Source organism: Gouania willdenowi, chromosome 7 (genome assembly GCF_900634775.1).
Source record: "Gouania willdenowi chromosome 7, fGouWil2.1, whole genome shotgun sequence".
NCBI lineage: Eukaryota > Metazoa > Chordata > Actinopteri > Blenniiformes > Gobiesocidae > Gouania > Gouania willdenowi.
The window spans coordinates 17,138,626-17,282,804 of NC_041050.1; the positions used below are offsets into that span (position 1 = coordinate 17,138,626).

Sequence of the window (144,179 nt, forward strand, 5' to 3'; positions counted from 1 at the left end):
AGTTTGGTCCTAGAGTTCATTTGACCCTGCTCTGGGACTTCTGGGGGGATATAGAAATCCCTGGGACTTCTAGTGTTAATATAGTGCAGTTGTCCTATCCTCTTTGCAGAAAAGCACCACCAAAGCATGATGTTTCCACCCCCATGCTTCACATTAGGGATGGTACTCATCCTTCTTTTTCCTCCAAACACAGTGATGGCCGCTTGACGTTGCATCATTTATATTGATTTTTAATGTAATGTCGTCACCAAAATCATCTCGACCTCCAAAAAAGATGTCATAAAAAAGATGACTGTGTTTGGATTCAAACCCCCAACCCAAAGAGCACTTTCTTAACTCGCTGCGCCACCGTAACTTTCAAACTGTCTATACATTCAGCTGTATTACAGTATGAAAGAATGTAAAGTTAATGTTGAATGCCGGTTAAGATCGCATATTATGGTAAAACCGTACTGTACCGTGCTTCAAATTGCACCCAAATATGTACAGTACTGTATATATTTTGTGTGTTTTGTGTAATTATGAGAAAATGCTAGAGTGATTCTAGTTGAAATTTGACACTGATGTACCTGGGAGGCTGTAGAAAAAGAATCTGGTGCAGTGTCCTGAAAAGAATTTGATTTTGGATTAAATTTAGGTACTATACACCTGTACAGTTGGTGTGATTTATGCTTGCAACTGAGGAATACTTGAACGCACCATGAAGCATTTTTGGTACAATACATCTGTAGAGTACTGTTGGTGTGATTTGAGGTGTACATGAACGCACCATTAAGCTCCCATCGGCTTCTGACGGCGTTACCGTCATACGCGATGTAAACGGTTTTAAACCGCTGATAGCGTTACCGCACTCCACTCGGACCCTGAGTAACTATCTCTCCCTGAGTAACTATTGCCCCAAACCTCTGCACAGTCGTGTAAATATGGTGAAATCAGTGAACAGATTTATGGTCCAGAATATGTTTTGCTTTGCTCAGAACTGAAATGCTTTTGGACAGTTTTCTTTTTACATGTTTTACATGAGACTTCCAGTTTATTTTATCATTAATTATTATCCCAAGAAACTTGTTTTCATATACTCTTTCAATACCCACCCCAACTACTTGTATTTGTACTTGTGTATTCTTTTTGCTGTTGCCGAATAACATTAATTCGGTTTTAACTAAGTTTATTGATAATGTGTTTCTGTGAAACCACATTTTCAGTATTCACATTTCAGTAGTTTGTGTAAATCCTTCCCTGAACAAAAAATACTAGTGTCATCAGCAAATAAAACTAATTTGAAAATTTCTGAGACTTTATATAAATGACTATGTTTCGGACCTAATACTGTCCCTTGGGGGACGCCACAAGCAATGTCCAAGCATGACGACGAATATTCCCCCAATTTCGCAAATTGTTTTCTGATACTTAAATAACTTCTCACGAAGTGCAACGCTATCCCCCTTATCCCATACCGTTCAAGTTTATTGATTAATATGTTGTGATTGATTGTCTAATGCTTTTTTAAGGTCTATGAATACTCAAACTGAATGATGACAGTGATCAATAGCGTTTGTGATCTCCTTAGACGATTCTGTTAATGCCAGTGATGTCGAACGGTTTGCTCTGAATTCATGTTGGCTGTCAGAATGTAATTTACGTTTGTCTATGAATTTGTGTAAATTCATAAAGGGGAGGGGAGCAACACAGAAGCATATAGGGAAATGTTTGCAACCGAGATACATAGTCTAGTTAAGGAGCTTACTCGAGAGGTCAAAGGAAAGAAGAAATAAAAAACAATGCACTCCCTTGGCTCAATACTCAAATATTTAATCTGATAAAGGAAAAAGCCTGCATTGAAAAAATAATCGAAGAACAAGTTAAATAGTGATACGTTTAGGTTCACTTCATTATGTAATAAAGTAATTAAAGTGCTCAGAAAGACTAAAGCCAATTTTTTCATAACAGTTATCAATGAGGCAATGCAAGGTAATGGGGATTAGCCACAGACCTAGGAATCAGTTAAAGCTGAACTTGAATGGAAAAATAATGCAAGATCCAGCACAAATAGAGTAGCTGTGGCCTTTAATTAATATTTGCTCAATTATGTGGCTGAAATGGCATAGTATGGTTTTTATTTAGACAGGGACAGTGCACAATTTAACATTGACCAAAAGCAAAGATGCATTGTACCAGGTTATAGCAAAAATGCTCATTTCCACTTGTAGTCCCTGGGCAGGTTGATGTTCCAGCACAAAAACTGATTTTAAATGTAGATGAACATATGACCATGGATTTATACATTTTAACATCATCATTAACATAAAATTAACATTTTCCATTAATCCTTTCTCCAGGTGAACGGCCGCTCCCTCTTGACGTCGTTACTGATCATGAGGGCAAGTTTGATTTTCTAGAAGCCCTTTTTTAGTTGAATGAACAAATGCTTTAAATGTAGTGCATGCAATAATCTCTGTTGGCAGTGTGTTCCACTGACCCATAGCAATTACAGAGAAGGCAGATTTAGCAAAAGCAGTTTTACATTTACTTCCTGGAAGACCGCAATTGTACCTCCCATATTCAAGTCAGATGACCCTCTGAACATATGCAACTACCGACAAACCAGTATTTTACCAGTGATTTCCAAGGTTGCTGAAAAGTGAGTTTTTGAATAATGGACCATTTGCTCTTCACTCCATGCAGTTTGGCTTCAGGACCAATCACACAGAAACAGCTAACTGCCTCTTTTTAGAGACAGTCAGAGCAATGGTTGGCAAGGGAGGTGTTGTTGGTGCTGTGTTTTTAGACCTTTGTGAGGCTTTGGACACATTCAGCCATCAGGTCCTAATTGCCAAACTGTCTGCTTCGAACCTCTCCCCGTTGGAGTCAATATGTTTCTGTAAACAATCAACGTTCATCAGCTCTCCATCTACACACCAGGGTACCACAAAGATCGATACTTGGTCCGCTTTTGTTTAGTTTATATATTAATGATCTGCTGTTGGTTTGCCCTGATATCAGAAGAAGAAGCACATTCGGTCAACTATCATTTTCTGATAGAGAAATACAAAACTGGAATTCACTGCCCACCACTATCAAAGATATACAGAGATACTCCACCTTTACAACACACCTTAAAACATGGTTTTCTGATGACTATAACTGCACACATTCATCTCTGTCAAATGGGATATGTACAGTATGTTCGATGACATGGGTTATTGCTGCTGCCACTCCATCTCTGCTGCCTGCCTCCATGTTATGTCTTGTATGTACTTATGGCCTCTGTGATTGTTCTCATGTCTCCTCTGTGCTGCCTTTGTTGCATGCACTGTTTCGATATCTTTGCTCGAACTGTGCTTGCTCCAAATGTGTGCAACATGTTTTGTTTGTATGCCTCACAAACGTAATGTAATTTTTAGTATTTTAATTTTTTAACAACTGGCCGGGTACTACAGCTGGAAATTAGCCGCAAAGGCTAAAGCTGTTCCTTTTATTGTAAAAGGGGATTGTCCACAAAATAATTGACTAATAAACTAAATTAAACTTCAGTGGAATGCATGATTTTACACCATGACAGCGTAGTGTTCTACCGACGGTAACCTTTGAAACTGTGGTCCCAGCGCTATTCAGGTCATTGACCAACTCCTCTTGTGCAGTTCTGGGCTGATTCCTCACCTTTCTTTTCATCAGTGATACCCAGTGTTGGGAACGTTACTTTAAAAAAGTAATTAGTTATAGTTACTCACTACTTGATCCAAAAAGAAACTGAGTTAGTAATTGAATTACTCTATAATAAAAGTAACTCATTACCAAGGAAAGTAACTATTTCCGTTACTGTTAAAAAAAAAAAAAGTTGCCATATGTCAAAGAATTCACATTTTTTAGATGCGTGTGTTCTGAGGTGCTTCATTAAATTCGAGTTGCTTACAACGGATGTTGACAAAGTCTTCACTCCTGGATATAATGAACACTTCACATACACGTTCTTGCCTTTGACCACAATTAATTTAAAGTAGTGTTTGTATCACCACCTTAAAAATAAAAACTTTTCATCAGACTGCTCCACGCTCACCATCTCTGCTGCGTCATCAAATCTGTAGTGTGTGTTTTTGTGTGTGTGTGTGTGTGTGTGTGTGTGTGTGTGTGTGCTAGCACGTGTGTATAAACACTGGCTTTGATTGGCTATCATGAAACATGACGCCGCCATAGCCAATCATAATCGCTCACCTTGTTTTTAACCCACCTCCTCACTACAGCTGAGTAAGAAGCCAGGGATGCCTTCGGGTCACAGTTTATTCAATCAATGCATGTAACGCACCGCATTTAACGTTCAGTAATGATAACGGCGTTGTAACGGTGTAAAAAGTAATTTGTTTGATTACCCCATTACTGAAAAACAAACGCCGTTATTCCAAACACTGGTGATGCCCCACGAGGTGAGATCTTGCATGGAGCCCCAGTCCGAGGGAGACTGACAGTCATCTTTAGCCACTTCCATTTTCGAACAATTGCTCCACCAGTTGATCTATTTTCACCAAGCTGCTTGGCAATTGCCCCGTAGCCCTTTCCAGCCTTGTGGAGGTCAACAATTTTGTCTCTGGGGTCTTTTGACATCTCTTTGGTCTTGCCCATACAGTTGGACTCTGATTGAGTGTGGGGTGGACAGGTGTCTTTATCGAGCTCAAACTGGTGCTACTAATTTAGATTAATTAGTGGAGTAGAGGTGGACTTTTGAAAGTCAGAGTAACAGGGGTTTGGCTGCGTTCACACTGCAGGCAAATGTGGACCAAATCCAATTTTTTGGGAGTCAACTAGTGACCAGATCTGATTTTTTTAAAGCAGTGTAAACACTCAAATCCGACCCATATCTGATCTTTTCAAATCAGATTTAGGCCACTTCCATATGTGGTCCTGAATCAGATACAGACTGGATCTTTTTCATTGCGACCTCAGTGTGAACGCTCAAGGCAAATCTAATGCGCATTTAATACATTGACATCACTTTATAGCAACAGCTGTGTGAGTGAGTGCTGCGCTTCAGCTGTCCTCTGATCGCAGCAGAGAGAGACAGAATTAAGACAGGTTTGAAGCCGCGCGGCGGCACTGTTTTTGGCTGTGTGCTGTTCTCCCCCTGTACTTAAGTCAGTCGCTGCGCGCCTTCATCCCAATTACTCACTGTGGGTGGAGCAGCCCAGAAATGTGGGTGTTCCCATTCAAATCTGGCTTTTCGCGCATTCTCCGGTGTGCGTAAGTCCTTTTCCTCTTACGCGCTTCTAACCCTGGAATAAGTGCAGCGCCCCGATAAGGTGAAACATTATATGCACTAGAAACATGGACTTAGTTACATTTGAAGCCACACGCGCAGCAGCAGCTGGAATCACTCAGATGCTGCTGCATGATTAATTAAAACTCTGACAGACGCAGACTTCTGTCCACGTTGGTCACAGTGATTCAACTATTTTCATACTATGTCCAATGTAAAGTCACAGTTTGATCCACTACAGAGTGACACAAGCTGTCATATGCAGATGAGGATGGACCACAAACTGTGCAAGTACCCATAAAATCTACTCAATTACAGTAACGTATGTACTTGTAATCCATTACTTTCACCTCTGCCACTAAGGAGTAAAAATTTACAATTTCTTGGTTTACTGAAATCACATAAGAAGAAGGTTGACAAATCCCAGGACAAATTTAAACCGCAGAGCGAGATAACACAGCCCTGCCAGGTCTGAGATAGAAAAAGGCCATCCTCATTTTTTAAACATGTTGATCTTATAGCAGTCGCTCAGCTTCTTCTGGCTGCCGATCGTCGTGAGTAAGTGTGTCGTCTTGAGACGGGGCGCTGCGAGTTAACGCCGCTGACTCTGCCAAGCTGAGATCCATCTTAAGGCACTAATTAAACTGGTATTTTAACTTCCCTTTTAGAAGTTCCATGACTGGTGCGTGTGTTTGTGGGAAATGTGCAGAGGGGCAGGAGTTTGTCACACGCATAGATTTATGACAAAATGCAATTTGGGTTTCTGTCACTTTCCTCGAATGCAAGGGGAGCAGAAATGAGGCATGTGACAGCAGGCTGGAAATGACAGAAAGTTAGATTGTCTTTTTTAGGAGACATATTGTGAGGTCGGGATCACATTTAATCCACTGCAGGAAAAATGGTGAGGGGGAAAACATTCAAATAAAATAAGTGATTATTTGTACAGTAGACACCTTAAGACTACCATAGTATATCTGTCTACATTGGTTGATCAATCCCACCCCATTATGTTTCCGTCTTGACTTTACTTGTTTATTTATTTTAAAAACTTCTCCTCACTGTATGACATTTTTCATTATTCATTATTATTGTCTCTTCTATCACACAGAGCAACGAGGACAGATTTTTGTCCTGGACATAGATACTGTAGCTGTGTCATCTATGTACATCTGAAGACCGACATCATGTTTGATTGTCATGAAACAGGTGATTTACACCCCTGAGATTTAATTCTGAAGAATGTTTATGTCCTTATTGCGATATCGTACTTTCATCTCTCACCAGGGGGTCCAGGCCCACTATTTGTAAATAGAGGGTTTTCACCGACGTCATGTTCTGGGCAGTAACCCGGATGTGTGGTTATGTCGTAGGTAAACACTACATGTTGGAGGCACTCGGAGGTAAACACTGCGATGGATAAACCACAGAAAAGCTCCTCAAAATGCATTATAGATGCAAAGGCATACAGGGAAGGACTCGGTCTGCAGGAAAGGGCGTGATATTTGGAAAAGTTATTATTATTATTATTATTATTATTATTATTATTATTATTATTATTATTAATGCAGACATCCCAAAACATGTTTATTGTTAAGTCCACAAGCTATCGTCATCTCGACAATCCAGACAGTTTTTCTGACTCCTTGGATTTGAGCTCCTCTGCTAATAAACACTCCAATTTTTGTGCCTTCTTTAACCTTTTTTTTTGCCATTTTTTTTTTTTGCCATTTTTTTTTTGCCATTTCCTTCTATTTTTTATTTTTTTTGCATAAATAAGTACCTTTTCTTTCCAATAAATATAATTTGCTTTTTTTCCCTATATTTTGCCTCTTTTTGTTCCACATTTTTTCCCCTCTTCAGAATCAGAATCAGAAGTACTTTATTTATCCCAGGGGGAAATTATTTGTGTTACATCCGCTCAAAAAAACATCACAAATAAAAAGAAAAAACACTAAAGAAAGAGAGAAAGAGAAAGAAAAACATAAATAATTAAGTAAAAGCCCGTTAATTATATAAGGATTAAATGCAAGTGCACACATTCCAATAGTAAAAAAAATTGGGATTTGCTTGTGTGCGTGCTTTTTTTTTTATACCTGCTAAATATTGCCAATATGGCAACTTCCAGGTTGATAACGCGTCGTGAAAACCCCTTTATGTCTACAATAATGGTCTATTTTTACAAAGCAGTCACAGAAAGTAAAACGTTTTTTTTTATTTTTTATTAAGAGATAAAACTAAAAAGGTGTTTCATAGCTGGAGACACAAGTGGCTGCTGACTCTCATTTTTCAATGCAGGCTGCATGTTATAACAGCTGATTTATGAGTGTGTTGGAGTGCTAAGTAGGCTTCATTCATCCTGAGTGGAGTGTCTGCACTGGGTGTGTGTATCCTTCCTCCACTGCAGCCATTTCACATTAAACACTTCCTGGGAAGCTAGAACAAGTGGAAAGAAATCATCAAACATCTTCCTGGTATCGACGCAGTGAGTGCAACACTACATGAGCCTGGTTTTCTTTGTTTGCAAATATAATGTGGGATTAAGGATGTTTAATTGACCTTTTTCTAATCATTAAGGTTTATTTAAGGTGCAGGAGGCCACTACGTGATTAAAGTCGTATTATTTTGAGAATATAGTTGTAATGTTATGAGAATAAAGTTGTATCTTAAGAAAATCATAATTAAAGTTATAATATTTCAAGATTAAAGTTGTCATGTTTTGAGATTAAAGTCATATTTTTATGAGAATAGAAATGAAAAACAAACAGAACGTTGTGTGTGTTGTGGTCACTCGTGCGTTATGGAGAATGTGGAACATTTAGTGAAATAAATACTGAGCCTTTTTGTCCATCATCCCCCCCACTCTTATTAGTTTAAGAACCTTAAAGCCACTTTGCAGGCGTTTGCTTTTGTTCTGACAAAAGAACCAGATTGATTTGGAGCAAATAGCCTTTTTTGTGGAGGAGGAACTGGCTGGAAGTGGTCAATTTATGGGCTGTGGACGGTGTTGTTTGCATTCAATTCAACAGGGAATACTCATCACTATACCATTGCGAGTTTTTTAAAATAAAATTACGAATTTATTCTCAAAACATGACGACTTTAATCTTGTAGTGATCAGATTTATTTTTATTTTCATTTGGCCCTAATACGCTATCGTATTATCAATGTAAAATCCCAAAGGACAAAATTGAAATCCTTTGAAAGAAACGTTATTTTTGGAATTTTGTCCAGTTTTCCAAAAAGTGGTTGGGAATTTGTGTAATGGTATTTTGTCTTGTCACCCTAAAAGTAACATTCTGCTGGAAATCCTTATTATTATTATTATTATTATTATTATTATTATTATTATTATTATTATTATTATTATTAATAATAATAATACATACATACATTTTATATAGCACTTTATCATAGACACCCAAAATCGCTTTATAGGATTAAGGGATTATTCCACTCCACACTTGGTGCTAGTAAGCTACTATTGTAGCCACAGCTGCCTTTGGGCAGACTGACAGAAGCGAGGCTGTCATACTGTCATAGTGTACCATTGCCCCCCCCGACCACCACCAGCACTCACTCACGCACTACATTCAAAGTCCCTTAAGTCCCGCCATTCATGTGGACTCTAATGGGAAATCTTCCACCTACTTTGACATTGTATCTCATTGTTTTCAATAGTCTGCAGCATTGGAAAAACAAGTCTAATCAATTGAGTTTTACCCTGCTGCTAAAGTCTGCACCTAACTAGGAATTAGTTTGAGTTTCATTCTCTTGTCTAAGTCGTAAAGAATCTAGTTCCCGTCAGTTAAATGCCTTGTCCCTGATGACAGCTGGAGATAGGCACCAGCAGACCCCCGTGTTCCTGAAAAGGATCAAGTGAGTTGGAAAATGGACTGATGGATAAATAATATTAAAGCAATAACTACTCCCTCAGAAATCACTTGTGAACGTTTTGCGCATTACATTGTGGGATGTGGAGTCATGTAGACCAGTCTTTCTCAAATGGGGGTACGCGATGACACTACAGGGGATACTAAAGAGTGAGAGAGAAGAAAATGAACAAATAAAAGTGTGAAAAATATCAAGATTTTAAAATGTTTTTTTTTTTTTTTATCCATGAAATTGATCTTGATTAAAACATGAACTAAAAATACAAAGGTCAGTCTTGGTCCCACACCAGGTGGAAGATGACAATAAAAACTATAGAAATAAATCTATTCAGGAGGCATTACTTATTCATCCCATCATTGGCTTGGAATCAGAAATAAGAGAAAGGGGGTACTTGAGCTAAAAACGTTTAAGAACTAATGCTGTAGAATGATGCAAAAGAATGGGGTTTTTTGTTGTTGTTGATTTTTTACTTCATTTTTAGTGTGATTAGTCTGTGAAAACACCAGATTAGGAAGTCACTTTGGCAATAAATGTAGGTTCAAAAATGGGAAATCACAGTAAGAATGAAGAAGGAAGTAAAAGGAATTCACAAGTGTTTTCAGATGAACACAGGAAATGCTCGGCTGGTTAGCTGAGACGCTTCCTCCCCAACAGACCGTGTTATATGCGTATATCACCCTCTGCAGCTGAACACCACCCCTCGTTCTCCCACCACCCCTTCACAGCTCCAGAGAAAGAAAAGAACAGCACATGCTGGTCCCACTGCAAACAATCTTCTGCTAGGAAATGAATCAGAAAATCTTTGCCAAATTCTTGCAATTTACACTCAAGCAATGACACCATTGCTTATATTTTCAACTGCAGCTCAAAAACCATCGTGAGGCTGGTGTTCTTTTAAGCAAAGGTCCAGTTGTGTTGGCGAGCCAGTCGGCCAAGGCTCGGCCTGCCGACAGACCTCTCCTTTTCCAGCTGTTTTCCAGACGTCCTCTGAGACTGGGAGGGAAAAGGCTTCGTTGCATAAGCCTGAGATACAGAAGTCCCAATATGAGAAAAAAAGAACTTACTACAGACACAATGCATTATTATGTGTATGTGTGAGTGTGTGTGTGTGCGTCGTACACTGTTTGTTTGGATAATCCAGACATCACACAGATAATCATCTCCCTTTCTCTGTCTTACACACACACACACACACACACACACACACACACACACACACACCCACACATGGACAAAAGCATACTAGGAGATGAGGTTGGGGTGTGCGCACTACGCATGTCCCAGACTTAACCACGCCCCATATGCCTGGCTGCCCCTCGTATAGACTGATCTGCCTCTCAGACACAAAGCCACAAGGGATGGCCTAGATTCCAGCACATGCACACACAGGCAGACTGCAGAGGGGGAAAAATACACACTGCAAACACGTGTGAGTCCGAAAAGTATGAAGTGTGTACGTGCACAGATAAAAACAGAGCAAGGGTTTACATTATGCAATGAGTCCAAACTGACTCCCACAAGGTAAATCTATATTATGAATTATTAATAGCATAGACCTTCTACCGGCTAAGGAATTACATTTTACAACTTCACGAGACAGCCTAACTCTAAACGCATTTCTGACAGTAACGATTTGACACTCAATAAAAACCGTTAAACATTGTGATGAATGCTGCGATAGGATTAGCCTTGAGAGCGTTAACATTGCAGTGTGAGTTCTGTGACATTACTGCAATGAAAGAAGTGGAAGGAAGAAGAAAAAAAAAGAAAGGTTTATTTCAGCCAAATCACTTTCACACCAACATTTATCTTCCCTGACTGTATCGAGCAGTGCAGGTCACGTCACTGATATTGGTCAGGGTTTACTAGTTCAGAACAACCCAACATTTCTCTACAAGTGAGGAATGCGCTAACCTCTCTATCAAGATCGACAGACAATTCATATTTCACTATTCAAAGAACTGTTTGCATGTCATGTGAGAGCTAAGATTTCCACTGTTCAGCTCCATTGCTATTTATTTTTAAAAGATGTAGCACTGGGCAGTATCACACTGCAGTATAATATCCAGTTTCAAACTGGAGTCCTGGAGAGCTACAGATGTGTTGGAGCAGAGATATCTCAAAGACGTATTTCATTTATTATTATTATTATTATTTATTACTATATCCTTGATTTATCGGGGTAATAGTCACATTAATTAAGATCTTAGACCTAAGCGTGATGTTAGATGTATACCTCAGTACATATACAGTTTTTAATCACAGAACAAATACGAAATAAAAATGAATTTAACACAAATGTGCACAATTCTCCTAATACAGAGTTATTTAGAGTAGTTAGCGACAGTAGACTACAGTACTGCCTTGTATGATATAATGCAGTACTGTACGATAGAGTATAATCCAATTTATTTCAACATTATACTGTATATAGCACCAAATATAGTGAGTGTGGAGAAGAAAAACAGGAATAAAGCTCCAGCAGAACCAGACTCAGACTCAGCATGAAAGTAAAAGAGGGAAGAAAGAGGAGAAAACACAAACTGCTGAGAGAAAATTATGATTTAGCTTCAACATCTGAATGTAATCGCTTTGAAGGCCTTCTTCATTTATTTTTGATTGCCACTGAAAATACTGAAAATTTGGACAGATGAATCTAAAGGTGAGAGTAAGGAGTAGATTATCTAAACAGTAAGAAAGGGTCATAGTGGAGAATCTACTTAATGGTTATGGAGTCAGTGTAGGGATAAACAAGTACGGGTGAACTACGGCCGGGCCCGCAGAGGAACGTCTCCGCGCCAAATAGCGCGTACCATGTTCCCGGAATGAAAATGTGATATAACACACTTTTTTAAGAATCTCATTTTGTAAATACTAGTGCAGTGCCTGTAGGAAGTATGTATTGCTATTTACAGGATTCAATTTAATATTGGCAAATGACAAACACACACACTCACACACACACACCCACACACACACGGACCTTGGTAAACAGAACAGGCTTCACCGGGGCATGAAGCAGCAGAGCTTTACTAATGATGCACGGATTATTAAAAAGTTCATTTTTTCACTCAACGTCCTGAATAGTGGAGATGGCACAGCCGTTGAATGAACCACTGGCTTTCATTGACCAAAGTACAGACATCTAACTCCTTTCTCCGCTGTTCTCTCTTCTGCTCCACGGAGCAAAGCGAAACAGCGTGTTATTGTCGAGCTGCTGCTTCAAAACTACAATCAAAATGAAAGCTTCAAGCACCATTGAACGGGCCCTCGTAACCACACGCAGGTCGGAACGTGGCGCACGTTGAGGTGTGTTGCATGTCGGGGTGTGGCAGCTCTCTAAGCTGCCTTTGGACGTAACCGCGCTATGCTAAATGCTATGCGTAAGTTCATAGTACATTAGTGAATTGATCCCATGTGACCGCTGCTGCTACGTTCTCTCTCGCTCTAGTGAGTGGGCGGGATAAGACGATAGAGAAACTTTTTTTGAGGAAAAACGACAGCTTTTAAAAGATGGGAGACCAACACCTGAGTTACCAGACCTTCAGCAAAGGTAAAGTCAGAAAATGTTTCATACTTTTCACAGTGAATGGTACAAAAGGAAGGATTGGCTTTGTGGATGTTCCTCACTGAGGCTGTTCCGAGTTGTTGTTGTTGTAATTTTCTCCTGTTTCTGTGTTTCCAACACAAACAACAGATGCGCTGCCGCATCATAAGATATATCTTGTTTGGAGAGTATGGAGGCTATAATAAATAATAGTTTATGTTTCTTTATTGGTGTTTATGATGTAGATTTTGTTAGATGGCTAAATGCTTGTTCATGTGGATCTTGTTGGGTTTTTTCTTTCTTATTATGAATTTGATATTTTGATAAGCGCATTGAGATGACTTAAAATTGCTTTATACAAATAAAGTTGATTTGAATTGAATTAACACTTGACAGCAGAAACATACATTGTCATTGGTGGTCTCGATTTGCACCGTGCCTACCCAACCCTAGTGGTCACGGCACGCCACTGGTTGAGACGTAGCTGACCATTTTCAAGGATTATATCACAAACTTTCTTGTAATGTTCTGTGCAAAAATAATTCCTATGATTTCCTTTTACTAATAGGTGGCGCTATGACTATCAATGAAGGTTGGGTTAAACCATATCTAATTTTTTGGCATAGAAATGAAAGCTGCTATAAATAATTAGCATATAAACTGCATATACAGTTTTTTATCATTTCCAGTCATTTCCTGCCCGGTGAGGGACCAAGACTGACCCTTGTACTTTCAGTTCATGCTCTAATCAATATCTTTTCCATCATCATTATTCTGAATATCATTTTAACTAAAAAATAAACATTATAAAACCCCATATTTTTAATGCTTTCATTTGTTAATTTTACTCTCTCTAACTCAACTACCTATGTAGTGCCATCGCGTACCCAAAGGAGTACACATTCTACCATTTGAGAAACACTTATAGTATAGTATAGTATAGTATAGTATAGTATAGTATAGTATAGTATAGTATAGTTTTGTGGAGTATTGTACAGTAAAGTAACTTATTGTACAGTATAGTGCCATATAGCATAGTATAGTATAGTAGTTCCCAAACTGTTCACAGTCCTGTACCCCTTCAAACATTTTACCTGAAGCCATGTACCCTCTACTCCTTTGTCCATCCATCTTCTGCCGCCTATCCGTGGTGGGGTTGCGGGGGCAGCATCCTGAGCAGCAAGGCCCAGACTTTCTTCCCTCCGGCCACTTCGTCCAGGTCTTCTCGCGGTATCCCAAGGAGTACCCAGAAAAGCAGAGAGACAAAATCTCTCCAGCATGTCCTGGGTCTTCCTCAGGGTCTCCTTCCAGAGGGACGTGCTCTGAACACCTCACCAGGGAGGTGTCCGGGGTGCATCCTTATCCGGCGCCCGAGCCAGAGAGTCTGAGTCTTAAATCTTTCTCCACGCAAAGTCTTGTTGTCAATTTTGTTTTCATGTTTGTCAATGCTGAAAATCCACTTTCACACAAGCATGTGGTGGCAAAGGGCATCGAAGCCTTGATAGCACGTTTGGCTAGCGCAAACCAATGTAGCGCTCCTCATGTTTGCACATTTTTTGATGAGATTGTTTATCTGTCACCACTATACCAGTCTTACAGAGACCAATGTGTAATTTGTGGCAATGCATGGAGGCTCCTGACTGCTGGTCTATTTATATTCTAGTTTTAATTTTTTTTTTTCTATTCACGTACCCCACTTTGGGAATCTAGGGTAAAATATAATACAGTATGACACTGTACAGTGTAGTAGAGTGTAAATATTGATAATCAAAGACAAAACCTTTCACTCCATCAATAAGTTTAAAGACTCCAAGTGTTTTTTAATTGTGAGCAGAAAACAGAATCAATAGGAAACCATGATCTGTTTCCATTTAAAAAAAAAACAAACAAAAACACACATTCCCCACCAGGCTTGCGTCATTCACAATCACAGTGTAGATAAAAAAAACTAATCAGAAAAAGACTATATAGAAAAAAAATACTGCACCTTACTGAGTGGGTAGTGTTGTGACAAGAGTGCTTTAATAATACCTCCCTGGGGTGACACAGGAGACCACCACAGAGCCCCATTATTCTCTTCAAATTCTTCCACCAGGTTGACAAATTACATGGGGCGTCATTGCGTATACACTATGGACTCCGGCCAAGAGCTCTGTTGGTTAGTGAAAACTAACGTCTGTTAGTATGTGTTCACTATCAGTTTCCAGCAGCCACTTGGACACACAGAGAACAGAGAGCAAGGAGGATGCTGGAACTTTCATATATTATGTATAGGCACAATCATGAATTTATAATGATGAGAAATGTAGAGCTGCAAGGTACACAATAATGCTAAATGCACCAATCTAAAAAAAATCATACAAAAAAATGCAAATTCCGAAAAAACGATGATGATGAATCAAGGTCTGGAATAGAGGATTTATTAAATTAACATGTCAAATTTAGTTAAAATAAACACACACTCACACACACACACACACACACACACACACACACACACACACACACACACACACACACACACACACACACACACACACACGCGCACACACACACACACACACACACACACACATAAACAAATCAATAAACACAAAGTGTTGGACTACTTTTTTTGGGGGAATTAATATGTAAGAAGGCATCTTTGCATTTCCATTAATATGAACATTTAGAATAAATAAACACAGGTTGTTGCTTGATTTATGTAATAACAGTAAACTTGTTTATAATGATCATTTATTTTGTATTCAATTTTTATTTCGAACATGAATACAACAGCACGGTTTTTACCACAATGAGAAAATAATAATAATAATAATAATAATAATAATAATAATAATAATAATAATAATAATAATAATAATAATAATAAAATCAAATATCAAACAAAGCAAAGAGAAAATAAATGGTTACAAAATCCTGCAAGTGAAGCCTGTACATGCTTGTAGAAGAGTAGGAGGAACTATAAACTTATATGATCCGACCCCTTGTAATATCTAGTATTATTGCTTATTTGTGTACAATATTCTTCTTATAACATACCTATTTACACTATAAAAGGAGACATAATTCATTGATATATATCTACATAATTTTACAATTCATGTAATCCACAATACATGTACATTCATCTGTCCAAACTAACACATACATAAGTATATACATGCCTATTATTTATATATTTTTTTCCCATTAACACTTATGCTTTGAGAAGATGCATTTTATGTTTTTATGTTTAAATTGATTTAACTTCAGACATTTTTCATATATTTTGATTATTTGCTAGATTAATTTATTTTATTACTATTTAATTTTTTCATCAGTCCAACAAATTCCAAGAAAGTACACAATGACCCCAAAAAATATATATATATTATTAATAATAACAACAAGTATACAAATGTATACATAAAAATTCAAAATATGCCAGGGGGTCGATTACAATATACAATCGCATGTTTATACAATTTCAAATATATTGTATTTTGAACAAATATTGACAGTTTTTGAAGCCTTTTTGTTATTAGAGCCTTTCAAAAATCTTTATTATTTGCTATACATGTTTACTATGTCCAAGGGCTGTCTGCAACGTCACGACACACCCCTATATGGTTGAATGACAGCTGGAAAGTCTGAATGAGACTGATAAGTTTCTCGACCAATAGGAAGTGTTACTAGTCCGGAGTGGACGGCTGTGATTGGATAATGAGGGAGGATTATATACGTATAGATATGCCCTACAGGCAAAGCGAGGGGCGGGGCTATGGAAGAGTGCTGTCCATCTATGTTGATAGATTCATACGAGAGAAACTGGACTATCCCCGAGTGTGGACACGTCGCCTTTAGCCTGGACTACCGTAAGTTTATTTAACATTGTTCGACGCCAGTTATGGTGCAACTAAACACCGCTTCGTGTCGTGGAGAAGTGTTTAGCGTGGCCGTGGGTTCGTGCGCCTTTTGAGGGGCTTCAGTACAGTACAGTGCGGTGCCGTGAACGCAGCATAGCTGTTCTGTGTTTTGACAAGCCTCTGTCATAAACAATGAGGCCAGTCAGCCTGGGCGTAATGTCATTGTAGAGAGGCCACAGAAACACGTTGTTACTCACAATAACTAACGTGCTCTGCTCGGTGCGTGGACACCAAACGACGTCCTCGCGCTGTGTTTAGGTGCTGTTCGTGTGTGTTTCCCATTGACAGAGTTGTAATTTAGAATTTATGTGACAAGGTACAAGTAATGTAAGATGATGTTATTTTTTGCATCACTGCCAGTGTCTTCTGTTATTCTGTTAGTTTTTATTTTATTATTTTTAACTAAGCAGACTTTCTGTTTTGGATGTGGTCCAATTTGAAGTGACCGTGGGCTCCGAACGCAGCAGACTGTTGGAAAACTTGAAAGTTTACCCAGAAAAAAAGTAATATGGCATTGTGTAAAACGTGTGCAAAATGAGCCGAACTCGTTGCTGACGTTTAAAGTAAAACACAGTCTGTTCAGATTGATGCTAGAACTGTGTTTCTGAGCTAGAGTGAGAGAAATGCTTAAATTCATAGGTTGCTTGAATGGCTTTTGGTGTGGAAAAATAACGGAGACGTCCCCAAATCCCTCCCTCTCTCCTGGACTGACTGTTACCCTCCTCTATTTTCCTGACAGTTTGTTTCACTAAAGAAGGAAGAGGACATTTTTATGCTTGGAGTAGTTAAAATTGCACATTTATATATATATATAAAAAAAGCCCAAAATAAATAAACTCATCTGGATCGTAAACCTTTGGCGACTCTGGCTCCATCAGCCTTGGCCAGCTTTCTGCAAACAGCACCGAGTCAAGGTTGATATGCGCGATCAGGTAAGGTAGGTGTGTGTGTGTGATGATGGGCGCTAGCCTCTGCCACATGGACTCTAAAAACGTGTTGCTCTTTGTCTTTCTGCTGCTGTTCGTTACAGGACCCCACGCCGCGCACACACGCCTCACATTTGCAGCTCAACTTCTATCGTGTGTTTCTGTGCGAGTCTTTATTGTTACACACGAGTAGTGCGTCTCTCCAACACTGCACACGTGTGCTTGTGTGTGTGTGTGTGTGTGTGTGTGTGTGTGTGTGTGTGTGTGCGCGCGTCCCTCCTGCTGCTGCAGAGCCAGTGCGGATATGATGCAGATCTTCTTCTTTTGTTATTCTTCCAAAATTGATTTAAAGGTCCAAACAAAGACGAGATCATGCTGAAGTGAATTAACATGTTAGTGTGTGTGTGTGAAGTGGTGATCCGGTGGTGCCCCTGTGAAATGAAAGGAAGGGGTGCTGAATGCCTTTTCCCATAGAGCGTGTCAGTGTGATGTGGGGAAAGACTGCAGGGGAGACAAAAGGACAAATTAGCATGGAGACGATAAGATTGGAATGGACACAGTATACTCTGAAAAGTTACTCTCATTTATTCATCCTGGCATGCAGTTCTTTTAAAAGCCTGCAAAGATGTTCCATCAACCTTGCATGTCTATAAATCTCCTTAGACCACCAGTCCTCATGTACAGTTTTCCTGTTCATCAAGTTTAGTCCTGGGTTTTATCTATTTTTAGGCCAGGCTACTGGACTCAAAACACCAGGCACTTTGTTCTTGATGTTGTTGTGTACCTCTGTTATTCGAGAAATGGATCAGGCTGAAATTTGGTAGATATAATCTATGGATGTGTACTCGTGTTTGGGCCCCAAAACAAAAAGAAAAAACCAAAGTCGATTTCTCATTTATTTGCAAGTCAAATATTACGACGGTTGGTGGAACTGAATCATTGGCACATACCAACATAGAAATGCGGCCCATTACCCCATACGTGTTACGGAGGCGCCAGGCCCATTTTTCAAATGACTACTCCTCCATTAATGCTCCTTGATTTCTATGAGCGAATGTCTAGAGCCTCTCGGAGACTTTTTTTTCACCCGGTGGAAACCAAGTCATTTGACTGAATTCTCGGGAACGTGGTAGGTGCTATTGGGCGCGGAGACGTTCCGCGTGCCCGGCCGTAGTTCATCCAAACTTGTTAAAAGAGAAGACACGGGTGATTAACATAACATACAGGGACAACATCAATCACATAGTAGAATTCAGTATTTTCCTGCTCCAAATGCCTGTTGTGCCTGTACTTTAATCTTTACTGTCCATTGTGAAGTACACAATTGTGTAAAAATAAATGTAACAGAGTTGAAATTGCAGTATTCATGACAGTTTTTTTTAGTAGGGCCTCCGATTTTCCATAATCGCTGAAAACGGACTGAAAATACGGAATCCACATACTCAAAGGGAAATGACAAAATTACTATATATATATATTTTCTAAACAAAAATTGCAATACACATGTTTTGGGACAATTGTCACACATTAACACACTTTTTTTTTTTAAGTAAAATGGTGGCCAATTTCATTCACATATATGTGGCACAATTTAAAGAAGTTGGAAGGCCAGTCATGACATCTGATTGGGGAAAGCCAATGAAAAGGAAATTAAATGGATAAAAGGGTAAAACTGATGCGGCAATGGTTACATTTTGAAACAGAAATCGGTTCCTCTATTTTAGGTTGTCTGTTTTGTGAAAGCAGCAACAAATGTGGCCTTTTTCAGGACACAAATTCAAATACTTTCCCCAAAACAACAAACGAATGTGAGGGTGTTATTGTTTACACGTGCTTGAGCTCAAACTTACTCATGGCCTCTGAACTGAACAGTCACTCAGACAAACACATTTAGACATTGCTTAAATTATATACCCTAATACCCAGAAATGAAGAACTAACCCGTTTTGTCTTACTTTGTTTTTGTTATTTACAGTTCATTCCTGTTGGTTAACGAGAACTATTTCTGACAAATGCCAAAAAAGATAAATAAAATCAAAAAATTATTTGAATGCCCTAAAATACAGACAGGTGGGATGTTTTTGCTCTCATCTAAATTAAAATCATTTAGCTCAATATCATAAACGATCCCATAATATTCACTTAAAACAAGTTTTATTTAAAAAGGAAGCATTATTTTACATTTCTGTACATGTATACTACAGGATAAACATGAGTGTTGATATTTGGGAGTACTACAGCAGTTTGCATGTATGGTAATGCAGATATCTCCAAAAGAAAAATAGTAGTGACCCCCCCCCCCCCCCGGAAAAATATGCTATATGGTGGATATATTGGTGCATTATATTAGTGTAATTTTATCTTTTCTTCTGTCTATTTTGTAGCATTTTTCTCAGCATGATGTATTTTCTCACCTAGTTTTTGTTTGCATGATGCATATACAAGTTGAAATTTGGTATGTACGATAATAATGACAAAGAATTGAACTAATAGAAAAACCTGACTCTTACAGATATTCATGTAATATTACAGATGTTCTTTCAGTGCTAAAGGGGTAAGGAATCATTTATGGACAAGCTTTAAATCTTTCAGCATATTGTTATCAAAGTGTTCTGAGTGGACAGTGATGCTATTCTCCTTCTCCTGTCTCTGTAAAATGACATTTATAAATCCAGGAGCATTGGACTTCAGCCAATCAGAGATCTCTCTACAAACATGTGTGCTCCATGAGTTGTTTTTGGCGTTACTATTGGCTGCTTGACTGAAGTACCCATGGTAGTAAAAGTGTAATGACGGACATCCCAGCAAAAGTCTCCATAACAGTGTTAGAAACAACAGTTACACAGCAAATCAAGAGGAAAAAGACAGACTGAGGTGGAGAAGCGACAGTTTGAGGAGGAACGGATCGCTTTGTGTCCTCATAGATCTCCCATGACTGTGCAGGCGAACGCGTGTGAACCAAGATAAACTTTTTCAAGGTGAATTAATTCTATACTCAGCTGGGATCACAACCCTCATCTGGCGTGGATGAGCTGATGGCAACCACTGCGTTGCTCCGGACAGTAACTAGAGTGATTCGTGCGTTCATGTTAGTTTCTAAAACACCATAAAATCTCCAATAACACAAGATAAAGTCCGTACATTTGTCACTAGTCTATATTGAGAAAATATACCGGTAACGGAGTTTCGGTTTCAAAATGGAGCGTAGAGCGGATTCTACAAACTGCAGCTTTAAGTGTAGAAGGCGGCCAGAAAGAGAGTAGATCGCGATTCCGCCCGCAGCCTACGCTTCTGGACATCCCTAGTAATGTTATGATGTTTGCTCATTGTTTTGATTTTGTTCAGGAACCATAAGGGCTCAACAATTACACATTTACATGTTGAGATTTTAAAGATTTGTTCCCCATTGTTCTTTGGAGATCTGTTCTACTTTGTGTTCCTTAATGTTTGTAGAGTAATCAAGTGACGCCATTATATTGATGTTTCTTTGATAAGTTACCACTGATTTACAAGTCTAAATATATTTAGATATTTCTACAGCTGTAAGTGTTGAATAAATTGTTCAACTGCTACACGCAGAAGTTTTGAGAAGCTAGTTGTCGTTTTCCCTCTCATGCTTCTGTGTGTCTTCATTGTTTTCTCTTTTAGTGATCCACGCCGGCAGTTTCTTTCCTATACTGTTAGATCCACCCCTGTTAAAGCTCCACCCCCCCCCCCCCACACACTCCTCCTCCTCCTTAAGATTAGAGTAGTCTTTGATTTTATCATGGCTCTGCCTCTGGAGAAAAGTTTTTGGAAAGAAAAAGGACAATTTTCTCCTGTTTTACTATGTCCGACTCCATTCTATCATGTAAAGGTCCCCCCCTCCACCTCCTCGTTCCCATTACCTCAGTGGGATGTGGTGGGCCGTTTTCTGTAATGAGGTGCTTAGTGAGAGCAGATTGCGTTGCCGTGGTTTGTATTCTGCTGCGTTACAGGCAGGTTGTAAAATGATAACAGATGCAGAGGGTTTTCTAAGATAGATGCACTGCGCCATTTTGGAACGTTGACCGATTGCCGACAGTGTGGAATGCGCGCACACACACACACTCTGAGTTTTTCAGTGACTGAAACATTTCAGTCTAAAGCCAGCTCTGCCTCAAGCATAAGACTATACATAACAAGGAAAACTTGATTGGCTCTTGTGCTGGAGGCAATGCTTTGGGAAAAACATTTTGTCGGCAGTGCTGAGATGAATACGCTGAAATTTGTCACCACAATCATCGGTGAAAAATGTATTTGTGTTGTGTATGATCACATGATATGGATAACTGACACTGTGTAAGATCTGAGCACCAGTTACCATTGCACTACACTGAAAGAACAGCTGTAGCTATACAAATATAACACACTTCATACAGACCCAGCTGGTGAACACATTTAAAATGTTTATTTTTCTCAGATAAGATAGTTCTGTGCTTTGAGAAAAGGATGTCAAATAGCGAAGAGAGCTTACATAGCCTTAGCCATGCATGCTGAGGAATTGTTGACTTAACTCCACTGCAGTTTTGTATGAAGTAAAGCATGACAGTGACTTAAGATATATTTGCAAATTGTTTTAATGTTTCAGTGTCAATATGAAGTTTTTCTGCAACAAGCAGTGGCTGATGCATTTGTTTTATTTTTGTCCACATGAAGCTAAGTTTTGGGTCAGTGTACAGTCATGGTTAAGGTCTATGGATATTGTTTTCCGAATCATACCACAGAATATCTTGTGTTTTTGAAGGTAAATCTACACATTTTTTGAATATGATCATCCTGCTGGGTAAAATGTCTATTTTTTAAAACTAAAACTATATCAAATTTATGTGTAAAACACTTTAAGAATAGAGTTTATCATCAGTATATGCTAGAAACAACAGAATAACTGAGCATGATAAGAAATGGAATGTCTGCTTACTTGAGTTAGAGATATAGTTATTATTTTCTTAAAAGTGTGCAATTTATGTTATCAATGTTTTGGTAATTGTGTTGTATTTTGTTCATTGATTATTGATTAGTGTTATTGATTTAATTTTATTTTTCATTCTGTTATGTTATACATTTTTGTTTGCTTTGTGCTCCTTTTTTATTTTTATTTTTTATTTTAGCATAACCAACTTAGCATCTGCATTGCGTCACCCCAGGGAATTAAATTCAGAGGGGCCAGCTCTTAACTTTCCTTCCCTGAAAGAACCACAGCTGAACATCTTGACTGGCATCAGAGTCCATCAGTTCTGGCCCTGGATGATGATTCTGATGAGGTCCTCATATGTGACTTTATCCAATTTTGTGTTGAGAAGCCCCCCCAGACCTAAAGCGGATTTCAAAAAAACAAAATCAAATAAACCTTTTTTCCATGTAAACCTCAATTCGAAATTAATATTTCCATGTAAACGTGAATCCAAAATCTGTATTTTGGAATAATTTAACTTGGAATAATTAATGACCGATTGGGATGTAACGATTCACTCAACTCCCGATACGATTCACGATACTGGGTTCACGATACGATTCTCTCACGATTTATTTTACAAAATGGGACTGTAGACAAATTTTTTTTTTGGGGAAAATACGGTACTATTTTCCATTTATTTTTCATTGTCAAAAGAATTCCTTGATAAACTATTCAAAACAATGCAACTTAACTAAAAATAAATCTTAAATGAAATAAATAAAGGAATAATACAAATGAAAATGAAGCCTATTAATTTAAATTCTGGTTCTATAATAAACAATGCAAAACTGCATAATAGTTCTTTTTAAAAGTGCAACTGAAAATGTATTTTGTGCCTTAACAATTGGACTTTAAAAAAAAAAAAAACCGTGATTGCGCTGATTTACATCATATTTGAGTGGACCAGCAGAGGGCGCTGGTAACACAGTGGTCGGTTGGCATGCAGATATCTTGCAGTGAAGAAGAGAAGCTATTCTAGCAGACAGAGCTAATAGAAAAACATGACTTTTACAGATATTCAAGTAATATTACAGATATTCTTTCGGTGCTAAAGGGGTAATGAATCATTTATTAACATATTTAAGAGTAGAAGGCGGCCAGAAAGAAAGTATTAGCAGACTCCGCCCGCCGCCTACACTTGTGGAAAGCGCCCTCTGCTGGTTAAAAAAAGTACTGCGATTCAATTTTCAGAAAATCGACCGTGATACCTATGAATCGATTTTTAGCTGCCTTACGATTAATCGTTACATCCCTAATAACCGACTCGAAAAACATTATGTAATAGTGGCCAATGTAGCAACAGATATGCTAATGCTACATGTTAGAACCCAGGAAGTGTGATTTCTTTTTTTTGCTGCTTCACTTTTGTGTAAATCATGCTAATGACATTTATGATTTATATATTTGAAACCTAAAATTTTAAAGGATTTAAAGCTACTTTTCTTAATTTATGATCATTTAACACTTTACACTTTTAGGCTGCAAAGAAACACATTTGATTGTATTTAACTCAAGCCTAAATGCAGTAAATTACATGTCATGAGATTGTGAAATGTGAGGTAACAGTTTACCACATTTATTATGCTGAAATAGTAAATTAAATGGGAGGAAAATGTTATAAATAGACTTGAATGTCAATAAGTAGCTAAATTACCCTATTACATTTCATTGTTCTTACTGGAGTTCAAACAATCCCAGTTTGTGATCTTAAGTTGTTTAATTGGGATTTTGATACTACACAGCACTATTAATCACTTGGTTCGTGATTGAGTTAGGGCAAACTTCTCCCTCCTTTTAGTTTTTTTCTGTCCGTGTTGGGCTGAACGTTGCTTGCTTAAGTGTTTCTCTGCTCTCCACCCTTCTGTGATTCTGCCATTGTCTTTCCTCCTGAATTTTCTATTTGCTTGTTTCCAGCGGTGCTCATAATTGCCAGTCTCTTTTTTTTCCGTATGTTTCAAGCCTGAACGCATCGCGCTCTCTCTGTGTTTGCTTTGTTTTTCTACCCATGGAAATTAGTAGCACATATAAGAAAGACAACAAACTGTTGGAAAGAGGTAAAAAAAAAAACCTTTTTTTAATCTTGTGATTACTTTTAACCTATTGTATAGTTTTATTTTCAATAGAAACATTATTTGCAGCAAGTGCAGTCTCTTACTACCCATCGTCATCCTAAACACAGTAAACATGAGCTAACGGATTCCTCATGGCTAGTAGACAGGCACATTCCCTTTGAGCTTCATTTATAGGGACTCTGATTTTCCGTTTCATAATTTCCTCAGTTCCGTTTTAGGGTTTACCAATATCTGTTTCTATTTCATCATCTTTCGGTTTTGATTAACTTATTGGCTATTAAACTTCCCAAAAATTGTAAATAGGGTTAATAGAGTAAACTGCTAATATTAATTTTACATGCTAAATGCCTTAAAAAATTTACAAAAAAGGAGGGTTATGCTAAAATCACACAAGATTATGTCGCGAGAACCCCTTTAATGGGAAAAATACCACAGAAATGCACGATATGGTTACGAAACATGAATTGTGAAACCTTTTAATTACCGCCACCCTCACGCTTTGCATGAAATCCCGCGCAGCCGTGTAATTCGAGTTGCTTCTCTCGAGACGTGTCACCAGGGAAAATGATCACCAGTTTAACTAGTACGCAAGCAACTAAACCTGTCTTTGTACCAGTGCCTCTTCAGAATAGATTAGTCATAAAATGAACCACCTGTTCATCTCAACACATAAAAAAACACTTCACAAGAAGCTATGGCTTTATTTTCAATCACAGTATAATCACTAGTCCAACCAATCGTATCATGAGCAAGATTTTGAATGGGATTGTGTGGAATTGGAGACATTTGTCCATTCGTTATACTTTATAGACGTTCAGTCACAATTTTTCTGGTTAAAATTGCATGTAAATGTGTGATATTGTCATATTGTCCCAAAATATGCAATTGAAGCATTTATGTGTTATTTTGGGGCTCGATTTTAAGTAAAGAGTAAAACAGGTCAGATTTCTTTTTCCATTTTAGAACATAACATTTCCACAATCACGTAAATGTAAGGCCCTACATGTTGACATTGTACATCTTGCTAAAACTTACTGGGTTTCATTCTTCTTTGATGTTGACCCAGAATGCTTTTTCCCGTAAGACTTTATTGAGACTTTATTGTTGCAATTTTTAGAAAGATTTCCTGGATATGATTATTGGTCCATATCGTCCAGCCCTAGCTACGATATGAAAGAAGTACTGGTGTAACTGTCTTATTTAAAGTGTTTTAGGTCCATCAATTGGCTCTCGCCTCTGAGATTTTCTACAACGTAACATAGTTTTACAGTTCTTTGTTTAGAACTAATGGGCCGATCAGAGTTCCCACTTTTCTGTTTTGTGGTCTGGCATAGATTAGTATAACACAAGCAGTGTTAGAGATGTAATTTCCAAAAGGCAAACATGCATGAAGCATTGAAAATGAGAGGCTGTTTGTGTAATAGAATATAATTGAAGGTCTTCACTAAAGTTCAGGTTGCTGATTACTATCCATGAGTTGGATTATTAATGGCATCTTTGGGATCCTTTTTAACATTCTTTTTAAGATTACAAGTTGAGATGCACCGAAAGACTTCAGCCAACAGTGTGAAAATAATCAAGCGCGTTCAATGGAGAAGAAGGTTTAAACTTGCTGCTTTTAAAGGTCATATATATTTATTACAACATGAGCATTAGAATTTATATTTAGCATTGCTTGGTGCAATTTATTTGTTAGGACATTAAAGGGTTTGGGAAGACAAATCACTTTTCCACTTGGATGTAAAAGCTGTAACAGAACTAGACATTTCGGCTTAGTTAGAAAGTAGGCAAGCCTAATTAGAGGTTTCATATTCTAATATGGCTTTATTTCTATCTTTGGTACATTTTTGTGAACTGGATTTATTCAAATTGCCCCAGTAAACGTACTACTTTGTAGCTACAGTATCTACTTTAGGTGACATTTAAGTGTATCTAAACCATGCGGTTTTGGCTGATGTCTGTCTAGGCTAGAAATTTAAAAAAAAATGCCTTCATAATGGGCGGGGCTCCTTGAGCAGTTAAGGCACGCCCAGTCACCTCACAGCAACAACCCCTGTCAGTCCATTGACAGTTGCTAGTTGTGCGGTGAACTGTGGTGGTTCGTGAATAAAATAGCCTCCACAATGTCATCAGTCTTGATTTCAGCCAATAGTAACATTTGATTGTAATAGCTGGTTTTCAACTCATATAAGGCAGTGGTTTAGGAGTTTAGATACACTTATTTAAGCCTTTTAGAAGTTTATCCTATTAGGAAGCATTTCAGATGTTCTTCCAAGTATGCAGTTGATTTGATATTAGGCTTTACACCGATCTCACCGGCTATATCGGATGGGCCGATATTTAGCATTTTATGCAATTAATGTGATCTACTGTAATGTCTTAATTTGCCGATCTGATCAATGACATCATTGTCGTGATGAAACTTCCTGTAGATGCTCCCCTTGCATTGTTTTATCCATCTCATTTACACAAAAGAGTTGTTTGCTCTACGTGACACGGCTCTATAGTGTTTCACTCACATTTGTGCACAAACCTATGAGTAAACAACAAAAATGTCTCTCGATCTCCGGTTTAATTCAACAGCTGCAATGTTTATTTTGAAAATCACTCAAAGATGGCATACAGCTTATAATCGATCTGCTCCGGTCACAGACGCTCCTCACTCCGCACACTGGCCAAGCGGCAAGCGTGTTCACACACGCACACATTCTGACAGCAAATGTTTTGTTGAGGTCCTGCATGGAAATTCTTCAACTCTTCCACTCCTTCACAGTCACAAGGCTGCGTTTCGGTAAAGAAACATGGCACCGTTTGATTTACCGTGAATCTGTATTAGGTAGTAACAAAGGAATTAGGTCGGTACCTAAAAAAACTCAACCTGAATTAATTTGATCGGATCGGTGATCAGTTTTTTTCAACTTACTGATCGGTGATCGGTTCAAAAATCCTGATTGTGTAAAGCCTATTTGATATAAGTTTAAAACCTACTTTAGAGTGGGTAGCCCGGATGCTAAGTCACGTGACATCAACTTGACAGACACAGTGTTTTTTATTTACGATAATTGTGTATCTTGTACTGTCATGAGCAATGAACTGTCAATGTTCTGGGATGGCACCTTATCATCCATTTACCTGTCAGATGGAGCATGGGCCAACTTTGCTTTTAGTGTCGCCGCAAAGGGGTAAAAATAGTCGGGGAAAAGTTTGAATACTTTACGTTGGAGCCCAATCACCCTCACTCTTTCTTTCTAGAAGTAATTTATATTAATTTACAGTCCATTCACTGCCCATTGGCTTTTTTTGATATTGTGACCTGTAATCAAAAATTTGGCCAGTTGGAAAAAATAAACTCCAATGTTTTCCTACAAAATTAGCTACAGGACAGGCTGTCTCAGTCTGGAATTTTATGTTTTTTTACATCATATGCAGACAGGCAGCCCTAAGAATGAATCAACTTAAGCCGGCACTTCCTGGAAAGAGGTGCTCATTCACTGAAGTTGATTTGGCACAACGAGAATCAGTCCAACAAACTCACGCTGATGGTATTTCCCTCAGCGGCCTGTATCCTCCTGTGTTGATGATTAGACCCTCTTTTCCATTGATTTAAACCTGGGCTTTTTAATTAGACTGATCTGAGAGTCCACTTGGACGTGTTTTATTGCCACACTAAAAGCACGGTTTGCTCATTATCGTAGCCACTTATTAAACCTAAAAGGTACGAGTGTGTGCGTGAGAGGACTTGTGCGACTTCAAGGACCTGTAGAAAAAAAGGCTATTGACACTGCTTTTCATACCAGTTGTTTCTGGTAAAACAACAACAAATTTTGATAAACAAGTGTTATTGAACAATAAACCTCTGAATGCTTCTTTTAAAACCAGGCAATCCAGTGCTGTAAAAGCCTATTTTAATCAATATACACAGAATTTACTTTAGGCACAAACTCACAAAGTCGGTTTAACTGTGGCCGAATAAGGATGGTCTCTTCTGCGTCACATGTGAACACAGAGGATCAATCACAGGCACACATATCTATGCAGAGGGTTGAGAATTCCCAATGCACATGTTTTTAATCTTTCGGAGGTACCTCAAGGAAGAAGGGGATAAGAAAAGCACTTGTGGGGAGAACATGCTAATTCCACTGATGGAGGCCAGGCCAGGCGGTGACCTCCTCGCTGTGAGACATCACCGCTAACCTCATAGTGACCCCAATTAAAACAAGTAAAAAATAATAACGAAAACAGAGCAAAATAACTCAACAATGGTAAAAAAAAAAAGATGAGTGCAAGGGCACAAAACACATACGTGACATGTAGATTCCTAAATGGTTTCAATCATAAAGGAATGCTGGCAGGTAAAATAATAAGTATGTGAGCATTCATTTACTCGAGCTGCCAGTTAAACCACTGAAGCTCTGGATATGCCTTTGCAGCTGTTTGTTAGGAACAACTTTTTGTTTGTGCACCAGTATCTTTTGCAGGGAGTGGTGCAGATTGCATGTCCCACTGAACAAGCTTCTGCTTTATTTGTGAGATGATGTTCTTGTTTTTTTGTATTCATGTGGTCGCTCTTTTTAAAAAAAAAAAAAAAAAGAAAAAAAAAATGTTGACTTTTTGATGGAAAACGATCTACCAGTAATTTCTATGGAGACTGTGGTGTACTTTTGGAAGCATAAAAACAAAAACAAGCATGTTCAGAGTCTTGTAATATTTCCACGTGAGATGTATCTCTCTTTGCATCAGGCTGTTTAGGATTTGAATGGTAGCGTTTCAAGCGGTTGCCAAGATGTCCCGCCGTTTTGAGAAGGTATTTCCAAGCAGACAAATGAGATTGGGCCGCTGTGTTTTGTCTTTCTGTGCCTGTCTTCAGAGGCCCACTGTAAGGGGATTTCACTGAGCTGTTGAAGCCCTCCTCCTCAACCTTTTTTTCCCCTCCCAACCTTTCATTCCTTATTTTCACTTTACTGACAGCACTACAGTATACACACAGAGGCAGACACAAGCCCACTCGAGGGGGATTGGTCGGAACCCAACCGGCCTCCCATAGTAGGCTCCACCCACCTCATCCTGTCTGTAAAACAATTAGTCATCCAAAGTTACACACATACATGCACGCTTAGCTAAATGCTCTTTACAATTATTGATGTAACTATTTAGTGACTTGTGGTCTCTTTTTTTTTTTTTTGACACGTATACACTCACACTGCATATGGTGTGAACACTTCAGAGCATCAGCCAATACCAGAAGTGCAGTAGAAACATGTTTAAACTCGAGGCTGTTGTACATTCCCTCTATTTTTCTACGCACAGATTTTTTTCATCTTATCACAAACCTTTTAGTGCATAAATAATAATAATAATAATAATAATAATAATACGTTTAATTTGTGGAGCACTTTTCTCAAACACAAAGATGGTTTACAGATCGTAAAAGAAAACAGATCATTGAACTATTAACAAATAGATGAGAACATTGAAAGTGACTGCATACTCACAAGCCAGATTAGAGCCACCTGGAACATCTCCAAAACTCCTGCTGTGGTGGTTGTTTTTCTGGCCTGCAGTGGTCAGTACTTTTTATACATCGTCCAAATAAAGTGAAGCAGAGAATAGGAGACACGGTCATTAATAATGTTAAAGACTCGCTGTATAAAGTCCAGGCTGTGTGGTCCTCAATCCAACTGTTGAACTACTGTACATCATTTAAAAAAAGAAAAACGGAAAAGGTTAAATAGTATCTGTACTAGTCCTGTATACAACATAAAATGTGTTTATTGTATTACCAATACAAAAAAAAAAATGTGCAGAATCAGATAAACACATTTGATGTACTTTTTCTCAGAATATTTTTAAACCTTAAGTTACAATATATGGGGATAAAGTTTGATGGTGGTGACATCAAGTCATTGATTCCAAAGAAATTACTTGACTTTACTGAGTTAACCAGATTAAGCGTGCTTGGCATGATTTCAGGATGTTTAAAAGCCAGTAATGACATCAGATTAGGGAAATGAAAACAAAACTGAGAAGTAGGGATGTAACGATTCACTCAACTCCCGATACGATTCAATTCATGATACTGGGTTCACGATACGATTCTCTAACGATTTATTTTACAAAATGGGACTGTAGACAAATGATGACTGAAAAATATTCCTTTATTTTCCTATATATACTGTACTATTTTCCTTTCATATTTCATTGTCAAAAGAATCTCTTGATAAACTATTCAAAACAATGCAATTTAACTAAAAATAAATCTTGAATGCAATAAATAAAGGAATAATACAAATGAAGAAGAAGCATATTAGTTTTAATTCTGGTTCTATAGTAAACAATGCAAAACTACATAATAGTTATTTTTCTTTTTTAAAAGTGCAACTGAAAATATATTTTGTGCCTTAACAATTAGACTTTAAAAAAAAAAAAAAAACAGTCTGCACTGTATTTACGACAGATATTTGTTTGGACCAGCAGAGGGCGCTGGTAACCCAGTGGTCGGCTGGCATGCAGATATTATTGCAGTGAAGAAGAGATGCTACGCGCTAGCAGACAGAGCTAATAGAAAAACGTGACTTTAACAGATATTCAAGTAATATTACAGATTTTCTTTCGGTGCTAAAGGGGTAAGGAATCATTTATGAACGTGTTTAAGAGTAGAAGGTGGCCATAAAGAAAGTAGTTTCAAATTCCGCCCGCCGTCAACACTTCTGGATGAGGATAAATATATAGCGCCCTCTGCTGTTTAAAAAAAGTACTGCGATTCAATTTTCAGAGCATCGATGTGAACCGTGATGCCTATGAATCAATTTTTAACTGCCTTACGATTAATCGTTACATCCCTCCTGAAAAGAGTAAACTGAAATGGAATTTGGGGAAATACTGAAATGGTCAATATGAGCTTCTACAGCTGTGGTTTTCAACCAAGACAGTTCATCAAGTGTGTCATGTAAAACAAACTGGGATTGCAGAACAAAAGTTAGTGAGAGAGGCTATTTTAGCTTCTGTTGCATATGCCTGAAAAACAAGATCAGAACCATAGAGGCCACAACTTAAAAGAACTAGAACTTTAAAAATGTTGCTTTTAGTATCTTAGTGCCAGATACTACGGCCCACTTTTAGAGGTTCAGGGTTGTCCAGCCCTTTGACAGAGCAATTTGATAAATCACTGCAATTATTTTTTATTGTAAAGTAAGTCATTTATTTCAACCTTACTGCAGACATTTTTGTGCGATTTAAAAACTCACTGTATATATTTGGTAATCATTTGACTATACGCCTAAATGTCTAACGAGCAGTGTCTTCTCTTTTTGCTCATTCCTAGGTTTTATGATGCGGTGACGAGCTGAATTTGACATCTTTTATACCTTGTTTTGGATTTATAAAGTTCTTTATGAGAGATGGGTCCCATGAGCACAGTTAAAATCTTGTTAAGTCTTAAAACTGGCTTGCTAAAATCAGCTTTCTTTTCGCTGTAAATTTAGCTTGTAAACCAGTGTAGATAGACCTTCAAAATTATCAGTTGGGTTTAACATGGTACATTCTTGTGTGTTTCTGTCCATCATGAAACTAATGATCCATAAAAATGAGTAATTATTGTAATCATATAAAATCCATTTGGGGATCTTGAGAATTATATTCTATTTGATCCCATGAGAATCATGTTCGATTCCAAACTCTCTATAGTGGTGATGAGTTGTGTGAGAATGTCGGAGCACTGTAACTCAGACGCTACCTCAGAAAAATAAAAGTAGGTTCATGCAGTTAAATCTTGAAGCTGTAGTAGTATGTAATTGAGATGTCACGAACATTTCGCTGGACTTGTTATCTTTTCTGGCATTGTAATGATTAGGAGGTTACATGAGGCGCAATGCGCTTTTAATTCATTACAGCTGTCCTTGTTTTTGTTGGGTTTACGATGTGTAGAATTTTATTCCTTGTTGCTGTAAAAAAAAAAAAAAAAAAATGGCTCCCTCTGATACTTCTTTCAACCCTTATTGCCTCTATTATCTCTCCCTCAATTCCATACCTGTCTTTCAAGTTGGTTTTCTCTGTTCTTATTAGGCCGGGCTACCGGACTCAAAACGCCACTCACTTTGTTGTTGTTATGTACACTATTTAAAATTGCTACTCCTCTGTTATTTGTGAACGGATGTGGATGAAATTTGGAAGGTATAATATATGGATTTGTACACATTGACGCTCAGAGCCTGATTTTTTTATTTGGGGCCCCCAAAAGAAAAAGAAAAAATCAAAGACGATTTCTCATTTATCAGTCAAATATTACGACGGTTGGTGGTACCGAATCGTTAATGTATAAATGGGGCCCATTACCCCGGACGTGTCATGGGGGGCGCCTTTTTCAAATGACTCCTCCTCAGTTAGTTCCTGTTAGATTGGAATGCAGCCCTTTATTGAAATGGGACGCAGTCATGTGATATATCTTTCAAAAGGAATTCAACGTAGATTACGACTATGCCTCGCACAGTTCGATTAGGAGCCCAATTTCTATTGAAGTCGTTTTCTAATTTATTTTGAGTCAAATATTGTGACAGTTGGTGCTATCGAATCATTGACACATACCAATATATGAATGGGGCTCATTACTCTGTATGTGCTACAGGGGCACCAGGGAGCCCCCGGTGGGGCCATTTTTTTAACTGCGTGGAACCGAGTCATTTGACTAAATTCTCGAAAAATGTGGTACATGCTATTCGGCGCGGAGACGTTCCTCGGGCCCGGCCGTAGTTCATGCGAACTTGTTTCTCCAGTATTCTACCTGAAGTTTAATTTATTATTAGGCTTTTAGAAATTGCCTGTTATAAATCAGACTTGATTAAATGTAGCCACAGTTCCAGCACATTCCACCAACAGTAACAGAGCAGCCAATACTCAATTGTGTCCCCCTACTGCCACTCACACTCTGATACACCTATTCATGTCTGTAATGTGTTGTGGGAGAAACACAAAATCAAGATGCAGAAAGAAATGCAAAGCATAGTTTTGAATTACAGTTGACACCACTGTGGATGAAAATCTAAATATTGGCTCGCATCAATAGGCTAAATATCTGAAATGAACAGCTAATAAACAAATTCATTATTAACATATTAATATGATTTTTTTTTTTCCTGAAAATGTAAATTTTTAATATAGTCCCCTATTATTTGAAGGATTACATATTACAACAACTCATGCCTGTCATTAGTATTTATTACCTTTTTAAGAAACACTTTTCTTGTAACCTTTTTTTCAAAAATTACTTAACATATTTTAATTTAAATGTGGGTAAATTTGAAATTTTTTTCAGCACTGTTGCTTTCAAAGTTAAGTCTTTTTTGCATTTCTTCCTTTAAAGTATAGCTGTTATTGTGAGTTTCTTTTCCTTTTGCAGTGCAGTGAGCAGAATTGCAAACCCAGATGAGGCATCCACAGATGTGGATTGCAAAGTTGTTTTTCTTCATAGACCAATTTGGCATTGAATCAGGCCTCTCTCTCACTCACTTGTGTCCCGAAGCGCGTTCTCCGTCGCATGTTTTGTTTAAACAGCACCAGGCTGCTGGCTGGATCTCACAATACGCTCACAGTATTAACTTAAGTCACATTCAGGTACTCCAGCATACTCCCTTGTGTTGTCCGTAGGAATTAATAAAATTACATTAAAGCATCTATCGAGCGATCGATCGATCGATTTATAAAGCAAGCAATATCTGTCTTTCTGTGTGTTTGTGGCTCAAATATCTCTGCGGTTCAGGGACAGACAGAGCTGAGACTTTCAACACGGCTGCTGCTTGGTTCAATGGTGTGCAGCGTCAGATTTGTTTGGACGCCCCACCCCCATGCCCCATGGGAGCAGACAATTTTAAGAACTGACGTTGACAAGTAGTCATGGTAACTCAAGATAGGTTAGAACAGCTCAATGTTGACAGGTAGTCATGGTAAGTCAAGATAGCTTAGAACAGCTCAATGTTGACATGTAGTCATGGTAAGTCAGGATAAGTTAGCACAGCTCAATACTGACTTTCTCTTAAGTGTCTTGCGATAACACGTGTTATGAATCGGTGCTATACAAGTAAAGATTGATTGATAATAAGATAGTGAAGAAAAAAAAATTAAAAACAAGAATTATCAGAAGAAAGTTCATTTGTAGTTCTAACTCTCTCTTTCTCCTTCAGCAGGCTGCATATGTGTGCTAGCCTATATAACGGTGCTAAATATATACATACTTCCTACGGGCACTGCATTAGTACAGCAACACAAACCTCAATGAAGAGTATAAGAGCAAATGTTTTACTGTATTTTAGTAACGCCCATTTAAAAGTCTTACAAAATTATTTTGTAGGATTCTTGTGTGTTTATTTGTTTTGTGCAATAAAATTGTGCTCTATTTGATGTAAATTTGTTGGTTATGGAATAAAATCAAAAATTATGTAATTTCTGTATAATAATTAATTAACTATTTAAAAGAGTTGTTAGCTGCAGCCCTACTGTTCTTTTAAGTGCAACTGATACTAGCTCGTTCCTGTCAATCAACGTGTCACAGAGTTTAGTCCCTCAGTGTAAGGTCATATCTAAGCTCTACAGACCTACGCATGTCTCAGGCTGCTTAGCTTCCTGTGTCAAAACCAGTCGTTTCCACTTTCTCCTTTCCAACCTGACACCTGAGCAGCACAGATGGCGCACTTACCTTCATTCCACCGACTTCCAGCAGTTGTTTATTCAGTTCACTCTAATTGTTTAATCTGCTTTAAAGGAAGCGGGGAAGATACAATCGTCCTGTGGTGTTGTCGTTTGCTTGTGCGTGTAGGACTGACATGTATTTCTACGTATGGTGAAAACAAAGCCCGTCAGATAGAGCTATGGACAACATATGGACAGTGATTCTGGCAAATTTGGTGTCTTACAAGTCCTTGTACATGAACAATAATAATGCCACAAGTTTAGGGTTAGGGTAATAAAAAAAATGCCTATTTTATTGGCATTCATCCTGGAACAGATAAGACACATCCAGTCACAGCAGCCCGGCCTCACAGCACTGCACAGTGCACATCTGAGCTGTGCTCAACTACTACAATCACATGCTCACACAATCCTGACGTGAATCTCACCCATGCACAAACAATCCTACAGTTACTATAGCATGCTTGGTCAAACAGCCCCTGCTCCCCAACCATGAGCCCCGGAAAACCCCCTCACACACATGAACCAGGGAGACGCACACACAGCGACAAGAAGTACACACACGTCCGTGCACACGCAGAGATGGCTTATGCACACTATGTGTCTGTACATACAGACATAACTTGAAGAACCCTCTGATTAGACCAGAATCTGCTCTTTATAGAAGCACAGAGTCACAAACATCACCGCAGTGGAAAGTAGTTCCGCATGGAGCTGTCAATCAATGCTCACTAAGGGCTGAGAGAGCATAAAAACCCTCCTTCCAGCTTTTATTGGAGGGGCGGGGCTAACAGTGACAGTAAGTGACGCACGATGGTCCAATGATGTCACATAATCTGTTCCCAACCTATAGGAAAATTAAATTGCAATGCCAGCGTTCAACCCTTGACGTGCTGTCACTCTTACATTATACAGCAAAATATGCAAATTAAAATACTTTTACTAAAATGTTAAAAGTTGAACTAGAATCAATCAACAGCACTACTTAATATCCATTTACATATGTATTCAGCAGAAAAAAAGTTGGTTTGGGGTTTTGTTACTCTTAAAAAAAAAAAAAAAAAAAAAAAGGTTCAGCAAATGGAGAAGAATTGTTGGTGCTTTGACATTAACACTCTTTAGACCAGGGAACTCAATTCAGTTCCATTCAGGGGACATTTACAACCCAATTTGATCTAAGGCAGGACAAAAAAAAAGAAACAAACAAAAAACTAGAGATTTCCCTAGATCAATATTGTTCCCTCAGTCACTCTTCACTATGTAAACAATGCATGTAATTCACTTAAAACATCTTTAAGCATAAAGAATTTGACTTCAATTAGCATAATTCTTCTTTTAAGTCACTATTTGTGAGAGATGCAGGGTTTGGGGAAAATATTGAGTTACACAAAACATTTTTTTTTTTTAAATCACTGAAATCCTTACAATAATGAGCAGAGAAAGATTCCAAGCTTCCGCATGAGGCATTTTTTTTCTTCTTCATTTAGGGGAACTAAAATACATTGATATTTGATATTCATATTTTCTCTGTAGTTTGGACATTGAAGAAAATCCTCCTGCAGGCCAAATTGAAAAATTTTGCAGGACTATAGTTAAACATGGTAGCTCTATTAATTGAGCCAATGCTGTAGTTGTCACACCAGTGCTACATTGGAGCTAACAAGTGTCTTTAAAGTCTTTGTTTTCTAATCCATACGATGTTTTAGTTTCATACTCATCATTTCTCAAAATGGTTTACAAACTGGGTACATGGGACAGAAAAATACAGAACCACAGAAAACACAATAATTGTGTTGATGTAAAGTATTGCCAAATGTAGTGGCTCTGTTTATTTCATACTTCTTTACAGTGAATCATTTTTGGTTTTGAGAGGGATGAAAAGATCGAAAGAAAAACTTATGCAAGCAGTATCATGGAAGACGTCAACCAGCCAAATCTTCGATGTTTAGCTCCAAGAGGTCTCGATGCCAAATCCTCCGGCTGTTGTGGTCAAAACAAAGCTCTTTGGTCAACAATCCTCCAGATATTAAATGTTCCTTTTAGGTATTTGTAATTGGAAGCAGTGCTGAAACAAAAACAGCAGTGGGCTCCACTGGCAAACCTGACAAAGACTGGAAATTGTGAAGAGCTTGTAGGCGTCAAAGTGAAGGGGAAATTTCTTTTTTTTTTTTCAAAAGGGACAGCTTCACTGCTCATTCTTGGCAGGTGGCCATGTTGGCACCCTGAGATACAACTTAAGTAAAGGTAGTAGACTTATGCCTTCTAAAATGGCACTATACTAATAATATTAACAATACTTGAGACTTTTCAGATTCACATTGGTTGACAAAAACCTGTAATCACGCATGGCTCTGAGTTGTTTCAAAAATGTAGCTGGTACAATGATACCAACTCGCAGCAAATATGTTTGTGGGATTCTCTATTGTGTTGTGGCCAACGGAAAGAATATCTTTCCGGTCATCTTGGGTCGCCTGACCTCAGTCCAGCTGAACATGTTTTTCTCTCGCTGGAAACCAGAACTAACAGTTCTGAAAGCAAACAGGGAGCAGAGGCGCCTGGCAGATCCTCGCTTGGAAGGATTAACACATTTCTGGGAGGGTCTATAAAACAGACCCTTCACAAACAGTTCAGTTCAGTCAAACTCTTTCATTAAGAATAACAGTGTCACAAAGAGTTTTCCTTGCCTGTGTCACTCTTACTAATGCATCAGAATGAACACCAGCAGTGATTTGTCAATGTAGTGAAATCTACTCTAAGTTAGGAAAAGACTTTTAGTCATTTCATCAATCCTGAGAGGCCTCTCGCACTGGCTAAGAGCCAGAGGTATCTGCTTTGGATAGAAAACGACACTGTATGCACCACATGGAACCAACTTAATCTCCCCAAATGAGACACAAGTTAGTTGAAGTTGCTTGAATCATAGAGTTGCAGTCCAACTCCGTCAAGTTGATAAAGATATGAGGGACTTAATGTATTTTGAAAAAAAGCTTTAAATCTTCTGAAATTAGAAGTCAATATCAGAATGTAGATTGATCAGCTATAACTAGGGATGTAACGATTCACTCAACTCCCAATACGATTCGATTCACGATACTAAGTTCACGATACGATTCTCTCACGATTTATTTTACAAAATGGGACTGTATATAAATGACTGAAAAATATTCCTTTATTTTTTTTTTTGGGAAAATACTATACTATTTTTCATTGTCAAAAGAATCCCTTGATAAACTATTCAAAACAATGCAATTTAACTAAAAATAAATCTTGAATGAAATAAATAAAGGAATAATACAAATGAAGAAGAAGCCTCTTAATTTAAATTCTGGTTCTATAGTAAACAATACAAAACCTCATAATAGTTCTTTTTCTTTTTAAAAGTGCTACTGAAAATGTATTTTGTGTTTTAACAATTAAACTTGAAAAAAAAACAAAAAAAAAAACAGTAATTTTACTGTATTTAGGTCAGATATTTGTTTGAACCAGCAGAGGGCGCTGGTAACCCAGTGGTCGGTTGGCATGCAGATATTTTGCAGTGAAGAAGAGATGCTATGCTAGCAGACAGAGCTAATAGAAAAACGTGACTTTTACAGATATTCACGTAATATTACAGATATTCTTTCGGTGCTAAAGGGGTAAGGAATCATTTATGAATATGTTTAAGAGTAGAAGATGGCCAGAAAGAAAGTATGAGCAGATTTTGCTCGCCGCCAACACTTCTGGGTAGCGCCCTCTGCTGGTTAAAGAAAGTACTGCGATTCAATTTTCACAGCATCGATGTGAATCGTTATACCTGTGAATCGATTTTTAACTGCCTTATGATAAATCGTTACATCCCTAGCTATAACGTTATGACTATCGTCTGACAGTATCTAGTGCTACTGCTACAAAGAGTCCTGATGTGTCGAGGCCTGGACTTCACAGGACTGTGTGCTCTGGTATGTGATACCAAGTCAAGGAAACAGATACTTGACTATTAGTAAGCTGTAGGGCTGCACGATTTTCACAAAAAACCTAATTGCGATTTTTCTGACAGATATTGCGATTGCAATTCCTTTAGCGATTTAAAAAAAATTTTTTATACATTTCAATGCATATGCCTTTTATTTTAATGTGAGGAAACAAAATTAGTACTAATAAATAAAAAAAAAAACAACCCATAATTCATCAAAAATGTATTTAAAAAATAAAGTAAGTAGTGACATGGATTGTTCTGACTGATCCTTTTTAATTATTCATGTCATATAAAGATGTATGAGAGCAGCATTGTCACCCAATTCCCCCTCGGGGATCAATGACTTACCGAATCTGAGCAGGTTTATTGATTAAGTTTTGATCAACTCAATTTACATTAATCTAATGTAAATGATCCTGATGACATCATTCCAGACTGTAATGATAAAACAAAAACGGATGTATCAGTTATTTTACCACTAGGGGCCAGAATATTTTACAGTATCAGAAGTTATCATTAACCTGCGATGTTTAAATCCCTGGCATTGATGGCCTCAGCAACAACAGAACAGCTTTATCCATAGATCTTCTGTAGCTTTGATTAGATGTTGTTTAAACACTGAGCAGATGAAGCTGAATAAAGCTGCAGCACTACATGAGAAACGGACGGAGCTTTACAGACACGTTTAAGTTAAGCAGGCACGTTTTTTGGCAGTTTAGACGGTGTATAATGCGGTTTAGAAGTTTGAAGCGGCCAGGACGGGGTGTGGGCCGTTCAACTAATAAGTGGTCCCCGAAACATTTCCCCATTTTAAGAAAAAAATGTCCTTTTCCTCACGGAGAATGCTGGCGGAATGCGCCAAAATCATGGACTGAAAGGACATAGCGCATTAGATTTGACTTGTCGGTCCATTTTTGCTAAACTTGCTCGAGTTTTGGCCACCTGTTTTACAGCAAAAAAGATAATGGACATGTATGATATTGTCCCTAACCATGTAGGTGAGGTTTTAATCCGGACCATATTAAAGCTATTTCCATTTCAGGAGGTAATATTACGAGATTTCAGAGTTTACGGGGAGAAATTGGGTGTAAATGTGACATTGTCCCAAAGCATGCATGTGATGGTATGTTCTTTCATATTATAATTTATCATAATATCATTTCTGTTTCAGAAGGAAATTCTTTTTTCTCGAGGCCCTAAATATGAACACTTTCAAATGATGATGCATTACTGCATTATGGTCACTGTAAGTGACATTATATCAGCTGTTGGGTTGCTGTACTTTTAAGGTTTTCAATAGTCTTAATCGATGCATCGATTAATCTAACAATTATTTTTTTCAGTTCGATTTGATTATCTCCCTATAAATTGACTATCAGCAATTTATACATGTTGATTTACATATCGAATACGAAAAAAAAAAACATGAATTCCTTAACATTGCAGTATGTTTATTGCTCTTAGTCTACAACTCAAAATTCATTCAAGAATAAGTACAAAATAATGCATTCAGAGCATTCAATAAAAAATAAAAAGGCAGTGGGAGCCTGCAGCCTGTCATGTCCTTCTTGAACCAACAGAACTTAAAATTTATATTCACATTAAAAGAAAATGAAAATAACAACTTAGAGTAATACACTCTGCCACTTACCTTTTTCTAAAAATCAAAATTCCAAAAATAAAATAAGTGCAAAATAATACATTATGATGTCTAGCAGTCAATAAACAAATGAAAAGGTCACCAAAGGGGGCTTTAAGCTAATACAGAAAGTGCTTTTCCAACAAAAAATGAAGATAAATAAACATTCAGAATTTAACCTTTATGTTAGGCCGAGCTCAATGAAAAACAACTTCAACTCTGCTACTTTCCTTTCAACTTAAGAATTGTGAGTGTGTGTGTGCCATTCAAGATGAGGTACAGTTATGCATTGGAGTGGAGGAAAGTGAGCATTTCAACTTGCTCAGGAGTCAGGCTTGACCTTTTTTTTTTTTTAGTTAACAGCAGCACAATGTCAATTAGGTGAAATTAAATACTTTCCCACAGCACACCTGACAATCTCAGTGGTGTAGTCACTACACTACTGAGCCTACTCCAACATGCGAGTGCAAAGTTGAAAAAAAGAAAAAAACAAACTTGCGGTGCTGCTCCCGGGTGGCGTCTCTTCAAGTGTTTGTGCATAGCTGTCGTGCTCGAATGAAAGGCCATTTTCATCTTGCAAATTACGGAATCACTTCCTTTTAAACTAAATAATTCCCATATCGTCGAGGAACGAGTGCGTGCCTTCACTGGCACTGCCTTGCACTTTAGAAAGGAGCCACTCACGTTACAACTTTTCTCCATCGCCACCATCTTTGTTTTGGTCTGACGACGCATCGGCACGTATATTTTGCGCCGGCGTATTTTTTGCGTCGACGTCATTGATGACGTCGACATCAATGACGTTGACGCATTGTCCCAGCCTTAATTAAAATGTTTGGTTGTTCTTCCGTCCACTGGTTGTATTTTTGTCTACACTAAATCTGCAACTATATTGCTTGCTGCAACACCCACATCTCTTCTGATGTGATTTGTGTATTCAGAGCACATTGTTGAACCTTCTTCTTGTGTTATTTGGCAAACTGATATTTGGCTGATATTGTATTTTGAGAAAGGGCTTTTTGTTATGTGAGCCCAATGCTTCTTGGGGGATCTAAGGATCTGCTCTGGCTCCAGGACAATTAGCATTAGGTCATTCTGCAGTTGTTCAAACTCTACATCCTTTCTTTTCTTAACAATGTTTCTCACAGTGAAAATGTCATGCATTTATTGTAGACTTTTTTTTTTAAAAGCCAGTTAAAAAAATCAGTTTTGTTTATATTATAATGAAATAATTAAAAAAAGTCGTGAAAAAAAGAGATTTATGGTGCATAATGTATTCATACATTTATTGATTTAAAAATCCAAAAACAATTGGATAAGTATCTAATTATCCTTATGATATATCAATAAGCGATCATTGATAATTATCATTACATATATAAACATTAAAAATCAGATTCACGTTTTGATAATTTCTACTTATAAAAAGTCTTTACCGCTTTAAATCTGAATCCGATCAGTTCTGACAGCTTCCTTCTAATGTATACAGTGCGCTTGTGCAAATATGTACACAGGGGGGTTGAGGGAAAGTGGTTTTATTTTCCTGAGAATGAATGGTTGGTTACCCAGAGAGAAGAAAACCCAGCACAAACAACATCCACAACAAGTCCAAACAGAAGAAATGGTTTTTACTCCTTCACGTATCCTTCCTCTCCTTTCTCTGTTGTACATATGGCATCGGCTGGTTGTGGTTTTCCTCTCCTACGTCTTTGTGCTCAGACCTAGTAATTCAAACACACTTTCAGAAATAAACAAATGGCACTCTCTCAACTCAGCCTCTCTCACTGTTTCCCTTTTCCCACTTGTTTACTGTTCTGCTGGTCACCGCAGATTGGAGCTTTCACTAGGAGTCAGATCGCACTTTCACATGCAGTGGTTTAGCTGGCCTGTTAGAGATAAAGCGACAGCAGAAACCTGATTCCCAAATCATCCATAAACAGCTGCATTTTGTGTTTTAATTAGGGCTTTGAATATCATTGTGTTGGCTGTACACGTTAGCTTTTCTTTTTTAGAACATTTTTGTAAAATGTTGTATGAGAAAAGGAAATTTAAGCAAAAATACTGAGAATTGAATGAGTGTAAGGTCATATAAAAACACACATTCACAAATGTACAAACAGAATGGTAGGGCAGGAACATTGTTAATGATTGTGTTTTAGGTTTTTAATAATTTAAGTGATAAGTGCCTTTTCAGTTCTCTTACATCAACAGTGGTTCACTATGCAGAAGCCTTTGCGCAATACTGGCACAATATTAGTTTATTTGTGCACTTTACTATTATGGGTGTCCCGATTCAATAATCGATATCAGGTATCAGTCTGATATTAGCCTGAAAACGAATATCGGATATTGAATTTTCTAATTTTTTATTTTTTTATTCCTTCAATTCATTTTTTATTTATTTTATTCAATTGTAGAATACTGTAGATATTATGTTGGGTAAAATGTATTTAACCAACTGGTTAATAATGAATGGGTCAGTTTTTCTCATACCTACTGTTGCTGACTATTGTTCTCTGTTTGAGTAACATCACTTGATCGAGCCTTTTCTAACATTCTACACTACAAAATAAGTCATTATAATTTTTTTTATTAAAGAAGAAGGGGGAAAAAAAAGGATGTATGATTCATGCTGATCTTGGATCAATATCGGTATTGGCCGATACACAAGGCTGTAATATTTTTGGTAATAAAGGGCCGACCTTCACCACTGATGTTTCATCCTTGATATAAACTCCTCCCAAGCACACACTGTGCAGCTCAGATATATTTCCAATTGCTTGACTGAGTGACAGGGACCAGGAATGACTCCATTGTGAAGAGTTTCTCCTGGAAAGTATGGTTGTTGAGCACAGTGTGTAGAGACACTGTGTGTGTTCTTAGCACCTCACAATTGGCAACAACATGATGTTTGTCAGTTGGAAATGCATAGGTCCCACAACAGTGAAACCTTATCCTCTGCAGTCTGTTACTCGTAACATTCATGCCACATCGTTGGACTTGAGTGAAAGCATTGCTGTAGTGTGCACACACTCAGTCACCAGCCTGTGCACTGGTGGGTGAATTCAGCATTTAATAGCATCAAATGATGAATTAGATGTGGACGTTGTTTTATAGTTTATTTGCCAGTGGCATTTGTGAGAGTCCCTGAATCGCAGCATGTTCATTAATAATGTGCCCTGTTATAGACAGAGTCCTGTTGTGCATTTACCCTTAACCAGGTTCAAAATGACTCCAGACAGTTCAATAAGTAGAAACTAGTGTTTATGTTGTCCCCTGTATCATTTCTAGTGATTCTGAACCCCTTCCCACCTTTCTCTACCATAAATCAGTAGCAAAGCCAATGACGATGCTGACTCGCACAAAGCTGATTCTCAAACCTGCCGAGGCAGGAGCCATGTTGACGAGCAGCTTTCTCTGCAGGGACCCTCTCACGCATACGGGGCATGTGCTCGTAAACACACTCAGACATACTGATGGAGGAACGTCCCGCTGTTTGCAATCTGGAACTCCTCTAATCTAAGTCATGTACCAGGATAAACATCTCGTAAGTGTCCTTGACATGCACACTTAGAAATGCAGGCACGCATGTCCGCAAACATGTATTGCAGCCAGACACATGCATTTAACAAGCCCTCTGGCTCTCTGCATCCGATTCCTCAGACTGCCGTCTGACAAAGCACGAGTATAAAATGATATTATGAGTCTCCTTCTCGGCACTCAGTTATTGAAGTATTGTATCTTTTTATGGAGGGTTGTTTTTTAGATTCTTATTCAAATTTGTTTTGGCTTGCTTCAGGGTAAGAGATGAATTAGGGATCAGGGGAAACGGATGAAGCCAGTGTTGCATGCTGTAAACCCTGTGTGGGCTTGGTGTGTCACATATCATTTCTGCAGTCAGCTCATGTTGTCACATTGATGATGCTGCTGCTGAGTAAAAAAGAGTGGCTGTATGCCACGCTTCTGCTCTGGTCATTTGATTACGCAGAGTGCACACTATCATGTGTAAATAAGTACCCCTGTATTCTGACAAACCACTTGGGAAACATTCAGAAATTTTTATTACCATCTTACCTCCCCTTTTCAGTCCAGCACTTGTGTATGAAATGGAAAATGAAACGATTGCTTTTATGGTATGAATACGCTCAAGATAAATATAGTTGATATGGATAAGACTCAGAATATTTAAGGCTTTTAATTTTCGTGATTGCGGAAAATGGACGGAAAAAATGGAATTCATGTTCTGAAAAGGGAAAAAAACAACATAAACCATTTCCCCCCCCTCTCTGTATTTAAAATGAGGCCCAAACATGACACGCAAATGCCTCACATGCATATTTTGGAACAAAAGCATACATTTACGTGCTATTTTTAATCTCTAGATAAGTGTGACAAATTGACAAATATGTCCAATTCAGCCATTTCAAATCTTGTGCTACGTGTTAGGGTTAGTGTAGTACTAGTGACCATGTTATCCCGTGACTGAAAATGATTGAAGTGTGTTTTTATTTGTCTTGTTGTGATGAACAAGTGGTTCAGATTATTATGACTGCATTGATTGGCCAATTAGTGATAATTAAAGTTCTTAAAATATTTTTTCCCATAAAGCAGGAGGCTGAGGGTCTGGCACTTGGTCTGAAGCATTTACAATATAAAATTAATCTTAAGAGTTGATTCTTTTAACCCTACAGAGTATGTTCTGTATTATTTTGGGAAGTTTATTAACCAGTCGAGTCATCCACATCGGTGAAGATAATGAAACGGAAACAAAACGGGACAGTGTGAAGTGATGCAGAAAATGGACAAGCTCTGAAACATAACTACGGCTGCTCGATTATAGGAAAAATGATAATCACGATTATTTTAGTCATTAAAATCACGATTATTCAAACGATTATTTGTCAACCAAAAAAATTAGTTTTTTGTACAAAACAATGTAAAATATATTCGTTAAACATGAATAAAATGTACACCACTTAATTAAACAACTAGTATTAATAATCGGTGCGTGCCAAGCTTTATTATTTGTAGATGTCAGTGTATGTAAAATAAAAAATATAGATAATTATTATTTTTAATAATCGTTTTTTTCTTGATTATGTTATTTTTGTAATTGTTGGGTGTAATAATTTAAATTGTAATCAAGTTTCGATGAACTGCACAGCCCTAAACATAACTGGGGAAATTTTGAATAGGAAAATCAGAGCTTCTAAATATTGTATAGGTTTAACGTCTCTTCTTTAGAGGTTTCAATCTGGACAGTGAGTGTCGTGTGTGTGTTTGTGCAGCGTTAAAACTTTTTTGTTGTTTTGGTGCAAAAATCTGCCTTTTCTTCTTTTTCTATATATGTAATGCCAGCCTACAGTGTTGTTTTAGAGACTCTGCTGCTGATAAGGAGGAGGAAAGCATATCTTCTCTTAATCATACTCTCATTTGTTATTGAGGCAACAGTAAATCAGTTAAGGATGTCTATCCTGGATACATGGCAACATAGAAGGCTTTGGCACAGTACATTATGGAACCATTAACACAGGTTTCAACAATTATCTTCTTATTTTAATTTGTCAGTGTGCTGAATATAAGTTTGGACTTGGACATTGTGGTATCTTGGTAACTCCTGTTTATGTCATTTCTGGGAAATGAAGCAGGCGTGCTGTACAGCATATTGTTTTTTTTTTTTTATTTTCCACGTTCAAGTAATGTTTTTATGTGGAAGATGTGTTGGTAAGTAGAAAAGGGGAAAGCAGAGGGTAGGAAATGGATGGACTGAGCGAGGGATGAGTCATTTTCTCTGTCCGACTCTATTGTTTCCAACCAAAGCCTGCTATTTTCATCCATAAATGAATGCCAGGTACTGGGTGGATTATATCTATTTGTTTTTCACATTTGAAGTAATTTTCTAATGTGATCAAAGTTGTATTAACTTTAATTTGTCCTAATATAATCTATAGAGCAGCCTCCGATTTTCCGTTTCAAAAGTTCCCCAATACGTATTCAAAGTTAAGTCATTTCTGTGTCACTTTACATAATTTTATTTTTTTTCCATTTTACCAGCTTTCCACAATTATGTCACCACAGGCTATTTAACTTCCCGAAATGCCGAGACCCTAAACCTGCTGTTTGTTCCTTACAAAGAGAAAACTGTACATTGTGGACATATTCATTCAATGTTTCAAAATGTGTAAAACATTTTTGAAAGATTTTTTTAATAGTTTCTTCTGATGGCTGCATTTGTATCCTCAGTTTGTCTACATATCTACCTTATACCAAGCCTCCATGTTTCTTTGTGTGAGTAGTACAAGATGCACCTTCTGCAGCATTTTGTTGCCATGGTAATCATTTGGTAGTTTTCTTTCACCAAGCAACTTGTGAATGAAATGCAAGGGAACGTCACCATTACATCTCAATTTTACTATTACATAATAAAATATTAGAACTAATACTGATGTTGAAGTATTTTCAAACAAAGAAGGACGTTTCATCAGCAACAGTCACAGTCCGATTGGGTTTAAGCATGTTATATATTTTTTGGAAATTGAAAAACAAACAACATAAAGTATTTAGTAAATTTAAACACAAATTTAAGAAAAAATAAGGTTCCTAAACTATATACTCCAATATAGTAGATGAGTACCGGTAAGTTGTTATTGTCCGAAAGGTTTTAAAAAATAATTTCTCTCTTTATAACAAAAACAAGAAAATAATCTTACTCAAGTCAATCACCTTTAATATGCATACAAAAGGATGCATCTCATATATGTATAGCTTAAAATCTCTCAAATATTAAAACAATATTAGAAATATCACCTCCCAGGTATTTAAACTATAGCAATAAAAACACAAAAAAAAAAAACGGTCAAGGCTTACAATCCTCAAACATAAACATACTGTAAAGGCTATGAGGTAATGCTACATTATTATAAAAAAAGTCATCAAAAACATTTATCTGACATCACACACACACACACACACACACACACACACACACACACACACACACACACACACACACACACACACACACACACACACACACACACACACACACAGTTTAAATTAACTACAGTGTTCTAAACCCTGACCACTAGGGATGTAACTATTAATCGTAAGGCAGTTAAAAATCGATTCATAGGTATCACGGTTCACATCGATTCTCTGAAAATTGAATCAGTACTTTTTTTAAACAGCAGAGGGCGCTATATATTTATCTTTTTCTTGTCCAAATGCTAAGGCGGCGGGCGGAATCTGCTACTACTTTCTTTCTGGCCACCTTCTACTCTTCAACATGTTCATAAATGATTCCTTACCCCTTTAGCACCGAAAGAATATCTGTAATGTTATGTGAATATCTGTAAAAGTCACGTTTTTCTATTAGCTCTGTCTGCTAGCGCATAGCATCTCTTCTTCACTGCAACCGACCACTGGGTTACAGCGCCCTCTGCTGGTCCAAACAAATATTTGACGTAAATACAGTGCAGACTTTTTTTTTTTTTTTTTTTTTAAAGTCCAATTGTTAAGGCACAAAATACATTTTCAGTTGAACTTTTAAAAAGAAAAAAAACTATTATGCAGTTTTACATTGTTTACTATAGAACCAGAATTTAAATTAATATGCTTCTTCTTCATTTGTATTATTCCTTTAAAAATACATCTTAAATGAAATAATAGTTAAATTGCATTGTTTTGAATAGTTTTTGACAATGAAGAATAAAAATAAATACTGTACTATTTATAAAGGAATAAAGGAATATTTTTCAATCATCATTTGTCGACAGTCCCATTTTGTAAAATAAATCGTGAGAGAATCGTATCTTGAATCGTATCGGGAGTTGAGTGAATCGTTACATCCCTACTGACCACACATTACAAGCATCCATTTACATAAACTGATGTACACGAAGCAAAGACTAACTACACAGAAGTAGAACAACATTTATTCATCCAGAATTTGAACTCTTTTTAACTTAGCTTCCTATAAGTTTTTTCTCCCGTGGCTCCTTCGTTTTCTTTTTTTTTTTTTTTTTTTTTTTTTTTTTTTTTTTTTTTTTTTTTTCGTTTTCAAATCCCCGTCTGAACCACCATGGAGATTTTGATATCTGGAAGGGTATTCCTAATGATGCTTTTCAATAAAACCCTCCCGTACTTTGTCTCTTAATCCTTCTTGGACTGTATTACTTCTCTTCTCTCTGGTACATGTTTGATGCTTTCATCAAAACAAAGTTGATCCTATTACGTGTGATTAAAATGACATATTGGCTGCAAAGAGCAACTTCTTAGTTTTCAGAAACTGTAAGAGTTTCTCAGATAGAGCAAATACTGGGTTACAGTAATTTAAAGTAACATGTTATTTGTGACACATTGAGGGTCCATGGGAAACCCTGGGACATTTCAAGGACTTTTTAAAGTCCTCCTGGACCCCAGGACAGGACGTAAGAAGTGGACATGTCCTGGTAAAAAACAGACGTGTGGTCAGAGTACAGTCGGCAGCCCGACAGCCCGCTGTTTGTGCTCGGCTGTAGGAGAAGGCACTGAAGAGCATGTTTTATATCAAAGCTATTTAAGACTCCGGCTTTAGCTTGAAACAACTTCGGTGGTGTTTGAAGGTTTTGTTTTGTGTGGATGATCAATTGGTGAGGTCATAGACTATCGTTATGGATAGGTGTTGTGACTTATTCAATGCCTAATGTTATAATGGCTCGGAGCGCCGCATAAACAAGGAAATTCACAGAAGTCTTCTTCCAATCAATCAATCAATCAATCAATCAGTCAATCAATCTTTATTTGTATAGTGCTTTTCATACAAAATGTAACTCAAAGTGCCTTACAGAGTTAAAACCACACACCATCATCGACACAAACACACACAGACATACAGGTTAAAGTAAAGACAGTGATGTATCGTACAGAGGTTCTTAGTGACTAGTCACCATCAGGAGCCATCTGCACCGGGAGCAGATCACAGACCGAGGACACGTGACACCAACACAGAGCCCCCAGTGCACCAATGACTAAAGCCATTCACCACTACTGGGGGCCCATGAGTCAGCACCACTGCAGCCACGGTCCAGAATCACAGCTCCCAGTGCAGAGGGCTCCCTCTTAGGAAACTCTGGGATAAACAAAATTAAAACAAACCAGGGTTCTCACCAGGAATTCTTTTACAGCATACAGGGGCCACATAGCGTGCAAGCGAGCTCCATAGGTGCAGAACATTTTTTTCATTTAAAACCTCAGTCCAAATTTAGTGAAGTAAAGCTGAAGTCATTTTTGTTGTTGTTTTATTTTTGTTCCAGCCTTACTTTAAAGCTAAAAGTTATTTATTGAATTGGTGAAGTGTCATGATGAATGTAGTTAAAGAGTTAGTTATGCTTGGTATAGGTCATCCACTAATGGAATACTCACAGACACGGTATAGACAAAAAAGCACACTTTATATATTGGATGGTAATTACTATTATCAAGTGGAGGATGCAGACAGGCAGCATTGGGGGCAGCGAAGTGGTGGCAGGGGTCTTCAGGTGAAGACGGAAGAATCCAAGCAGATCGCCTGTAGTAAACAGACTGTGTGGCTGATGTATGTGTTCCTCGGTTATGTAGATTAAAACGAAGTCCCTTTGTTGTCTAAGTGTTCAACAATTATTACGATAATACTGATTAAAGAGGAAAAAAACAACAGAAAGTCACTCATGACTCCGGAGGGGATCAAAATTACTAGGGATGTCCCGATATACCTTTTTTTACTTACGATCCAATACCGATATTGCAGCTTTGAGTATTGGCCGATACTGATATAGATAACAGCACGAATCATGCATAATTATATTACTTATTTTGTAATGTGGAATGTTAGAAAAGGCTTGATCAAGTGATGTTACTCAAACAGAGAACAATAGTCAGCAATAAGGGTGTAACAATACATGCATTTGTATTGAACCGTTTCGGTACAGGACGTTTGGTTCGGGTGCAGGGTTGTGCACGGGTGAGTTCCCGAAACAAAAGTTGCGTGTGCTTACCTGCACCTGCAGCTACATGTGCCAAGTAGTAATGGCTGCAGCTCGTGTACGTCATGGCTAACACTAGCGAGAAATCAGAGCTGGAGGACCCTCCCCTGTCGCTAAAGTCTCCTGCTTGGGAACACTTTGGCTTCCGGATGAAATACTGCAACGGAGAAAGACCAGTGGATAAAACGAGGGCAGTGTGCCGACATTGTTTAGCTGAGATCGGGTATGTTTCCGGGAACACGACGAACATGCTAACTCACGTGAAACGGCACCACCCGAGTGCGAAGATCATTGCGATAAGAAAGAAAACGTCCTTAGTGCAAACAACGTCTGCCACCGGAGTCTTTATAGCAGCGGATAAAAGCTGTTAACAAGCTGTGAGGAGCTTATTTTGATAATATTTTATGTATTTTTTGTTTGAGAATATTATTACCAGGCAGCACTTTACAACAGTATAGTATTTTTTTTTTTTAACTTTTTTTCTCATATTCTGTATAATGTTAAATACATTGTTGGTTTTGAATGAACAAGCACATTTATGTTTTGCATTTGTAACTGCCAGCAGATCTACACTTATTGCAGACAATGTGGCCAAAAATATGATTGTCTAAACCAAGGGCTACATGCTGTACTTTTTGTTTGTTAAAAGCTGTTAACAAGCTGTGAGCTTATTTCTCTATTATTTAATGTATTTTTTGTTTAAGATTATTATTACCAGGCAGCACTTTACAAGTATTGTATCTTTTTTTAACTTTGTTTTCATATTCTGTATAATGTTAAATACATTGTGGGTTTACTAAAGTTTCGAATAAACAACAAACAAATTTATGTTTTGCATTTTCTTTCATACTGTACCTAAAATGAACCGAACCGTGACCTCAAGGTACGTATCAAACCGTGATTTTTGTGTATCGTTACACCCCTAGTCAGCAACAGTACGTATAAAAACTGACCTGAATTGGTTACATACATTTTAACCTTCAACATAATATCTACAGTATTCTACAATTGAATAAAATAAAAAAAAATATTTTGACTTTAGGGATTACTAAAAGGCCAGCGCTGGAGAACCTCAGAGCCCGGGAAGTCTCATATGGTAAAAGCAGTTCTGAAAGATAAGAAGGCCCAAGACACTTAAAAACAAGTAAGAGAACCTTAAAATAATACAATGAGCTGCTACACGATATGGATGGATCTTTGAAAGAACTTTGTTTAATGATGATGAACAAAATTTAAACAAATTTTTAACCACAGGGCCAACAAGTGGAAAAAGGATCTTTTAAAATGAAGTATTTGAGTGAGAACCTGACAATTCTTGTACATACGTTGTTTGGGATTAAAGCCTTTTCTTGTTGAACCCTGCAGAAAAGAACGTGAGTATGAATCAGCAGCTCGATTCATTGAATGTATAAAAAAGCTGAGAATGAACTGATAATGAGCCATTTAAATTGAAGCTTTATGCTCTGCTGGAATCCATAGGAGCTCTTCTATTTTTTAAGAGGCCATTTGCACCCTGTTAAGCTATCAGTGTGTTTATCATAGGACATAATCCTTGGCCAGACTGCCTCACTGTAAGGACTTCTTTCCCTACGTATGTATAGTACTTCTTATAATTGAGGTGAAAATGTCTGGTAAGGCATTATCTTTGAAGCATTGTAAATGGCATAAATGGACATTTATAGATGTATGTAAGATGTCTTTTTAGGATTATTCAAGAGGTACTTAGTGACTTGTTTCCCACCCATTCAATCTTCAAAGAGAGCCGATTTCTCTGTGTGTACTGTAGGCTAGGAAATATTCTCCCAAATTCTAACTGCACCAAAGTGAAATAATACCCTTGAAGTATACACAATGGTTATTGTTGACAAAGCTTTTTTTCAAGTACTTCTGTCTGGTCAGAGGCTGCTTTATTCTCAGTTTCCCACGGTGAATCTTTGAATCAAGCCATTAAATCTGAAACCTCATTATAAAGATTCATAGGTTGCTGTGAACCTGAACAGGAAGTTGCCTTAACATGTTGCTTTTTATCTACAATAAACTTGTCCCGTAAAGGTCTCTAAACAACTCACAGGTATTGTATCTAGAATAAAGCTAAGAGCAGAACCCAAGAATTACAATAATTACTAATTCATTTCACAATTGACTTCATCCATCGAGAATAGCCTAAGATTAAACACTCATGGTGGCAGGCCAGTAGGTGTGAATTGATTTTTGTTTGGGTTCTTGATCTTTTTTAACAACTTAACTCAAATTAAAGCCCCTAAGTGTTTGTTCTTGAGAAATGTACAAATTTGGGAATTATTAATTTGCTCTTTTTGTCTCGACTCTCCACTCGCCCTATCATGTCTACTTTTGGTTGGGTTTTTGTACTGCCAGATGTCTTTTTGGCTTGTGCATATAACTTAGATTCAAAGTTTAAAATTCCACACAAAGCTTTTCTGAAATGATAATAATCAGGCTAATCAGCACGCTCCTCTTATTAGAGAATCCACTTCTCCCATTGTCACCCTTGCCACAGGATCATTTATACATTTTGGTTGACATTTGAGTCAATTGGATTGACAAGGCCACATTGAAAATGGATGAAAAATACAAATGAATAAATGAATTCAACAGTTAGACTAACGTATGGAATATGTTTGGTAATGTTTAACATTAGTAAAGCAAAGAAGTTGAGCTTTGAAGGCTGCGCTGCCGGATTCCCCTCTTTCCGTTAGCCTAAAAAATGTTGTGCCCTTTTACAGAAAGAGGCTCTTTGGCCCAGCTGAGTGCCCGGCACTTCTCATTCACTGATCCTCTTCTTTAACAGCTTGCCAAACCACACCAGCAAACATGAAAAAGTCTGTTTTCAAGCATGTACTTCAGATGCATTACTTGAGTCAATTATATGTTAACCTTAAACCTGCCCCTGAACCCTGCTTGCTCTCGGAATCACCTGGCTTTGATGAAGTCCCACTCTTATGAGTATTGACTCAGTTAGCTACTTGTTGATTGTCTTATTAAGCTTTTTGCTTTCTGCCCATGAAGCAAACAGATTTAAACACTTGTGATTTGACTGGAGTTTATGTCTAAACTTGAAGTGTGTGTAGGGAGTATATACATTTAAGTGTGTGCGTGTAATGTATTGACTTACACCTGCATACTTGGCAGTCTAGACAAGATGGGAGGAGTCACAACATAATACTACTGTTAGATTAACTGATACTGAGCTCAGTGTGGCCATTCTATTATTACCTGGTTGCCCAACAACACTGCTAGCAGCTATATGCACGTTTATCGCTTTTCACAATGTGACGACTGAGATAAAGAATTTTAGGAGGCCTATGTCTTGTATATGAAAGGGTAGATGTGGTGTTAAATTCAGAGTTGTAGTTACATAAATGACGCATGTTCACATTGTAACCGAAATACGCCTCAAATTGGTTTACAAGCCCATCTCCCTTTCAACTTGAAAAAGAGCATTTGAACCCCTAACACGTTCAAAGTTCCGAACTCTATTCCGGGATGAAGCGGGTTTAGAGAAAATGACAATCATTTTGGGTCAGACACAGGCAACTTTGTGCACCCCCTCCCTGAAGTAAATGCAGTACAAAATCACTTAAAAAAAACACACGAAGTTACAGAAAATGCACTGGACAACAAATACACAAAATCACTCCAAAAACAAACAAAATAAAAAACAAAAGGACAACAAAATTACAGAAAACACCCCAGAAACAACAAAAAAATTGAGTGAATTATTCAATATGATGACCACAAAAACTCACAGAAGGATGCCAAAAACACACAGTGACATGAAACATGTATGAAAGAAAAGTATCCAGTGACAACAGAATCACTTAAAATGACTCCAAAAACATTCAAAAGAACATAATTAAAATCTAAAAATGACAACAAAAACACATTAAAGGACTCCAGAAACTTTTCTTCTTCCTTGGTTAACTTTTGATCATTGTTCTAAATGCTGATAAATGTTGATATGTGGCCCTCAGATCAGACAATCCAATTTCTTGGCCCCCAACAGTGGGTCACCTCTGCTTTAGAGAAATGACTGTTAAATCACAAGTTATGCAAGTTAGAAATGTGCCATTCATTCTCAACTGTAAACATTTCCTGAAAACGGAAAATAAATGGGTTTTTAGTATTTTTATTTTCTTTGTTTTTACTTTGACTCAGGGCTTGAATTTCTCACTTTCTATTTCTGTGTTTTAATATTGTACCTATTTTTGCCTCATCACAGTGGCTTTCCCTTTGTTTGCTGGGTTGGTCATGAGCAGCAGTGTTAAGAGTACTGATATAACTTACTCAAGTAGAACGCCAATAACCCTAACCCAATGAAAATTACTGATTTAGAAATATACTCAAAAAAGTACAAGATACCCATTAAGGCAACTCAGTTATAGTAACGTGAGTACTTGTAATCCCTTACTTTGACCGCTGGTCATAAGTGACCTTGCCAGGCCCTATACTACTGAGTTAATTATCAAACCTTCAGGCTTCTCCTTGGTTGCCCTTTACTCATACTACTTGACATTGCTCACGTAGTTCCAGGCTATTTTAGGATTCTCTCCAATGATGATGATTTGGCCAAGAAAAGAAAGATGGAATGTAATGGGGTGTTATTGCCATAAAATATCTTCACTGGTAAAGGTGTCTCTTGTTGTGGTGAAGGTAGAGGAAGAGTGTAAAGTCCAATTGATTTGTTTTGATGGACTCCAGACTGCATGATTTTAGTCATCTAATAAGATTATGATATATTACCCTGTGTGGTGTGAGTTTCCTAAACTTTGGTAAGACTTTTTGTTGACAGGTTCAGACAAGCCAAATCCTATGCAGTAATCAGTTCCCTAAAATTATAAATAGAAGAAAACGGCCAATGTTGGAGCAATCAGCTTCTGATTAACAAAAGCATTATATCCTCCAGTATTGTGGTTAGTTTATTGAAAAAGTGAATGTTCTGTATGTCAAATATAAAAATCATTCTTTTTTTTGAAACAAGAAACTTCCAAAGCCATTTACCAATGACATGACCAGTATGTGATGCCATATTTTTTATAATTTACCAATTGGGAACTTCTTTACCTGCTGTCAAGTTCACATTGTGTAAAGTCCATGACTGATGACAATTTGTCACTTGATATCAATGCTGGAAGCAAAATAATATAAACTCATAATTCCAAATATTAACTCTCACATTTCAAAATGGTCTGTTGGCTCTTGTCTTCACACTGTATCTACTGAGAACCATAACGAGGAACTACAAACTCCAAATAAACTTCATGATATTTTGACTATAACTACTAATCATCTTCTATACTCAGTTAACTTGTAAAACAGGTGTGGCTAACTGTGGTCCTGGAGCATGCTTGTTTATGTTTTGTTTACTTGGTTCAACATACCTGAATCTGAATAAAGATTCCTCATGCGGGAATCCAGATATGGTTAGGGGAAGCCCCCAGGCATTCTTTCTGTACATTTTTTAGGGTCTGAATAAACTCACAAATGTTGCACTTTGATGGAGCAATGCATTCCATAATGACAACATTTAGCCCTGTTTAATGATCTATGACAGAATCAACCACCTACATCAATAAGTCGCATAATACTCACAGAAACCTATTGGCCCTCATTTGTCAACCTTGTGGGAAAACGTGAGCAACGACAGGACGAACAGTATCAGTAATAATGAGTAATGAATGAGGACCAATGTGTGCACAAAAAACCTGCCCTTTTTATGAGTGCACAGAAAGGAAGTTTTTTGTGTCGAAGAATGTCATGATGACATGATTTGGTTTTCCTTTTTAAACTGGCATGAATTGTTGCACTTTTTGAACTTTAAAATAGGAGAAAATATGTCTTGTTCACTGTTATTGTTTACTTATTTTTTATATTCCCATTGAGTTGAAAAGGTCACACCCAGAGTAAGTATATATGCCTAGAGGTAAAGCCGAATAACAGCATGTTTTTTTTTTTCTTTTTTTTTCTTTTGTACCATCCCGAAATATCCATATTGTATTGTGAGCCCATTATAACACCATGTGAGCTGCCCTCAGGCCTGTTCTGGAACTCTCGTCACCAATGAGCTCCATCTGAAATTAAACCCAGACAGATAATACAGATCACAGATGTTTGTGCCTTAGTAGAGTTACATACTGCTGCACTTTATACGTTTTTTTTTTTTTTTTGTTTTAAATTAACCATATTTAAATGTTTATTTTCACTAAAACATTGTGAAAAATATTTTTAGATGTTGTAGATTTGGAATATGGGTTGTGTGAAGATATGTTTTTTTTTTTTTGAAAGCAAAGTGGATCTTTGGAGAAATATGACAATGGTTAACGTTACATATTTTAACGATTGTTTAAAGTTGTTATTGGATAATGAAATTATAGGAACCTGAGGATTTTCTGTGAAACGTAATGAAAATGAAACAATTGCATGAATTAGGAGAAATAAAGTGCTGCATTTTGAACCCTAAAGTGAAAACATGAAACTTTTGTCCTTCAAACTATTCACTAGCTTTGAAGTAGCTCACAGTTTCAGAATGGAATCATCCTGAACTTTCTCGTTCCATCACTACTAATCAATGCAACATTTGGTGCAAACAGTCATGTCTCATGATATGAAAAGTGTAACTCACTGGGTATAGGTTTAATAAAGTCAGTTAGACTGGGATGCAGTTCTTGGTAATCCTTAGGGCAAAGATGGGCAACTTCCATCACAGCGGGGGCCACAAAAATGCGATTGTCTGATCCGACGGGCATATTATCAACATTCATGTCAGAATTTAGAAGAATTACCAATTCTGAGCATTAATACAAGCTTGGAAACACACATTTTGTGTGTTTTTTAAATTCAGTTTGTGAATTTTCTCGTCAATATGGCAAATTTTTTTTGTCTTTTTCAAGTCATTATGTGTGTTTTTGAAAGTGTCTTTGAAGTCCTTTTGTATATGTTATTGTTATTGTAGTCATTTTGTGTGTTTAAGTGGTTGTTTAGTGTCTTGTTGTCTTTTTTTTTTGTGCATTTTTTTTGTTACTTTTTGTACTTTTCTTGACATTTTGTACATTTTGCTGTCGTGTTCTGTGTTTCTGTAATTTTGTGTATTATGTTGTTCTTCATTTAACTTCCAACTTCATGAATTACAATTTCGTTGCATGTGGCCCTCGGGCTGCTAGTTTCCTATGTCTGCCTTAGGGCAACAATATTCTCCACAGCATGTAATTCAGCATCACATTATTCCTATATTTTCATGTTGATGTCCAATCAGTTGTCTGTTCAGGGTATTTTATTTTGAAATATCACCAAAATCTCTGTACTTTTTTGTGCGAACTGTACACCTCCCAAACTCACTCTGGCTGCAGATCAACTTAGTTTCTGTCAAAAATAGATCAGCAACATATTTTTAGCAATGCGTCACACTAGAGTTGCGAACTCCCGAATTGTACTGCAGCACATGTGGTAAAATCCCAAAGCAGCTCTATAATGTAGCTGATCTAGTGTTGACATGATCTTTGCCTACAGTGTGTAGCTCTGCTCCATGGAGGCACCGGGCTAACCCAGCCCACATGAAACCCACAGTGTTGTGCTTGTCAGAAGGACCGTGCTGGTCTTTTTCCAGTCGCTATGGCACTAAAGCCTCTCTGGCTCTGCAGCTCATGTGGATGTCAGACTCCTGAATTATTACCAGCTCTTTGTCACTAAATCACTCTCTCAATAGCTGCTGACATGGACTGCAGAAATGAATGGTTTAACAAAGCAGTGCTTCTTGAGCAATCACCACTCCGTTAGAGCAAACATCTAAACAGTGTAGATGTGTGCAAAGCAAACAGTGACCTTACATGGGCCATTTATGTTGGCTCAGGTAAAATCACAACAACCTCTTCTGACAGTGAAATATTTGCCTCCGTGTTATTTTTAGAGCTTCCCTATGTTTTCTCAGGATTAAACTGAATAACAATTTTTCTAATGGGGTACTTATGAACATATACACGCACGCTCATTAAACATATTCTGACATCATGGCTGGATTAGTGCCAAGACGGACTGTTTTCTAACCTAAGGAAGTTGGGTGGAGTCCATTTAGATTCAGTCAAGATGAGACAAGAAAAGCGCGTCAATTCTCTGTTAAACCTCCTGAGGATTTTTTTTTGTTTGTTTTCCACTCAAATTGTTATATTGTAAGTTTGTGTTTAAACCGTTTTTGTGTTGGTCAGATTTTGTCCCCACCTAACTGTTGGCTGGGTGCTCTTACAGCTTACGTCAGCAGGGATCTGCTCTGCATTAGAGTCAGGATGAAGGCATTGTTTGCTTATTTTCACAGATATTTCAGGGAAAAGCAAAAGTTAATTTAAAACCTCAATGTCACCAAGCCGATGGCAAAGAAAGGCTGTATAAGCAGCTAAGGAGTAATTTGTTAAGCCATCATTAGGTTGTAGTTTTTTTGGCAACTAATGCTCCATTTAAAAAAAAAACAAATAAAATGCAAAAAATGTGCATTGTTTGGCTTGTTGTTGCACATTTGAACAAAGCAACAATGATACTGAGAACAATGATTGACTATTGTAGGTCGTTTTTTTTGTCCGAGGTACAAAGTGACATTGTTAAAAAAAAAAAAAAAAAAAAGGGTCTGCTTAAATAAACACATACGCACACAGAAAACACTGCAAACTGTGTATGTGCACATGTGAGTGTCCTAATGTTTGAAATACTGTCATTCAGAGTAAAAACAATCAGCTATCAGGTGTCCCTGTGCTCATATTTCTCTATATTGCAAGTGTGCACTTGATAGCATGTCTATTAATATGGAGTTATTGGGTTTCTGTTCTGTGCAGGGGGCTTTGTGACTCTTTGGCATATTTCATTAATACTTATTCATAGGGCTACAAGATACTAGGGCTGAAAACGATTCCTTGAGTTATTCGAGTAATTTGAGTACTAAAATGCATCGAGACAAAATTCTTTAATTTGATGCTTCGTTTAAGCCACTCCCGCTTTTCATGACGTCACGTTTGCGCACAGAGCGGAATGCAAAATGTAGACGAGCAGCAGGGACAGGGATAGTGTGGGACAGAACTAGCTTTTCTAGACAGAATTAGCTTTTCCATAACAGCACTTCTTCAGTGCTACCGCACCCGAGCCGAAAGCATCCGCTGTATGCACCGAATCTAACGAGCGGACCCAACTGGTAGGTTCACAGGTCATGTTCACAGAAGTATTTAATTTCGATCAGTGATTGCTAGTGTAGATTACGGCATGTAAGGAACATACAGTACACTTAGCTGAATAATGGCTGATTAACAGGGGAAATAGTTGTTTATTTGTTTAGATATATTATATTAACGACAATATATTGGGTTGGTTCATTTTTATTGTATTGCAGAGACTAGGGTCATCAGTTGTAGATCACACTATATTATGTACATTAGACATTAATTTAGGCCTAGTAATCAAGGAATAAATAAATAATTATACTCCACTACTACTTTTTTCAGTAAATTGAGGAGTGGTATATTTGGACGGCTTAAGGACTCCATCGTGTTGAACTGCGCAAGCTGCTGAGTTCACAGACAGCATTCTGAACATGATTGTCATAGACATGCGCCCACTGTCCATGGTGTAGGAGGAAGGATTCCAGAAGATGATCTCCGCTTTCAATCCAATGCAAATTGACTGTTTTCTCTCTTTAAGGAAGCAGGTACCATCTGCCAATAAAAGTGTTTATCTTAAGAGGAATTGGTTGTTAATTTAGCTGACTTATATTATTTGTAATACTATTAAAATAAGCTAAATTAATTTCATGAAGAAAAAAAAACATACCGATTACTTGATTAATCGCCAGAATAATCGATAAAATTACTTGATTATTAAAATAATTTTTAGCTGTAGCCCTACAAGATATTGTATCCTTTCGAATAGTTTACATTTCATTATATTTCATCCATCTTTTTACTGACCTATCCATGGTCCCTCGATCCTATCTCAGCCTACTCTGAAGAAAAGGCAGGAAACAGAGAGACGGACAGTTAGTTTCATTTAGAACATCAAAAAAAAAGGTAATTTCATATTTATTTATTTTTTGCATTGTTAAATAAAGAGTAAAAATGCTGATCTTAAAGTACATCCCTTTCAGTAATTTAAAGCTGCTTAACCACATTAACGTTTTTAAAACTACCTGTGTGTCAACCTACTGTACGCTACACTGCCCCCCACCCCCTGCTTTTTATTAATAAAAAGCTTCATTATCACTGTCCTGAAATGTGTTTGCAAATGTTATTTTTACGAGACTTTTTCTTTACCCTTTTTATTTTTTTAATTTTGGCGCCTGACAATTTTTCATTCTTCAAAGGGGGGCACAGGAGAAAAAGTTTGGGAATCACTGGGTTAATCAGAATCACTAAAATAATTATATATGGAGAAAGCACGTTTGTCCGACTACGTGTGATGGCCCTATGATGGACTGCCTTGCACCCACTGTAGGCTATAGGCACTTGCAGACCTTATCGACACTATCTACAGCGACAGTGTGTACAGAAGATGAATGATTGAATTAAATATAGGAAACGATAAAGATTGGCAAAAGTTCATGTCTGATCGAAGCAAAAAGTTCTGACCTGGACATCTGTCAGTAAATATGTTGAGTCATCGATAAGAAATGAGAGAAAGGAATTGTTTGTGTGTGTGTGGACAGTATGTGTGTGTGTCCCTGTGGCGATGAGGAATTCCGTTGAACATAAACGAATGTATGGTGTGTAGATTACAGTGTCCGTTTTCAGGAATGGCGTGCCACAAACCATGCGACTCCCTCCTGCCATTAAAGGCTCAGACCATATGTTAGTAGAGAAACAGCTGTATATGATAGAGATCATTTCCTGACCCATACTTTTCAAAATCTATAGGTTATGTGGAAAACATTTACTCAAGTGTAAAGAAGAGTTCCTTTCATTGTTGGCCTTCCTTTATCCGTGCATGCCCGTCTCCTCTCCTTTGTAAGCCTATACTGTTCTTTATTTAAAATATCTGGTTTCTGGCGTCCACATTTTTGCCTCCCTCCCACCTCGCTTTCCTTCACTCCCCCTTCAGTCCCCATCCATCTCTCTCTTTGACTCTCTCCTTTCATTACTCAGTTCCCGCCTTCATTTTTTCCCTTACTTCATTTCTTTCTTTACAAGCTTCTATCTGTCTCTCCCTCTCATTTGTTGGCTCCTCCCACTCCGTATCCGTCTCTGCCTGCCAAAAGCCCGACGTCCTGCTCGTTTTCATCCCCTGAAAACAAGGCCTGAAGTTCAAAGTTGCTGTTGGGGATCGGCAGCAGCAGCAGAGGGAGCACTAAAGGGAGGGGGCAGACTCCGGTCAAAGCATATTTGATTATAGTTTGAAATAGGTGGAATTTTAATCGAGTCAGAACAAGTGTTATTTTTGACACAGAACTTAAAATCTAAAAAAAAAAAGGTTTAATGAGGGTTATTTAGTTTGTAGGCTGCAGCAAAGCATAGAGAACATCCGGTAAGGGTGTCTATTTTTTTTTTTTTTTTTTTTTTTAATAAACCACAATATAAAATTGAAGCTTAAAAGAGTTAATTTAACACCAATAGTATATTGAATACTACAACACTTTTAATTTTGGTAAACTCTTATATAACTCATGCTGTAAATGGACCCATAAAGCCACATACACACACAGGGAGAACCTGCAAACCGTGTCACAAACCATTAAGCTACAGTACACCGCCAACCATTGCGTGCCAGCTACCGGCTTATGTAAACCCTCTTTATTCATTAAGTTTCATAGATAGATAGATACCTTTAATTCAGACTCGTGGGCCATAAAAACCATACAGACACATAACGTAACTGCCATATTTTATTGTTATTAGATTGTATTTATTTTAGAGCACATTTAGCTGTGGTTGCTGTATTTTCTCTTTGTAAATGGAAATATAACATCTTCTATTGAAAATGTAACACCCTCTTTCTAACTTTTGTCTTTGCTATCCTTCAAACTCAGTCATTCATTTATCTTCTCAGTCTACTGGTGCTTTTCACAGCTCACCAGCAACCCAAGAGTAGACTTACCTGGGGAACACCTACACAGGCATGGGGGGAGCGTGCCTCCTTGTTATTTGCAATCTGTTGCCTAATGAATGAATTAATAATATACCCTTCCTGTCTCTTTACAAAACAAACCAACACTAGGCTGTTCTCGTGCCTAATGCAAATGTGTGTGTTTGTCCCAGGTTCCCTCACTTGTGACTGCCGTGATTTAAGAAGCTGCTGAAATGTGACAGTGGCCCAGCTGCAGACAACAGACTATTCGACAGCAAAGGTCAATGATTCAATTTATTTTCACACGTCTTTTTGATAAAGGGCAGATTGCCTTATGCTTCCAACTTAAGAAATTGGGTGTTCTTTCTGCTAGATGAATGACAGATAATCTTTCTAATGTCATGGACACCTCAGTCCTGACAAAGTTACCACTAGGGATGTAGTCAACCAAGGAAATGGTCGATTAGTCCACCAAAAAAAAAAACGAAGAATGAATGAGCAGGTGAAGAGGATCACGAGAAGAAAGAAAAAGAGAGACAAATATTTAGTTTTGCCGATTTGCTTTTAAACACAGACCATTTATGAACCTTATTCAGGTATTTTTATTTTATTAATAAACTGTTAATGTCAACATCAGATCACAGCACAGGGAAACAAACACACGTCAAACACAGATGCAGATGTAGGCCCGTGGCGCCAGAGAGAGCAGTGGATCTATTTACATAATGCAGAAAAAGGATTGATTCAGTAGTGGATGCTTGTTTCAAGCCTGTCTTCATTTGTTCCCTCTCTGCTCTGATCTGATCTGTTCTGAGGACAGCACACTGGCAGCTGAAGCGCAACACTTTTTTTTTTCTTTTTTTTTTGCAGCGCAGCACACACTCACACAGAGCTGTTGCTAGACATAGAATCATGTTTAGGCAATAAATACATATAGTGATATTTAATCCTTATCACCTATATACAGGTAACTGCATTGTTTTTTTTTTTTTACGGCATTGAAACTGATATTCTAGATTCCTGTAGGATGGGAGGGAATTTTACTATTAATCACGTGATTGGGACAGTGCAGGATAGAAAGTTCACGGGAGCAGACTGGATCGTGACCCAATAGGACAAAAACATAAGACAGATGCGCCGCCATTAGTAGTTGTCTTTCCATAAGCGTATGCAGTCCATTAAGCTCACGGAACTGGCAGGGAAATTGCAAGTGTTACAGTATTTTAATTCAGAATTTTAATGTAGCTGACCTCCAAAATGCGAGCAGTACAGGATTGGGAGTCATTCTGAACAAGAGCGGGACAGGATTGGGAGCCATTTTTACCAGGAGTGGGCCGGGACGGGATTTTTTCTGCGCGGGGTCCGCTCGTGAATGTTTGAGCCTTTAGGCACAAAAAGTTAACATCTTATATCTGATATATCTTATATCCCTCTTATATCTGTCAGTAATAAAAGTATAAGATATGCCAAGAAGTAATGATAAAAGAGGGAAAGTTTAATGTGAGATTGGGAATGAGGGATAAGATTTTTAATTTTATTTTTTCTAAGATGTTTTCTGCGTTTGTCGTATGAGGTTGACACTAGTAGTGTGCAAACTATGTTATTTAATAAATAAATTCATCAATTTATTATAATGCATAACATTGTTACCGTTGTGGTGCCAAAAAGTGATCGGCTGCCAGAAAGTGAATGCGGTCCATGGGAGCGCGCACAGCCAGTTAAGGCTGTATCGCCCACTTGTTGCCGAAAGGAAGTTTCTTCCACAAGATGACTTGATTTCATTCATGAGTGCCATATTTGATCGTTTATAGACCAACAAGACCTTTCAGTCTCAAAGTAGAAGCTGCAATCACTTTTTGGCTGGTGGAAAACAGCCTTTTATTGATATTTAAGCAGGTTTGTTTGTTCGTTTATTTTTTTATTTAATTGAGAAACATAAAAAAACACATTTTATGTACAATACATATCATGTATTCAAAGGAGAATGTGCTCAAAAGGAGAAGGCAGTAGTTCAAGGAACTTATAGGTGCCTATACTCCACCTTCACAAAATAACATTTTAAACCTCACATTTGGTGTTTCAATATATGGATACTATACACACACTATACACACATATACAGTGCATATACATACATATTTTTTTATTGTTTATGTTAAAAGTAATGGAAAAAAATCGTTTATGTTCGTTTGGAACAAAAAGTAATGGAAAGGTAGATCACAATATTTTCTTTCTTAAAATGGGTGTGTGGTCTGTAATCTGTCGATAAAAACTCCCGTGAATAAACTCAAGACTTTAAGATAGATATTTAAACAGGTAGGGATTGAATTGGTTTATCTAGGGCACAGAACAGGTAAAATAATAAAGACTCATAAGATTATATAGAATGCCATCATTTTCCCATTACATATAGAAGACATAAAGTTATGAGTAGTCGCACGTTGAGTGTTAAAAGCAGCTGCAGACGGACATAAAGTGGGCGATACAGCCTTAACTGGATGTTCGCGCTCCCGCGGAACAAATTTCTATTTAATTAAGAGAATTATTATTATGTAATCATTTAAAGATTTTGTCAGAATTTTGAGTTTAACACTAAAAATGGCTGCAATCATGTGATATAAGCACCATGAGTGTTGAGATTCATTAACACAATGATTCATGTTTTCTCTGTAATTTTTACTTCTTCCTGTGGGACAGATTGGATGCTCTAAAGGGCCGAATTTGGCCCCGAGGCCATGAGTTTGACATGTGCTTTAGAGTGCCTTATTCGGCCTGCATGAGAAAGTAGAAATGACTGAGTCAATAATAAATAAAAAAATAATCACCTAGGGGTTACAGAGCTTTCTCTGTCGCTGCCCCCACCCTCTGGAACTCCAACTAACCTCCCATCTTTCAAATCACTTCTCGAAACTCTCCTGTTTCACTCCACTTTTAACATTTTACCATCCACTCATTCATACCTGTTACCTGTCTTACTTTTTACTGATGTTCTTTCTTTTCTCTGATTTATATTTTCTTTGTTTTAATCTATGTTTTTGCTCTTGTAAAGTGTCTTTGACTGTCTTGAAAAGTGCTTTTATTATTATTATTTGTATAAATGACCAAATAATTCAAATGTAGATATCTCAATCGCTTGAATTTTTACAAAGTCAATGAAACGCCACAACATCTGTAGATGTCTGGTATTTTCCTGTGCCTTTATTACATGACTGCAGTCAAGAAATATTACAGTATCATCTGTGTAACCACATACAATTAATGTTTAACCATAACACTGCTATACTTTAATTTTTATTCCACATTTAGACACTCACCATCATTCCTATTTTTGCTCGATGGTGAGGGAGGTAGACGAGGATGAGGTCCCATAACAAGCGAGCAACACATCAACACTTCAAACTGTCTCAAATATCTTCGAAGCAGATGTGTGGAAGCACTTTCGCTTCCACACAAAAAATTAGTTGGTCTCAGATTATGCCATTAGCAAATGTTGTTTAGCTTCAGTTTCTTTAAAGAATACACACAAGCTCTCAAAATTGAGTAGCAAAGATACCATGCCAACACATTAGCACAGCAGCAGCCGTCGTGGAAGTTTGTTGAACCTCAGAAAGCTACAGTGGATCACATTAAGCTCAGGGGATCACAAGGTCCATGGTGCGTTTAATTTAAAAATATTTACACCCCTACAAGATTGTTGTAAATATCGGCTTCATTATTCTCGTACATTTTTTTTCAGTGTGTCCCAGTGACAGTCATTTTGCAACATGTCTGCACAGGCATTGGAATAGAGCGTTATATACAGGCAAATATTGCAATTTTTAATACAGTACATTACGTTCATTGACAGAAACCTAATGGACTTTTTCCACTTTATTTCACTTTCATTGCATGTGAGACCTGTATTTTCTTTAGATAATTCATTTCTCGCTACTAGATCCATCTGTGTTCAGAACAAACACGATGCTCTGCCTTAATAATGGGTATCAGCACTTTGCAAATTTGCACATCATGCATGCATATTTAGAATTTTCATTTTAAGTTGCACGTGTACATCTACTGAATATTAGAATATTGCTATAGATCACATTTTCGTATCTTAACGCATCGTATCTTCCTAATTCTGGCTACAGACAATAAATTGGACAACATTAGAATAACTACTGTCTTTACATTGTAGTCAAGTGTGATGTAATGTCAGAGAATATTGTTTAAGAAAGGTTGTAATGTTGTATGAGCTGTGAAGCACACTTAAAAAAAACACACACACAAGTCCACACGTTAGCCTTTAGCAGCTGAAATGAATGGTAATGGTCTGTTCTGGGGTGTTGAAAAAAATCTATTCGGCGATATATCGCGATATTACGTCGCACAATTCTCGGATCGATTCAAAATGCATCCATATCGATTCTTAAAATTTTTAATTTATTTATTTATTTTACCTTTATTTAACCAGGAAAGTCTTTTCCACTACAGGAGACATTGTAACTGCACAAAGAAGTGCGCTGAAACCTGGGCATGTTGACCAGCTCGTGTTTTTAAAACAAAATCTCAAAAGAAAATACTAACCTGCATTTATTTGTTGTATTAGGCATATAACTCGGCTAAGTTGCACTGAAGTCAAAGTTGGTTTAAAAGCCACAGGCAGCTTGTATGTTATTTTTTTATTTGAAGTTGTTGGCACATGGCATGTTAAAGCCAATGTTTTGAGTGTAAAAAATGCCAATAAAATATATCTCATACATAATGTTCTCATGAAGGTGTACACATTTACAGATTAGTTGTTAAGTCATAATTTTTTTTAAATTGCAATAATCGCCTTATACTTAAATATCGGGACATATCGTATCGTAACCCATGTATCGGGATACGAATCGTATCGCCAGATGCCAGGCAACACACACCCCTAGTCTGTTCATTATCAAAAGGTGCTGTTTTACACACACACACACACACACACACACACACACACACACACACACACACACACACACACACACACACACACACACACACACACAAATGTCTCACTATGTTCAACACTACCTGCTTAACTTGTGTCAAGCTATAACATCAACTTCTATTTTCAACTTTTCACAATAACTGCTTGCAAACATTTACTATTATGGTAATTTATAAGGCTTGGTTTAAAAACATGAATAATTGATTTTCCATCGAATGGCCTAAAATCGATCATTTAATATGTATTTTTTTTTACCGTGTGTAATGCAGTGATGTGGGCTCAATCCTTAATGTAAATGGTATTATTTTTAATACTGCTTCAAGTAATAGTTAGTTTGTAATATTTACAACATTAATTGGAATAGAGTTAAATCGCAAATCAAATTGAATTGGGAAATATTCATCGGTATCCAGCTCTAGTGATTTAGAGTATCTTAATATTAACCTGACCAAAGTTACTGGATATATCAATAGACATTAAAATAGTTATACCCTCACTACTGGATGCCACATTTAATCTTTTGGAAGATTTTCAATCCATTATCAAGTCATAACTCTTTGTAGTGCGGAAACTTTAGAAGCAGCCATTTGATATGGCCCTGGGTGGCGGGATGTTGAGTATGTGCACATGTTAAGCTCTGTCCCTGGCGGCCGCTTTGTTGTATTGTGGCGCTTTAGAGTTTATGGCAGCTCTGTGTTGGTGAGGCCCACTGCGAGGCAGCTGGTGGTAAAAGTAGGCCATGCTCCCTGTTGTGCCGCCTATAGAGCGAACCCCTCTATTCCAACACAGGCCTTCCTATGGCACCCTCCTATACTGGGGCGCACACAGAACCAGGCAGGGCAGAGTTCCTGCTGAGCTTTGAAGAGAAACTATGTGAAGAGGGAGAGGGAGAAAGGCCCATTTTCAAGTCTTACAAGTTTTTTGTCGAGTGGAGGAGCATTTCCTCAGGATGAATAAGAAGCTGTGAGGCTTAAAAAGGGGGAAATATTCAGTTGAACTATTGTGGTGGGGAAGGGAAGCCCCACGCTTGTTTCCAGTTGACAGAAATCAAAACTAATACTGTAAATGGATTGTTTATCAGGGGACTTTGCAGGGTAATAATAATAATAAAATACTTTATCTCTGTCAAGATGAGTAGGCAACAAGTTAAATCCTTATGAGACTATGTTAATAAGTAGATTAAATGTTATTGTACTCTTATTTGTTTTTAATGGGTTTACTAAATTGGACTAAAACTAAATTAGAAACTGTGTAATTTGTATATAAAAGGCTTCGATGGTGTTTGTGTGTGTGTGTTAATTTTTGTTATGGGGGGGGTCCTCTTGTCACTTTGATGAATTTCACCATTGTGTTTCAATATATCCTTTGCATGTACAGGAATTTTTCTACTATGGCTGGTTTTAATTTTCATTGTCCTGCTTGTTGTTCCACCATCAACAGATCTGGATAGTTTAAGCATCACGTTATTAGGCTTTTGGCTGAGCTGAATAATGTTAGTGAAATGAGCAGAGAGACATTCTGAAACAGACATGGACCACTGCTGACCCCAGGGGCCACATGTGGCCCTCAATCTCATTTTTGAGCGCTCCCCAAAGTAAATGCAAAAAAATGATTTAAACACACAAATCAACAGGAGAAAATACCTAAAATGCCAAGAAAAATATACAAAATATGGACTTAAAAAAAACCCCAAAAGAAAGACATAAATGACTCCAAAAACAGAACATGACAACAAAAATGGATAAAATGACATGCAAAACATGCAGGATGACCACAAAAATATACAAAATGACAGAAAACTTTACTAAATGACAACAAAAAAAACACACACTTAACAATAAAAATATACAAAAGAACTTCAAAACACACAAAACAAAAAGAAAAATCCTGAAAGGAATTCAAAAACACAAATGCTCACTAAATGACGGGGAAATATACACAATGACTTCATAAAAACACACATTTTTCCTTCTTTCCAGTGTTAATGCTCAGATTGGTCATTATTTTAAATGCTGACATAAATGCTTATAATGTAGCCCCCTGATCAGACGTCACATTTTTGTGGCCCCCTGTTGTGATAAAAGTTTTCCCATCTGTGTTCCAGAGCAGTTGCTCCAATTAGTAATACAAACTCTGGAATGGATCTAGTCAATCAGATTGAGTTCCCCCGCTTGAAATGCTTACAATTATTTTTAGGAAATTACAGTAAAGTAAAATATGTGAAATATTCCAACACTATTTCACACTTTGGCTCTGATCATTTTAGAGCTTTCGTGGGTTTTGAATAATGTGACAGTTATTTGCTTCACATGTATTCAGAGGAAGTGGGTGGTCGTCATCTTCTCTGATCCATTAGTTCCAGTTTTAAAGTACAGTAGCTGTACTTACACCAAAATATACCGACCCCATTGAAAGACAGCGCTGCAGCATAAATCCCCCTTCTGTGTCTTTTCAGCTTTCCATAGTCAGTATGAGCATCATAAAACTTAATCTCTGGTCCTCGGGAAATAAAAAGCCTTCTCTTTCAAACAATGACGCGAGAATTTATCGATCCCTGTGAGGAAAATCTCTCTTTTCTTTTTCTGCCTTTTTTATTGAGAGGTCAGAGGCAAGGGTCACTCCCAGAGCAGCAGCTGGTTGCTTTACAGTGAATCCACTAAGAGCACAACTTAATGAATAGCCACTATTCGTGTGAAAGTGTTTGACTAAATTTTTCTGTGATTTCATCATTTTTCTTTACAAACCCACAAACTTCTTCTTCTCGGCAGTTTTTTTTCCAGTCGTCTCATTTTAGTCTAAGTTTTAGTCTTTGAAATAATGAAAGTTCTAAAGGATTTTATCAAAGCTGCTGGATGTATATCAATAAATTGAAGATAACTTAATCACAAACAGTTGTAGTTTATGTAAAAATTGCCCCACGAAAGTCTGTTTTGATCTATTAACAATCGGTTTGTTGACGTGATAGGAACATTTCTGCGCATTGCATTGTGGGATGTGGCGTCCCAAATACAGATATGTGTTTTTACTTTTTTACCGTGCGTGATACTGCATTTGTCTTTTTTTTTTTTTTTAAATTGTCTCTAGCAACTTTAAATAAATCTGTAGAGGATTTAGTCGATTACTTCTGCTTAAATGATTTAACTGGGATTAACTTTGGATTCAATGATTGCAGAGGATCTGTGTTTCTTAAACTTTGAGGTGATCAATCATCACTATTTGATTGAATCTGCTTTGTAAATAGCCACTTAAAAGATGGGAACATTTCTGATATGGAAAAGAAAGAAAGACAGAAAGTAAATAATGAGATCTGTCTTAAATCTGGGAATTAACATCCAAGAAAGTCAATATTCAAGTACTGTGTTTATTTTGTTTAATTAAATTCTGTTTCTGCTACTGTTGAAACTACAGTCAAAAATTACTTGAAAGAACTTGAGACAATAACACACAAGGAGATACATACTTGTGGGTAAAATGAAAGAAACTCAGAAAAATATATTTTTTTTCCTGTGGAAACACTTGTAAAGGAGAGAAAAACTGGTTTCCTTCTTTACTTTGACACATTTTTCTGCTCTCATATTCTGTGGAAGCTGTTCATTGATCCAAACTCTGCAAGTAAATAATTAATGTTAATTATTTTGGTAGTATTTAATGATTAGGAATATTCTTTTGTTTAACTTTATTCGAGAAAGAGAAGCAGAGGTCTGGTAGTCCCAAGCTCCAGTTAACAGTGGCTACAAGATAGTGCACACCCTGCACTGGAGGCCAGTCCTTCCCTGGGCTAACACACAAAAACACATTCAATCTCACCTTTACTCACAAGCAAATTCAGTTAAACTGAAGTTCCACGGAGAATATCCATTGATGCACAGGGAGTACATGCACATTCAACACGGAAAGCTCCAAAATTACAACTCCAAAGGTCTACCGACCACAATATTTTTTTTCAGGGTATACCCATTTCTGTGTCAGTTTACACCTTTTTGATTCATCCCCATTAAATCATCTTTCCCTGCTTAGATGACTTCACTGTCTACTAAACCTACCGATATTGTATCAAACATGTTAAATAGGGTCAACTACTGCTATTCGATTTACATTTACAAGTTTCAGATGACTTATGGAAGCTGGGACGGTTAGACTGAAATCTGCTTTAACACTTTGTTCACGACTCTTTTGACCCTCAGCGTTATAAGGTCCCAAAACACTATTTGTCATACCTTTAGTTTTCGTCAACCACGAAACACAGCGCAACCGAGTGATTGGAGAGGTGTAATGTTTCTGCCGTGACGTGTCACTAGGTAAACTCATCACCAGTTACACTAATACACCAGCAGCTAAACCTCTTTTTATCAACTCCTTTTCAGAATTGAATGCAGTCATCATTTTTTTCCGGTTCAGAAAGTGAAGTCCCTAGAGGTCAAACCCAGGGCCGCAGTGCTAACCACAACACTGTGCTGCACGAGTGAGACTTCTTAATTCATGCTATGGTGTACATTAATCTTGAGCCTCAGGTTTGTAGAGACAAAATACTCAATCATATTAGTGATATTTGAAGGCACAGATCAGTCGATATATTGACACACACTGACAAGGCATACCTAGTACCTGAGCTCCTTCGTCTCGCAGAGATGCAAACAAGCTCTAATTATAATTCACAGTGTAACCATCCCTTCGCCTTTCCCTCCAGCTGTGTGTTCCAGCATTTGAGCAGCTTGCATTGCAGCATGAGATGGTTTCAGCTAAAAAGTCAGTTCTAGAGACAAACACCATGTATTAGTTGGACTGCCCTCGAAGGGACAAATAATAATAATAATTTTTTTAAGCCATTCATTTAATGATATACGTATGTAATCAAACTTAAAGGTATTGTGGAGGATGTTATTTTGGCCTCCAATTCCGGGTGGATCATCTTGACTACTTGCTGCGCATGCGCACTAACGGTACGTTCACACCTTTAGTGTGAATGCGACTGGAATGACTGAAGTTACATCAAGCGCGACCTCAAAGTTTAAAAATTTTAACTCCGTCGGCCGTTAGAGCCAAGGCAGCATCCCCTCCCACCCGCTACAGTGAGAGGGCTGCAGCCAGGACCTCTTGAATTTACTGGGGCAAAATGAAAGCGGTTAATTTCTAAAAGCGGCGCTGTTTATGATATGGCTGGAGAAGAAGTGATCAACCCTCTCTCTCCCCTGTCACCGGCAGACTCACACACACGCACTGTTCCCATAGCGTCACTTGAGCGATGAAGTGATGGAGTGACCAAAAAGCGCCACTATGTTCAAGCGTCTCATCACGGGCGATTGAAGTGACTGTAGTCGCTACAATCGCGTTTGGTGTGAATGTACCTTTACAAGTGTTTATGTGCCTTGTGAGCTAAGGTTTCAGCCATTTATTGAAGCTCGCTGTTGTAAACAGAGCTGTGCATGAGGAAAACTGGGCTTATGCATGCTCTCCCGTACTCGTCTAATAGGCGTTCCCTCTTGGGAGCAGGTAGAGTGTTGCACACGTGCATTTTAATCAAAAAGTGGAGGGGACGTTTCTTTTCTAAACTTTGGAAAAATCCTCCTCTACACCTTTAACCCAATCAGCTAAGATGGTAAAGCATTAAAGAAAGTGACAAAAGGATCTCCTTCAGGTGAAGTTTTTCACAGCATTAGTCAAAGATATATCAATTGCTTATAGTATTCTATTTTTCAATTGTTTACCAAGGTCTGGATCAAAGGTTCTATTTAGCTACTTCAGAGCTACTCCTGCTGCAAATAAAGTGGACTGTTCACGAACATGGTTGTTTAATAGTAATAGTAAAAAGATAAAAGATACACTACTTCTGTGTTTCAATGACCAGCTACCATTTAGTTTATTTTGCCTATGTAAAGCATAGACAGTAATCAAAGGAGTAAACGGTTAAATAACCCTTTATGAAGGGCTTAAGAAACAGTCTTAATTGTAATTATTATTCAATTGTAATTGTTTTTAAGCTATGGTTCATGAAAGAAATAACATGTTTTCCCTGATTTCACCCAGCCTTTCCTCTGTATCCTTCTCAGGTGGACAACAGCTTTCACCATTACTGCTTGCTTCTCTAATGGATGTTATTATGTTTAAGAGCTGTTGTTACTTTTTTTGAACAAGCCTATTCGTATTTTGATGCATTTCCTGAATTAAATGCTTAAGCTAGTTCTGTAGAGAGAGAAAAACAAACAATTATCTACAGTGATTCAGCTCAGTGGAAAAAAGGTCCAAACAGCATTTCTCATTGGAACTAACTTTGGTTTTCTCTGAATTCTCCCTCTTTCTTTCTCTCTCTGTGCGTGTACATGAGGCTGAGCTGGTCTTATTTTTTTTTTTTTTAAAAAAAAAAAAAAAAAAAAAATTACATCAGTATCGGCATAACCAGACATCCCAGCCTGGCTGTAATCCATCTCTGATCCCCTCTCACTGAACGTTTCATCTTAGACGTCACTTGTTGCCAACCACAGGAATCTCATGAATGCAAATGTGCTTATAGTTTAGAGGATGTGTAAGAAAGGATGACAAACAGAAGCAGAGTTGAGTTGTTTAAACACTGCTGTAGGAGATCAGGTGTTAAATAGCCTAAATCAACCCTAATGCTGTTCATTGAGTTGGAAGATGTGATTCTTTTTATGATGGATTACACATCTCAGGTGTTTTTTTTTTTTCTTACTTGTACATACTGGCCAGCACCCCGCCATGCCCGTCAGTCTGTAGTGTTTTGCAACACTGTTAATGTAGCACTAAGTTTTGTTATTGAGTCAGCACCACCTTGAACCAGTGATACAGTGGAGTCACGATGTGTGATGGAATCCGACACCTTTGCTCATTCACTGTCAACAAAATCAATCTGTCAAGTATTAAAAAAAGTCTATACTCAGACAATCATATTACTACTACTACTACTACTACTACTACTACTACTACTACGGAGATAACATCACTCTAAGGGAGAACCTGCAAACCTTTTTCAGAAATAATTAACCTTGGTAGGCATAAACCCCAGTGTGCTTAGTGATTGGCCACTTTTATAACCTTCTTCCAAAGAACAAGATCTTTAGTCTGAACTGTGATAAAACTAAAGCTGGTTGTCCAATAAAACTGTACTAACATGTTTATGTTCAGACTGTTTTTATTAAACTCCTCCTCCACTGTCCACACAAACACTGTCACTTGATTTAATGAAAATTAATCAGCAAAGAATCCATTATGCATGGCTGACAACAAAGCTGTGCCCGTCTCGCATCTCCACGACCAAAACAGTCTGTTACAAATGTCACAGTAATTTATTCTTCTCAGGCAGCTCTACAAATTGCAAGTTGAACCAAAAGTCTCCATCAATCTTTGTTGATGTGACAGGAAAAAGCCGAATGCCCTTGTTGAATTATTTATCATATTTATGTATTTTTTTTTGGTGAATGTTTACAGGCAGGCTTTTACATGCAGAGTTCGACTTTTGGCCCAAATATTCGTGTTCAGGTAAATCCTGGACAGGGCACTGGTCCATCACAGGACAAACAGACAATCACTCTCACACTGCCCTTAAGCCCTACTGGCAATCTAGACATTTAACCCAACATACATGTTTTTGGAAAATGGGAGGAAACTGGACTACCAGAGAAACCCTTCACAAGCACAGGGAGCGCATGCAAACTACACACTTTTATTAATAACTGTTGGACTGATTTACTTATAATGGTAAAATTATCAAAGCAGGTGTTGAACAAGAGGGAGATGTAACGGCTGCGAACTTCAGCAACCTGTTAATCGAAGACAGGACTCAGCATGGAGTTAATCACTTTACTCTCTGACTGACACAAAAATGCACTTTTTTTAGTGTCTTCTTTAGAGCAGCACACCTGGCTCCCTACAGAAGCAAACAGCACAATAAAATGGCTGCTTAATGCATACAATGTGATAATTGCATCATTACACGAAACACTGTTGGCTCACTGCAGTTATTAGCAGACTTCACAAAAGTAATAAAACACAAATTTTGCTCACAAATTAACATGAAAACCAGTCCATAACATTATAAAATGTCCTCTTAATAACATATATGAGATATAGAACAAACAGTCGGCAAAAATAATAAAATTAATTCCTTTTTACGGAGGCACAACTTGCCCTCATCAGTCTACCACCGCACTGTGAGGGAGGAAGTGAAGCTGCTGCAGATAACGGGCGCGGTAGTGGTGCCCTTTTTCAAAATAAAAATAAATGATGAAATTCACATAAATGACCTAACATGGATACTAGTGCATTGTTTTATCTCCGTTACAGAGGACCAATATTGTAGATAGAGAGGCAGCAGGCACGAGTTATAATTCTTACTGAAAACTGCAAAACAACAAAGTACCGATAGTAACAAAGTTTGTGAAGATAAAAAGAGCCAAAAGAAACAAACTATACATCACAGAGCACACAAGGAGAAAGCCAGAAACACTAAATAGTGAGAGATGGCAGTCAGGGAGATGAGCTACACCTCTGTGGAGACGAGATGGAAATCTACACAATCTCTGCACTTACACGTCGACAAAACGGACTAGCCGAATAACAGACACAGACTTGGTGAGAAACAAAACACACAGAGGTTAAGATTCTATTGTGTTGTACAGTCGATACTGTACAACACAATAGAATCTTACCCTCTACTGATAAACAGCTCCACTGAGAGTTGAACCCACAATCATCAAAATAACAGACAAAACCAAAAACCAATAAGCCAAATCAGCATTATCAGTACGCATGCGCGATTCCCGGGTCAATATATCCGGGTCAGAGTTCACGACTGCCCAGCGTGTCAACAAAGCCCCTGTCTAGCGGAACAACCGGCTACTTATACGGACTTTTAGGCATTTACTTTGCTTAAGGTCGTTTTAAGGCAATATGCCAGGGTCCCATTGTTCAGTGCGTGGCTGTTCCAATGGTACACGTGGGCTTAATACGTGGATGAAAGAGTTTTGCCCTGTTCACGAGTGCAATAAAGGAACCTCACGATGTATATGCGACCCGCCATACGTACTCATCCCATTTCCTACTGAAAGAAAAGATCCAGAACGTTGTGCCGAATGGATTAAATCAGTAAGTTTGACATATACTGTACTACATTAAAGCTAACTAGTAAACTAGTATATATATATTATATTGTGGTGTACATGTTAGAGAGGTGTCTCTCACCCAGCAGGTTTCGGGGGTTCTTTCTCGCCACAATATGCCCGATCCCCCCAGGATCAACTGTCAACATCGATCTCGAGCAGAGATTTATAATCAAGGTTGACAGCCTCTCGTTCCTGCTGTTTTGTCAAAACTATAGGCGCTTTTTGAAATGACAATGCCCAAGCGAGGGCCACCAGTTCTTTCTTCCTCTTCCCAGTAACAACGTGTCCACGTCTCTTACAATATTCTTTTAAAACATCCACTTTACAACGCTCAAAATATTCAATATCTTTGTCAGACTCGGCCATGTTTACGTTTTATGATACGAGCTAGGCGGGAGCTGGGTAGTCCTGACCTTTGACCCGGACCAGCATGCTTTGTGCGCAGCGAGATGCCGAATCCGCTTATTGTGCCAATAGAATGCCAGGGCGCAAACAGGAAAATGAAACACAAAGCATCACACAGATCCCAGCCTATACATACCTGGAATTACTCATCCATTTCACTCATTCAGTGCCAGCCATTTTCAGATTTTCTACCCCCCTCAGTGCCAGCTGTTTTTGAGCATTTTGACTGATTTTAAAGACCCACAGAATATTTTATACTATGACTATGATAGCTGTGTTCATTGCCATGACCGAATCAAAAACCTGCCAGCCAGTCTTATTTGCGATAATTTACCGTCCTCCAGGCCCTTATTCTGAATTTTTATCAGAATTCTCTGAGTTTATATTAATTTTAGTCCTCAGTTCTGATGAAATACTGATAGTAGGAGATTTTAATATCCATGTTGACAAAGATAGTGATAGCCTGAGCTCAGCCTTTATGTCCCTAATAGACTCAGTTGGTTTTTTTCAAACTATTAATGAAGCTACTCATTGTTTAAATCATACTCTTGATCTTGTTCTAACATATGGCCTTGATATTAATGAACTAAAAGTCTACCCTGAAAATCCTCTGCTATCAGATCACTTTTTAATATCTTTTAACATTATCCTAGAGGATCTCGCACTGTGCAATAAAATAGTTACGAGTATAAATCTGTCCAATAGTGCTGTGGCTAAATTTAAAGAGGCCATTCCTGCTGCCTTAAACTCAGTGCACCATCCAATAAATAACTATGATATTAATTATAACCCCTCTCAACTGGATCTGCTTGTCGATAGCTCTGCTAGTCTACTAAAATTCACCTTGGACTCAATTGCCCCATTGAGGGAAAAAACTATTAAAAGTCAGAGGAAAGCTCCGTGTTTTAGCTCTGAAACTCGCACACTCAAACAAACAACCCGTAAATTAGAGAGAATGTGGCGCTCCAATAAAACAGAGGAGTCACGACTACTCTGGCAAGAAAGCCATAGTAAATACATAACAGCCTTACGACATAGTCGATCTACATACTATTCCTCACTAATTGAAGAAAATAAAAATAATCCGATGTACCTTTTCAGCACTGTAGCCAGGCTAACACAAAGTTAGAGCTCTATTGAGCCCATGATTCCTCTAGCCCTCAGCTGTGAGGACTTTATGACGTTTTTTAACAATAAAATTCATAAGATAAGAGATAAAATTAGCCACTCCCTGCCTTCACCTGTGCCTGCTGTACCATTAAATGTAAATAGGCCTAACCTAAACTGTTTCACACATATAGGACTTCAGGAACTTAACTCTATTATTTCATCCTCCAAACCATCGACCTGCCTTTCAGATCCGATCCCAACTAAGCTGTTTAAAGAAGTTGTTCCCCTGGTCTGCCCATCTTTGTTGGAGACAATAAATATATCCCTATCAATAGGCTACGTACCACAGTCCTTTAAAGTAGCTGTAATCAAACCCCTTCTCAAAAAACCTACTCTTGATTCCAGCACTTTAGCAAACTACAGGCCTATATCTAATCTTCCTTTTATTTCAAAGATTCTTGAAAAAGTTGTGGCGGCTCAGCTCTGTGACTTCCTTCAAAACAACAACCTGTTCGAGGACTTCCAGTCAGGTTTTAGAGCTCAACACAGCACAGAGACTGCTTTAGTTAAAGTAACTAATGATCTACTCTGAGCTTCAGATGAAGGACGACTCTCAGTGCTGGTTTTATTAGATCTTAGTGCAGCTTTTGACACTATAGATCACTATGTTCTACTAGAGAGATTAGAGGAATTACTTGGAATCACAGGGACTGCCCTAAACTGGTTTAAGTCCTACCTATCTGATAGGTACCAGTTTGTACACGTGAATAATAGGTCTTCTGTGTACACTAAAGTAAGCTACGGGGTTCCTCAGGGCTCTGTGCTAGGTCCAATCCTCTTCTGTATCTATATGATCCCCCTTGTTAATGTTATGAGAAAATACTCTGTTAACTTTCACTGCTATGCTGATGATACCCAACTGTATGTATCAATGAAGCCAGGTGAGACAAATCAGCTATCTAAACGTGAGGCCTGTCTAAAGGACATTAGGGCCTGGATGCATCAAAATTTTCTTCTTCTTAACTCAGACAAGACTGAGGTCATTGTACTGGGCCCACGACACCTTAGAGAAACCTATGCTAGCCTAACTGCCCTAGATGGCATTACTCTGGCACGAAGCACAACTGTTAGAAACCTTGGGGTTCTATTTGATCAGGATTTATCCTTCAACTCTCACATAAAACAAACTTCAAGAACTGCCTTCTTTCATCTCCGTAACATTGCTAAAATCAGATCTATCCTGTCTCAGGGCGACGTCGAAAAGCTAGTCCATGCTTTTGTTACCTCTCGACTGGATTATTGTAATTCTCTTTTAGCAGGCTGCCCGAGCAAGTTGCTTAAGACACTTCAGCTGGTTCAAAATGCTGCAGCACGTGTACTGACTAAAACTAGGAGAAGAGATCACATTACTCCTGTATTAGCCTCTCTGCATTGGCTTCCCATAAAATATAGAATAGAATTCAAGATTCTTCTTCTCACTTATAAAGCCCTAAATGGACAGGCACCAGTCTATCTCAAGGAGCTTGTAGTGCCATACAATCCCCCCAGAACACTACGCTCTCAAAATGCTGGACTACTCGTTATTCCATTTGTCTCTAAAAGTAGTATAGGAGGAAGAGCTTTCAGTTATCAGGCCCCACTTCTCTGGAACCATCTACCAACCACGGTTCGGGGGGTAGACACCCTCTCTACCTTTAAGGTTAGGCTCAAAACATTCCTCTTTGGTAAAGCTTTTAGTTAGGAACCAGCTCATAGTTAAGATGCAATAGGCATAGACTGCCGGTGGGGAGGTCAGGCATGCTCGGTTGGTGAGAGGTTGGAGAGGGCGTTAAGAGAGAGGTCATTTAGGTTAGAGAGGGACCGGAGAGGGTCCCATTCCTCTCTCAAACACTCCCTCTATGTCTGCTTCTTCCCTTGTGTGTTTGCTCCTGTACTCCTTCTGGCTTTTGTCTTGCAGGTCCGTGGGATCCTTAGTGTGGAGTTACAGAGTCTCAACAACTCTGTCTCCACCCTTTCCTCTGCACACACCCAACACAGCATAACGTGGATGGCTGTTCATCATAGGAATGGGATCCACACAAGGTTCCTGCTGCATAACAGAAGGTTTTCCTTGCCGCCATGATGAATTCATGTTGGGCGTGGGATACATATGTATGTGCATATACGTATATATGCATATGTGTGTATCCATAAAATGAAGAGTCCGTCCTTAAGACTGCTCTACTGTGAAGTGTCTTGAGATACCATTGGTTATGATTTGGCGCTATACAAATAAAAGATTGATTGATTGATTGATTGACTATGAAAGATTGACGCCTCTACTTTCATCAAAAAAAAAAAAAAAAATATTTCTGGCTCATTTTGTTCTTCTGTAATCAGCCGTTGAATAGAGCAAGTTTTACACAAATCTTCATTTACAGAGCAAAAAGCTGAGAAAAAAGCCTTTTTCTAAAAAAAAAACTCTGTCAGTGACTTTAAAGCTATTTTTTTTTTTGCTTTAGTGACAACTCTAACATCTGACTTTATTTCACAATCGCCACACTATTCACTGCTTTGCGCTGCTGGGAACGTCAACTTTCGTACGTAGCGCCATTTTCTGTCTCGTAAACGCCTTTCCTCCTCTCCCTCTTAGCTCTGCTGAGCATGGACGATCTCTCATCCAAAGGTGCGCTGCTACCTCCTACATGTCACCTATTATTTTGCTATCTGGCTCAGATACACGCATCGATGGCCTGGTTAGTTGATGGTTTTATCTCACCATTGCAACATTATCAATAATCTACTCATGTCCACACATGTTCTGTGTTATTATGTGGAGCTGTGAGCTGCTGGATACATCACAATATCACTCTGTAGTGCCATAATCTCACACGTTCCTGCTTCTTCCTCCTTTGCTGGGTAGCATCAGTGGCTAATCTCTCATCTAAAGGTGTACTGCTGCCATCTTCAGGGCACAGTTGGTCACTACAACACCCCACAGCTTAGATATTGATGAGGGACCTCCGCCAGGGTGTTTTCTAGTAATCCCCGTGAAAAAACGCGAATTACAAGTTATCTTGTCAATGGCACTGAGCGTTTGGATTTAAAATGACAAGTTATCTCATCAATGGCACTGAGTAAGTTAACTTACTCATTTGATTAATTGAATCCTTTCTTTGTACATGTTTAATTAGTTACACCGAGGTTTAATAAGGGTGCTTTCACACATGCCTCTTTGCTCTGCACCATGCTTCGCTTCCTCGGATACTCCGCTCTTTTTGCGATATGTGAAAGGTCACTGGAATTCTGGTGTGGAGCAAACAAACAAACACTGTTCCTCTGAAAAATGTAGGTCTCGGTTCAGCTCAAGCGAAACATGGTGCGGTCTTTAATCATGTGAGAAAGCATCCACGACCAGACAGCGCCTTCACAATAACAGGCACGAGCATACTATCACAATCCAGTGCTCCAGCAGCAACACACACAAATTTCCATCCATCCATCCATCCATTTTCTGAGCCGCTTTGTCAGCACACAAACTAACACGTCACATTTCCTCACTAACTTCTGTATTTCTCCCACATCATTCATTTATTTCACTAATCTCTGTTTTCTCAAACTGTTCACATGATCAGCGATAGCTGTAGATTTGACTGCTCTGTTTTATCTGTGTATATATGTTATCATATCTTCACATATTACACAGCCTTACCGGTAAGTTACCGGTGACATGACAGCTGAGTGCTGACAGATGGAGACACTAATGAAATAAATAATTGGAACAAGGAAAAAAAAGCTTGTGCAATGATAACTTTTATAAATATATAGTTTAAAGATTAATGATCAAATGTAATGTTTTGGTTTTTTACTTTGTCTACTGTGGTCTAAGCTGAGGTATAAAAAAAAAATAGTCAAGCCTTTGTTTAATGGTTCAGGATTTATAATTATGTGCTTCAAAGTGAAACAATGGTGGAGCTAGCTGTTAGGAACCTCATGAAACGGCTATAATCAAACACAGCTTATGAATCCACAGGTTTGTCATTGTTTGACACGATGTTGCCAATTATTTCATTACTCACACGTGGTCACACTGATAAACAAAGCTGTGTGTGTGTGTGTGCGTGTGCAAACACAGGCCAAGCAGAAATGGCCGGTCAACATACATTAAGTAAATTCTAGTAGCACTGAAGCATGAATGGATTGAGCAGGGGCAATGCTTCCGAGCTAGAAAGCTCCTGGGAACCGATGTGAGAAGGATGTAATAAGGTTTAATGGACGGTGACTGTGTGTTGCCTCCATAACCATCCATTGCGCTTGGCTGACGTTTCCTCCCTATCTCTTTGTCCTTGTTTGACATAATCAGAGTCCTACTTTGTTGCGTGTCATTTACCCACCATCTATATTCTGCAGCGCACGTGACTCCTGCCGTGCCTAAGTTTACCGCGTGCAGCACCCCCCACACCACCCTCCTCTTTGTCCTCATTTAGTCGTCTTCACCTGACCTGACCCCTCTCTCCGCTGTGTTTTTCTGTCAGCAGGCTCTTTGCTCTTTATGTAAGCATAACTGGATACAGAAAACACCAACCATTGACTGTCTGATTTCCAGCTGCACAACCTTGTCATCTGTTGTTCTACATTTTAAGTACGGTAATAATATGTTATCTAAGCTTAGATTTATGAGGATAATATAGTAGATTGGCTTGAATCCCATGATGGATAAAGCTACCTTTACATCGTATTTCATCATACTTTCCTCAGAGTTTATTTTTGAACTATGGAGACAATGTTGCTTCTGATTCTCTGATATTACAATTCTAGCTATTGCCTTATTTATGCTATTGTTTATGTCATATTTACATGAGTTGAAAAGGTTATACCCAGACTACATACAAGTATGCTTTTTTTCCAAATAATCATCCTGTATCGTTGTCATGAGTTGTACCTGTATATTGCCTCCTCCCTAATTGTTATGTATAATAGTATATGCATACCAGGTATAAAAGTCTAACAACAAGAGTGAGGAAAACCCTCTTCATGTATTTTATTCTGGTTGAATGAAATATTTAAGTGTTTTGTCATTATTAGGTAAGCGAACATAAAAGCAACTTCTTTATGCCAGAATTTAGAATTTATTGTCACCTTTTAAACATCCATCTTTTGTTTTTTCCCATGCATTTGTATTTTTTTGTGTTCTTTGGTAAATCGTGTGGGCTGGCCAAACCAGCTGCATAATTCAGAGTGTGCCTGCCACTGCCTTTTGCTACATATGTTAATAGCCTAGCACCAGTTTATATAAGTTGAGGGTAATACTCACCTCCCTGCACACACACTCACACACACACACACACAACCCAGGAGCTGGAACGTTGACTATTTGTGAGGCTTAAAATTTGGTTGGTGAAGTTTATTTACAAACATGTCTTTGGGATGTTGACGTTTCAAGGTTCGCCTCTTTCTCTTTTGCCTTTTTTTCTACAGTGATGGAGCCCATGACGGTGACGACGTCAGTGGTGGGGCCAGATGAGTTTGACCGCAACGTACCGAGGATCTGTGGCGTGTGTGGAGACAAAGCCACCGGTTTCCACTTTAACGCCATGACCTGCGAGGGCTGCAAAGGCTTCTTCAGGTGGGTGTCGTGCACTTAGAGATGCAATCACCTTCATTACGATTCCTCCACACTTCATTCCATTTGGTTAAAAGTTCTACATTTTCTGTAAATTCCCTAATATTGAATTGCTTCTTTTTGTTTTTTTGAAGATTTTGTTTTTAAATTAAAAAATATTTCCATTTCTTTTTCAAAATGTTTTTTTCTCTCAGTTTTCAAGCATGTTTTACCAGCACGTGCTGCTGTAAGCTTTGTTAGATTGCCTGTTGTCTTCACACTCTGTTGTTGAGGTATGGTCTGTTTCTGTATGGCTGCATGCACATGCTTTCAGAAAAACATGCATTATTTAGTGGTGTCTCTGACTTTTTTTTTTTTTCCTTTTCCACGTGACTTATTTCTCCCTTATGCACTTTATGCACAGAAATTAATCGAAAGTGTAATACGCCCTGAGTCAGCTTGTCTCAGGCACCTTTAAACTCTGCATAGAATGAGATGGATAAATGAATAATCAAGTTTCACATATAATTTATTTCTAGTATTTGATTTAATGTATGTCATAGAATAACCTTTTGATGTCTTAAAAGGTGAAACATCTTAAAGGAAACTGTCAAACTTCAGTACTGTTATTTAACCAACTTAATAAGATTTGGATAAAAAGAGAACCAGCTTTGTAATATAATGTGAATATGTAAAATATGTTTTTTAAACTCTACTGTGGTTGCTAGAAATTTATTTTCTTTTATGTCCTATTGGGAAATTGAAATCAAATAGATACTACCTGATGAAAATTCACATCTTCACTTAGTTTGCTTTACTTTGACACTTCAAAAAAAATTACAGTAGGTCACAAATAATCTTTTAACTTAAAAGAAAAATCTGGAGAATGCGAAACAGAATTCATGGAGTCTTGAAGTTGTTATTTTTTTTAATGTTCAAGTCATGAGTTTTCTTTTAAAGACTGCTGAGAATGAAGAGGATGTCACACTGCACTTAATATAAAGAAAAGAGAAACTTGGTTTAAACTACACTGAACTCTACATAAGCACATACATAGTAGGGCTGGGCGATACTCACATCTCCATATTTTTTTCTCGAAATGTTGATATACGATATAAATCTTGATAAATTTAATTCAAATAAAGTCTACCCAGAAAGACAATTCTGGGTTAAACAGCTGCCCAATATGAGTCACTTTTGCCTTTTTAACCTATAAAGGACAGCACATGTGAGTGAGTTCTGTAGTGTGGCTTGTTTAGTGGTAGAGCTGGATTAGGAACGCACTCGGTAATCATCGAAATGGGCTTTTTAAGCTGTTTTATGAAGTAGTGAAAGCAGCGACTCCTAAAACACGTATTTAAAAAAATAAATATATATATATATGTAATTTCAATATAAAACTCAATATATCTTGAATCTCGATATATCGCCCAGCCCTAACACATACGCAGTAATTAACACTATAATTAAAGGTGGGACAATATATCATATTGGACCCATGATAATGTTACGATACTTTATGATATTTCTGGAAAGGGAAAAGATTAACAGGAAGTTTAAAATTTACCATGCTTTTATTTGACTGACTCAGAACATAGTTATAGAAATTCTGGCTAAGACAACAAATAACACCAATAATAATATTTTTTTTTCTATTTAAAGTGCAATAAGTGCCACTTTGCAAATTGGAAGCAGAAACATAGATTGACAATTTCTGCCAGTTTAAAATTAAAATCAAATTGTGTCACCATTTTGACGTTCTTCAGAAAAGTATTCCTATAGCTTTGTACAATGGCACTGAATCAGGTTTAACTTGTTAGTAACCTGAACTTGCATGCTCTCACTTTGCCAGGGCAAGTGAAGAAGAGTGTCAAAGGAAATACATTTTGGTTGGTAGAAGCAGACCAAACACTATTTGTGTGAAATCGTCCCCTGTCTGGGCTTAAATGATAACCAAGGCTCCACTGCATTGGTGGCATCAACTTAAACAATTACCAGAGAACAAATCTCGTCCGTGTTAGTAACAGGTTGACTCTTCTCCTGTAGGCGAAGCATGAAACGCAAAGCCTCCTTCACCTGTCCCTTCAACGGGAGCTGCACCATCACCAAGGACAACCGCCGCCACTGCCAGGCCTGTCGGCTCAAACGCTGCATCGACATTGGCATGATGAAAGAGTGTACGTAGACCTCTTCTTACCGCTCACACAGCCGCGGCTTGAGATGGACGTAAATGTTGAGCTGTTGATTTGCTTGTTTTGACTGGAATTCATGAAGGCCTGCTGTGATGGTTGGCAGCTGTGTCCTGAAAAAACGGTGGATTAATTAATGACCTACTTTTCTTTGGGTCACCCGACACCCCCGTTTAATTAAACCCTGCATTTTATATATGAAATGGTTTAACGTCATCAAGCTTGCACACTTTATACCATTTGTGTGAGATTTGGGTGTTGCACAATCCTGTTGTTGTTTTTTTGTTTTTTTTTTTTACAGATTTTAAATTGACAAGAATATCAGTATATCAAGACTTTATACTGTGTGTACAAGATAATTTTCCATAATAAGAAAAATTTGTTGAAATTCAAAAGAAAAAAGATAGGGGGGGGAAAAAAAACAAAAAAACATTACAGTATACAGACCAAAAGTTCAAATGACTGATCATTAGTGTAATCCACCTGGCAATACAACCTTGTAACTGTCCCTCAGGTGCCGTTGCTTGGTAGTTAACCTGTTTGTCTTATTTAACTGGTTTCAAACTAATGAATAAAGTCATCTAGAGGGAACGGCAGCCAGTGGAACCAATAGTTTGTTGAAAGCCGATCTAATTTGCAGAGAGGAGACATTCAGTGGTTGGATATGCATGCGGCAAAGGCACCATATGGCAAACTCGAGCTTGAATCAAACACAAGCTGCAGATGATGATGGTTCTAATCAAAGCACAAACTGTCGCCAGTGGGAATCAAAGTACAGTCATTCATCTTAATTGTGCTAAAAGAGCCGAGTGTTGTGTGACAAGTGACTAATTGACATTGTTGGCTCCTAATCCTCTTGGTTATGCATACAGTAGTCAAACTGGGTGTAATACAAGGATTCCTTATTTTGCCTCTTGTTAATGGTAAATGACCAGCTTGTCACCAGAAGGACTAGTTAGCTATGGTAGGATGTCTTTATCCTGTGTGTTCGTGGATTATCACATTGTTCCCCATGGTTCTCATTTACATATGAAGGGAAAGACTGCTGTGTAACTTATAAGAAGGAAGTCCCTCCAACAGTTGGCCATTAGCATAACCATAACCAGTAGGATATGATGGAAAGAGAGCAATAGACGAGGATTCAATGGAGAAGGGAAACGAGCAGTAAAGGAGGGGGCTGTAGTCATTGTGAACAATGGCTGTCTCATTCAAAAAGACATGTGATTATGTTGTATTTCATTCACATTTGGACTGTGTTTGTATGATGATTCAATCTCACTGGTAGTATCCCCCACATTTATCACAAATATCCACCATAAGCCAATTTGACAGTTAGAGAGAGAAAAAGGGAGACTTATACAGTATTAGTGTGTATTGTCACTGTGAGTCTAAATAATTATAAAGAAAGCAAGGTACATTTACTTTTGCTGTCCTCCATTTTTAGATGCTTTGGGGTTGTATATCACCTTTAAAGTCCTCCTTTTGTATTGAAAATTACTCCAAGAAGCTACTACATTGTAGCTCAACTCATTCAAAATTGTATCGAACAATTAGGTGGCGAGCATCCCAGATGAGGTATTTATCAAGTTAACCAATCAGATACCTGTGACTATCTTATAACTTCATTTTGTTGGAGCAAAAAATTTAAAAATAAAAATATATATATTGTTGGTGACGACGGCGACGACTGGGGTATACAGTTATTAGCAACTATCATATTACTATATTACTATCAATATTTCAGTCAACATCGTCCTGAAGCATACACGTGTCCCAATGTATATTAACAGGCTTTGTTACCACTTAGCAGTGTTAATAGCTACTATCTTTTTAGCCTTGGGTCACCTGTAGGTTCAGCTAGCTATAGCTAATGTAACAGTTTGTTTTATTAAGATCAAGATCTCCATTAGCTGTGGTAACACTTTTATAGCTTAAGGAGGATACGAACAAAATAATATTAAAAAACTTACCCAGCATAGTGCAGAACTATGACTGGTCCACAAGGCTGTGCACATAGCATTTGAGGTAGAGATCATGGATTTTTTTTCTCCTTTTGCCATCACCATTTCGCTTCAATGGTTGTAATGTTCCCGTGGTTGTTTATTTTATTATTTTGAATACATCCCTCCACAGCATATTGAAACTGCAAGTAAGTAACTTGCAGTTTCAATATGCTGTACAGGTACATGATAATAATCCCAAGGGCTACCAGTTTAATTTCTGAAATTTCACCATTTTATTTGCTTTTAAGTCTGAGGGAAATATAATTAGTAACTTGAAAAAGGTGGAAATATTTAAGTTATTACTTGAATTCTATTTCTCTTATTCATGCAATAGTTTCATTTTTAAACGACCACTTCTGAAATCTTGAATAGGAAATTACACGTTCCTCCTTTACTAGCCACGAAAAACTTTTTAATAATTGTATAATAAATAACACATTTATAGAATTTAACAGTGAAACCAACATCATGTATTACATTGTATCATGAATTCCGTGTATTCACAGTGTACTCCTAGTGAATGCTGAGTGGCTAAAATCTTCAAAATGCCCACATAAGAAGGGATATTATGTGTGATTTACAGTAGTGTGAAAAAGTGTTTGCCCCCTTCCTGATTTCTTACTTTTTTTGCATGCTGTCCACACTTACATGTTTCAGATTATTAAACATTAGTCAAAGATAACACAAGTAAACACAAAATGCAGTTTTTAAATGAAGGGTTTTATTAATGAGGAAGAAACAAATCCAAAGCTACATGGCCCTGTCTGAATAAGTGTTTGCCCCCCAGCTCCTGTTAAAACATCACTGTGGTTGATGACACTTGAGTTCAATTTCTGTAGCCACACCCAGTCCTGATTAGTGCACACCTGTTTTCAATCTATAAATCACTTAAATAGGACCTACCTGACAAAGTGAAATAAACCAAAAAATCCTCAAAAACTATAGACATCATGTCGAGATCCAAAGACATTCAGGAACAAATGAGAAAAAATCTATCAGTCTGGAGCAGGTTATAAAGCCATTTCTAAAGCTTTGGGACTCCAGCGAACCACAGTGAGGGCCTTTATCCACAAATGGCGAAAACACGGAACAGTGGGGATCTTTCCCAGGAGTGACTGGCCGACCAAAATTACCCCAAGAGCTCAGCGACGACTCATCCAAGAGGTGATAAAAGACCCCACAACAACATCTATAGAACTGCAGGCATCACTTGCTTCAGTTAAGGTCATTGTTCATGACTCCATCATAAGAAAAAGACTGAACAAAAATGGCCAAAAGCAAAAAGAACATTAAGGCTCGTCTTATTTTTGCCAGAAAACATCTTGATGATTCCCAAAATATTTGGGAAAATATCCTGTGGACTGACTAGACAAAAGTTGAACTTTTTGGAAGGTCTGTGTCCCATTACATCTGGCGTTAAAATAACACCACATTTCAGAAAATGAACATCATACCAACAATAGAATATGGTGGTGGCAGTGTGATGGTCCGGGGCTGTTTTGCTGCTTCAGGTCCTGGAAGACTTGCTGTGATAAATGGAAGCATGAATTCTGCTGTTTACCAAAAAATCCTGAAGGAGAACATCCGACCATCTGTTCGTGACCTCAAGCTGAAGCAAACTTGGGTTCTCGAGCATGACAATGATCCAAAACACACCAGCAAGTCCACCTCTGAATGGCTGAAGAAAAACGAAATGAAGACTTTGGAGTGGCCTAGTCAAAGTCCTGACCTCAATCCTATTGAGATGCTGTGGCATGATCTTAAAAAGGCGGTTCATGCTTGAAAACCCTCCATTGTGGCTGAATTACAACAATTCTGCAAAGATGAGTGGGCCAAAATTCCTCCACAGCATTGTAAAAGACTCATTACAAGTAATCGCAAATGCTTGATTGCAATAATAATGCTGCGGGTGGCCCAACCGGTTATGAGGTTTAGGGGGCAAACACTTTTTCACAGAGGACCATGTAGCTTTGGATTTTTTTCTTCCTCATTATTAAAACCCTTCATTTAAAAACTGCATTTTGTTTACTTGTAATATCTTTGACTAATGTTTAAATTTGTTTGACGATCTGCAAACACTTTTTCACACTACTGTATATTACTTCAAAGACATTTCTGACACAAATTAGTAACAAACTTTTATTATTCAGCTTTTGATGGATCATCTGAAGTGCATTCATGTGATGGGTTGCATATTGCTTAAATCTTTACTGTGTCTTACCTTAAAAAAAAAAAACACTGACCCCTATATGTGTGAAGATAGGGCTTGGTATGAAAGAAAAAAATTCTCTGTTTTTCCTCAAAATAGCAATAACGATAAACTGCATATTTTTAAATAAATTCTCAAAAGTTTTACTAGAAAGACAATTGTGGCTCAAAGTCGCTGGTGATGAATTCCACTCAGGAATGTTTATTAAAAGCTACTTTTTTACTTTTCCTCTCCTAAGGGACAGCATGTGTGAGTGAATAAGTTCTGTTGCATGACTTACAGTATTTGATGGGAGGAGCCTGGACTGACTTCAGTCTGGGTTGCAGCAGCAGTTTTAACGCTCTTCATATTGTATTATATGCTGCTGTTGTAGATGGTGGATAAGATTAGTCATTCACAAACCTTTAATAAAAACATTTTCCATCTGTCACATGTTTTGTCTGCATAACTTGTGAGTGAGGAGGCACTGGAGTCCGTTTGCACTAATGGAAAGAGGGAGTGCAGAGAAGAGTGTGAGAAGTAGACAGTTAGGGAAGAAATGGGAAAAGTAGCCACCCTTTATTCTTAGGTTTAGGCTTTAGGATAAATCATATATTTGTATTTCATAACCCATATTCAGAAAATCTCAAGATGTATCAGGAGTTTTCAGAAAAATGTGTACTTGGCCAGAAAATGGTTTACACCTGAAGATTGAAAGACATTTGTGAGACTGCCAGCTCTCATCTCACCGGGGCTTAAAACTAGAAACTACTCAGTCGTAGCCTAAAGACTTTTCTGACGGACATGTCAGTGATGTGCTTTCACAGAATATGAAGTTTCTTCAAAACCCAGAAGGCATGATGAAGAGTTATTAAACCAAGATGCTCTTTCTTACTGGTTCTCCTTGAGTCTTACTCAGTCAAAGTTGTTGAACATAGTTCAGCAAGTCGGAGCTTGTAAAGAGGAAGAAACATGTGTTGCTATGAAACTTTCCTATGTTTAGCTTGTGGTTTTTGTTTTGTTTTGTATGTTTGTGGTTTGATCTCATGACCTGTCACCAGTGATGTCTCCTAAGAAGGAGGCCTGTATGGCAACATGAACATGTCAAATGAAAGTTGTGTGCATACATTTCCATGCGGTTATCACATGAAGATACCATGTGGTTCTCATGTTCTCATCCCAACCGTCTCTTGTTTGAATTAGCGATGTGACGGGTACTTATACTAAATAAATACGTGAAATCAGTCACAAGAACACTCTTGTTTTTCTGGTCGCTACTTCAAAGCGATGTTTCATGTTAGTGAGCCTTCCTCAGGGTTTGGCTCCATATTGCAAATGTTTGCATTCCTCGGAGCTCTTTGTGTTTCTTAATGTTTACGAGATAAGCTTTAAGCCCCGCTAAAGAACTGTGATCTATTTTTGTGGCTTTTTGTCTGTCTGTGAAGTAGTGGCTTTGTCTAAACGTCACTAGTCAGACTGAAACTGTGTGTTTTTGTGTGTGAGTGTATATGTGTGTGCCCTGCACGAGCCGTGCCAGCGGAGCTCGTAGTAAACTCTGTCCTTATTTGACAGCGTTTTAGAGCGATTCCAGGAAAGGACCTCCCTGAAAAAGGCATGTGTGTGTGTGTGTGTTTTTGTGCAAGTGTTTTCACACTTGGGATGTTTATGTGTATTGGTATCCTTGAGTGTGTGGTTATTTGTACAAGGATAAGAATCACAGGAGAGCTCCTGAAAAGTTTGAGCCTTTAGATTGAGGTCCCGCCCACAGGCATGTTGGATAGGCAGGCATCTGCTGCAGAGCGAATGAAAAAGAAAAGTACAAAAATGTATTTATTTAATTTGGTTTTTTTTTTTACAGTTTATCTAAAAGATCTGTTCATTTTCACATTAAACATAACAACCAAAGTGTATAAAATAAAGCCTCCGTTAAAGTAAATAAAACCTCAGTTAAAGTCTCCTGCACTGGCCTTCATGCTACATTACTGATGAAGATAATGAATTGTGTTACATAGATAAAGTAGAGATAAAGTCGCAATCCTTAAGCAGTGATGTGCACTGCTGACACTTAGGAGTATGTGAACAAACAGCTGCCTATGATGTAATAGGAACATTTCAAATTAAAAACTTCATCTCTCATGCCTGTTGGCATTTCTGTACGCAGGTGAAACAAATGTAAATAAACTCTCAGCGTTTTCTGTTAGCTTTTGCAGATTTATTGCTGCAGGGTTACTGATATGTTCCATCAGATAAGTTACACAGGTGCATAATAGTGCTTGTAAATAATTATACCACTCAAATAAATGTTAATGTTTTGCAGAGCTGACCGTGTGGGTGACTGTACTCTTCGTCTTTCCTTTGGATGTGCTGATAAACTGTTAAGCGTGACTCTCCCAGGCCATTAGCACCAAATCCTGGCCACAGATCAAATCCAGCTAAATGTGATACGAAGTGTTGGCAGCCTCGTGGTTTCTGAACTGCTTGGGTAACTGGTTAATGAGTAAACCTGCTGTGATCCTCTGGTCCTCACCATAGGGGACACTGTGCTTTGTCGTAGAGTTTCCTGTGTTGACCAAAAGCAGCACACTCAATGTTTGTCCTTCCTCTGGTCCCTCTCAGCCACGCCAGGCACCACATCAGCGCATCCAATCAGCCGTCTTCCAAACACCAAGCTCTCTTTTGGTAAATTGCTCCAGGGCTGCCAAATGCTGTGGGGTGGTCAAGATGTTCCTTTTGATGGTCTGTTGTTTTTCGTGGATTCCTGCCCTAATGACGCCATCCAGAGCTCAAAGTTGGCCAGAAACTGACCAGTTCACTCATGTCCCGACCCTCAAAATAGCCGTTCTTTGCCCAAGCATTGACCAAACCAAGCTTATTCAGGATTGAGTTATTTCCTGCATATTTAGATGTCCTCGCCACAAAGAGCAGTTCTAAGGCAGTCTGTTCCTGGCCCAGGAAAGGATTTTAACCCTGGAGAGCAGCCAAAGCCTAATTGATGACAGCGGGTTAAAGGAGATGAAGGCCAACGTCAATCCTGGTTAGCCGAGCAGCCACGGTGACTCACAGGCCTTTTTAAGTTGCTAGTAGTAGTTGTTGACTATGTTGTTGTCTCTTCAGTCACACTATGCAGTTATGTAATGTTACCTTGGGTGTAGCAGCCCAGGGTACAATCAGTGAAAATCCACATATCTACACAAAATGCTCAGTTTAATGTGAATTCAATTCCCTCTTTTTATGAATCAGTATATGATTATTTAATTGGCATGTTTCAAACAATGACATACAAAGTAAAAGTTTTTCTATCAACCTATATACAGTAGATATAAAAAAGAGAGGAATACCAGGCGTTTTCTGAAAGCAGAACTAAGTAACTAGCGCTTAGTGCTCCCCCTAAAATATGTCACTGTTGTAAACACTCTGAACCCCTCGCTGCCTGCCCCACCCCACAGCTACATGCACACCTTTGCTCTCCCAAGACAGTAGCAACCAATCACTGAAAAATCCTAATACAACAGTGACACTAAGGGTGCTTTCACACATATAGTTCCATGTGAACAGTATGAGGAAGAGAGACAATGAAATGTGTGGGAGTAATACGGAAGGGAGTGTGGAAATGTGTGATGTTAGTGTGCTGACAAAACGGTTCTGAAAATAGATGGATGGATAGATAGATGGATGGATATTTGTGTGTGTGGTGCCAGATGGAGCGCTGGGTTGTGTGTGCGTGCGTTTCTGTTGCCGTGACGATGGTACGTGGTTGCTGTGTGTTGCTGCTGAGCTGTCACTGCATGGAGTTGCTCCATTCCTCGGACAAAGGTCTTCTCTGCCTTTCTTTTGTTTGCTCCACCATGATATAAGTGTGCAGCCACGGCGCTGGTCATAAACTAGCATTAGTTTGTATTGGGCTGCTCTAAAGCAGTACGTCTTGCCACCGGTTTGGAGGCAGGAAAGTTGCAAGTGCGTTTTTTTTGGCCAAAGACCCCCCAATCACCCCATAAACACTTGTATTACCCTCACAGGGACTACGAGAAGAATTTGATAAGGTGAAAAAGCTACTTACTTCTGCTTTAAGACCCAGTGGCTTTTACTTTCTTCTGAGCACTAGCTACTTTTATTTTTATTGACCAATATTAGACTTCTGCAACTAATGCTATCAGAACCTTCTGCCTCCTCCTGTGGGTGGTGGATCCACTGAGGGATGAACAACCCATGTCTGTTTTTGTTTTTTGTGTAATTTCCCATCATCTTAGTATGAAAAAAAAAATAGTGTTTTTTGTTGTCATTTTGTGTATTTTTCTTCTGTTTCTGTGTTTGATTTTTGTCAGTATGCTTTGCATTTTTTGATTTTTAATTTTTAGTTTTTGTTGTTTTGTGTGTTTTTTGTCCATCACAGCAAAAATAACAATAGTAAAATGAGTCGTCTCAAGGTCCAGAATCTTCTAGATTGTACCAAACTGCATGTACTAACTAGAAATAATGAATCAGAGTTTGATATTTGTAAATAACTTGCAAAGTTAAACAAACTAATATCGAAATAACAAAACATCGAGAACATTTCATTTAATCATCAAGATAGTTTAAATGAAATAATTTCAGTAATTAGCTGTGACCCTTAATGTTGAGTTAAAATTTTGTCATGAAAGTTGATGCAGTAGAAAGAGGCAAAAGGGGACATGTGTAATAATTGTCAAAATGATGTGTGGAGCGTCTCCAAAACCACAGCTCTTGTTGAATTTGATCATTTCAAACTTTTTTTTTTGGCTAAAAGCTTCAGCTTCCCCTACTTTTTATGTTTTAGTTTTGGACTTAAAGGAATATCTGGAAGAACTTTCTCTACGGTGATTTTTTAAGTCTGATTTTAAAGGTAGGGTAGGCGATTTTCAAAAGCTAGCATGATTTTGAATGTAGCTTCCCCAATGGCTCCGCCTTCACCCCCTCGCCCCTCCTCTCTGTGCTCCGTCTCATGCACACAGCTGCTGTAGAAGAGGACCTCAGTTCATTTCTTGTATTGTGTAGAAACTTTGTTGTCTCATGTATCATTCAACAGTAAGTAAACAATAAACTTCACCATTATATATGTTAAATGTGACCAAAAACTCTGTTTTAACTCTGTCAACGGCGACGCACTTTGTGTGAGCTCGTGCATGCAAGGGATCGAGAACGAGCAAAGAGACAGGGAGACGTCGAAGTTATTACAGGTTTACAGCTGCTACAGTTGACAGATTTTCTTTGTTCCTTTTTCAGAGCACGTAATATTTTAGTTTCTGTCAGGACATAAAGACAATTTCAACCAAAAACTTAAAAAGTGTATCTGGAGAAAATTACCTACCCTAGCTTTAACATATAATGCACAAGCAGGCACAGCCTTTTTCCTCGAACTTCAAACATGTGATTAAATTGAAAGAGTTGAAGCAGTGTCTGTCCCCATAGCAGCCTCATCTTGGATATTTTTTTGTCCACCATGTTTGTTTTGTGCCTGTTATGACATCACTTGGCCTGTGCACTAATGGTCTGTTTCTCTTTGGCAGCAATAGTCTTCCTGGCAGCGATGCCATTTGCCTGTCTCTCTCTACATAGTAAAGCACTTCATGGCTAATCGTTTACGGTGGCAGAAAGTCAAAGGGCTAATGTGGGTCGAGGCACACAGGGGTCAGCACAATATTCATGCCGTGATTGTAGAGCCAAAATGGCATGAATGAAGTTTCTTTTTAGCTGCGAAAAATAGCTACGAAACACAGAGCAACATAATTTTGTAGGGAAAAAAACATTTTTTAGATATTTAACTTGTGACTGTGCAAGTTTCAGATGGCTGTGCAAAGGCTAAGCATGATTTTTTTTACCTCACTAGAATTCAATGAAGTATTGACTTTGCGATTAATCAAATTATCATGCAGGAAAAATTAGATGGTGTGATGTTTGTTTCTGCCCACCACATTACAATGTCTAATCTGCACCCTGAACATCCGAACCACCTGCTTTTTCACTTTATAAGAAGTTTTTAGGTGCACTTTGTAATCCACGATTTCCTGTTTCACACCATCACAGGCCAGTCTGCAACACCTATCCAGATGTTGGTCATTCAGGCTGTTGCTGAGAGGCGTATCTGCAAGGAAATTGCACATTACTTACATGCACACTTCCTGTTTTTATTATTATTATTATTTTATAATTTATTTTTTAAAGGAACAAACCAAGCAGGTCTCACCAGTGTGTGTTGGAAGACCATTCATATACTGGTGCTCACTTTATTTTCCAGGTTTTTTTTTTGTGTGTGATGCATCAGCAATTTCAAATTTCCCAGTGGGGGGCATTCAATATGATTACAGCTGGTTCTGCTTTTTGCTTTAAAGTATCACAGGTTGAAACTGTAATTTTGTTTGGGAACTCTGTGGTTTTTGTAGACAGGCCATAGGTTAGATGTTAGAATCTAATTGTTGTCTAATGAACATGGCAGGTATCATAATGTTGATTAATAATAGAATAAATTGAATCAGCTCTGTTATATTAAAGGTGGTATTACAGATTTAAGGTGTTATTACAGAATTAATGTTTCTTTGTTTATGGATAATATATTCAAATATTATATTGTCATAATAATTTTTTTTTTTTAAAGGTTTGTGACCTGTGGTTAAAAAACAAAGACAAACAGGAGTCATAACATTGTGTGCTACCTGCAAGCTTTTTTAGAGGGCGTAAATCAAAGATCCGAACAGTAATTGAAGTTGTTACTTTAACTGTCCTAGCTATTTATTCATGTTTTTTTTTTTTTTTTACAATTTATATATCTTTTTATGAGTAATAATGTTAAGAATGTTTTGTATATTTGTATGTCCTTACAGTTTTACATCAACCTGTTGATGGACTGGAGATGGAAATTAGCCATAAGCTACAATCTCACACATTTAGCTAAATGTTCAGGAATATGTGTTGTCCCTTTTTATAAATAAATAATTAAACCTCTGACTCCCCACCTGGTTGTTAGATAGTTGCTGCTAAAAAAAATGTCAATGATGATGTTTACCAAGAAAATAGTGCTAGACAAACATAATGGATAGCTGATGTATTAAAAGTTGGGGTAATTATTCACCTGTTTTTCGAGCTTTGTCCCAGATAGGATTAAAACATGATGATCCTTGAATGTCTCAGCACATTTCCCTTTTTAAATGAATAATTAGAGCTCAAGATCAAACATAATTATGTTATGTAATGCTTGATCACACGAGGACATGGTGAGCCATTCCTCCCTGTTTGTCTAACCTCGAGCCTAAAAAAAGAAGTCACTGTAAAGCCTGTTCCACCTGCAGTCTCTATCCTCACAGCAGGAATAAGGAGAAAAGTACTTCAATGTTAAACACCCTCTGCACAGCCTAATAAAAACAGACTGCAGACATGACAAGGCAATGCGTGCCAGCATGAGGAGACGTATGGTCCTTGTAACCCGGGACGGAAATATTTAGAGCTTGGGTTAGATTTCCCTCGGCTCAGACTTTAATGGTCCTAGGTTGGCAGTCCGTCATGAAAGACTTATTAACCTAATTTGGTCCCTTTGAGCCTTAAAGATGCTATAAGGAAAATGTACAACAGGATTGTTTTGATTTAGTGTGAGTTGTTTACTACCTCCTTTGTTTTTTCCCTGTCTAGGGTGGTGATGCACATCGAAAATCACAAATTTACTTTACCCAGTTTAACATTTTTATTGTCGTGTGTCATTACCTCGACAAAAACATCTTCCTTCATTTTCCCTCTTGACAATCTGGGGATGTTTGGTTGAGTTTTAGTAGGTTTCCAGTTCTCTTGCCTGAGTGTACATTTCATGGACATAAAGCTGCACTAACTTCAAGATTCAAACACGATCAGAGTCACAAGTGTTTTGACTGTCAGTAGCTGGTTTTCCATTACAGATTTTTGCAAAAATAAAAGCGATGTTTCTAAATGTCAACAAAGTATAGTTGCGCTTTGAGCTTGTTTCCATTGAACGTTGCTTTGGGCTTGAGCCTCGTAACTCCCATGAAATCTCATCCCACGAGACTTTCGCCGCAGGAAGACGTCATGTTTTCTGAAAGAGATTTGGTTATGTGACCACGTACGTCACGTTCTGTGACGTGTATTTGCGGTGTTACCATGGTGCTTTTGCAACACATTTCAATATCGAAACATCTGAAATTCCTCCTCATGAAAGCGTCAAAACTGTTTAGAGATGTTTGAGTGTTTCCATCACCAGTTTTTATTGCTCTTTTTAGATTTTGCACATTTCCGAGGTTAATGGAAACCCAGCTACAGTTATCTCCACCCCAAATAAATTGTACTAATGTCACAATAAACATTTACCCTGCATGTTACATGGTAAAAATGAGTTAAGGTAAACTATTTTCATAGTATTGATAAACGTAGTAACCCCAAAGGACAATAGCATCATGTAGAAGGAAGACACAAAGCTATAGTGGACCTTGTAGAATCTGAGCTCCTTCATTTCCCTAAAACTTATGAAGAAGGCAATAATATTTAAAAATGAAAAAATGCTTTATGTAATGAATGAAAAGCAATGCTAATATTAGCATTCAGATTATTCTTCACTCGCATCTATCTTTAGAATAAACCAATAATAAATGAAAACAATATATTTGGCAAACTAAAGCACATTTTTGATCATATCTAATTTTGAAGGTTTCCTAAAAAAAGTAACTGTCATACACTTGGGTTTATGGATTGTTTCACTTTTGTGTATTACCATGGGAAGAATTTTGAAACAGTTATTTCTGAGGTAAACTTAATTGATTGGGTTGTTTTGTGCTGACTGAAGTATTCAGTTTGATTGATTTTATGCTCCTATTATGTTGTGGTTTTTATATGAAGTGCCACATCTAATCCTCTATTGCAGTCATCCTGACAGACGAGGAAGTCCAGAGGAAAAAGGAAATGATATTAAAGAGGAAGGAGGAGGAAGCGGCCCGGGAGGCGATGAGGCCCCGACTGAACGATGAGCAAACTCAGATCATCTCCTCTCTGGTTGAAGCTCATCACAAGACCTACGATGCCTCTTATGCCGACTTCTCTCGCTTTCGGGTGAGTCGGCTCACTTTCATTGTAACGACTTTGGTTTGGTGTTTCTGGTCATCAGTGATCAGTATTTTTCCAAAGTGATCTATGCAAGGAAAAGCAGAGAATCCTTGACTGAGTCATGTCTGGTCAAAGTTATGCAATCCCTTTATTTCGTGACATTTTCCTTAAAGGTTGTGATACTTGCTCTGTGGTTGATACTGATACTTAATGTACTTGCAGAATGGAAATACAAATTGAATCTCCACCCAAGTATCGTGATCAATTCAGATTTTGACAAAAGTATATCGTCCCAGCCCTAGAATGCAGTTTTAATCATGTTTTCACCCTCCTAACAAAAGGGTTTGTCTTTTTTTTTTTTGGCCATTTTGAGACTTTAAACAGTTTTATTTTATTTCATTTGAAAAATAATATGTAATATTTTTACAATATGAAAATACATGAGGAATAAAATCTCAAAATGGCCAAAAAAATAGCTTGTTATGAGGGTGACGATGTGTAGGATCTCCACCTACTTTTAGTTTTCTCAGGTTCAGGATCTCATCTGATTTTTTTAATTTATTTTTGTATTTCCCTTGTTCAATCATGCTACAGTTCCCAACACACAAGTTTATACGTTTTAGAATTCTGCAGGTCAGAGAATGAAGGGCCTGAATGACTTAAATAATTTTCCTCTGTTGAGATTTCATGTTGTTAACGTGGTGTGTTTTAAATGTTCTTGTAGCCTATTTCCCCTATTATATCCTGTGAAATGTTTCAGAGTACAAGCTCCGCACTGCGTATCAATGTAAAAGCATTCAGCAGATTCATTTTCCCTGGACAGCTGTAAACAATGTCCTGTTACTGCAGCTCTGTTCACTCTAGGACACCTTCCACCATCACACACCACATACATTTGTTCCCAGTTGAAAGTGAGAACGGCTGTTCCTACCCACCGGGGGTTTCTGCCTCATTGTTCATAAATGAAGACATGCCATCACGTTCACTGTACAAGACTACTACAATGTGTTGTTACAGAGTAATTAAACCCCAATTTGCTGAAAACAAATGTATTGGGTATAAAGTAATGCTGTTGATTTAACCTGGTCTCACGCTCAATTTTAGTCAAGGTATTTAAATTTTGTGGTAAAATGTAACAGTGACTGCCCTCTATGGGTTGAAACCAGGCTATTACAGTTACATTCTGCTATTGGCTGAGAATGAGATTGTGTGACATCATTGGATCATTGGCCCCACCCCTCCTATTAAAAACTAGCACCCTGTGGACTCTACAATCTGTGGGAGTAGGTTGGATTGAGAGAATTGTGAGTATTGAGTAGCTAGTTAGCAGAGCATAAATTGTTTTTTAGATATTTTTTTATAGTATTGACTGGGCGTGTCTTAACTGCTCCAGGAGCCCAGCTCATAATCAAGGCATTTAAAGGTCCCATATCATGTTATTTTTCACCCATCTCCATTTGTTCTAAAAACCCCAAACTCGCCTGTTTTCCAGAGTTTTAGTCTCTGAAAAGTCACTTTCTGAGCAACTCTACACAAACAGGCTGATTTGCGACCAACGTATGCATATTCATGAGTGGGCGTGTCTATAGACAGGACACTGACTTCCTCCTCCCCGCACTGTGACGTGGGGCCAGAGGACGGCCCGCCCTCCTCCCACCCACTCCGTAGCCGAGCTCATGCTGCTTTATAAACACGAGACAGAGCGTGGGGGCGGAGCGTTCACTGGTACATACATAGACTGTAGAAAATACATACATAGCACTGTGCGAAGGATGCTGACATGTTCACCTTCGTGGGCGTGTCTGTTTACATGTCAATGGTAACACGGCAGAGAGCTTCCTGGAGGAGCGGCTTCTCCAGCTCAGTGCAGCATCAAATTTGTCATCAAAGTGGGAACACATCATCAAATTGTAGCGAGGTGTTTGGGCTCACCCTGCAGTAAGAAAGGAGCAAATCACCCTCTAACAATTGAGGGAATCAATGAAAAAAACACGTTGGGCATGTGTATGAAGCCTAAATGTAGTGCTGTTGATTGATCCTAGTCCCACTCTTCACATTTTAGTAAAAGTATTTTCATTTTGCATATTTAGCTGTAAAATGTCTGCTATACTGGCTACTAAAGGTTGAACGCCGACTGAATTTTGCTATTGGTTGAACGGTAAGCTCTTAAAACCCTTGCGTCATCACTTTAACTGTTGGCCCCGCCTCTCCCATAAAACAAATCCTTGTAAACTGATTGACAGAATTCATTATTATTGTGTGGGTTTTGATTCTGTGTGTGCAGGGACAGAGGGGAGGGGGCGGTTACTGAAAGTAGCTGGGCGTGTCTTACTGCTATAGCAGTAATGCACATAATCAAGGCTTTTTTTGAATTTCCCCCTTAGTGGCAGCTCAGCAGAAGACAGGGGTGTACTTACCCTTTACAGTAAATGAGATGAAGGTGGTTTCAATGTATAAAAATGTCCACTCTTTGTTTAAATAAATGGTGCTTAAACACATTGTGCAGATAAAAACAACCACATTACAGATGAAAGGGAAAAATAGGGACATGACTGGGCCAGTTGGGTTTTCATTTAATAACATCAAAGTTTGGTCCTAAGGACAACAACCTTAGTTTTCTGAATTGGAATGTGTTGACACACAATTAACTTTTTTAATGCAGCACTTTTGCATAAAGACAGTTTTTTCAAATGTCCATCTTGAATAAAACCTCAAGCAACAATCCATCCTTTTGTTTGTTTACTGGGCTGCACTGGGTGGGGTCACTGAAATGGTTGTTTATGCAAACTATTTGAAAATCACAATTCCTCTAAGCACAGCAGTCTATTCAGTGTGCTGGAGCACAAAGAGAAGAGATCATGTTAGTTTTGTGACAAGCTTCTGAACCACCAAACAACCCAAGGGAACAGATTGTAAGAACAGATCTGTTAATGTACACGGTTTGTTTGCTACTCTATTATGAGCTGAGCACTGTGTACAGGACTGTGTGTTCCTGACCTTTTCCAATATTGAGTTGTGGGTATCATATTAAGCTGCGTCATGAAGTTAAACGAATGAGGCGCTCGGATGAGTCTTGACAATAACCCCCAGAAAAATCTGACTGGACCACGAGCCCGCCGTACAAATACTCAGCCATGAATATGCAACACACCCTTTCAATCACGTAACTGAGCTGCCAGCACTGAGCTCCGTCTCACACACCGCTGTCGACAGTTTGTACCATCACTATCTACTCGGCTGCTGAGCTTAGAGCGATGCTTTTTCTGGGGTTGATGTGGTCAGTACAAGGACGATGCTGTTTTCTGCTGTTCAGACTCACATTCCTGATGTTTGGGGTTTTATTTAAAGCTATCACGCTTTGGAAAAAAGGAATGACTTTAGTAAGGCAGAAAAAAATGTGACTTTGACAATATTTAATCATTGTTACTTTTATTTTTAGTCTTCTAAATAAACTTACACTACAGTTCAAAAGTTTGTAGAATGCCCTAACTTCTCTGATTGTACTCGAAAATCAAAGAATAAAAGAAATGAAGAATATAGTTTAAAAAAAGACATAATGGAATCAATTAATACACCAAAATGCATTGTAAACTTTGGACTCATCAAAGTAGCCATCTGTTGCAGATGCTATAGCGGAACGCACTCTTAGCATTTTTTCTACAATGTAAATGAAATATTCATCAGAAAGTTCTCATAAATGTGTGGCACTTGTTGAATGCTTTGCTTTCAGCTCTATGAACACAAATTCATGTAATACCTGAACAATGATTCAAGACAAAGAAGTAGAACATCACTAATAAAATATGAAACTTTAATTAACCCTGTCAACGTAACGACTGTAAAGCCACTGATAAATAAGAAAAGCAAAGTTGTACAAACTGTTTCTCTGAATTAAAACGTGAAAAAAATACTGAATAATAATGTCGCTGAAATCGCAAACACTAAACATGGATACATTTTTTTTTTTTAAAAAGCTAAATGTAACTGTAAACCATGAACTGGTGCACTTCTCTCAATAATAGAAACCACAGTGCAGAGCCACACAATTCCCACCCAGAAAAATCAAGTTAACAGATACTGTAAGTTAGATATTAGAACCCGGCCGATTATTATTACTATTGATCGATGTTGATTAATCGGTGATGGCTGTAGTTTCTTCTTCTCTAGAAAAATGACTTTTTGTAAAACTCGTAAGAAAAAAAAAATTCAGTTTTGAGTAACCTTTCCTTGAGAACTTCAGGTGTTCTAAAACTTTTGAGCGGTAGTGATCATCAGTAGTCTTCAAATTTCAGTCTTGATTCAGTCAACTAAGGATTTATATAATAACGAAAATGATGTCTATTATGGTATTTAACTTTATATTTGTATGTCTTGAGTTTGTGGCAGAGTTGACATCTAAATTTGACTTATTTAACTACTTTACACTAAGCCTTCCCTAATAATGGCATGTGATGAACAAAATCACTTCTAAAAGATAATTCCTGTTCTTCTTTGCAGTTGAACTTTGTACAAATAGTGGACATGACAAGTGTTCCCCACCCCCCCCAATGTAAATGAAAAAAAATTACTCCAACATAAAAAAAATCCTCAAAATGATAGAAAAATATACAAAACAAGAACAAAGATGCAAAATGACTCCAAAAACAAGGTCCACACTTATTGACGTCTAAAAACATGGAAAACAACTAGCACAAAATAAGAGAAAAGTCAACAAAATTACAATAAATATACACGGAAACCTTTTTTGTTTCCTGTATTGACGCTCAGATTGGTCATTGTTCTAAATGCTATCATGACTGTAAATAATCTGACCCTATGATCAGACAATCACACTTTGTTTTGTTGCTGTGATAAAAGTTGCCCATCTCAAAATACTGAAATAGTAGAATTGAAGAAATCTGTTAGCGAACAAACTGACATTGCCTGACACTAAATGGGACCCAGTTGGATGGAATGAATTCCAGCACATCTAATTCCAAACCAATTGTGTTGCTCTCATGTCGTTGCAGCCTCCTGTACGTGAAGGTCCTGTAACACGCAGTGCCAGCAGAGCGGCTTCCCTTCACTCTCTGTCTGATGCATCGTCTGACTCATTTAACCACTCACCAGGTGAGACAAAGAAGAGTGTCCTTCTCCTTTCGTCCTTGTTTTCTTTCATCGCTCAGGGCCAAGCCTACCGAGGACGAGATCTATTGATTCAAGAACACCCATTCATCACAATCTCTGCTTTTGTCGTTTGCTAAACTGAGGGATAAGCACTCTTGCTCATGTAATTGGTAATCTTGCTTTTTCACCTTCATTGTGTTGTCTAGTAGATAGAAAACCTGCAGGATTGGAAGTGATTGGATGATTCTTCAGGTGACAAGTTCTTCCAAGTTATGAGTATTTCACATGATCCAAGCACTTTAATGTGATCCCAGTTCTTAGTTGGCATTTAAGGAAATGTTTCCTTAGCCGTGAAAGAGAGAGAGCGAGAGTGTCGTTTGTCGCAATTTCATTAAAAATTTTCTGTCTTTTTTTTATCGCTGTGTTCTAATGACACGCTGGTTTTTGTCTTCTTTGTCCATCTCTGATACGCCTTAAAACAGAGTCCGTCGACACCAAAATGAATTTCACCAACCTGCTGATGATGTACCAGGATGGAGCCAGCAGTCCAGACTCCAGTGAGGAGGACACCAAGCTCTCCATGCTGCCACACTTGGCCGACCTGGTGTCCTACAGCATCCAGAAAGTCATCGGTTTTGCCAAGATGATTCCCGGATTCAGGTACGTTTGATTTAATAACGACAAAGAACGAGGCAATCAAGTGTTTCTAAAATCAGATTTTTTTTTAATTGAACTTAAATTCCAAACATGGCATCTTGTTCCTACATGTAATGCTGCTACAAACTTTTAGTAGCTAGTTTGTGAAATACACTGAGTAAAAATGTAGCCTTTCCATTTCTTGATGGTAGAACCAAAACTCTGTGAAAGTGTGTCAGTCAGCAGTTTGTTAAATTACAGCAGCATCTCAGATCATCTCACAGTTCAAATCCACAGAAGCACCAAACACAGCTGCTTACTTAAAATAAAAAGCACATTTAGCGGTGCCAGTCTGTGCCACACAGAGCGTTTCAGCATTTGTTGCTCACTGGGTTCCACACACACAGGTTGTCTGACGATGCTGCTGCTAATAAATGTACCAGGTCCGGCCAGTGTGTCTGGCTTAAGAGTGACGGATGGTCTTTTTTCTACTTATTATTAGAGGTTTTAAATTAATAGATTGTTCCTTCAAATTGAGTTTAGAAGCTGAATTGTTATTTTCCATTACTGGTATATGTGACTGTGGCGTTCTCATTAGTTTCTGAAGTCTTGTGAACCACGACTGCTATTGACACAAAATGCCTCTGCGATTGACCGGTAGATCGCGATCGATGTATTGGGCACCAATGAGCTAGTTTGTCTTTCAATAAAGCTTTTGCATTTATTTTAATGTTTATTACAGTTTAAAATTGATGAGAGATCTCATTTAGGTTTAGTCTGCTACCTTTTGCACTCATTGACCCATCCATCAATCTATGATGCTGCGTTCACACCGAATGCGTCTTCTGCGTCACCAGATGTGTCTGCCGCACGAAACTGACCAATATTTCTGACCAATATATCTATAATCGCAGTATCGTCATATCGTGAGATAATCGGTACCGTGAGCTTTGTGTTGCGTATCGTGAGGTACCCAGAGGTTCGCACCCCTAATCATCATTGTATCCAGATTTGGGTTAATGCAGTAGCAGCTGCAGCCTCTTTCAGCCCACATCGGATGCAAGGCAGAAGACTTCTTGAGAATGAGCTCACTCCAGCCAGGCCATTTAAAAGTCGATTGCCAGCCAGTAAAAAACCAAATACTCAGTGTTTAAAATCGAACATTAAGGTACTAATCTGTTGTCCTGCTGAGTTCTGATTAAGATATAGTGACCAGTAAAACCAAGCTGCAGTCAACCACAATCCCGAAGAGACATAAAGCCTGAATGAACACAATGCACACGGATCCACTGCCATCACGCACACGGGACATTAAAGGCTCAGGCGAGATTGTATTATCGCTCCCAAACAAACAAGCTCTTCCAAGAAATCCGTCTGAACAGGCTGCAGTAACATGAGTGCATGCTGAGCTGTGAGATGAGTGTATACACACTTAATGTATGCACACACAGATGCCAAGTAATAACAGGACAGACATGACACTCTGCCATAATAACTATCAAATATATTTTTATCTGCATGATGTAGCATAGCAGTTTTTTAGCCTTTGTGGTTCATTAGTTGGATGAAATGAAATACGATGAATTGAAGTTACACTAATTAATTCCATACACCTTGCTATAGAAGTCAGTGTTGACTCAATTACATCATATTTAATGTTACAAAACTGACCTTTTTTCTTGAGTATTGCTCTTTTTAACGGTTCATATGTGGAAACTCCAGTAGATAAGATTTTAGACCACTGAAATCAGCATGGCTGACACCTTAATCACTGACACATTAAAATTAACATTTTCTTGCTTTTTCTTTCACTCGCTACTAACTTGTTTTTTTTAATGTGAATCATACAAACTAAAACATTTTTTGGAACATCTAATTTAGCACCTAAAACAATGATGATAAATGTAAAATCTAGATGTTATTCATAGATAGAATTTGTTGTTATTTACTCTACTTTCTGCTTTTTTCTAAACTTATGTCTTTATTTTATTGGCCGTTATTTTTTAGATAAGTCATATTTTTTTTGGTAATAGCAGCTTTTAGCTCAGCCCAAACTTTGGAAGTCAGCATGGTTCACATTTTAATGTTACTGAATAAATGGAACTGTTTCAGAATGAACACAATGTTTGTGCAATACCTTCATGATTTAGTGTCTGGTTTACTGATTTACAAAACGTGATTATGGTCAGATTTGAAATTAATTAGTCAATTAAGTAAATTGATTTGCACCACTGCTAAATATATATTACTACTTTAATATACCGCTTAGCCCTTGGAGTCTTTTTTTGACATGCGTTTTTGTAAATGTGATACTCCACAGAAACCCAATGTCAATTTCTACCAGTCGGCTAAAAAAAGAAATAATTATCATATAAAGTCAATTACTGGGCAAATGACAAAGCTTTCCTGTTCGCTCCATCATCAAGTAGTCCGTCTGTTTTACACATTTATTGAAAATAGTACCACTGTGCCTTCTTGTGACTGTGTTTAGGTTGATAGTTGAAGGAAGAACGACACATACATATTTCAATGACACACTGAATGTCAGTGACATGCACGTCACTAATTGTGTTTCTACACATGTGTTTTGCAGAGACCTGACAGCAGAGGACCAGATCGCCCTGTTAAAGTCGAGTGCCATTGAAATAATCATGTTGCGTTCAAACCAGTCGTTCAGTTTGGAAGACATGTCCTGGAGCTGCGGAGGACCGGATTTTAAATACTGCATCAATGACGTCACAAAGGGTTGGTGTCAGTCTGGTTTTTGCAGCCATGCTATATGAATAATAAAGTCTCATAACCTTACTAAGATGACATTACATAACACTTTGTACTCTTGCATTCATTGACATAGTTAAACAATTCATAGCTCCTAGCAAATATTACATCTACATCTTGTTTATATCTTTGCCTTCAAGTCACATTCAAAAAACATTTTACTTCCTGTCTTGGCAAATATTAGTCTTGGGTCATGCTAAGCATCTCTGACCTCTAAATGACCTTTGTTTTTTCATTATACTAAAACTGAGGTCAAACCATCACTGGCAAGAAAAGAAAGGAAATCTTCACATCTGAATTAGAGCGAAGATGTACTTTTTGACAGTGTGAAAACTGAACTGTACAGTTCCAAAATGTACAGTTTTGCATCATTTCTGTGTTTACAGCGTTTTTCTGTCTGCTGCGCTTTCCGCCTGTCGGCCACAGTATAAAGTCTGCCCCCCTGTGCGCTCTGCAAACCATTTCAAAGCAGAGATCCTGGAGAGACACACGGAAATATACCGTTTATATCAACATCAGTTGTAAATAACACATTAAAAGAAATAAACCCTTTTAAAAAGCCTTAAATTACTAAATCTTGTCCCTTGACTTTATTTGGCTGTGCTGTACGGCAAATCAACACACTCAGATTTACGTACACAAGGTCAGACCTGACGTGAGATCTGATCGTAGCGTACGCTTAAGTCAACATTGATAAATACTGAAGCTTGCGTGAATATAGTCCAACGCACGTTGTACACTCTGCTCTGAGCCTACAAGCGGTTTATAAACGACTACCATAGTGTAGGCCTCATAGATCAAAAGATCCAAGGTATTACTTCTAAAAAAAAAAAAAAAAAAAGGGGAGAATTTATTCACAAACAAATGTTGAAAATGTTTTGTTTTTTAGTAGATTTTGAGTTACTATTATTTCTTGTAAAGTTTTTACTAGCAACATATTTTTTATTTTATTTTAAGTCTACTAATACTACTAGTGTAACCTTTTGCTTGTGTACTCTTAAACCGAAATTGAGTGCACTAGTAGAGCCTAGCTATGGTTAAATTCATTCATATCAAATTTCTGCTCAAACGGCATTCCATTAACCTTGCCTGCAAGATGGATTATCCTGATGTTCACAAACACCAGAATCCATCATGTGCTGTTCCCGCCTTTGCCTTTCAAAACTGAACCGATTCAAACCAATCATAAGGCAGTGTTGTGGTTTAGGGTGGGATATCCAGGTGTGACGAAGGCGGAAGCACCACAGCAAAACTGGCACATGTAGAAAAATAACAAATAGAAAGATGTCAATGCAGGCGGATGGTTAACTTGCCCTTAACTCGCATACTCATGTTGCAAAAACGACCGAAGTCACTCAACGACGTAATGACCGCAGCATTACTATCCTAAATGAAAGTTTTCACCAGCAGACTCTTGTTGGTGTTGTAGTAGCGTCTCTGCGGTGCATGTCGATGACGACATCATCATTTGTTACCGTGTGATTGGCTAAAACAAATCATGGTGGACAGGCGCTTCACCTAATCAGCTTCAAGCATTCTGTCCATGTCCCTCCCTGGTTCTGAAAGGATTCGCCTGACATAGACCCAGAACAATGTGGAGAACTCTAGTTAGAGGGAGGGCTACACATCAATCTGGCTCTTGCCAGGTTTGCGTTCCATAGGTGTTCATTTATTGAAGTGAGACTGTGCACCTCACCCTGAGGTTGTTAAACACTGCACCACTCCCATTCTTAGTTCTACTCCATCCACACTCCAAGTCTTTTTTAATTTGAGTGTGTCTGCTGTGCTAAGTTTACATTGCTGTTCTCTCCACAGCGGGTCACACTCTGGAGCTGCTGGAGCCGCTGGTAAAGTTCCAAGTGGGTCTGAAGAAACTGGACCTGCACGAGGAGGAACATGTGTTGCTCATGGCTATCTGCCTGCTGTCTCCAGGTACAGCTGCTTGTTAGAAAAATTAATAGAGATGGACTTTATTATTGAGTCATGACTCAGCGTTGATCTTTAAATGGCGTTGAACTCCCCAAACATGAGTGTGACGCTCACTGATGTCATTAAGACACAAATTCCGTAGGCGTGTGATTGAGATGTTTGCAAGCAGTGAATAACACTGGGAGCTGTTGTTCAACACATTGAGCTTCCAGTGAATGGATTACTAAAGGAGCCTGCTTGGCAGCAAGGTCACTTCTGAGGAGAACAAAAAGTGTTTCTCTAGCCATTTCTTTTTCCTTAAATCTGAAATTCTCTGGAAGCATCATCTCTACAGAAAGTCTTGAACAGACCATGACTCAGTGTTTACAAGTTTGTGGCTCAGCTCAAGGTCCTTAAGAGAAAAAACGTTTTTAATGACAGCTAAGAAACTTTCATTAAAATTCAGATTTTCATTATCATTGAATTCAACACAACAGAACCACAAGAGAAAAAGTCTATTTTCCCTTGAGGTTTGATGAATGACTCGGCTTAGTAAGTCAGGGCAATAATATGTACCTTCTTTTCTTTTTTATTACTACTTCTTATGTGGCACAGTCAAGATGAACCGTTACTGTTGTGTATTTGAAGTCAGAGGGTTAGAACAGTTTGACTAATGCTTTTAGATGAAATGGGGTTATGGCATTATTGCTGCAGATTTCTCTTCATAAAACTTTTCTGAACAAAAGTAGCTTTTTTCATTACCATTTATCCATTCGTAAGAGTTTGAAAATTGGTTTTATTAAATAAAAGTTCAGCCTAGTCTGAATAGTCTATAGGCTTTCAATTTTGGACTCGAATTGCCTTTTCAAAGGTCTAAAGATGCTGCAATATTTTGGCTACAATGGTGACTTTGGGGAAAATAAAATTGGAACGAAACATTGGGAATGAAATAATTTAGATTGTATGCAAAGTCTGATGAGCATTTCAATGATTTTTGGAAAACAAGCCCTAAATGGTCCTTTTTTCCTCCTCCATCAGACTGTCAATATTGTGGTATTTCAAGATGTAATTACTGTATTACTATTTATACAGTTCAAGAAAACATCCACGCAATGTTTGAGTTAGCTTGGAAAAGGAAAAGACATCCACCAAGCAAAAACAACATGTTTCATTAAATGTAGATTTAAACTGTACATCAGAAGACGACAGATTGTTCATGATTAAGTCCTCGTGCCAAAACAGCATTGAAGGGAGTTCAAAAATGTAGCTATACTTAGAACTTTTTTTATCTTAAATTAAATTAATTGGTGTTACTTTATTTTAAATTGTATACATACAGTATGCCTTTGTGTAAAATAAGTTAAGTTCCAATTGTGCAAGATTTAGTCTCTTACTTTTTAAGTTTATACATGAGTTTTTAAGGGAACCGTGGCAATATTTATTACCAAAAATAAACGTTGGGGGTGAAAGTAACTAGTAACTTTTACTTTGAGTACTACTTTTTACTTTATGTATGACTTACTTGTACTTGAGTACAATTTCAATCAAGTAACAGTACTTCTACTTGAGTAGGATATATCAGTACTCTTTACACCTCTGGTGTCATACACTTAATGTCAAAATTGTGTGTTGATCTGATGCTGTTTTCTGACCCTCCTGCATTCCTCTCTCCTGGTTCTCCTACAACAGATCGTCCCGGAGTTCAGGACCACGCCCGTATCGAGCAGCTCCAGGACCGGCTGTCAGAGGTCCTGCAGGCGTACATCCGGGTCAACCACCCCGGCGGGCGACTCCTCTACGCCAAGATGATCCAGAAGCTGGCCGACCTGCGCAGCCTGAACGAGGAGCACTCCAAGCAGTACCGCTCGCTCTCCTTCCAGCCCGAGCACAGCCTGCAGCTCACCCCGCTGGTGCTGGAGGTGTTTGGCAGCGAGGTGTCATAGTGCTGAAGGAGATCCAACCCTAACCGCTATTTCTTCACCCTGAGAGAGTATGGAGAAGTGGGACAGTGATGGAAGATTCGATTTTTACCCTTTACCCATCATCATTTTTCCATCCTCATCTTCCTTGGACCACATACAACAAAATCCCTGCTGAAACTGAAACCTTTACTCATCGCTATCCGTGGTTGGAAGAGCATCTCACAGTGGAGACGGATCAACAGATTTCATCATTTCCTCCATCCTCCGTACATCTTTCCAACATTACAAAAAAACCTGGAACCAGTGCACAGGTTTACATCCACCACTGGGTTTACTATCTTTAATGTGGGTTTACACTTCAACAGGAAACACATTTGGACCTACTAAACTCCAGCAGAGTGGAATCGCTCACAAACCCATGATAATATTTTGGATTGATTGTGTTTAAATTATCCAATGAGGTGGATTTTGTTGTCGTTTCTTGTTTAGGTCTCGTAACAGCAAAGAGAAAAGCTTGGGGAGGAATGTGTGTGTTTGGGAATGGTGGGATGAAAGTTGGAAGATGGTGGGAGTGAGGAGGAACCCCCTGTTCACAAAACAAAAGGGATTTATATCCAACACGAATGTATGTATAATCAAATATAGATATAGATATATAGATGCAGTTTATGCTTTTAAGCTGATTTATATGAATATGTACACACACACACGCTCACGTATAGCTGTCTGTGTGTGTGTGTGTGTATATTAAAAAGAGTGGTTGCTTCCATGGAAGCCAAGCTATGAGTGTTTATAATGTAAAAGATTTTGAAGGTCATTCCTCCGTTGCATGTGTATGTGTGTCTAATACACACATCCACATGAGTGTGTGTGGGGAAGCTTTGTATTTTTGCGATATGTGGACATTGTGTGAGAATATTGGTGGACCACAAGGGGGTGTGTGCGCAGGCTCCGACTGGAGGCGTCCGGTGCAGGGATGTGCTCATGCATCAGGTTGTTGTTTTTATTTTTATTTTAAAATTTATATTTTTGTTGTTCTTGGACCTGTGAAGCTTGTTGGAGTGAAACACACAAACACAACTTCACGTCTGGTGGACAGTGATCGTTTTGGCTGTTAGATTGCTGCTAGGACAGTTGGAGCTGGACGGTCGGACAGAAACCAGCAGCTGCCAGTTGTTGCCTCAGGGAAATGTTTGATATTTGTTTGTTTCAATGGTGTGTGTTGCGTAAGCTAACAATCTTAGGAGAGATTGTTTTCAAAGCTCGAAGCATCACTGTGATTCCTCATCAAGCTAATTCAGAGCAAAGGAAGAGAAGAGCTAGCATTCATATCACAACACTTTCAATAAGCTTTTGTAATCAATTTGGCTCCATTGCGATTTAAGTATAGTTAATATTCAGATGATTTATTCAAGATAATGATAGTTATTGCTAAACTATTTATAGCCTGTGGTGCTTGTGAATTACTATTTAATGCATAGTAGAAGCTTCATATGCATTTTAAAAAAAAAAAAAAATAATAATAATTTCAACACCAGCCACATAAGCAAGGTTTAGGACTTAATTTCCTCCACCATCACACATATCACATTTATGTTGAAGTGGTGCATGCTCGCTCCCTCATGCAGGCCTGTGTCACCCCCTTGTGGAATAACATTGTAAATACCACTTGCTAAGTCTGTAGATAGAGATCAATGTAGTTAAAAAATACTAAGATTATGCTTGTGGATGGAACGAAGCTCTGGAGATACAGCGCAATATGCAATCAGGAGGTGAACTGGTGTGTTGTGGTCGACTGGGATGGACCGGACAACTGATGTGGAGTTGCTTGGTTGCGTCTCTTTGTCAGCTTGTGACAATTGAGCATCATTTAGGAGGACCTGTTATGCTTATATTCATTGTGTTATAAAGACTCCCATTGGATCAATTCAATACCATGATTTATACAGAAATATGGCCACTCTCTCCATCAGAATCTAGTTGTGGCACAAGAGTTACAAATTGTAAGTGTAGTCCTCCTCATCAACTTCTCTATTTGTTAGAAAGAGCAACCTACAGCTATTTGATCATTGGAAGGCAGACAAAAGAAATGTAATTTGACACCAGCATCGTCTTAAGCAGCTCATACAATCTTTCTTTACATTTTAAGCGGGGTACACACAAAGATAATCTGGATGTTTTTGCCCTGATTTTCCCCTGTCTGACCAAGGATGACAAACGCCAGATTATTAGGTTTTTTATAACATTATCCTATAAGATGATCCTGTGGTAAGAGGTGTGTTATGGGTGTATTAACACCGATAGACCCTAGAGTGGTTAAACCGCTCTTGGATCTGTTTACCTGGATAGTCTGCCTCGTTTGGGTGGTGTGAACACGCAAACAACGTCTAGAGTGGATCAAACTTGGAGCATTTCCTAGCTAATCGGTGTGCTGTAAAGCAAGCGCGAACGGCACGGAATTAAAACAGGAAGTATCGGAGAAAATAGTGGGTGGTTAGGAGAACCGGCAAGGCATGAAAGAGGGCTTTAAAACCACCTAAAGCTTGGTAACTTGATGCTGCTCCATTGTTGTGAATGATGTGAAATAACAAACAGAGAAGGTAGAAGTATCTGAGCTTGCTTTGACCCATAGATGAGAGCCTTTTCTTTGGGTTTCTGTTCATCTGCCTAGAAAAGTGCCTATCCCTGTAATGGCCCTCTCAAGCTATTAGCTCATACAACTGCAGAGGCTGTTTGGAGCAGATCAGAAGTTGCACTCTGAATGCAAACCATTGGTATTATCAGCTGTCCTCCACCTATTCGGACCCAGTCTGGGACTAAATTGGTGTGAAAGCACTCCAAGAGTGAATTTGTTCTGATAATTGGCACTAAAAAATAATACATTTTAAACTATAAAACTCCTCATGTGTGGGCGGGAAAAGCAGATGACGTGATATGTGACGTGGAACAGAATGTAGCCGATCAAGAATTTAGATGACTAAGAAAGGCGTAACGCTGTAATCCAGAATGTCAAAATATCTCACACATAGCTGACTGCTATAATGTTGGATTTTTTTTCAGAATTTACAGAATAGGAATCAATGATTTAAGTCGTAGGTCGGAAAATCCCAAGTTCCGAGTTGCTTGCATTAGATCACGTTGTTAGATCTTGTTTGATCTGTGGTGATACAGAATGGTTCCATGTGTGTTTGCAGTCCACGATCCAAACATTTCTAGGCCTATTTTTTCTTCATGTGTGGGGTCTTTAACAGATAAAAACCTAGTCAGATTCAGAAAGTCCTTATGTATGTACCCATTTAAAACCGTTTAATAGGTTCTCCTAAAGAAAACATCACGTCCTCATCTAAGAACCTTAGTTCTGATAGTTTTGGACGGAACATTTAGGAATGATCTTTTTGTCCTCGATGTTAAGCCTCAAAGGCTTCATCAGAGGAAGCATTCCCAGGAAGTATTGATGCTAAGCATTCCAAATACTGAGGAACTTTCAAACACTCGCTCAGCAGCTGTCTGTCCATCCCATTCATATGGATGTATGTATTTTCTCTCTTTCAAAGTCAATCGATAAGCTTTTGACAATTATACAGTGTACCCATGTTTTTATGTTAGTGAATGTCTGACTTTTATTCTGTTTGTTTTGAAGATTGTCAAGTTTAATGTGTGTCAGATTTTGCTCTTTAGCTGTCGCTCGGCTTGCTGACCTGGAACTTTGGTTCAGTGAAGTAAAGATAAGACTCTTGGAGGTTAGTCTGCCTCACCCATTGTTCTTAGAATTTTGAACAACCATGGGAATGGTTGTGAAACTGAGCGCAGTCAAAAAAAAAAAAAGTAATTCCATCTCCCATGGAAGTACAGGCTCCCAGCTTTGTATAGAAACATCTTTTTCCCACAGACGCAGGATGTCACAGAAACACTGCTTCAACTGACTGACCCAGGATTTAGCCAATGACAAACTGTCGCAGCTTCAGCGTGGGGCGTGCCCACCCATTCATCAACAAACCATCTAACCACCTCTTTTTCTGGAATAGTCAATCACAGCAGGATTTGGCTTTAACTCGGCAGCCAATCAGTTGCACCAAGGGCTGATGGAAGTCTGGGAATTTTTGTCTTTTTTTTTTTTCTTTAAATTTGGAAATAGCTGCTCACGATCACGTTAATGTGAAAATGGCAAACACGGGAACTTTTTGGAACGGACCTCAAAAAGACTCAAAAACTAAATCCAAAGCGTGACATCATCTTATTCACTTCTGTGTTGCATCGCAGCTTTTGATGTTCATGTTTCTTTACACCATTCATTGTTTTGGTGACATTTAACATTATCAACTACATCCGGTTTATCACACGGAACGCATAGCGAGGGGAGGAAGCGGGAGGCTGCTCAGCGTTTCGGGGATGAAATGGTTGATGTCAGTCTTTCATTTCGGTAAATGTATTTATTAATGATTGCAACTTTAGAGTTGAAAATCTAGTGAGGAAAAGCTCAACTATTTAATGGCTCCTTACTCAACCAAATCCGAACAAACGCTGCAGCCTCTCGGCTTGTTTTCACCTCGCCCTCTCTTCTTCAACCAGGTCAGCTTCTCCACCTCGGTAGCCTTACTCAAAGCAACCTCACTCTGCTGGAAATCATGGAAAACATGAATACCTCAGTAACACAGGATACTTTTCACAATAGCCTTCAAGGAAACCAAACATAACCTCGCACACAGAACCAACACACTACAAAATCCCTCCTCAGAAACCATTGCAGTGTTTTTAAAGACATTATCTGTGACCTAGTTGCCAAGTTGTACATAAACAAAGTAGTCCAGTAGAATCCTGTTGGCCAGTCCGTATAGTAGTGGATCCCAATGTTTTTTAGATGGTATCTCACTGTGTTTTTTTTTGTTTTTTTTTTTTCCTGATTTACTCACTCGATTGTCATCTCTGCTCCTCATCTCTCTATATGCAGACAACATGCCGCTCTGCTTTAGCGCTGCATTTTAACCAAACATACTACCTCTCCCTTCCGCACACATACAGTATATATATTAGTATGACAGATTCCTGTTTTTATTATTTTAACACTACATAATGGTTTTGTGTATATGTATATTATTTTCTTATATTTTTTCAAAGAAATTCATTTTGAATGCTGGAAGTTTTTTGAATGTTTATTTTGAAACTCAGATTCCTTTATATTATAACACTACAGATCTGACAGTCACAATGGCCTCTTTTTGTGTGGAAGTAGGGTGTGAAGCGGTTGGAACGTTGAATCTTTAAAGACTGAATCAACCATTTATCATGAAGTCCAAATGAGTAATTTCAAATCATTTACTGCGTGTTGTGAATAAGGTGAAGCTCATCTTTTTAGACACCATGTTATCAAATTCATTATCTTTTTTGATCCAGAAATGTTACATTTGAAATATGAATTGAAATTAAGAGTATCCTGAGCAAAATGCGTGGCAAACAAAAGATTTGTAAAAGAATATAATCATATTCAGGATCAGAGGCATTATCAGTCTAAAGCTGCTGTGTGTCAAAGTATGTTTTTGTTTTTTTTTTATCATTTTGGTTGAGGTTGCTAACACTTTGTTGTACTTTTTATTATTACGCTATTGATTATAGTTTGTAAAGATACATTCTAAATCATCAAAAGAAATATAAAAAGCTTTCCTAGCCTGAACAATTTTACTTTTAAACTGAAATTATTGCTTTAGAACACTATCATACCCCTGTTAAAACTAACTTAACAAAGGCTTTGGCTTTGCAGATATTTACTAGCTAAGATGACACAACACAGCTGGTAAAGGTGTTATTCATTTTGGCGCTAATAAAAATGGTTTGGAATTGAGCTATCATGAAGTTGCTGTTTTCACCCAATCTTGACGCAACTCAGAGGAAACCTAGAAAACCAGCTCAACAGGAGGCTTTGGATGCTAAGCTAACCACACAACGCAAGCTTTTCATTCTTCACTTTCTGTCTCTCAGTCATAAAGGTCTTATTTCACCTTTCACCCAGAGGCGAAGGCTGCATTTTAATGCAGAAAGTCGTAATTTGACAGATATGCTGTGAAAGCTCATGTCTTATACAGGGAGCATACAGAAAACCATCTTTTCTAGCTATAATCTCAGCTCTCCTGTCTGTGTTTATTCCATCTTATATCTGAGCTTTGTGAGGGTTTGCAACATTGGGATCCTTTTTTTTTTTTTTTTTTTTTTAGATATCCACCATAGAGATAGTGTCCTTTCAATTTTTCCAGTCAAGTGTCAGATGCCGCCTTCAGAAAACCAACTTCTTTCTTCTCCTTCTCAGTTACAAAACAAAAGATACACACTGGCCACATTGTGAATGACACACCTAGCCTTCAGTGATCACTCTTCTGTTTCAGCAACACGTGAGATGTTTCATTTTTTGAAATTCAAACTTCTTCAGGTGAATTGCTTTGATTTTTATGCTGACTCAGCATGTTGTCTTGACGTCTCACGAGTTAAACTTTGGGCCTCGCTTGGACATGTGTCCCGGTCGGACAGAAAGTTTACCTTCTAGGGTGCTCATCACACGTTTCTCTGCTACCTCTGGAAAATATGTGCTTGCTTAAAGACAAACGCACTTAAGAAAAGTAAAGCTCACACGCTAACACACACACACACACACACGTATACACACACACACACACACACACACACAGTGACTGAAAAAGAACACCCAGGGCAAACACTCGACACAGGCACACACTAGTGCACACTTTTATCCCTCACCAGCAGTTCTTGCCATTGATGCACTTGTGTTATTGTGTCTGAATGCATTGCAAAAATATTGATCATCGTCATCATTTATAGACTGCTCTAATGTTAGTGGTCAGACCTGGACTAGCCGGGTGCGTACGAACTATTACAAGTTTACGTCCTTACACGTGGTTTTTATAGGGAAGAACAACATCAATGCACATTATGCTCAGCTCAGTTGTACCTCGGTGTGCCTCGAACCCACAGCCTTATTTTGGGAAGATATCAGGGGTTTTCAACAACACAGGATGAAGTGTAGGACCATTTTTATCTAGTTTCAGTAACCATTTGTTTGGATTTCTCTCACACGTACGCACACACACGTTGTGCCACACCAGTGTTTTTACTGGTTGTTAGCCACTTGTTACTTTCTCTTTATTCCCCTGGAATTAAAATGTATTTAAATGAATTGTTTAACAAGATTGGGAGTTTTATTTAATGATCTAATTTATAAAGTTTTTTTTTTTTTTTTTAACTCTTTTATAAAAAAAAAAAAATTATCAGATGAAACGAGGGATTAAATAATAATAATAATAATGTAACAGAGTGTCAAACGGAGCACCTGTTTGCCCCTCACACGTGCACAGCACCATGCAGTAAAACTCACCATGACTACAGTGTTAAACAAACTGACCCAAGTGGTCAGAAGAAAAAAAAAGAAAGTAAAAAACCCCACATCTTTTTCTTGTGTTGTTCTTCTCTGATCCATTGTACTTTGATTACATGACTGGGAACTCACGAATAAAACAGCTGTACATAATGACGCAAAACCTCCTGACTTCCTCGTTTGATTTTCATGCACACACCACACTACATCAAAGGAAATCAGTCACACACATTCCATTTGTAGTCCACCTAATGCAGCACATCTTCTATTGTCATCTTGTAGAACTTAAAATAATCAAAGAGTTGTTTTGAAATTCCAAGCATATTACTGCAGCGCTTCTCTCACTCTCTGTGTACCACACCTCAGCAGCAGCAACAACACTGTCACAGCAGCCCACACGGAGGATGCTGCGCACACATGAACAACACATGCACTACAGAGTTCTAGGGTAACAATTACAAATCAAACATAATATAAATCAAGCAGCAGTAATTACCTTTCAAGCAGAAAAATCACCAATTCCATCTTCTACTCCTCCAGACCATACACTGTAAAAAAGATGGGGCTCCAACCCGGGAAAGGGGCAGGGCATGTGAGCAACAGCTGTCAGACAGTCCATCAAACACAATCCAGGCTCTCATTGGTTCTTTTTGCTCGGTCACGGTGCATTCTGGCAATCTGCCAAAGGCAGCAGGGGGACTCAATGAGCTTTTTTTTTTTTTTTTTTTTTTTTTACACGAACTGCTAGTTTCATGTAAAGCTGTCCTTACATAGTGACAGCTTTAGCAAATATCACAAAAAGTTACTTTGATATGAGTTGCAGACTGCACCTTTAAGTCACGTGGTGCACCTACCACTATACCTAAACTGGCCAATGAGGGACATTGCGTATCCATAGAGTGGCAGTCTACGTGTAATGTACGCGTAGCCACGGCATTTCTTAACTCTGTCCTTAATGCACTCAGGGTTTTTGAATTGAGAGAGGAAGCTGGGGAAGAGAACCTATGCAAACAGTGAGAGCATGCAAACTTCACACCGGGGTTAGGGTCAATTACATTTTTCAATTACAATTACATCCTCAGGTTCAGTTAAGTCAATAACATTGCGGTGACGGTCATTTTTTCCAAAAACAATTATAATTTTCCCCCTGAAAGTCTTGCAATTAACGGGTCAGTTTGACCCATGTCTTAAATCAGCTGTAAAATACACTAAAAAATATTATCTATCATCTAATTTGTTTGTCATTTGTTGTTTACCTTGTTAGGCTTCCTAATCAATGAAAATATTGGTATTAATATTTTTGGTGTGGGCATCTTAGCCTTTTTTCTGTCATTATACCCCTTGATTTTATTTTATTTTTTTAATAATAAAATGATTCTCATGAGAACTGACAGGTAGTGGGAAAGGTGTGTGTGAAACATATTTTAATCATTAACTACATATTAACTGTAACATACGTTTTCGTTCAACTGAAGTGTAATTGAGTTTTTATGCCAATTTAAATTGTAAAGTCAATAATCTGAACTCAATTACAATTTAATTATGATTAAAGTAGCAACAGCTTTTTCAATTACAATAATAATTATGTGATAATTGAAATTTTCACATCAATTACACAATTACAATTATAATTCACTCCCCTACTGGATTGGCAGGCAGAAGAAAACACTGCGGATGAGATTTGAGTTTCATTTGTTGGGGAATGCAACAACAGATTCAGAATGTATACAGGATATGTATATATATATATATATATATATATATATATATATTGTAATAATGCCAACTACACTTACAAAACTTAGTAAATCAAAATAAGCACAAACAAAATTTGAAATGTTGCTTTTATTAAGGTTTTTAATCTTTCAATACAATGATCTCATTAGCATATGCACTTCCACTGTTTGCTCAGTAGATGGCGCTACAATACAGCTCCATTCAAAATTAAATGGAAGTCCAGCAGATTTATAGCTTTTACATGATTAGAATTAAACTATTAAAAAATGAATACATGGAGAAAATAGCCTAAATCGACCTTGGTCTGAAATATGTTGTGTATGAGATTCACTTATAGTGAAGTTCAATGTTGTGTTTCAATAAAACCAAATATACAGTAACGAGCATACACAACAAACTACCTTTGCAAAATATCACAAATGATCATCAAACCTGAATGTGTGTCAATTTGCTTTGATATCTTTCAGTAGATTTACACTTGGATATAGAGTGGCTCACTAAAGTATTCATCATCTCTTTAGCTTTTCCACATTTTTATCACATTATAACCTCATACTGTATGTTAATGTATTTTATTGGGATTTTATGTGATAGACCATCACATTTGTAAAGTGGAGCAGGAAAAACGACAAACATGATTTGACAAAGTACTGTATTGACTCAGGGAGGGATGAATATATGTTTGTTTGATCATTTCTAGATCATTATTCTAAACGCCACTCACTCTGTTCTTCTTTTTCTTGTTGTTATTATTGTGTACACTAGTTAAAATCGCTGCTCTATTATTTGTGAACGGGTCGGGCTGAAATTTGGTAGCTATAATCAATGGATGTGTACGTATTGATGCTCGGAGCCCGATTTTTGATTTGGGGCCCCAAAAGAAAAAAAAAGAAAGAGTAAATTTCTCATTTATTTGTAAGTCCAATATTACAATGATTAGTGGTAGCGAATCATTGGCACATACCATTATATAAATGGGTCCCATTACCCCATATGTATCACGGGGTGACCCCTGGGGCCCAATTTTTCAAATGACTACTCCTCCATTAGTTCTTGTTAGATCAAAATGCAGTTTGGTATGAATACTCTATGAATGAATATGATGAGTTGCTCGGAGCCCTTTTTCTAAAATGTAGCCCAGGGGCCACACCCCCCATTTTCAGTCATTTCCAAATTTATGGGAACATAGTCGTGTGATATATCATTTCAAAGGTAATCCAACGTAGATTACGATTATGCCTCACACAATTCAATTAGGGGCCCGTGCCCCCCCCCCCTTTTTGGCAATTTCACAAAAGTCGTTTTCTCATTTATTTGTGAGTCAAATATTGCGACAGTTGATGGTACCAAATCATTGACACACATGGCCCATCACTCCGTTTACAATTATGCCTCGCACAATTTGATTAGGGGACCAATTTTTTAAGGCAATTTTCATTAAAGTTGTTTTGTCATTTATTTGAGTCAAATATTGTGACAGTTGGTGGTACCGAATCATTGACACATACCAATATATGAATGGGGACCATTACTACGTATGTGCCACGGCGGCACATACGTAGTAATTACGGTAATTTCTAAATTTATTGGAACATAGTCATGTGATATATCGTTTCAAAGGCGTTTCAAAGTAGATTATCATTTTATCAATTCTCGGGAACGTGCTATTCGGTGCAGAGATGTTTCGTGGGCCTGACTGTTGTTCATCAGAACTTGTTCTTTCACTTACAATCATGCAACATGATGTGTTGGTCGATCACATAAAAGCCCAGTTTGTGGGTGTGATGTGTCAATGTTGAAAGTATCAAGAGAAATGAATACTTTTCTAGCACATTGGAACTGGAACTTAATTGTGGTATTAAGCAGAGACTTTATTTTCTTCATGCTTTGGAGTTTTCAGTCTTAACAAAAACACCTGAATGCATTTTTTCCATTGGTCCACACAGTCAGCTCTTCTGGTTTTACCGTACTCTATGACATTTCCCAGAGGATGGATGTTTCACTTAATAACATTCCCGTTGCTGAGGCCAAGACTTTGACCCCCACAGCTGCTACGGCAAACCAACAGAAGAGATTCAATCTATTGCATGACTTTTTATTTATATCTCCAGTTTCTCACATTAAATGTGTAAAATCTGAACTATTATGTAGAGTCTCAAAAATACAAACAAATTTCTATAATTTCTGGCTGTTTCCGATTTAAAAAATGCAAAAATATAACGTGCCAGCGCCCCCAAGTAGGCTAAAAATGCATTATGAGATACAGTGACGTGCCATGAGCACTAGGGTCGGGTAGGCAGGGCGTTTCAAATCGATACCACCAATGTCGACATCAATGACAATTTCCTATGTTTTGGCTGGCAAGTGTTAATCAAACAAAATCAACATTGTAAAACACCATTAATGCTGGCTCTGCTCTTTTTCAGAGTAGTAACAGAGATTAAAAATAAAGGTTATGTAGGAGGTCACATGAATACAGCAAACATTAAATTACTACTTAAACCAGACGAAAACCCCATGTTACCCTCAAGTTACCGTCCCATCTCACTTATTAACACAGACATAAAAATTATTTCCAAAGCACTCACTTCCAGGTTAGAGAAAGTCGTACAGTCAATTATATACCAAGACCAGACAGGATTTATTAAAAATAGACACTCCACAGACAATGTTAGAAGGCTGTTTAATTTGATCAACATGGCACAAAACTCTAAAAAGAAAACAATAATCTTGTCACTAGACGCAGAAAAAGCATTCGATAGAGTCAACTGGTCATTCCTCCTTGCTGTCCTTGGCAAATTTGGCTTTGGAGAATCATTCATACAGTGGATCTCCACCCTATACTCTAAACCTAAGGCCTCAGTAACCACAAACAAAATAACATCCCAAAGCTTCACACTGCAGAGGGGAGCGAGACAAGGTTGCCCACTCTCACCTTTGCTTTATGCAATATTTGTTGAACCTCTCGCAGCAGCTGTTCGTCAGAACTCTGTTATTAAAGGAATCCACTCATCCATCTCAGAACACAAAATTAATCTTTATGCGGATGATATTTTACTCTATTTGGAAGAACCCCAATCCTCATTAGAAGAATTATTTAAACTAATAAACAGCTTCTCTAAACTATCAGACTATTCCATTAACTGGTCAAAATCATCAATCCTTCCTTTAACGAAAAATTCATGGAACCCAGCAACCCAAAACCCACAATACCCCTCCCCCACAAATATATATAAATATCTAGGCTTAAATATATCACCAAACCTAAATGAATTAATTAAACTGAACCTAGACCCTCTGTTGGATAAAGTCACATAAGACCTGCGGAGATGGAACAATCTCCCCATCTCACTCCTTGGCAGAATAGCCTCAGTTAAAATGAAAATCTTACCTAAAATAAACTATCTGTTCTCTATGATCCCACTGAAACCACCAACGCAATGGTTCAAAAGATTAGATTCTGCAATTACAAAATTCTATGCTAGGAATAAAAAACCCAAAATAAGCCTTTCAACTCTTCAAAAAAATAAAAGCGAGGGAGGGTTGGAAGCCCCTAATTTCACGCATTATTACCTAGCAAACCAAATTCTATATTTAACAGAATGGCTAAAACCAAAAGAATACCACAACACCTGGCTAGAAATAGAACAGCTAGACTGCAAACATATTAAACTCTCCGATCTCCCTTTTATCACTGTGACCCTCAAACGTCATAACTGCTTTAAAAACCCACTGATTACCTCCACCCTGACTGCGTGGTGGAAAGCCCTGGACATTACAAATGTTCAATTAAAAACTAGCATGCTGTCTCCAATCTGGCACAACCCTGACTTTAGAAACAGAAAAACACCGCTCTATCTAAAAACATGGGAAGATAGCGGGATTATTCATCTCCGAGACCTCTTCGAAAATGATAAGCTCAGGACATATAACAATCTAACCCAAACATTTAATATAAATAAAAGTAATTGTCTTCAATACCAAGTAGTAACAATACTAACAATACAAGTAACAGAGACAATTAAGAAAAATACGGCAATAGATTTAATCACCTTGCAACCTCCAGAACTGGCCATATATATGAAAAATATCTCAACAAAAACAAAAAAACTCTCAAAAATATACAGAACATTCTTGAACACTAACTCTAATCACTTACCAATCGCTAAATGGGAAGCTGAACTCTCAATCACCACGAACACCGATTTCTGGACAGAAATTTGTTGCAATACCTTTAAGATGACTAAAAACGCAAATCTTCAGCTAATTCAATACAAGTTCCTCCACAGATCCCACATTACCCAACAGAAAATGTATAAAATGGGCTTCTCCCCAACAGACATCTGCTCTCAGTGCACCCAGGTAACAGCTGATTCATATTTACATGCCGTATGGCTTTGTTCGCCAGTTCAACAGTTTTGGTTTCTAATCACTGAAAAACTGTCCTCCATTTTGGACTACAGGATTCCTCTATCTCCAAATCTATGTCTGTTAGGAGACCTGACTATGCTTGATATTCCAGCAAACCAATCACAATCCATCCTTGCGGCACTTGCCATAACAAAAAAAAAACAATATTAGTGAATTGGAAAGATAAAAAATCCTTAAACATAAACCAATGGTGAAATCTCCTCATAGAATTTATTTCCATGGAAAATATGTCTGCTCTCAGAAAAAATAAAATAACCTGCTTTGAGGAGCGTTGGACTCCTTTTCGAATTGCATTGAATCTTGATTTTTCTTTCTTAGCCTGATGATCTAGCCTGCAAGCAACTGCCAGCACCACTCTTTACTAACACACTGATCTAACTGTAGTCCTGGACCTCCATGGGCTTGTGGGGTGGCCTTGACCTGGGTGGCTTGAGTGGGTTGCTGGGGTGTTTTGTGTGCCTCAGTGGGGGCGTGCGTCCCTTTCGGGTGCTCTTGTGGTCCCTGGGCGGTTTGGTGTTGCTCTCCTGCCCCCTTCGTGCACATCTGGGTGGCCCTTGGTGCCGGGGGCCTGCGTGTCTCTCTGCCACTCTTTCCTCTTGCTCTCTGTCCCCCTGTTTCGTCCCCCCCCCCCTCCTCCGCCTTCGCTCGGCGCCGGCTCTCCCGTTGGGTTTGGCGTGGGGGGCTCCTGTCAGCCCGGGGTGCTGGTGGGGGGGCTGTGGCCTTCGCTTGTGGGGCGGGCATTGCTGCGCTGGGTGGTTGGCTTGTCTGGGGGCCTGGGGTGGTGGGGTTTGTGGCTTCGGGACGGGGGGGTCCGGGATGGGGGTGGCGCTGGGGGCGGCTGCTCTTGGGGGCGGCACTTGCATCCTGGGTTTCGGGTGGCGGGGTGGCGCTGTGTGTTGCTCCGCCGGCCGGTCTGGGCGCCTTGGCCTGGTTTCATGGGGCGCGCCTTCGCTGAGCGTGCCGCTGGCGCGGTGGGCCGGGCCGCCCCCTCCCCCTCCTCCTCGGGGGCTCACTTGGGCCGGCTTGTGTAGCTTCGGGGGGAGGGAAGGGTGAGTTGTGGGGCCTCGCCCATGCTGGGGCCTCCCCTGGGCCGTGCTAGGTGGGTGTGTGTGGGGGCGCGGCCAGTGACTCCTGTCCTGGCGGATCCGCGTCGGGGTGGTTGGTCTGCTGGCTGGGGGCGCCGGGCCCCGTGGGTGCCGTGTCTGGGCGGGGGTGCCCCGGGGGTGGGTCTCTGGGTTCGGCGTCTCGGGGTGCGCCCTCCCACCAAGGCGGCGAGGCGAGGTGCCGCGCCGCCTTGGGCGGGGTGGGGCTGTTGGCTGGGGCCTGCTGTCCTCCGGGCTGTGCTGGCGTCGGGGGTGTCTCATGCACATATGCTGGTATATACGAAGAACAGTCTATTCTTCCCCACCTTTTCTATTTCCTGCCTTGAGTCTCTCCTCCCTGCACCCTTTCCCCTCCTCTTCCCCCTCCCCCTCCACTGCTCTCCCTTTTTATATCCTCCCTATAATAAAAGATTTCTTACCCTTCCTTAGGGAGGGATGGTGATGGTCACAATTAAGCAATAAAATAAATCAATGTATTTTATTGCAATAACAAAATATGCATTGCTGTCTCATAATGATTGCACTTCCTGTGGTGTTGACCTTTGACAGCATGTGCAGACAAGAAAAAAAAAAGTAAAACACCATTAAAGAAACAAACAATTATTTAATTTAGCCTCCATACTCTCCCAACAAGATATATCTCATGACATGGCAACGCATCCGTTGTTTGTGTTGGAAACACAGAAAAACAGAGAAAATGACAGCAACAACAGGCAGTGCATCGTAGGTGGCAGATTGAAGGCGGCGCGGCAAAGGCGAGGACCGTTTATCCCCGCTTGAGGCTGTATTTCATGTGTATTTTTTGGTGTTCTTTTGTTGTCAATTTGTATAATTTTCATTTTTCCTTCACTACTGCTATATTTATAGTCATCTTGTGTGTTTTTAGCCTACATTTGTGTATTAATGTTGTCCATTAGTGCATTTTTCTGTGATTTAGTTTTTTCTAAAGTCATTTAACGCTGGTCCATTTTTTGTTAGTTTGTGTTTTTGGAGTCATTTATGTGTATTTTTGGTATTGTTTTGTGTATTTTAAAGCCAATTTGTCGCCTAAGTTTTTCAGTTATTGTGTATATTTAGGCTGTGTGTTTTCTGTTCAGTTTTTCTGGTCTGTTTTAGTTTTTCGTCATTTATGTGTATTTTTTAAGTGTTGCTTTGTGTATTTTTGCTGTGAATTTGTAAATGTTTCCCTTGTTTTAGGGTACAGTTGGTATAGTTGTTATCTTTTGTGCTATTTTCTGTGATTTCTTTTGGGAGGGGTCACTTTGTGCAGATGCTTTAGGGGCTGCACAATATTATGGACAGACACATTACCACGTATTGGCCCCCAGTCGCCCATGTCTGCTTTGTAATTTTGTCTTTGCTATCTCCATTTGGTAATGTTACAATGTATTTTATATATATATATATATATATATATATATATATATATATATATATATTCTCTACTCACCTAATTCAGTAACTATTTGTCCTTCCTTTTAGGAGGCAAGGCAGATTTATTTGTATAGCGCGTTCCATACACAAGACAATGCACGTGATTAAATAGTGCAACAGAAAACATTAGACAGTTTAAAAATCAATGAAAACATTAAAACATTTTACAGGATTTGAAATCAGAAGTAAAAACAATCAAACGGAGTATGAAAGAAGTGCCTTTAACTTGGATTTAAAAATATTCACATTGGATGTCGTTTTTTTCCACTTCTTTGCAGCATAACAACTAAAAGCAGTATCACCATGTTTGCTGTGAACTATGGGGTCCAGGGTCTCTTTTCACTCAGCGTTTGGTTCATAAATAACGTGTCTCCACGTGTTCCATGTTTCTTCAAGTTTAAGATCTTTGTTCTAGGTGTGCATTAAAAACCAAGTGCTTTGTAACTATTGATGCATCAACATTGATTTCTCCAAACAAATCTAAAATTAAAGTTATCAGTTTAACTAATGGGTGAAATTTAAAACTTCTCAAATGTTTTTGATTGGTTTAAAATTGAAAACAAAATTGCTAATAAAGAAAGCACATCTTCCCGGTTGTAACACCGAAAGGGAAACTTCCAATTTGCCTGGAATTTGCTGCATTTTTCCCCAAATAGAAAAAGAACATCCTCTTCATACGTATCGCCCCAATCCATAACTTGAGTTAAATTTGTTTTATTCACACAGTATTCTACAACTATGGACAAAAATGAAAATAATCTATAATCAACTTCCAGTGAAAAATCTTTTACTTTGGGAAAAACTTCAGTTATTATGATTACTTAGTTGTACGTGTTGAAAGTTGCCACATCATCAGATTATGACACGGAGATGCTGAATTTAGGTCTGTCTAATTCAACAGGGTTTTATTAACACAATCCTGCTCCATACGTGACCTATACCTACAATTATATGATTCCAAGTGTAAATGGATGCATTTTGTAATGAAAATTCCATTGTGGGAATAAGTGTAAAAACAATGTTTTATAATGGATGTCAGCCACAGACGTTTGAGGATCTGCTCCTTAGATGCCTTGTTCTCCAATCAGCTAAACACTGAGAGACTGGGGAGGAGGGAGGAAAAGACGAGGAAGACACGGGTGGAAAAAAGGAAAAAAGTGAGGGTGAAAAGGAGTAGGAGGGATGGAGGGATGGAGGGATGGAGGGATGGAGGGAATGGGCTACAACCAGAGGGAATGCAGTGTCTGTGGAGAGAGGAGGGACTTTGCTGATGCGTCTCCAAACCTCAACCACACACACACACACACACACACACACACACACACACACACACACACACACACACACACACACACACTGGACCAAATCTAGAACTAATAACTATGAAGTGAGTAGTAGCCCAAAATTATTCCTAACCATCATAAATCATTGAAAGTGTCTATTCCTACAGATGATGGAAGTGTCTATTCGTACGGTTGATAAAAAAGTGTCTATTCGTACGGTTGATAAAAAAGTGTCTATTCGTACGGTTGATTAAAAAGTATCTATTCGTACGGTTGATAAGAAAGTGTCTATTAGTACGGTTGATAAGAAAGTGTCTATTCGTACGGTTGATAAGAAAGTGTCTATTAGTACGGTTGATAAGAAAGTGTCTATTCGTACGGTTGATAAAAAAGTGTCTATTAGTACGGTTGATAAAGTGTCTATTCGTACGGTTGATAAGAAAGTGTCTATTCGTACGGTTGATAAGAAAGTGTCTATTCGTACGGTTGATGAAAGTGTCTATTCGTACGGTTGATAAAAAAGTGTCTATTCGTACGGTTGATTAAAAAGTATCTATTCGTACGGTTGATAAGAAAGTGTCTATTAGTACGGTTGATAAGAAAGTGTCTATTCGTACGGTTGATAAGAAAGTGTCTATTAGTACGGTTGATGAAAGTGTCTATTCGTACGGTTGATAAGAAAGTGTCTATTCGTACGGTTGATAAGAAAGTGTCTATTAGTACGGTTGATAAAAAAGTGTCTATTCGTACGGTTGATAAAAAAGTGTCTATTCGTACGGTTGATAAAAAAGTGTCTATTCGTACGATTGATAAGAAAGTGTCTATTCGTACGGTTGATAAAAAAGTGTCTATTCGTACGGTTGATAAAAAAGTGTCTATTCGTACGATTGATAAGAAAGTGTCTATTCGTACGGTTGATGAAAGTGTCTATTCGTACGGTTGATAAGAAAGTGTCTATTCGTACGGTTGATAAGAAAGTGTCTATTAGTACGGTTGATAAAAAAGTGTCTATTCGTACGGTTGATAAGAAAGTGTCTATTCGTACGGTTGATAAGAAAGTGTCTATTAGTACGGTTGATAAGAAAGTGTCTATTCGTACGGTTGATAAAAAAGTGTCTATTCGTACGGTTGATAAGAAAGTGTCTATTCGTACGGTTGATAAGAAAGTGTCTATTCGTACGGTTGATAAGAAAGTGTCTATTCGTACGGTTGATAAGAAAGTGTCTATTCGTACGGTTGATAAGAAAGTGTCTATTCGTACGGTTGATAAGAAAGTGTCTATTCGTACGGTTGATAAGAAAGTGTCTATTCGTACGGTTGATAAGAAAGTGTCTATTCGTACGGTTGATAAGAAAGTGTCTATTCGTACGGTTGATAAGAAAGTGTCTATTCGTACGGTTGATAAAAAAGTGTCTATTCGTACGGTTGATAAGAAAGTGTCTATTCGTACGGTTGATAAAAAAGTGTCTATTCGTACGGTTGATAAGAAAGTGTCTATTCGTACGGTTGATAAGAAAGTGTCTATTCGTACGGTTGATAAGAAAGTGTCTATTCGTACGGTTGATGAAAGTGTCTATTCGTATGGTTGCCGTATGGACAACCCCCGGTGCTATTGGTACGTTTACCGAAGTCCACGTATGTAGCATTTTAGGGTTAGGTTTAGGTTTACAGTTAGGTTTAGTCTTAGTCACGTGACCTAAATTGGCCAATAATGGTACTGCGTACGGATAAAATGTTGTTATATTGATAGGAAACCGTACAGTTAGCCACTGCCTAAATCATTGTGATCAGTTTTTATTTTGACTGCTTGTTAGTCATAGTCTTTGGATTAAAATGCAATTGAGTTTTAGTCAAAATGTTGACTATTGCGGTTATAGTCTAGTTTTAATCAACTAAAAGACATTAACATTTTAGAAGACTGAATCTGTTGCAGATATAGTCGACTAAAATATAAAACGTAAGAGTTTATGCATTTTTTTTTAAAGCCGCCAACACCAATAATTAACCTGATATGGTATGGTCCCGCCTTCCACACAGCAACATTAGTTTTGATTGGGAGACATACCGGAGAGAGAGTAAACGCATCCCCGTACTGAATACACAGGCTGTAATATCACCAAGTTTATCATTTAACCGGTTGTTAGTGCTTCTTTCTTTACCAGGAGCAACTATTTATTTGTGATGATTGTTTTCCGGAGTTTTATTAGGATTTTATTTAGAGCCGATTAGTACCTAGTGCATTCCGATCATATTAAGTAGTAGTTATGTCTGCGATTATGATGTTGCTATTATCATATTTTATTATTAATAACCTAAAACAAGTTAAAAAAAAAAAACTTGTTTCTTCTAAGTGTTTCTGAGCAGTGTTGCTGTCCTGGTGGAATGCATCAGGAACTAATCACCGGTAAATAAAGCTCAATAAAACTCCAGAAAACATAAACCAGGAATAACTATTTGCCTCCTGGTAAAGATAGTAGCTCCAAAAACCGGTAAAACGATAAACTTGGTGATTATACAGCATGTGCATGAAATACGCGGCCACATTTTCTGTCTCCAAAATATTTCCGGGTTTTAGTGTCACCTTCCAAAAAGTTGATCTGATTGGATTTCCTCCCATGTGAACAATAACATTTAGTTTTTATTAGTCAACTAAAATATCAATATATTTTGATGTAGTTTTTGTGTGTGTGTGTGTGTGTGTGTGTGTGTGTGTGTGTGTGTGTGTGTGTGTGTGTGTGTGTGTGTGTGTGTGTGTGTGTGTGTGTGTGTGTGTGTGTGTGTGTGTGTGTGTGTGTGTGTGTGTGTGTGTGTGTGTACAGTATACATATATCAGATACTAGTGTTTTCCCCTCCCTACCCTCACATACGTCAGCTCACAGTGACTGAACAAAGCTGCAGGCTGAGATCTTGAGTTGTTGTTTTCTTTTCTTTTTTTCTTTTTTTTTTTTTTTTACAAAGCAGCTACAGCCTCTAAAAAACACAATAAGCATAATATGCACAACTACAACTTCATATCTCACTCTCACTTTAAAATAATCAACTATTCTCCACCCTTCCATTTTCTACCTTCTGAATCTTTGAAAATTTAAGAAACACTTTAATGTTATGGTTTTGCAGCATTGAATCTACAGTAGTAAAGCACCCAAAGGAGCCCATTGACCTGGATTAATAAGGTGATTGATTGTGTAACATGATAGCAGTGTAGTAATAATAATATTAATACATAATATCATCCTTCATGACACCTTATTCATGCTAATGAAAGATATTAACAGCCCACTGTCAGCCTTATGTTAAAAACTTCAAGTAAAGTGCTACAAACAATCCAACGTTGAAATCAAATACAGAAAAATGTAGCTTTTTTAAAAAAAAAATTGTTTGTAGATGTCTTGTGTTTATTGTGTAATTTTGTGTATATTTGTTGCCATTTTTGTCTGTTTGATTTTATGATTGTGCGTTTGCGTATTTACTATTTTTATTCTGTGATATTTAATATTTTTTGGAGTCAATTTGTGTATATTCTGCTTTTCTGTGCATTTGTGTCATTTTTGTGCGTTTACTTTGAGGGCCGCCAGTTGACCACGTCTGCTCTAAACTGCAATTTTGCGAATATATCTTAGATTTGCTTTTCACATAATTTTAGTTAATTAAACAAATTAATTAGTTATTCTAATCGGTCTACCAGTTATTAATCAGTTTTTCAGTGTATATTTGATATCCAGATGGATTTAATTTTTTCAACTCTTTTTTTGAAAGAGTGACATTTTCACTTGGTTTGATAAGCAGATGTTAATCATGCTGACCTGGCCAATCACAACAATGTTATTTAAGTGTGTGTATTTCTCCGGTCCTGCCTAAAGGTCATTGACTGTAATTGACTTTGATTTTGCAATAAAAAAAATTAAAAAAACTGGCAACATGCTGAATGTTTGCCCTGCTTTGCCTTCATACGATAGGATAGTATCCAGGTACTTGATGAATATATGTACCTAATTAATTCATTTCAAGGAAAACCAATTGAAAAATCCTAAACATAAAATAATCAAAAAAAAAAAAACAAGTGTTGTGTAGTCTCAATATGTTCAGTATCAGTGACGTGCCGTCAGGGTAGGCAAGGTAGGCACTACCTACCCAAGGGTGAATTGATATTTTTGTTTATTTGTTTTAATTATAATATGATTATAAATTAATTATTTTTCCATTTCCGAGTGAGTGAGTGAGTGAGTGAGTGAGTGAGTGAGTGAGTGAGTGAGTGAGTGAGTGAGTGAGTGAGTGAGTGAGTGAGTGAGCGACCGTCATAGAAAAATTGTGTTTTTTGACTGACTATGTTATAGAAGAGCAATTTTGAAGTTTTTGTTGCAACCTCTAAATTATAGAACTAAATAATTAGGCAAGATGTGGAAACAAATGGAGGGTTCATGACTGAAAGTGTGTGTGTGTGTGTGTGTGTGTGTGTGTGTGTGTGTGTGTGTGTGTGTGTGTGTGTGTGTGTGTGTGTGTGTGTGTGTGTGTGTGTGTGTGTGTGTGTGTGTGTGTGTGTGTGTGTGTGTGTGTGTGTGTGTGTGTGTGTGTGTGTGTGTGTGACCCTATGAGAGGTTCCATTTCTGCACTGGTATGTGAATAAATGCATCAGTGTTTGTGTGTACAGTCTGTAAAGGAGGAAAGTTGGTCTTATTGTGTGTGTGTGTGTGTGTGTGTGTGTCTGTGTGTGTCTGTGTGTGTGCGTGTGTGTGTGCGCACTCGCCTTCTATCCAGTCAGAGCGTGGGAATGTGGTCATGGATTTTTGTGGTATTTTTAATGTTTGTTATTAAATATTACTGTGAGGGGCTGCTACCCAACCCTGGAAACCCTTCCCCAACTCTTCCTCCTTCTTCTCTCACTCCTTCGCTCTTTACTCTTCCTCACACTCTTCCTCCTCAAATGACGGTGAAACCAAACACTTCTTACTGTCACGTTTAAATATGACACCATATTTTAAATGAATGCTTCTGAACCTTTGTGAGCTTTAGGCCTAAACATTTCTGATACAAAGCAACCTGGGCTAGATTCTAATATGAGCTCTGTAGTGGTTTGAGTAATTTTTATTATCCATAATAAATCATATGGACTTCCGTTTAACCCTCCTGTTATTCTCAAATATTACTAACACATGTTCGCCTCCAGAAAAGAACATTGTTGACCAAGTTTTTGTGTCAGGCACTTTGTGTATTTGTTGAATACATAAATAACCCCTTGATAATGAAATCATGGCCTGTTGTTTTGCGCCACCATCGGGCCAAACTTTTAAATTAGATTTCATCCAATTCTTCTCAAATGTCCACAATGGTATGAACCCTATTTGTTGTGGTGATGATGTGATATTTCCTGCAGCGCCACCATCAGGTCAAACTTTTGTTTTATAGTGAGTGTATCTTAATAAATCTTTCATCCAGATACACACACATACATGCCCATGGTGTTGGGATGTTCTCATGAGAACACTCCCTAAACCCCTACCCCCACGTGTCACGTATCAACTCTGCACCTGCGGGTGTGGAAATGTAAGGTCACACACAGACAGACAAGTTGTCGACAGCTAAAACAGCTTAGGGTCAGATTGACCCCAGATGAACACCAATGTATTTAGTATGTGTTCAGCACATTGAAAAATGATCATCATGATAATTTCATGCTTAATCAATTATCAACTTAGGAAAAGTCATGAAATATGAAACCAAAAAAAAGTTAAGTATATTTTGAATGATAGAAATTGGATGGGGTCAAATTGACCCCAATGATAATAGGAGGCTTAAAGGCGAGGGTAGCAACACAAAAGGTTGTTTTACTGAAGACTTGATAAAATGAAAACACACACAAAAAAAGTCCTGTCATGTTCTAATTTGAAAATACTAATTAATGTAAGATATTAATACTCACTGTAACTTATTTAAGTCATGTCATAGAAGCAATGTGTTGTTCTTCTTATAAACCCTGATGCTGAATGTTTGATTTGTTTTCTCGGAACTGGCTCTGATATATTTTCAGTCCTGTGAATCATAATGTGTGTGTGTGTGTGTGTGTGTGTGTGTCAGATTAAATGGAGAAAGCAGACAGTCAGTGATGATGATGATGCCTGCGCTTGTGTGTGTGTGTGTAGCTCAAACTAACACAGGTAGACTAGGACAAGCAGCTCTGTCCATGTGATCTCCCTCTTCACACATGGGACCTTCTGACAACCAAGCGCTGCTGAAGAGTTACACTCTCACCAAGAAGATCTTTACCCCGTCCTGTTTGTCTTTATCTATCTATCCCCAAAGTCAACTCAGAAGTTTTGTTTCCACTGTTGGGCGCTGTGCTTTTGTTGGCTCGGACCAAATGGCTTTGGGTTTCCACAGGCGTGAGAGCGTCCCTGTTTTCATGGTAAACACTTCTACCTGCAGTAATGTTTCTGCTGCGTAGGTGGCAGTCCAACCACAATATTATACAGTGAGAAAAAAGGAGGAAAAGCCTCTTCTTTCTCTCTCATTCTTTCCAACAATAGCAGATTTGAGTTGCTGCAAGTCAGTGTGTAGCCCTCCAATGCTAATAAATTGGAAATGTATTAAAGCTCATATCTGGAGTTTCTGAGAAATCTATGTTTATGTATCATTCTTTTGAAATGCGAAGAAGAAGAAAAAAAAAAACATTCTAACTAATAATGACTTAGACATCGATTTTTTCGAGGAGCCTCAAAGCGCGTACAGAAACCATTATTCATTCACACCAGTCACTCACACAGTCATACCAGTGGTGGTAAGCTACATTGTAGCCACAGCTGCCCTGGAGCAGACCGACAGAAGCGTTGCTGCCATTTCGCGCTGATGGCCCTCCTGACCACCACCAACATTCATGCACAATTCATACACATTCATACGAGGCAATGTGGATCAAGTGCCTTGCCCAAGGACACAACCTAATGACTTGGATGGAGCAGGATTTAAACCCCCAACCGTTGTGTTGCTGGACGACCCATTCTATCACTGAGCCACGGTTGCCCATAGTCTTTTACTATGGTCTACAGCCGGTGGTCATTCATATACGTCAATGTATATAAGTCCCGCCTTCGTCCTATAAACTCCTATACAAATTGCAAATTGTGCCGCAATTGCCCAGCCAATAGGCTTTGACTTCATGTAGCAGAGACTGTCAATCAAAGTGAATGCACGTGCGTAAACTGTGCACAGACCCGTCACTCTGACATCTGTGGTCATGAAGTCCTTTGAACACCTCATGCTCTCCCACATCAAGGACATCACCGACCCCCACCTGGACCCCCTGCAGTTTGGCTATAGATCCAACAGGTCTGTAGACGATGCTGTAAACCTGGCTCTCCACTTCATTCTCCAGCACCTGGACTCCCCAGGCTCCTACGCCAGGATCCTGTTTGTGGACTTCAGCTCTGCTTTCAACACTATAATCCCAGCTTTCCTTCAGGACAAGCTTTCCCAGCTGAACGTGCCAGACTCCACCTGCAAGTGGATCACAGACTTCCTGTCTGACAGGAAGCAGCACGTGAAGCTGGGAAAATCCATCTCTGCTCCCCGGACCATCAGCACTGGATCTCCTCAGGGCTGTGTTCTTTCTCCTCTGCTCTTCTCCCTGCACACCAACAGCTGCACCTCCTCTCACCAGTCGGTCAAACTCCTGAAGTTTGCAGATGACACGACCATCATCGGTCTCATCTCTGATGGAGACGAGTCTGACTACAGGTGGGAGACAGACCGGCTGGTGTCCTGGTGCAGCCAGAACAACCTGGAGCTCAACGCTTTAAAGACAGTGGAGATGATAGCAGACTTCAGGAAGAACCCAGCCCCCCTCACCCCCCTCACCCCCCTCACCCTGGGAGACTCTACAGTGAGCTCTGTGGAGTACTTCTGCTTCCTGGGGACCATCATCACTCAGGACCTCAAGTCAAAAAAGCTCAGCAGAGGATGTACTTCCTGCGGCAGCTGAAGAAGTTCAGTCTGCCAATAAAGATGATGGTGAACTTCTACAGCTCCATCATCCAGTCCATCCTCTGCTCCTCCATCACCATCTGGTACGCTGCAGCTACGGCCAAGGACAAGGCCAGACTGCAGCGTATCATCCACTCTGCAGAGAAGGTCATCGGCTGCAATCTGCCCTCCCTCCAGGACCTGTACGCCTCCAGGATTTTGAGGCGTGCAGGAAAGATTGTGGCCGACCCCTCCCACCCCGGTCATAAACTGTTTCAATCTCTCCCTTCTGGAAGGAGGTTTCGGTCCATCAGGACCAGAACCTCCAGACACAAAAACAGCTTCTTTCCCTCTGCCACCATCCACATGAACACACCCCAAGTCACCCACTGACCCCCCCCCCCCCACCCGATCACCACCTCCATGATGACATTATCTGCTGCACTGTATATATATATATATATATATATATATATATATATATATATATATATATATATTTATCCTATTTATCCTTTATTCTCTATCTATCCTTTATTTATCCCTCATCCTTTATATTTATCATCATTATTATTATTATTATTGTTGCTGGGTTGTTCTTTGTTTTTTTATTTTTTTTGTTGTTTGTTTTGTGCACCAACTACCAAGACAAATTCCTTGTACTGCCCTTAAAACTGTACATGGCCATTAAAAACATTTCTGATTCTGATTCTGATTCTGACAACAACGGCGCGCGTCACAACAGCAAACCGGTATCACTTTTAGCGGAATAGCATCATGGAGGAGCGCGCCAATCAACTCCAAAGCTTCTTCTAAAAAACAAAAGAAAAGTCCGGGTACAAACCTTGTGGATAAACGTCTTTTTCACCGCAGCGGAATTTATCTCAGAGCTGCTTTTCAAAGGTGGAGGGACTTGAGGATTTTAAAAGGATTTCGAACGGACCAGTTAATAAACATGTTTTAATCAAAACTATCATAAGTGTTTTATTAGTGAAAAACAATACTACACGTGTGTTGGTGTGTTAAACATTGTTGTTATGTTCCGCAATGCATGTGCAAAAAACTAGAGGTGTGGCTTCTGGTTGATTGGCAGAGGCAGAGGGAGGGAGTGGAGCTGTTTAGGAAGGGACATCGAGACGTTCTTGTCTTGGTCTGTTTTAGGTATTTCTTTAACAGCTAGCTGTTTGATGAGAAGCTACAACAAAGCCAAAATGTAACCAAACCTTTCCCTCTGCATACACAAACAGTTCAAACACAACCTTAGATATTTGTACAGAACATTTTTGGACAAAGGTCGTAAAGAGTTTGCCACAATAGCTTTAAAAAGATTTGATTTGTATCTTTAAAAAGAAGATACTGTGATTTGGTAACCCTAGCAAACTAGCCATGCTAACAGATAGCTACTTTCTATTTTCTTTTTCTGAATCTATAGTGACCAGACGTCCTGATTTACCAGGGACCAGTGACGTGCCGTGAGCACTAGGGTGGGGCAGGGTGTTGAAAATCGAGACCACCAATGACAATTTCATATGTTTCTGCTGGCAAGTGTTAATCTAACAAAATCAACATCAGTAAAACCCCATTAAAGAAACAAACAATTATTCAATATAGCCTCCATACTCAAAGCCGATTCTACCATTCACTGTGGAAAGTAATAAGCTGTCGTTTTTCCTCAAAATAAAGTTCCATCTCTAGTGCTGTCATTTACTAATGCACTCTGAACGTACGTATAGCATTTAGCATAGCACGTTACTTCCAAAGGCAGCATAGAGAGCTGCCTTTTTACGTAAATGGTTTCCATCTTGGGGAACTGACTGTGCATGCACAAACACATGTAACACGCTATGGGAACAGAGGCAGAGCAGCAATGTGCCTATGGGAGGGGGTGTGCTGCCTTACAGCGGAGTGAGACTGCGCAGCGTCTCTGCCGTACCAGGAAATAGCGATGTTTAGGAAACGTGAGCACAAAACTCCTGTGTTGGCCTCTCTGCACTGGCTTCCAGCCAGTTTTAGGATTCAGTTCAAGATACTGTTGATGGTTTTTAAATGTCTGAATGGGTTGGCTCCATCCTACCTTTTGGAGCTTTTGTTGATCTGTGATCCAGGTCGAACACTGAGATTCTCCAATCAAATGACTCTGGTGGTGCCAAAATCTAAACGCAAAACCAGAGGAGACCGGGCTTTTGCCGTAGCGGCTCCGAGTCTCTGGAACAGCCTTCCACTGAAAGTCAAAATGGTCCAGTCCATTCATGTTTTCATCTTTTTTGCTGAGCAGATCCCATGCATTTTATTATTATTGTTTTATGTTGTATATTTTGTGACTGTTTTTACATTGTACTTTATAATGTTTGTTGTACAGCACTTTGGGCAGTTGTAGCTGTAACATAGGCTGTCACTCTGATCAACACAAAACAGTCAAAGAGTGTCAGACCTGGTTCTGTGAAATAACCCTGGAACTAAACACAACAACCCTGGATCAATCTGTCACTGTGAATGTTCATGTACATACTGTTTAATTTAAATGTTTACCTGCACTACTCATCAATGCACTACTGCACTATTATCTTATTATTATTATATTTTATTATTATTTTTTTTTTTTTTCTTTTTATTTTTACACTATTTTATTATTATTATTATTATTATTATTATTATTATTATTATTATTATTATTATTATCTTATTAGTATCTTGTTATTTTATTCAGTTTTGCACATTCTAGTCTAGCTACTGTTTATATTTATGTTTATATTTATTATTATTTTTTTCTAGTTGATTGTTATTATTTAATGTTTACACTATTAGAGAGAGCACAGTTCACCAAGTCAAATTCCTTGTGTGTATAACATACATTACTTCCTTCCTTGCCTACACTGACTGCACGTCACTGCTCGGGACAGTCCCGGTTTTCAGCGTTATATCCCGTGTCCCGGTCGATTTCCCCCAAACCATTGATTTGTCCCACAGTTTATCACAAGCTCAGTCTTGTTTGTCCCGTTTATTAACAAATGGACGTCTGATCTGATGCCGCTGACAGAAAAGACCCTGAAAGCAGCAACACATTTTTCTTAAAAACTTGACGTCTGTGGACTGTGAGCTGTCAATGACAACGGTTGCCATAGTAACACTTTCAATATAAACCAATTAAAAAAGCTCAAAAGTCTTGGCAACTCAATGCTGATTGGTCTATGGCATTGGCAAGATTACCCGTTCGCTGCCTCTCATGCGTTCTCCAACATGCCAAAAAGAAAAACAAGTTGGTTTTTTTTATTATTCAAAACAATTTTATGTTAACTTGAAATGTTGCTTTTTTTATTGATTTTTTTTATACTGATGGCTACTTTAAATGTGGTTTAGATAACACATTTTATTTAAAAGGAAAAAATAAGAAATGTAATTTATCACCCAATCTGAGACTTATATATGTAATTCAACAACAACAACAACAGCAACAATACTTTAGCAATAGAACCACTCTTGGAGAATGTCCAGTCGTGATCCAGCAGCAGACGGGACAAGAATAGTCCCTAATTTTCTGGGATTTCAGGGCATGACTTTTGGAATCAGTCTTTTTCCTGGTCCGACCCTAACCGTCGAAATGAAGCTAAAGATTCCCAAAAATTCAACTCTGAAGACATGCTTAGGCTTCCTGTTCTGCCCCTCCCACACATTGCAGACTGACCGTTACACAGAAAATGGACTATTTTCTCTACTGTGAGTCATTTGAACCCATTGCTTCAGTCAAACAGTTCTCTGCAACAAACTACCATGCACTCCCTCACTATAGGGCATATGAGAAGAGTTGGTAATAAAGAATGCAGCTCAAGTTCATATGTTCAGAGCTTGGGTGCGTGGACAAAAGAGAAGGAAGTGCTTTATAGCAAACTAATTATATACGTGCTGTATATTACAATATGTTGCCATTTTTTCTCTGTTGATAATTAGCTGTGTACTGTTACACCCAATGCATTTTTTACTTTAATTTGACTTAAAAAAAAGTGTGATAGTTAATTCTGGGCTATAAATCAACCTGTAGTAAACATTTTGATTTCTGTTTTCTACAAGTGACAGGGGTTATCATGAAGTTTAGTGTAAAAACACTGAATACAAAAAGTTTTCTCAACCATAATCTTCATTCCAGGGCTTGTAAAGTCATGAAGACATGACTGCATAGTTAGTTCCTATGAAAATGTATTTCTATAACTTTTTTTTTTCCTCAAACTCTGCACATTATATTTGCAAATCATATTAAAGAGCTTATTATTTGCAAATAGCTAGCAGCCATTTCTTCGTCACTGCCACCTTTGGGGTTGGAGTGTCATTGTATAGTTATTCAGAGCTAAGCACTGATCCGCATTGTATTGTTTGTTTCAGTACTTCTCGTATTGACTGTGACAAACACACAGCGCCCCCTTGCATGTGTTTCGTTTTTTTTTTTTTTTTTTTTCTCATTCCTTTTGGAACTCTTCCTCTCAGCTACACACTTCTTTCTACACTTCTTCCTTTTCTGTGTGAGAGCACAACCATGAAGACTCCAATCTTTTCCGCACATGCAGCCAAAATGTATCCTTGCGGTTTTTCAGCATGTTTATTTTGGGTTTTCTTGACGGGCGGCATTTCTGCAGGAAAACCAAACAGCCCAGAGCGGGTGCTTTCCCTCCTGGGAATCACGGAGTGGAGGGTAAAAATAGGAAAGTCTCTTTGAGGAGATGAAATTAAGGATTGTGAACTCCTCCCGAGGGTCCCCCTCCTCCTACGGGAGGGATTGTTTACTTCTGTTTGTTTTTTTTAGTTTCATTCATCTTGTTCCATTTTGCTGTGCGTGTGGAAACCAACATTTTATTCCACGTTCCACTAAAAATCCCTGTCTTTATTTATATTTGACTATGTACTTTAATATTAAATAGGTCACCTGCTTGGTGCTACATATAGAATACAGCAGTGCTTAATTTGTAAATTATCAGGTCCCGGAGCAAACGAGGGGTGTTGTTCCGGCAGTAAGAGAGAGACAAAAATGTCACGGAATACATTTTTTAAAGTGCCTTTTTCTAACTAAATGGGCCAATAATATCACGTGAACACAAACAACAAATCAGCGCTAAAGAAACACAGACAATCGCCCGTTACAGAGCATCTGTCCCTCCCTCTCTGAGTAACAGTTGTAAAAATCTGCCGTGTTTCAGCAACAAGGACATCGCAAAATCAATCAGTCTAATTTATCCATATAGGTCACTTAACTTTCAGAACACAAAAACCCACGAATACAAAATATGTAAAAACTTCTACACCCATAACATACGGCCATAACTCCTCTAATGGATCAGCAGCACAGGTGGGAGGTGGAGGTGGAAGATCCGGCCCAAATGAAGCTCTAGAATACACTGAAATGCAAAAGTTTTCTAACTCCTTTCCAGTAAAACCAGCAGAAACGTCTATAACCAAGTATGGGACACAGAAGCTCATTTGTGAAATCAGAGCTCACCATGTGCATCTGTCGGCCTGGACTGGCCATGACCTTCCCATCGGTTCCCCACATTTCCTTCCTCCGACCAGTTTTGAAAGACATTGACCACTGCAGACTGGGAACACCCAACAATAGCTGCACTTTGGGATGAACTATTCTAGACTTTAGTAGGTCTAGATTCCCTCACATACTTACAGATTGAGTATGCCAGACACAGTATGCACGGTGGGCACACTATTCATACTCAACCGCCCCATGATGCATTGCGAGCGGAATGTAAAATCATCCTGGGACTGGCTTCAAGCTAAAAATCAAACATCCACTTTTCAAAACAAAAGCATCTCTTCTTGTCTTCCATTAGTTTTTTAACCCTTTTGTAAATAGGGCTCTTGTTTTGAAGTTAATCAGAAGTTTTGTCAGTAGAACAATGGCGGGTGTCTGAAAAACAAGTTTTATGGATCAAACGACCACATGTCGATTTTCTATTTGGTCACTTTTTAGAACTTCAAATGTGAGATATTAAGCCTCAGTGTGCTTCCATTTTTTGTCATTGTCGGTTTGAAACGTATCTTGGGAAACTTTGAAGTGTAGTTCAGTGGGAACGGTCATCATCCTAATCATACGTATAGATCAGGGATGCCAGTGTTAAATTGGTCAGGGGGCCTCAGGGGACCGAATTACACCTTAGGCCTGAAAAACCAAACACTGACTCAACACATGAATATGCTGCTTGAAATTATTCATAAAGGCCTACACATTAAAAAGAAATTGCATTGGCGCCACAATAGCCTCACATAGAGGCCTACAGTTACATAGCAGCCTAAAGGAAGTTACCCTATCCTATCCATGCAAGTAGCTTACATTTAGGAATTAGAAATGCAACAAAATAGACAAAACACATTTCCTATAAATAACACAAATGTAAACTGTAAATTACTTTGATCATATTTATTGAAGGCTTGCACATGAAAACATGCCACTGCATAGTTAGCCCAGTTAAAAGAAGGCCAGGCCAAGAAGGCCTAAATGAGTCACAGAAAGTAAGTGCCAGGATAAAGTAATCCAACTATCGGTCAAGTGACTGAATATCCAGTAGGAATTAGTAAAACAAAAAGGTTCTTGAAAAAATAGCCAAATATGACCCATCTTAAAGCATTACATTGGCTCAATAACAGATGACACATTAACTTTACCAGTCATCACCAGTAAACTCCAACCCACATTTCCACACACCCATGCCCATGGCACTAGCCTAGATCAGTCAACCCCACCCCCTTTTTATTCCCTCCCACCCATATCACACAGGATTAGCCTTCTTCAGCTACATTTTACTTGACAAAGCCAGACACTTTCAACTTTCACCAGCTTAGCGCCGCTGCCAAAATTACATGTTATTTTCACCCATCTCCATTTGTTCTATACACCAACAACATAGAATTTGAAGTTTATTTTCCCAAACCCGCCTGTTTGCTGGAGTTTTAGCTTCTGAAAAGTCAATTTCTGACTTTTTAGGTTTACGGGGAGGTTTAGTCTTAGTCACGTGACCTAAACTGGCCAAT

The 144,179-nt window shown here is 38.3% G+C and overlaps 1 protein-coding gene across 2 annotated transcripts; it reads left to right on the plus strand.

Annotated features, from left to right (window-relative positions):
- The first annotated feature begins 16,436 nt into the window (after window positions 1-16,436).
- Window positions 16,437-118,446, plus strand: LOC114466877 (vitamin D3 receptor A). 2 transcript variants are annotated; one of them, XM_028452724.1, is made up of 10 exons: window positions 16,441-16,543; window positions 63,076-63,164; window positions 83,930-84,077; window positions 86,100-86,230; window positions 99,309-99,493; window positions 104,497-104,596; window positions 105,076-105,253; window positions 107,823-107,974; window positions 109,823-109,939; window positions 111,605-118,446. In XM_028452724.1, exons 3-10 carry the CDS (start codon window positions 83,932-83,934, stop codon window positions 111,856-111,858), a joined length of 1,263 nt encoding a protein of 420 aa, XP_028308525.1. In that variant the 5' UTR covers window positions 16,441-16,543; window positions 63,076-63,164; window positions 83,930-83,931; the 3' UTR covers window positions 111,859-118,446. The 2 variants fall into 2 exon arrangements, with proteins under 2 accessions (XP_028308524.1, XP_028308525.1); XM_028452723.1 differs by lacking the exon at window positions 63,076-63,164 and having other exon boundaries at window positions 16,437-16,543.
- The last annotated feature ends 25,733 nt before the right edge of the window (window positions 118,447-144,179 follow it).

Coding starts and splice junctions, on each gene's coding strand:
- LOC114466877 (XM_028452723.1), top strand. CDS start 16,450: ATGGAAGAGTGCTGTCCATCTATGTTGATAGATTCATACGAGAGAAAC. Junction 105,254..107,822: donor AAGATGATTCCCGGATTCAG/GTACGTTTGATT, acceptor TGTGTTTTGCAG/AGACCTGACAGCAGAGGACC. Junction 107,975..109,822: donor CATCAATGACGTCACAAAGG/GTTGGTGTCAGT, acceptor TTCTCTCCACAG/CGGGTCACACTCTGGAGCTG.